At 41.3% G+C, this 144,179-nt stretch overlaps 1 protein-coding gene across 3 annotated transcripts; it reads left to right on the forward strand.

The window, feature by feature from the left end:
- The first annotated feature begins 503 nt into the window (after nucleotides 1-503).
- On the forward strand, nucleotides 504-61,278 carry LOC141800822 (zinc finger protein 516-like). Of its 3 annotated transcripts, XM_074683629.1 has the most exons (6): nucleotides 2,999-3,287; nucleotides 39,528-41,823; nucleotides 46,819-48,147; nucleotides 53,973-54,077; nucleotides 57,108-57,178; nucleotides 59,749-61,278. In XM_074683629.1, the coding sequence occupies exons 2-6, from the start codon at nucleotides 40,074-40,076 to the stop codon at nucleotides 59,806-59,808; spliced, it is 3,315 nt and encodes a 1,104-aa protein (XP_074539730.1). In that variant the 5' UTR covers nucleotides 2,999-3,287; nucleotides 39,528-40,073; the 3' UTR covers nucleotides 59,809-61,278. The 3 variants fall into 3 exon arrangements, with proteins under 3 accessions (XP_074539729.1, XP_074539730.1, XP_074539728.1); XM_074683628.1 differs by lacking the exons at nucleotides 2,999-3,287; nucleotides 57,108-57,178 and adding an exon at nucleotides 504-594; XM_074683627.1 differs by lacking the exon at nucleotides 57,108-57,178.
- Nucleotides 61,279-144,179: the final 82,901 nt, after the last annotated feature.

The raw sequence follows: 144,179 nt of genomic DNA on the forward strand, positions 1-144,179 counted from the left end.
TTGGGCCCAGCTGCGAGTCTTTCTCATGTGGATGGGGGGTTTGTCTCTCCGGACATCCATGGAATGACATTGTGTGCGCGAGGAGTTTAACGACTTCATCAGTCATCAAAAACGCCAATCAGATTTGTCATGACATCACTTCAGATCTCGTCATATGTGAGAATAACTCGGTGAAATTATCATTTTCACACTCTTAACTCACTTTTGAAAGTGCTTGGCAGTATCAACAACTTTTCGCTGATGAGACAATGGCAGATAGTTCCATTTAATGCGAGAGGAGCCATTTGTCCGCAGAACAGGGGGAGTAAAGATAAGTAAAAACATTTCACAGCTGCTCTAAGTGGGAATATTTTGTATAACTTTGTTTCTTTTATTGAATATCTCGATATGAATCAAGGTTGTAGTCTTAGCCGTGAAATGATACGTCATTGGGCAAAAAACTCAGGTTGGAATTTGTATCCACCCCCACAAGACATAATGGTCTCGACCTACTCAATCATGCACTTCAGCATACACTGCAAAGAGCATGCTTTCACCTATAGGATTGTCTCTGCTTCTTGGAGTCACCCTGGATTACTGATGTGGACAAACCAGGTACGTTCACATTTTTGGCTTTCTTTATTTAGTCGTTTCCCGAGTCTTGCCGGGCCATCTCCTGGGCTCCGAGCGGACTGGAGGTGGAAGTCGATTGTCTGATCTTGATTTATAAATAGGTTACTCGCAGGAGAGGCTAGTGTATAGTGTTTAAATAAGAAAAAAATGTTTCGCCTCCTGTCGGGGATTTTGATAACGAAACGGAGCTAGAAAGGTGGTAAGGAATAATGTAATAGCCTATTACCGTACTTCACAGTCACACAACTTGAAGCAGTTTAATGGCACTTGTGATTTCATTGAGTCATGTCAAGCTCTTGAAAGCTGAGTTACATAAAGTCAGTTATTCAAACAACGATTGTAGAGATAGACTTGATTCATATGCTCCACTGAGGGTCTGAAAACTTTCCACCAGTTCACCACAATACGCACTCATCCTTTTCTTTATTTTGACAGCAATCTACACGGCATCAAAATCACACTCAAGTGTGACAAATAGAATCAAAATTAGACTTTACAACATATCCAGGAAAGGGAGGAACACTACTCTTTCTCTATTCAAAGATTGTTTTATTCACTCAGAGACAGACACAGGGTGGAGGTGGACGTTAAAGGGAGGGGTGAGGGGGGTATATCCATATTAGGAAGTCGTGTCCTACATAATAGACATGGCACAACTGCCTCCGAGCAAGGCACAGGTGCCATGAGCTGCTGAAGGTCTGCTTGTCACCATGAGGATGTGAAACCACTGGAACATCTCTGCTGTGTCGTGTTTCTTCTTCTCCTTTTCATCTCTGCGCATATTTAAGCTCTTGCAACTCATCTGCATGCGGAGTGCGCGCGCGCGTGCATGCGTGTTGGGGGGTGTTGCGGAAACATGTGGCGGAGGAGGAGAGAGAAAGAAGGGGGGTAAATTTTGTGAGTTTGTGTGTGGTTGTGTGTGATGGGGTCCGGGTGCATGTAGCCCCCCCCCCCCCCCCCCGATGATGCACCGACACTGTGATCCTGCTGTTATGGCAGGTGGGGGGTCCAGCACAAGACAACTGAAGACGTCCTCTGGGTCTCCTTTAACTCCTCAGTTTGGGTGGAGGGGTTAGTGAAAGTATGTAGACCGATCACAGATAGTGATATCTCCCCGTGGCACCAGATATGTTTTACGCACGAATCCTTTTGCGCATGTACGGCATTAAGGCTGTTGTCACTGAGGGGGGATTGTTCAGTGTCACCTCTTTTCTTTTGTGTTGCACCTTAGACTAAACACACACACACACACACACACACACACACACACACTCACACGGCAGCGGATGAATCCCGCTGATAGGAAGCGATGGAGACATACATGAAACACAAAGACGCAGTGAAATGGGAGGTCTCTCAAGTGTGGACCGTGGCTCAGTGACAAGGGACAAACTTTTCGGCTTCTCCTTTTTTCCGCCTTCGCGAATTTCCTCGCACATTTATTTTACACACACACACACACACACACACACACACACACACACACACACACACACACACACACACACACACACACACACACACACACACTTGTGTAGCTTCTTTCCTATCACGATGCGTTCAGGTGCTCTCATAAGCTCCGCCACGTCCTTTATCAAGTTGCAAGACTTAGATAACTCGACCTATTCTTTAAGAGAGACACGCAGGAAACATATTATCCTATCATTAAATATATTTTTTTCTTACACGTATTTATCACTAGACCATATGTGTGACTTTACTTTGAACTCTTTACTACAGACGACTAAGGTATGTAGGCAGTGGACCAAATCACTGTAATATAATAGGATGAGATCAGAACAGGAAGTTTTCTTAAAGAACCCCCCCCCCCCCCCCCCCCCATTAGTTAATCACTAAATGTGTTAATGTCTGAATATGTTTGCCAAATTGAAAAAGAAGTGTTTTGAAGTGTCTTTTGCAAATATCCATCAGAAAACGAAAGCTACATAGTAACAGGAAAATAAGTCACTTTTGAAGATTTCCTGGGATAAACGCATAAATAAATAAAAAATAAAAAAATAAATACATAAATAAGTAGGATAAGTTGTGCCTGATGTTTTAATACCAGAGAAGTTACATGTGTAATCGAGATAATGTCTCGTTTGTAATGTGTGATAACGTAAAATAATGTCGCCGGGAATTTCACATTTATTTTAAACTGAAAGTAAAACAGGCGAGGTTGAGTCATATTTCGAGAATCAAACGTTGTTTATTAACACGATACATGTGAACTTCCAGTAGCACAGATGTGAGCGTAAAAAAACTCCAACTGTTCACCCATTCACTGAACTTACTACGGAATTCCGTCCTCTGTTTTTTTTAAAAACTTTGGAATCAAGCCATTTCCGACAACACCTGAAGGCAGCAGCAGCGAAACGACACGAGACAAGAGCGAGCGAGAGACAGAAGAGCGGAGAGGAGAGACAGACAGAGGAACCTGTGCTGTGCTGTAACACAGGGAGACAGGAATCCGTCAGAGATAGCCCGATAACTGTAACAGTTGAGCTGTTTTTTGCAGAGTTGAACCCCGGGTAGCTGCTGTCAGTCGCTGCACTGGAAGCGTCAGTGTCTCCTCTTATCTCTGTGGATCTGGACTCTTTACGTTTGCTTTTGGAGAGCTGCACCGGTCTCCTCTGTGTCTGCGCGAGTGTTTGAGCCCAGCGGTGTTTGAACTGGTAAGGAAGTGACTGTGTATAATTAGTATTGTTTGTTGTTTTGAGGGTGCGTTCGTCCGTCCTTCCACTGCAGCTGCTTTAAAGTGCAATCTTTTGGCTATTAGAGACTCTTAACCTATGGCCATTTCCTTTAAGAGTGGAGGCACGACTGATTGAGAAAAACGGGCAGCTAAAGTACATGTGCTGATAAGGGTCATTTTGAGGAATGTTTGGCTGATAAGAAGAGAGTGAGACCTTGCAAAAACAGGGAACAGCATTTCAATGACAAGTACAGAAGGACCACAGCAGAAATGACAGAATAAACTGAATTTTAAAAGGAATTTAACTGCGATATTTTAAGGGATATAACACTTGTTAAGTAGATTTAGATGGCTATAAACTTGCAAGGAGCAGCAGTAGCATTCAGGTGAAAACTATGGCTGTGCCATAAGTGATAACAGGAGCTAACATCCATAAAAGGTAGAGATAAGGGCACAGTTAATACTGTAAATATTAAAGATGTATTATTATGAGTATAAAATAGGATTGTCATGGTGATCCTCCCTGAGGGCCAGCTGGAGTAGTTATCAGGGGAGATAGTTATGTAAAAGCACAGGAGAGCGTGTGTGTTTGTGTGTGTGTGTGTGAGTGTGTGTGAGTGTGTGTGCACACCTAAGCCAAAAACCTGAGTCTACTCCGAGTTATTTATAGTTTAATGAACAGGAATTAAATAGAAAATATGTGGGCGTGGTCTTATCTGGTGTTGCAGGAGTTTAGGATTCACACAATCACCTTTGTAGCGCTGACACACACAGCACCCCCCCCCCCCCCCTTCCCAGTACACACAGCACAACATTTATAGTCATGTTGTCACCAGTGTCTTGTCCAAAGGTGTTTTTTGCATAGTGCTTCCTAACTTCTTTGTAGTCTGTGTGAGTAAGTGGTCTGTGTAGTGTTTCTTTAGCACTTAGGTAATAATCTTTTATAAACTCACAGTGTGCACAGTATCATCCACTCTGAGTTTTCTGTACTTGACAGCATTTCCCCCCCTCTCCTTAAATATTGACTTTCTGCAGTGTGCTGTTTTTCTGTCTTGGTGTTTAAAGATACAGTATATTCTCCTCTGTCAGCACAGACACACGCAGAAAGAGATAGAGAGAGGGAGCTGCAAGGAGGGAGGGAGGGAGGGAGGGAGGAAGGGAGGGAGGCAGAGCGTTGTTTTGCAGACAGGATTACATTGTCTCCCCCATGTCAGATTTCAGACACTGTGTTAAACATTTTTGCTGCAGCCCACAGCTCTCACTCTGTGGTTCAACTTGTGAACTTAACTCTTAACAAAAACAACAATCAATGATTCAACCTCTCCAAACTGACTGAGAGATAATAAATGGTCCTCAAATGCACCACCTGTTCTCTAATCCTTGAGTAGGGCAAGGAGTAAATGGACACAAAGACATTGAAGAAGTAAAGAAGTATTTCTTTGAATACTCTTGATCAATTTCCTCACAGTTTTTAGATCATGCTTTGAAATATGATACAAAAGAAAGCCTCAAATCTACCTGAAGATTTTGATGAGAGAGTGTTTTCTTACACTGTTACATCATGCAGTTGCTGAATGCAGTCATGTCTGAGATCACTTGTTGAGCATTGTTCAGAGAGGCCAAAGAGGCACATGAGCTATGTTTAAATATGTCATGCTCTGACTGTCAGATGCTATTACAAACAAGTTAAATCAAGTTTAAGCCACTTTTGCACACTAACAGGATTCTTTTCATGAGGGCCTGTTGCAGATGTCTTCTATTCACAAACACATCCCTTGGGAGCTCACACATGACTTGAGTAAAGTGTTTTGTATTTGCCTTCCACCATTGTGCCTCTTTTCATACACTGAATAAATGCTGCATACATTGGGCTCCTCTCAATAGAAGTATTTGACTTTTGTAAGCAGCTGTATGCTTACTTTTCTCTCCCTGTGCTTTTCATGATCAAACCCTCAACTCCACCATGACTCTATCTCTCCCAAAGACTTGACTGTTTTGCAAAGTTCACCCCCTACCCCCTCACCTCCCCCATGTTTTCCTGTATCTGTAGGAGTAAAATTAGCAAATTCATTTTTTTGTCTTCAGCCTCCAGAATGTGGAAGTGTTTTATTGGTGTGCTGAAAAACAATGAGGACAAGGCAGGGCTTTGTGGTGGCAGAAATGCATTTTTAACCCATGTGAATGAATGGCGCCTCACATTCCACAGCAGCAGGCCCTTTACTGAATGGCAGCACTAACTCGGCTGTTTTCATTACTCATTACTGCCTTGTGCCTTTTCACCGTGGACACAGTCATTTACCTTCACCAACTCTGAGGGGGTCAACAGCAAATGACACCCCCATCATAGGAAATATTGTTAGTAGTATCTCAGTATTCTGCTTTCAGCAATAAAAGTACTACAGTGCCTGTAAACACTGTGTGAGGGTGAAAGGTTCTGTTTAAGGTGATAAAGCCCCAGTAAACTATCATCCAGCTTCTTACTATCCCCAGATATGCTAAAATTTAGCCTGTGGCTGCTTTTGCTAGCTATTTTGGTGACTGATCAACAACTTCAATGTGTCACTTAACTCTAATGCTGTGCCATTTTTCAAGAAGGTGACTTAAAAACCCTTTAGGAAAAATAACAACGGCAGAAGAAACAACATACTAGCAAGTGTAGCTAGCATAGAAGTGCAGTCATCAGCTAAGTGAGAGCTACAGCTCTAGCTAGGCTATTTCCCTTGAGAGTTGTTGGAAACAAACAAACAAAAGAAAACAGAGCTGTGATGCTACTCACAGTGCTTCTGTGTTTGGAGTGAGTGAGTGAATTAGCTGCTGTTTGCTAACATTTTCATAAAAATGGGGATACAATTGCAGTGTTTAAGAAGTGAACAGGGTAAGTGATAAAGTCACAGTTATAGTTTGTAGTGTGTGCAGACAGTGTATAACAGATAAGTAGATGTTGTATTTATTCTTGTAATCCCAAACTTCTCGGCTAGTTTCTCTTTAGCTCACTGTTCTGTAAATCCAGGATGCGTTTGGTGCTGAGATGTTCCTTCCTTGTGATGAAAAGAAGTTTTTCTTTCTTTTTTTTAATGTGATAATGGTGAGTTAGCATGAACCAAGGTCTTTGTGGGTGGTTTCCAGCACCTTGTGGAATTCATGTCTGGAAGATTTCCAGAGCCAGCTAGCTGTGTTTTACATGTCCTCGCTTATGTCATGGATTGAATCCATTCAGTCCTTTTTAGAGTCTAATTGCTACCCTGCTTTGACTCTACTTTTTCATCTCAGTCCAAGCTGCTCCTGTTAGAGCAGTGAGGCTTTGAACTGAAATGAATATAGGAAAAAGTAAAGGCATCAAGTCACCAGACAGACATGTTTTCCTACCGAGCTGAAGCCTTACACGTCCTGTTCTTTCTCTCATCTCTTCCTTGTTATGCTTTAGATTGTATCAGCTCTTTCTACATGAAAGCAAAGATGTATCCGCCTTCACTGGCTTTAATAACTTTCCATGGCATATTGAGGTTGGATTATGGGAAGAGATGGCAAACAAGTGCAAACTGGTTTTGGTAGCTGTTCCTTTTTTTAGGTTAATACACAGAAATAAAAAAGTGCCAGATACAAAAATGAAGCACCCGTCTCTGTGCTGGTGGTCCAGACAGTCCCATCATTTTAATATGAGGTCTTGTGTTTGTTCTGTGGTGACGGCATCGATTCCCCGCTGCATGGTGGGGGTTTCCATTCTGAAAGGGCAATCTCTCTGTGTTAGCCTAGAAACACCAAGCTCCTGGATTAAATTATAAATGAGCCCTCCATGGGAAACATAGCACTTACTCAGAGGGAATTTGCATTTCCTGCTACTGTCATCCTACACATTTCCAGTTTATCGACACTTAAACAGTCTTGGGTGAAATTTTTTGAAAACTTAGGTGACAGGTGGTAGTTAATCCTTTTTTGGGTCACACCTGCATCAGTCAAACCCATTGTGATCGATTGAGTCAGCTGCTAAGCCAAGCAGCTCTGTCCAGGTAGTATAGAGTGAAGCCTGATGGCTGTTTAAATGAGACCCAAAGAAAATGATGTAGTAATGGGAGGATTAAGATAGGAGAGGGGTTGGAGTTGGTAGGGGGTAGGGGAGTTGTGTGGGTGGATTTAGGTTTAGAGCCATTACAGCCTTCATTCATGTCAGTGGGATAAGGGAGAGACCATGTAGTAGTCATGGTCTATAGGACTCAACTGTTGCACGTGCTGATTTTTTTATTTTATCAGCAAAACAGTGATATTCTGATCTGGGATTATAATGATTATGCTTTTGCAATGTGACAGATTCACTTTGTTCATCATAAAGTTCTTTGTACATGCGGAAAACCCCTTTACCGACAGCAAGTCATCATGGGACTCCAGAACTTCCCATGGATATTTTCACACATGTGGGTCATCAGAGCTTATTGTGAACACACGTGGTTAAAAATCTTTTTGAAAACAATAAAACAATTAATATAAATGTTTGTTCACATGTTCAGGCCTTTGAGGAAGCATAACATCCAAAGACTGAAATCCATTATTGTGAAACTCCTGAAAGATGAAACATGAAATAGATGACATAAATGTAGTAGGGGATATTTTTGAAAGGGGAAAAAAGGAAACCTCACACATTAATAACATTGTAGTAATATTGTCTCATTGGAAAATCTGATGTTCTCTGTTCTATGGGTAAACATTTTTTTCAAAACTTTATAAATAAATAAATATCCTATACAAACCATATACAAACATACCGGTTACATTTAAACCACAATTAACCTTTGCAAAGCCATTTTATGAGAAGAGGTAGCATAATTTTATTCCAGCTTTATGGGTGACAGTATATGAGGCTAAATAGTAATTAGGATAAATACATACTTACACAACTACAGTTAGGCAGAGAAATAAAGTCACTCAAAACCAAAGTTTTAATGTCATTTAAATCAGTGTCACTCATAAACTACATAGATGAAGAACTTTTTGTGAAGAATCTTGGATGGTGGTCATCATAATGGAATGCTAACTTATGGCTTTAACCTGCAAAGAGTGTGCTGCAATGCAAGTGCCTGTCAGTTGGATGAGCCACTGACAGGGCAGAGACTGTGTTTAATTAAGCTAAGGTCTTTTTACTTTAATGTGATGAAAATAAATAAATTATAAAGTTCAACTTTAGTACAGTTTTCACAATACAAACAAGTAATTGAAAACTTTTTCTCTACCTGCTGCGTTTCATTTGTACTCAGAAGTCAGAATTTCCAAGTTCTGAGTGGGAACGCACAACTGGAGCGCCCCTTGAGGTTGAAATTTCTGACTTGTAGGTCGGAGTACCCACACCAACCCCGAGTTCCCAGTAGGATATTCCGAGTTCAGGAGTAAACAGTAATTAAGCTCTCGTTGTACTCTCTCTAGTTTAGAATTTCTGAATAGTGTTAGTGTTGGGATGCTCTAAGTCTGTATATATATACATATATATGTATATATTATCGGGTTGGGTTTTCCAGTGGTACTGCAGATTTTTGTACATATGCTGTGCGTTCATTTTCTTGCAGCTAAGGAAGCTTATTAGTGCCAAAAAATTGTAAATTGCCAAAATATGAAGCTTTAACAGAGTTCAGGTGGTTGTCAAGTTGTATTGTTTGAGTGCCGGCTATAATAAAGAGATAAGGCTGCATACTTAGTCATGGCCACAGGAAGTTTATTGATTCAGTAAACAAATTCCCCTTTCCCACCATGCTAGATGGGAATGCTCTTTCAGTGCTAGGTCCAGTGTTAAGTTGGTTCTGATCACATTCTGCCTAAGCACAGGCTTGGCAAGGAGCCAAGAAAAGATGGTGGGTGCTGAGAGCACTTAAAAAAGGCAGAGTTGTTATCTGGTTTTCTTGTGGTGGTTGTGACATTATTTTTCCTGAATTTCTTTTCTGTGTGCGTTTGTGCACACGTTTTTGTGTGTCTGTGAACACGAAACAATGACAATACTTAAAAAATTCTTCCTGATGTACCATTATCCTTGCAGAAGAGGCAGAAAAAAAGCTAAGAGATTAAAACAGTACAGGCTGTTGTGACCCATTTGTTTTTGTTTTTCTTGGCCTTCTTCATCTTGCATGTGTAAATTTGTGTCTGTTGAAATGCTACTCCACTCTAAATTAATAACCCTGCAGACTATTTTCCAGGTCAGATTTCTACTGTCACAACACTACTGCTACCTCTACTACTGTCTGCTGCTACTACTCCTACTTCTACTTTGTCTATAAGATGTACTGATATATAATGATTTCATCTTCTGTGTAAAGGCTGGAGCCCCTCCTCTTTAACCAGCGGTGCATCACAGTGAGTGGCTGATAATCTGATAATCAGGGTTGGGTATGGCCTCCATCTATCAGTGCAGCTCTGAGTGTTTTAACTAAGGACAGTCACTGCAGCAGCAGCTTTTACACAAAGAGAAATCACACCTCCGCTCTAACAATTCAAAACCAGATTTCCACATTATCCATCACCATCGCTCATGTCGATTTTCCATCTTACACGTTATTGATGATCTGATGAAATAACAATCACTAACACACCGTGCCGGGCTGACCGTGCTGGATTCATTAGCTGTGCTTATCAGCTTTGGCTGACATAGTGATCATAGTTAATAGATTTCTGCCTGTGTCTATGAACTGACGCCTGGCATTGTTGCTGTGATTGCTGCGGGATTAAAGAAGAGAAATAAGCTTAGCTGGGAGAAATAGCCCAGAGAACCACGTGGCTGTGATCAGGGATTGAGAGAGGGAGAAAGAGAGCTGCCGGGGGAAGGAACAGCCCTCTTTGTCCAGCCCAGATGTCACTAGTAGACTACCATTATTGATCCATTGCATTACACATAAACACGCACACATGCTGTACACATCGTACATGCTCGTCATGCAGTAATACCTTTATAAGATGTGAATAAAATGGGAATTCAAACTGTCTGTGAGAAATATAAGCAATGAAAAAAAAAAATTGTATCTTACTCTATGCATCACATCTTGTTGACTGTTTCTTTGTTTAGGTTTTTCTTGCCTCTACACCCTTTCCATCCTGTCTATCTGCTCCATTTATCTCCCTGTAAGACCGTGGCCTTCCTAATGGCCTCCTCCATATTTGATGGGCCACACAAACTGTGCTTTGCAGGGGTGACGGCCGGGCTCGGTAGGGAGGGGACATGGCACCCAAACTTAATCCAAACTCACAGCAGCCCAGAGGGCATTAAGGGGTGGGTGGGGGTTGGGTGAACTGTTTCCTAAGCAGAGAGAGGCTCCTTTTTAGCATTCACCACTCTGCTCCAGTTCATAAACACACTCCAAATGGGAATGAAAAAGTCCACAAAAAGTCATGCAAATATGTTTCTTAATCATTTATGTTAATTCAAGTTTAAATGTATGGTTTTGGACATTTAAGGGGAATGTTGTGCTTTATTTATAACCACTGTAGAATAAATAGAAGTTATCAGTGGAGGTGATAGTTCATGTAGCTGTGCAGACAAAGAAAGGAGGGCCACCCATGGGAGTACAAACCATGTATTCAGAGTACTCAGAAATGAGTTTTCTCAGTAATTCCTGGAAAGTTATAAACAGAAATGCCAGAAAATGAGCTTTAGGGACTTTTGCAGTGAACTTTCAAAGGAAAAAACTGCTTAAAGAATTTTTTGAAAATATTTTCCATCTTTCATTCTAACTTCAGTTTCACTTTGATGCAAATATGTAACTGATGCTCCACCCTTTACACAAACACACTTATGTACACACATTGTCTTGTGTCCTATAAGGAAGTGCCTTTGTATGTCAGCAGAGTACAAAACTACTTTATGAAAAAGAAACTTTACTCTCTGATTTGTAGCCATTATTCCCCTAAGCTGCCCCACGTGGTCCACATCTATTAGTGTCCAAAAGTCTCTTCAATTCCCTTTACGGACAGAGCTGGACACAGTGGATGTAGTTAGTGCATACTGAAGTTTAGTGATGTTGCATGTCTGACCAACTCAGGGAAACAAGCTGGAAATGTCTCCAGGCTACTGCAGCTAATCATTCAGTGCACAGAAGAACTGATCGTTAGCCGCTGATGTCAGCCTAACCTTGTCGGGATGGGATCTAGTTTGCGTGAGTGTGTGTGTGTTAGAGTAAAAAGGGATGGGGGTGGGGGTACAGATAGGTATTTGGACTCCATCCTGTCAGAAATGTTTGTTTTTCCGATTATAAAGGTAGAAAGAAAAAGATGGGATTCTTTCTCTCAATTATGGGATCACGACTCAGAGATAAAAGTTTGCTTTTTAAATGAGCAGGACTTTTCTGTGGAGCAGTTATTGAGCAGTGCCTGCTCTCACCATTGTTTTGTCCTTTTGCTGCAGGAAAAGAAAAGAAATCCTGCTGTGGTAGGGCAGAGCCACTCATATGGAAATAAAGAGGGCAGTTAGACTTCTTGTTTACTGATAGAAACAGTTGTCTGTCTCAAAAAGAAGCAAAAGAATGACTCACAGTAACAAGTGACCATATTTTGCTGCATAAAAGCTTTGTTATCAGCCAAATGGGAGAGCAGCGAGGCTGATATAGGCAATAGTTCTAAAAGAGACAGTTTTTCAGTGTTTCTCTTTTTATGCTTTGTGCTCATTTGCGTTGAATAGATTGAACAGGCGTGTAGTTTTAGGTGCTTCTACAGGGTCAAGCAGGTTTAGGGTCATGGAGGACAGAGGTGACGATGAGGAGGGGGAGGAGGAGGAGGGTCGCTCATGGGCTAATGGGTTTAACCCGAATCCACATGTGGATTAGAGTTACAGTTTAACACCAGGAATGAAAGCAAGATGAATGCACATCAGATGCAAGCAGGTTTCAGGACAGACACATGCAAATGTACTCTGAGCGTCTATTTTCATGGAGGAGAGAAAGAAAGAAAGAAAGAAAACCATGCTCCCCTTCATTTCTATCCATATCTGCAAGATCGTAAAGAAAAAGTGACAGACAGCCTTGACTTCAAGGACAAAAAAAGTCACGTCACAGTAATAGAAATGTTTTGACTGTCAGTGATACATATGACATTAAGCTCTATGGAACGAGATCCTTGTTTTGCATGCCTTGTTCTTGTTGTCAAATCGTATTGCAGAGATTATTTCTGCTGTCGCCCAAAGGCCTTTTTTATGATACGATGGTAGAATAACTTAGCATTTAATATTTTAGCCTTTAGTCAACAAATGAATGAAACCCTTTGTAGGGTCAGAAGGAGGTGTGGAAGTGTGTCCCAGCTTTTTTGGATTGGCATGTCTCAGCTGGGGCTCTGACTTTTGCAGAGGTGGCATGAATAAATGCACACAGACAGAAAAAATAAATAGCATTAGTTTCCCTCCTCCATCTCCAAATCTACTTTGATTAACCACATTTACTTATACTGAAGTGATATTCTCCCAAAGTTGTATCAGTATAAGAGGCTACTTCACCCTGCTTAGCTGTTGATTCAAGCAACAAAATGCATAGAAACCCAGTAGCCACAGGTTGCAACACAGTCCAAATTTTTAATCTAAACCAGCAAGTCACAGATTTCAAATTTTGACGGAGGCTTAGGTATACCACCCCTGGCCATCCCTCTGGACATGCCCCTGCAGAGAGAGAGGCTGATAAAGTGCCTAAAGCGATTGGTGTAACTTGATGTCACTCAGTTAAGTCTCAAGAGAAGAAGCTTGTCGGTGGTTGGTATCTGTGGATGTGGGTCAGAAAGGTGACAAAGCTGTTAACAAAACAAATCCTCAAAAAGTACATCATAATTAGTTTCTTCCCTTTAGAAAGCTTAGATCTTAAAACATGTCATTTTTTAGTCTGTTATAGGTTTTAGTTTTGATCCAAAAAGGCTGGGTTTGCTGCTGCAGGCTTTTGGGTATAATGGAGTTGGATTATTGACATGGTGGATTGTTTGTTCAGGAATCTGTTGAATGCTTTTCTGTGGTTCCTGATATATTTATCAAAACTAACTGAGTACTGCTAGCTACACTGGATTGGGCACTCATTAACATCAGACCGTGTTTGTTTTAAAAATGGTTTAGTCATTGCTCATCTCTTTTTTTATTCTTATGTGGGTATATTGAGCTTAACTTTAATAAATCATAAAATAAATATTTTAATCGGAAAAAATGTCCCAAAAATGTGTTTATTTGGGGACTGTTATGATGGTGAAACAGGTATTAGAGTAACACTTTGAAGCCCTTTGCACACCAGACACGTATTTTTAGCACAAATTGCACGTTTATTTTTTTAAACCTACTTTTTTATTAATAATAATAATAATAATAATGATAATAATAATAATAATAATAATAATGATAATAATAATAATAATAATAATAACAATAATAATAATAATAACAATAATAATAATAATAATAATAATAATAATAATAACAATAATAATAATAATAATAATAATAATAATAATAATAATAATAATAATAATAAACGCACTTAACATTCGTGAAACAAATCTTAAAGTGCACACTTAAATGAAAAAATAAAACAATAAAAACAATGATAAAAACAGTAAAAAAACAGTTTTTTTAAGTGCAAGCTTTCACACTAGCAACGTTCTTTCACAGAGCAAAATTTTGGGTTTTAGTTTTTCAGACCAAGGTCGCTTTTTCCAAAGTTTCACTTGCGACACATCCAACCAATCAAAATGCTTGTTGTCGACACATCACATACCAAAACATTTGACATTGATTATGTTTGTGTCCCAGCGCCTGGTTCTTTGCGGCGACAGACATAAAAACTGCAAAAACAATGTTTACAAAGACATTGTATGGAGGAAAATAGCTGCGGAGATTGAATATGACGCCTCCAATTGTTTTGCAATTTCGTGCTTTTTATTGGCGCCGCCAATGGCGTGCAAAGGCCTTAAGGTGTATGATTGTTTGTATAGTTGATTGTATGAAAGGGACTGTACTGATACAGCTGGGTTTATTTGGGTTGATGGGGGTAGTAGTTGTAAAGTTTCAAATTTAGGTTTGAAATTGTACGAAAACCTAGATTATTGGTAATATTTGCTCCAGGGTTAGTAAAGTAAAATGAAGGAAATCAATCTTTGTTCATGGATACCAAAAGTGAAAACTGCTGCATCCAGAATAGCATGTGGCAGCCAAAACCAGTTGTGATGATTTATTGTGTCCATTTTGTTTACCTGGCTCTGAGCAGAAACTCCCTCCTCTGGATGTTTTCTCCCACATTGTGAGTCCTGAGCTGCTGTTTGCCTCTTACCTCAGTCCCAGCTGCCTTTCTCTTTCTCTCCCTCTTTCTCTGTTGGTCTGTCTGTTGCTTGGGGGCCTTGCAGTCAACTACACAGAGAAGAAGAGACCAAAGACAGGGAGCTTTTTACTACCCCCCACCACAACCCCACCGCCCCACATCCACTACCAGCAGCAGCAGCAGTAGCAGCACCTTTTTCCACTGGCTCTTGATGTTGTGTAAAGAATCCCCCGGCGCACTCACACCCTCCCTGCAGCTCTCCCTGTGGCCTCAGCGCTCTGTTCCCACATTGTATCCAGATGTGAGGAGGATAGTTGAAGGGAGGAAGGTACAGGGGCCCCTGGTAGTGCCCTCATCTACCCCCAGCCCCAGACTTGGAGCATCCCAACACTGCAGCTTCTCCATTATCGTCTGAAACCAGAGCAGATAAATTTGACCTGTGGAATAGATTCACTTTAACTATTCCCACATTTTAGCTTTGCTTTTGGTAATCCATGGTATTTCAAAATGTGAGCAAATGCACAAAAATCTTTTCTCATCCTCATGAGGCTGCTGTTTTATCCGAGCAACTGCATTTGTTTTTCTTACTTCAGCTAAAACCATGAAAATCTGCTGCTCTCAAGGCCGACTGGCTGTGATCATCTAATCCCTGGCCATAGACCTCTATTTAAAGAGCATAGCCACTAATCCCTCAGATTATACCTGACCAGCTCCACAAAATACCCAATTAATAGTCTTAGGAAAGGCCACAAAGGCCAAAGTCTTCCCTAAAAAACAAACCCTGATAAGTCAGGAAGAAAGATCTGACCCATTTATGGAGTCATAATCTGATGGCTTAGACTCGAACAGAGAGGCAGGTGGGGCACTGAGTTATCCCTGACAACAGGAGCATAGATTTGTTAATTTGGATTATTGATCATAACCTAAGATGTAAATTAACCTCAGACTTCAATCCATAGATGTAATGTTTATAATTAGGCTTGCCTGGTTACAGCTCTTTTCAAGTGAATATTGATTTTCACTGTCAGGTTTGAACCAGGACCACTAGCAGCTGGTGTGCTTAAGTTAAAATACCTGGATTGCAGGCACCACAGGCATCATTGTCCCAGTTAGATCTGATACATACTTGATGTATTGGGAGTTTTTGAAGGCTTGTGCTGCCAACACTTTAACAAAAGCAGCCGAGCATTTGTGCCAATTCCTGTATTTTTAAAACTGACATTTTTTTTTCAATGTTAAAACCTTTTGAGGAGATCCAAATATTCAGAGTAGGCAAGCTGTAACAGCAGTAAATGCAGCACTTTCATATTAAAACAAGTTTGTTCTCTTCGTTTTCAGCTCAGCAAGTTTGGTATTAATTAGTTTCTCTGCAAAGTTATCAATGAAGCTGCTTCATTCAAGCAAATCAAACATGTTATTGTAAGTTGCCTCTTATTGTCTGATTTATATGTTGTATCTAACCATCAGATACAAGCTCAGCAAGCAAGTTCAGAGCTCCTTTTGATGCTTGCAAAACATTTTATGTCCCCAGCTATATGTCTTGTCAGCCCAGTTTACTCTGGTCCATCTTGAGTTCTTTCTTTATAGCACTTGTGACTTCACTCTGACTTGTACATTTGCTGTGTTAGGGAAAGGAGCACTCAGACTTACTAAAGACTGACTCATTGTTTTTGTCAGTTTTTTAGCCTAAAGCTTCAGAAATGTGACAGCAGACGTGTCACGTCCAAGTGCTGTTTTCTTCAGCAGTGTCTGCCTGGACGTACAAAGACTGTGTAGTATGGGGACATAGTACGCTGTCGCTCATCTGATTTTGATAGTTTTGAAGCTTCTTGAGGCTATATTGTAAATTCTGAACTCAACCTACTTTTGTACAAATTAAGATGAGGTAAAAAGGTTGGCTCATTTAGCCTCTGCAGACAACAAGAAGTAGGAATGGGTACGAGTTAGAGAGATACCAACTGAATTCCTTCTGTAGCACCGAGTACCGATTCACACAAAATCAAAAAGTACCATGTTTAGGTACCTAAATGCATCCTTGTGACTTGAGAAAGTGGAAGAATTGGCGATTTCCCATAATAGACATGAACGCAGCATTGCAAGTTGATATACTAGAGAAATAAAAGTGTTACATTAAAAAACTTTAAAATTTTATTATTAAACAATCTAGATATTTGTTACCACATGAACATACAAAAAAGTACCGGAAATTGGTGCCGTTGAGTACCGATTGCCAGGTAGTTAGCTACAGGGTGCCCAACTGTCTGTCAAGTTAGCCATGCAATAGTTTGGCAAAAACTTGTAGTTTTACTTATTTTAAAAATAACAAAACCCCTTGCACTGTGTGTGCTGATACAGAAATGAGTAATTCAAACCCAAGATAATTTTTGAACCACGCTAAAAACACATTTATTCTGCCGTAAAAATTGACTTTTTAGATTTGTGTGTATGTGGGTTCACAATTGTTTCTGCGGCCTCAAGTGGACATTTGCAGAACTGCAGTTTTTAGCACTGCTGCATAGGCCTCATGGCTCACAGCTAGATGTAGTTGCTTGATGTAGAGGTGCCACAGCGTGTCTGTTTTACGTAGGATTTGCAGCTAATGTATAAAAACAGTTCAACATATCTGGTATGTAAATGAACTGTTAAAGAAAGAAGAGGGACAAACAACCTTTGACAAACATCCAGCCAGTGAGACATGAAAATTACTTTTACACAGTGTTGTACCTTGATTGATTGAACACTCCAGACATGCTGACAGGATCAGTCACAGTCTGATGTTAGGAAATTAAATGTGTTTTCTAAACTTATAAATGTTAAACTCAGTCATTCCAGGTGCATAGAGTCAGTAGTTTAATTCATAATTCATGATGATAACAATGAGGACTTGACTCATCAGACTCAGGTGATAATGACTCAAATCAGATTCCTTCTTTTATGACTCACACTCGACTTTTATTCTGTCACTTGTAATTAAGACTTGATGACTTGACTGCTAGAATTGGTCTTCCTCAGTTAATATCCACATCACTAATTCATGTAGTTATCTAAGACTCATACAGAGACATGCAGTTGACTCTCTCCTCGTCTCTGTGTCAAGGCGTGAGTTGTCTCCATTTTTAGTAACCCATCCTGCAGTCTTTGAGTCAGGCCTGGGCACAGTGTGTTGTGTAAAGCTGTCCACTGGTGCGATGTGGAGAGAATGACAGTGTGTGTAATCCTCAGTCTCTTATTTCTTGTGTAACAGGCCTGTCTGTTTGGAGCATTGGCCAACTGGCTGCTTGGCTGGCTTAATGGCTGTTTTGCTGCCTGGCTGATGCAGGTAACTCCCGATGGAAGCGTCTGATCTCAGGGGAGAGTTGCGCAAACATGACTGCTTGATGCAATATTTGTTCTCTCCTGTACTCCCCCCTAGTTACTCCTCTGGTTAAATTACACAGATTAAGTGAAGTGCAAGTGATGGCACAGTAAATTAAGATATTTTCTTAAAAATATACGAGATTTACCACAAATTAGACCTCTTCTCAGACTTTGTTTGAAAATGCTTAAGGACCCTTGCTAACACAGTAATTTGCTCTTGATTACTATAAATTACACCATGAGAACAGCAGCTTTTACTACAAATGAGTAACTATTACAGATTTATTGATGCCATCCTTTAACCCACCTCCAACTCTACGTGTGAGTGTGTGTGTGTGTTTCTGAAAGCTTGTGTTGTGTCTCAAATAAATATAAAACACTGCAATTTCATTTAGACATATTCACCCCCCCCAGCTACATTCCCTTTGCTGAAGAGCGCAGCCTTTTACACCACAGTATGTCCCCAAGAGTCCCAGAGTAAAGACTGTTGATTTATTGTTATTGCCTAACACTAAGACACCCAACACAAAGCAGGCGATGCTTGGTATTATTCTGTTATTATAACGACAATGACTGGCATCCCTGAATGAATGATGGTCTAGCTCTTCAGCTTCACACAGGCTGTAGCGTAATGAAATGTTTAAAAGCATCCTACATGATACTGCTTGTGGTAATAAGGCAAACTGATGCTTTGAGCTTAACAATAACAAAGTTTGAAAGGATACTCAGCTGCACCACGCTCAAAAATGAAGCTTCTGCTGAAGTTCAAAAACTTAATTTCCTTATGCCTCCATTTCAAGTATTCCTTGTTAGGTCCCGTGCTCCAGCAGAGTTGATCATGCCTTAAAAATATGTCTGGGAAAATCTATTAGGGTTGTTTTCTATAACCCAACTGTCAAGATAAAGGCTAAAAGTCAAATAATACAAAGATGCATTGTTTTAGGGCAGTTGACTGACAGGTAGATGTGCTGTAGCTGTCTACTCACAGGCTAAAAAGCTGCCTCAGCTATGCCACTAAAAACAATGAGTGTGATCGAAGTGAGGCTGAATCAGTTTTCTAACACTGAGTTTTAAGACACGTCATGAACCAACTGGTGACTTCACTGAGATCACAGCTATATCTCATACGATGCATCGTCACAAGCTAAGTGATGAGTCTTAGCATACTGATAGCTTTTCAAACCAAAGTTATGTAATAATCATAGACTGTCAGGTGCCATATTGGAAAAACGGAATGCAAGAGGCGGTCCTTGAACTCCCTCACTAACAGCTACAGGTTCCCACCTATCAGTCATGTGAGTGGTGTGTCTAATTGGGTAAACCCATAGTCTTAACATCAAGTACATCAAATGCATCCCTAATCTGGCTCTGCTTCATTACAGCATTGGATCAGATAGGTTTTTATTCATGTCAAAGAGCAAAATTACACCGGGTCTGCTCTGCTGCAGGGGCCTTTTATGTGACAATGGTTTTAGGGTGAAACGCAAAAGTTTTGTTGCGCTTCGGCTTCTTGCTTACACAGAAATGGATCTCAGCTGTCTTTAAACACAAACTTTTGAAAACAGCCTTCAGAGAGTAATTTTTTTGAGATGCTGCCGCCACTGTTCCTGTGTAAACAGTAAGCTGGCGTTTTCAGTGGAAATGTTGATGTTGCGCTCCTCTTCGAACAAGCGCTAACAACGGTCCAACAGTACCATTGTAACGATTGTCTCAGACTACCATGTTGTGCTTGTGCTGCTCAATCTGCTAAATATGTTGACTGTCTTTAACAAAATGTGCACCTGTTGCTCCACTTCTGCTCATAACATTCACCAACACACCAGATTGATCGGCCCAACTCTACGTCAGTAGAGATCTATCAAAAGCCACTTCTGTACAGGCAGTTATAGCGCTAACTATGGGCCTGGCATGCTTACTACAGCTGGTTGTGTTTCTGGTCGAGTAAGTCTGAGCTGGACATATCAGATACGCAATTTTTCCTCTGTTGCGTGATTTTAACAAAAAGCAGATCCAGCTGGACAGGAAGTAGTGCAGGAACACCACCTAAAATAGCCTTCTGACTTTCAAAATAAAACAAACTGGATCAAAACCAGAATGTATTTAGCTTGACTACAACAACAAACCAGCTTATTAAGCACAGCCAGGCCAGGAGTCAACAGGTTTGAGGTTTTTCAGCCCAACACAAACGAGGAGAGACTCATTATGAGGGTTGGCATTGAACTTCTGGAGCTCCTGACTCCAGCTATGTGGCAGTCCTGCAACTTGTCAGACTGAACATGCAGCCGATGTATATTGTGGTCAACACAAAACAAAGCAGAGTTGGATTGTAGATGCATCTGGTGCTGTCCCAACATTTGAGAAATGAGCTACTGCCAGGGACAGCCTCAAGGGGGCACACTACAAACTTTGTAGCACTTCTGAATTGATGCGTTTCTCACGACTGGAGGTTGCTGCTTAATGATAAAACATAAGTATCATGACGACTCATTTGATGTCAAAATCTTACAGTTTGTGCTTTAATCATCATTTCAAGTGAATAACTATTTTAAAAAGGTGATTGCATCATGTTAGTAATATGCTGCTGTGTCCTCTTTGGAGTTTTCAGGGCAAAAAAAGAATTATGTAATCACTGTTACAGTTTTCTTCATTTAGCAGATAAGTTTTCCCATGCCGTAACTTTGTAGCTCCTTATTTGCCACTGACACAATAAAACCTATTACCAGACCGGGTGTCGGCTCGTAACTCATGCCAGTTGCGCTGCTGCTGCATACTTCCAGATGCTGCTCTGGCAAATGCAAATGCACTGTGTGAACACAGCAGCTGGTGCAGATCAGGTTATTCTAGTGTTTATTGTAAACAGCCTTAATGAGGAATGCTACTAGTTCGCTTACGGGATGCTACGTCCTGGTTTTCATGAAACCACCAGCATCAGAAGGGCAAATACAGTAGCCTAAAGGAAAGGCTGATACTGCAAACAAGTTGAGATCATTGTTAAATTACATCTTTGAAGTATAAAACTTATCAGTTTAGCTGATTTTTCTGTTCTCTTACTTACTGTTCATTTTAATAGAATTTGGTCTCATCTATGATGTTTTTTTGGACGGCTGTTTGAACTTTCCCATTTTCAGATGCTGTCTCAGTGAAATATCATCTTTCAGTCTAACCTCTGGAAACTTCTGTCTTTAAATCTGATCACTGATAGAATTAGGCAGATTTTGTATTTTCCTGCTCCTTGGTGGGACTTTCCTTTTGTTTTTAATTCCTTTAAACTAAAACATCTGTAAAAACAGAAGGAGAAGTAACTCAAACTTTCTCAAGAGCTCCCTGGTTTCCTCACTTGAGTCAACACACCTACACACAAACCTGATGAATACACACATGCTTTGATACTGTTTCACTCACCTTCATCTGCACTCTGCTGTGAGGGCTGATTGAGAGGTTGTGGGGGTTAGACTGTAACTATACTACCAGATTTTTTTGTGCTAGCTGCTTGAATGATGTGAGAATGGACTCAGTCCAGTTTCCTGTGCTGTGGTTACACTGTAAGGAATATCAGCGTTAAAAAAGCCACATATCCACTGTTTGAGTTCTTTCTTTTTGAGGAGAACTTGAGGAAAAGATCAACAGCCAATCTTGATTACTAAAAATACACAGTTGTTTTTCATCCCCATCATTTCATCCCACTGTGGTGATGAAAAGTCCAAACACTCAAAAAGTCAGAGTCCTCCAGTGTGATGGACACTTTCTGCAGCGTGCAGCCCACGGCCTGCATTTCTCTCTGTCTCTCACACATCTCTCCTGCTCTCCCTCTCAGTCAGCTCTTGTTATCCCAATCTATCTCCTGCCGTGACTTTACATCACTATTTACCACTTATCCTCCCTCTGCTGCCCTCCCTCTCATTATTTGTGCTGCCTTTTCTACTCCTCTTGACATGCATCTCTCTCCCTCGCCCCTCAGACGCTGCCTTGTTTTCCTCACTATTAGTTTAGAGGTTTTCCACTGGGTGGGTTAACAAGCTGGCATGATTTCATCAATGTGAATCAGTCAACCTGATAAGACGTGACCCAGATGGGATCTCTGGTCCTTTTTATACAGCCATCCATCACGACTGTGCGGCCACATAAGCTCCCTTTCACTGTGATGGCTGTCACCCTGCGGATGAAAGAAATGTGTCACAGAGTCTCACTGTAGCTCTTGAGAAAGACTTGGTGTCCTGTAGGCAAAGAGCGTTTGTTATTCTTGTCCAGGAGCCCCAGTTCCTCTGCGTGTTGTGTGTTTGTGCATGAGTGGTGCTTATTTGAATTTTGGCTGTAAGTCCTGGGCAGATGTTCAGGACACACACTCATACTCGCTTACACACACAAAACAAAAGCACTGCAGGTAATGTTCCTCAGGAGACTTTTAAAGGTCATAACGTTTGACGCTAACCTCCAAGTGTACCTTCAGTGTATTTTTCATATATAGTTTCATTGCATCCATACTCTGTAATAATCCTGATAGTGAAAGTGAAAGTGTATAGCTCCCCAATGTGTTCATTAACTTTGCACCTTGTTGCAAGTTTCCTTGCTATTTGCCTGATAACAGCTATTTGCTATTTTATTTAGCCAGCTGTTTGCTAGCAATAGCAAATAGTATATCAAAGACATTTCCCACATGTTATTAATCCTCTGATTTAACTCAAGATACTGAGTACTGCAGGAGCTCTGATGAACAATGTTTTAATATATATATGTTTTAACAATACACATTGCAATTTTTATTCTTCATCATTGTTTAAAATAGAGATGCACCAATCCAGCTTTTCTGGTCCTGATTCAGATACCTGGGCTTTGGGTATCGACCAATACCGATCCTGATCTGATACCAGTACTGAATAATAACCTGCATGCTCTACTGTGGGATAAGACTGGTAATGTTTTGAGTAAAAGACAAAAATGAGTACATATGGAATTACCAAAGTTAATATTTATTTAAACTAGTGTTTAAATGTTTAACAGCTGTTTGGTGAAGAAATGCTTCAAGATTTACAGAAATTACAATTTGATTGTAAAAATGTATACCTTGTAGCCAAACCATACTTTAGCCTTAGAGTCAAGTTTGGACCAATCTGATACCTGATACAAGGATCAGATCAGGGCATCCCTGCTTTAAAATATTTACTGTATGTTAGCCAAAAGCTGCAGCCTCACAGCCTGAGGGGCCTGTGGAGTTTGCATATTCTCCCTGTGCATGCGCGGCTTCTCTCCAAGTACTCCGCCTTCCTCCCACGGTCCAAAAACATGCTCATTAGGTCAAATGGTCACTCTAAAGTGTGCATAGGTGCGAGTGTGTGAGTGAAAAGTTGCTCTATGTGTCAACCCTGTGATTGACTGACGACCACTCCAGGGTGTACCCTGCCTCTTGCCCTAAGACAGCTGGGATAGGCTCCAGCCACCCTCAACCCTGGACGGGATGAGTGGAACAGGAAATGGATGAATGTTAGCCGTAAGGTAGTTAGCAGTACGAAGAATAAATTCAGTGTCCCAAGTTTAGCTTAGCCTCACAATGAACCTCCAAACAGTAGACTCCTTTTAGAAATCTGGCATTTCTGTTTGGATTTCCTTTTTTTTTTTGTAGAATTTGAACATTCTGAGAAAATTTGAGCCCCATGGTTAGTTTTTGTTTGCATACCTTGCAGATGTGATGATAATTTAACAGTTTTGTTTGGAAAAGTGGACCCAAACAGATATAAAAAAAAAAAAAAAAGATACACTTTTGTTTTGATCATAAATCCAAATAATAGTCTGTGGTATTTTTACCAAACCTTTGCTATTTCTTCCAAAAAAACAATGTCTAATACATTAGTTCTAACACTATAATAAAGATAATTATTTCCTTGAGTGGGTGGTTTATTAAGGGTTGTGAACATCCTCAGTGATCATATCTTCTTTCATGAACATTTGATATCAGCAGCTATCACAATAACTACCAGCTAATGTTTCTGTAATGTCTAAGTGTTACCCAAAGGTGATTCATAGTGAGTCACAGGCTGCATACTTCCTGTGGTATCACACGTGTTTCACACACACACACAAACACACAGGATTCGATACAATAAAGTGTGCACAGTAACACTTTTCCAAGGGATGAAATTGGATTTTACCCACAGGTAACTGTGTGCAGTTTTGCCTTTTTATCATTTTTTTAAAGTGTGTGTGTGCATGTGTGTGTTGGTACTTTAACGCAGTGTGTGAACCACCTCACACAACAACAACTGCCTGTTGGAGCCCACACACCCTCTCTGTAGTAGAGCCATCAGGAGATTTCTGTGGAAACCCTCCCATCCTGCCTGCCAGCCTGTGTGTATGTGTGTGTGTGTGTGTGTGTGTGTGTGTGTGTGTGTGTGTGTGTGTGTGTGTGTGTGTGTGTGTGTGTGTGTGTGTGTGTGTGTGTGTGTGTGTGTGTGTGTGTGTGTGTGTGTGTACATGCGGTAAGGAAGAGTCAAAAGCAGATCTGTTGCCCTGTGTTGTTCACATATCTCCCCCTGACAACTCTTACAGGATGTGTTCTGCAGATTTAGCCTGAAGCTAAAGGCAGGTTTGGAAACACACAGTAGGTAACAAAAAGAGAAAAAAGGAAATGGAAAGTCAGGAAAAATTCAGAGAGACATTTTATATGTTTGTTTATAAGTACAGGCTACAATGCAGTATCCCTTTATAGCACTAAAAGGCAACTAGAGGATTTTGGTACCATTGTTCTTTTGCTACATTACAGGAACAAAACTCATGAAAGCTTCTTAACATTTTTACTGACAGCACATTTTTGATATCACTTCCCTGTAAGTATCTGGAATCCTCTCTGCTAGTCCCTAGAAGTCAGTAAAATTAGTAAAATTTCCACAATACATTAAGGTGAGTCAATGTTTGAACCCAGAAAGGGTAAGACAAGGAGATTCCTCTCTTAGCAAGTGAGAAGTGATGATTTCAAATCATGTGACCACCGCTTGACCAGTGTTATTTGTTAGTTTTTATTGTGCTAATGCTGCAAATAAAGCCAGTAACATGCAGCATTGGACATAAAGGTAAAAAATGTCACAATAGCAGCTACTCTACTTGGCTGACATCGAAGAAATCTTGTGAACAGAGCAGGAGCCCTCTTCAGAGAGCCGGTTCAATGCCTGGGATATTCCTGGCACAATATTTACACCCCAGTGACGTCTCATTTTTGATACGAATGGGGACTTTACAGCCCTGTGAAGAAGTGTAATAGTGGGATCGAGTTGTCCCGCTACTGTGCAGCATTGGAGGGTAGTAACAGATGTGTCACATGGATGAGACCGTAACACTTTATCTTTTCATCGCTGCATAGCAGCTCCTGGATCTGCTGACACCTGAAGCATGTTTGTCACACTTCCTCAAGTCGTTTTCCTCTTTTTTTTCTCTTTTTTTGCCTGTGTTTTGTTGAGCATCTGCTAAATTAAACTGTAACATTGCCACTCATGTAACTAAAAGAGCAGGCATGAAACAGTACTGTGTGTCTGCCTGATGTGTGTGAAGCTCTTGCAAAGTGAAATCACACACACAGGACACTATTACTCTGTTACAGAATCAGTATGAAAGTACAAAGGTGTAATGACAGCAGAGCTTCATTATGGTGCTGGCAGATCTGCAGTTTAAAAAAAAGGCTGGTAATTACTGCAGTGTCCTTTCATGTCATCTCCTGTCTCCTTAGACACACACAATGTAATGCTGATGTCATAAGAAGTCTAGAAAATATCAGGGACAGGCTGACCTGAAGTTTTCGAGGAATTTAAAGGACTGCATGTGCAAAAAGGACTAAAAAGTGACGACAAGCCATTTCTCTGTAGTCTCTAAAAATGACTGATGTTGTCTTGTGTTTCCTGCAGTGGGTGAGGATGCATGTTTTTTACTGTGTGAAATGACAACCGTCTGCTGTGGTACCTAACCAATGTTAATATTATGAGTCAGCCAAAATAAAAATCCAAATCCGTGGATCTTTATTTATTTATTTCAGTGTTTTCAACCACATAAGCCAACAGAAATGCAGCAACTGCTCTACAGAAGGTCACAATTAAAGGAATGACAACCAAAAGTAAATTTTAAGTACTTAAAGCAAGGACTAACTATATTTAAAACCACAAGTAAGAAGAAGTGACAACACATGCTTTATACCAGGGCTGTCTAATTTTGGTTACATTTGAAATGATATGGTACCTGGCGATCAGTACTGGTACTCATTGGTACCAGTTTTCGGTACTTTTTTCTATTTATCTGGTAAAAATATTAATCTTTTAAGCAATAATATATATTTATATATATATTTTTTTCAATTTAACATATTTATTCTTCAGTGTATAACCTTGCAATGCTGTCTTCATGTCCAGCATGGAAAATTGCCTACTCTTCTACTCCTTCACAGTCACAAGGATACATTTAGGTACCTAAACATGGTACCATTTGGGTTTACGTGAATTGGTACCGAGTACTTTTGACAGAATTCAGTCAGTACCTATAAAAGTACCTAAGTCAGTACCCATATATATATATATATATATATATATATATATATATATATATATATATATATATATATATATAATTTTCCCACTGCCAGCAGTCTGAATTTCTCATTTATTAACTATTTAGTGTTGCAATTCTTCTGACCACAAATCAGGAGTAGGGTGGTGCTTGTCCTGTCAGCTCAAATCCATGACCAGAGAGTGAGAAGATGCCGGGTCATGGCTGGGATTGAGCGTATGAGACAGTGGCACTATAACAAGAGAAAGTTCAAAAATAGTTTTTGCAGAAATCGTTTCCTTAGCAGTATCCCTAATATGTAGGCAGAAAGCTGCTGTTTTAAAAGAGTATAATCTGCATAAATTAGTTGAGATATGGTAGTAATATTGGGAAAAAAAGTCTAAAACAATCCAGTTTCATTACTCTTCCTTATTTCAAAAAGATGGAAAATGCATTATTTTGGTTCATAGGAGCATGTTTTGTCCCATGTTGTCTAGGTTATATTGCACTATATGTCTGTAAAGACATAGGCCCAGTATTTGTGCCATATGGATGTTCAGTAGTTCCAGGCCGCGAAATACAGTAAAGAAAAGTATTTTTATATCAAAATTACTTCTATTTGTATTTATCTTGCACAATTATGCTATAGGCATGTTTAATATCATACACTGCAGCATGAATGTCCAGTTTTGGCCTGCTACTCTACACCCTGATTCATTTTTAGCCCTCCACTAAAAAGAATTTGGGCACCCCTGCTTTATCCAAACATGCCCAGGATTGCTCCCAAAACACCCATCTAACACTTTAGTGGTGAAACTGCAACAGTGAATCAGGTCCATGCTATCAGTTACCGCAGGGCCATCAAATAAAACGGTGATATCAGAAAATGTGGCAGTGTGAAAGACTGGTGGCCAGCTTTGAGGTCAGCGCTCTAATTACACTTCAGAGAGACTGATTTAGGTTCAGTTGCAGAGGTTGAGCGGGGCTGCAGATAGATAGAGGAGCAGGAAGGAGGAGGAGGAGGAGGAAGGGAAGAGCAGAGCTGTGCGAGTATAGTGGACAGTGGAGCCTGGAGTAAAAAGGGATGGAGGAGTTTCAATTTAGATTTAAATCGAAGACTATTACCACGAGTGGCTCTTCTGGTTTTGCTGCCAACAAGTTGCTGTCGCGCTCATTTCAGCTTTGCTCATTGTTAGTGCTCCCCGGCTTTTCTGCCTCTCCCTGCCTGTGATCCAATGTGAGTAAACCTGAATCTGAACAGAAAACAACGAGACGTCTTGTCTGTGATCAGCCGTGTTTAAAACTCTCTCGTGGACTCATCTGTGTTTGTGAACAGAAGAATGTTCAGTAAAATAAGAAAGCCCCTGTTACCATTCTTTGATTAACCTTAAAACTATTATTAGAGGATAAACATTTAGCAGTGCTGTGTGTGTTTGTGTTTGTGTTTGTGTTGTGGGGAGCATGAGGAATGCTGCTGTGGTGCAGGATTGGGAGGTGGGGGCTCTATGGGCAGGAGCACCCAGGGGTTAACGAGCGGTGTGAGAAAAACAGGCAGAGTTTGAGAAGGAAGGGGGAGGGAAGTAATTCACACACACACACACACACACACACACACACACACACACACACACACACACACACACACACACACACACACACACACACACACACACACACACACATTCACGCACAAATATATACGCACATGCACAGTGAGTCTCAGGGGAGGCTGAAGATTGGGCCCATAAGGGAGGAAGCTTTTGTTAGCTTTAAAGAGCTAAATCATAGCAGCAGGTATCACTTCATGGTGATCAGATGGGTTATTCTCAAAGAGCAGAGAGGGGAAACACTAAAAAGCGAGCAACATTCACAGAAGTCAGTGATGTTCTTTAAAGGATGGCAGATACTTTATTTGTCTTCATTCTCATTGGTCATAAATTGAGCTTGCAGGTGTGCACCAGCCATGAGGCAGAAGTGTAACGAAGCAGCGTTTTCCATCAGCTCTTCATCACTTAGAGAAAAGTGTTTCACTCCACCGTGTCACTCTCTGTAGTGTACTCTATAGATCGAAGAACCGCCCCCGTCCTCCCGACCCGTCCAGTAATCCTACCAGCACGGGCCGGTCACCAAAATGTAACATGACAGTATTGACCCAAACACCTGCCACTTCCTACACACACACACGCACACACACATGCACGTAAACCAGCATAGACCCAGTGGACTCTTTTCTATCCTAAAAGCTCTTCTCACGCAAATAGAGTAGGCAGGCAGGATCCCCACTCAGCCTATTTATCAGGGGAGGGGGGTTTGAGAAGGGAAAGACAGCGTGGACCCCCTCTATTGTTCTGGCTGGGTTTAAGAGATGGGGGGGGCAGGGATGGATCTAGGAGTAGGATGGGAATGGGAGACCCCAACAATGCCACAAAGCCCCCCACTGCTCTTCCTGCTTATGAGCATGACCCGCTCTGACAGAGCAGGGACAGACCTCGAGTGGAGGGGAATGGACCAGAGCTATAACGTAACTCAGACAGAATGAAATCTGAAAATGATCAGTTTTTGATTAAAGTATCGTAACATCAACAAGCTCCAAACTAGCAAACAGTGTCAAGATCTGACACATTTCCTCATGCTGGGGATTGCTGTGTTGCTTTGCTGGAAGATTCTTATGACACAAGGATTCAAGTTTTTTTATTTGCCATTGTCGTCCAAGACACAAAGGAATTCTTGTGCAGGGCTCTCTCAGAGTCAAAGATGTATAGAAATTAAATAGAGAAAATAAACAATTTAGATAACGAATAAAAAACAATAGGAAGACTTTATTTTGATAGTCCATCTGCTGACACTCAACAAGCTATCAGTAGATATTCAACATAAATTTTTCAGCAGACAAGTAACATGCATTCATCAAACTATTTGTAGTCGTAGGTACATTTCAAGGTTTTACAACATTTTCTAAAAATTGTCCCCCAACTCTCTTTTTTTTTTTTTCAAACAGGCTATTAACTGACATTCAACTACTGTACATTGTCAACTTCTTCTTGTAAGTTCACACTCTACTGGTCTGAATCATTTATTTCAATTACAAAACATACTCAGCAGTCACACAAAATTACGGTAACTACAGTGGACTTATAAATATTTTTTCCCCAAGACAACTATACAATTGTTTTCTAAAAGATCCCATGCAGAAAACCAGACGCAGCTTGACTTTGTCTTATCCGTGGTAACAATTTCAACTGACAGATTGATGAGCCTTTTTAAATAAAAACTAATAAACTGTTTATATTAAACTACATATCTTTTGAAAATTTATTTTATAATCTACTTATAGTAAGTTAAATGTATTTTACTTGTCTATTGCCTAGTCCAACTGACACACCGTTGATATACAACTACTTATCTGCTGACAGCTTGTCGAGTGTCAACAGATGGACTATCAAAATAAAGTGTTACCAAAACAATTTAAAGAAAAAGGAAGAATATTTAAAAAAAAACTTAAGCACTAAAACAATATAAAGTGAATGGTAATATATACAGGAATGTTAATGATGTGTAGAGGTGATGTTATGATAATTTGAATAGGATTTAAATGTAATACAGTTGGTGGAAACAAGCACTGTTGAGCCAAACCAAGCCAGAAACCTACCTGAGCCAAAACAGTGGTATATAAAAAAATCTAGGGTCCTTATTAAAATAAAATACATAAATAAATGAAATAAAACAAATAGTTTTTTAAGGCATCTCATTCATGATAAAGTAGATTCTTTATTATCTAAAGATTGTTTTTCTTGATATTTTCTGGACAACCTGCTCCTGATGTCTTCGGTGGTTACTCCTTTGCTCATGGGACTCCCCTGCCAGTCAATTGAGGGATGGGAATGTTTTTGGAAGTTTGAATTGGAAGTCTAGCCGCAGCTTTCGTTATAAAAAAAAGGATATGTCCACTCTTTTGTTGATTTTGCGTATATACGGGGAGTGTTTACATACTGCTAAGTTTAAAAGTGTGGGAGGTAGGCCTACAATGAACTTAAGCATCCAAACAGTTGTGTTGACACATATTGTCATTTTGTGCAAATGCAAATAAATCCTATCGAAGTGTTATGAAAGAGTGAGGAATAAGGTGATGCTGCTAATGGCAGAGGATGGGAGATGATCCCAGTGTCACCACTTCAAGGCCTGCATCCAGAGCTCATGATGCCTGTGATTGAGTCACAGGGCTTAACAGGTGCTACAACTGGAGTCATTTTTAACTCCAACTGGAGTCAGGATATATCCAAGTCAATAAGCATCAAGTATATCATAAAACCACAAGTGACCTAAACACACAGCTGCATCACATCCAGTGCTTCCAGTCTCTAAAGGATTGATTACACACACAGATACACTCAAAGCCAGATGTGGTTCTGTGCTGGCTGAGTTATGTAAGTACATCCTGAAAAAAGCTTGTGCTTTAAAAAAAGAAAAGGAACAAACAAACCAACATTTCTGTGGAAAGTGCATTCCAGTTAAGACTTTTGTTTCTATAAATACACATTTGTGATTATGTCTTAAAAAAAAGAGAGAAGGATTGATGAACAGTTGTTTGAGTTTTTGAAATGTGGGACATAACGGATTCTGCCGACATCACAGCTGCTGGAGCGGAGTCTCATCTTAAAGTTCACAAAAAAACATTTGTTTTGTGCCACAGATGACACATTTGTCACCCTGAAAATGTCTTCAAGCTCCAGCATGTGTGTGTGTGTTTTGCAAACAGCCTGTAGGTGTGTGTGTGGTGTGTGTGTGTGCATCCAGCTGTGCTCTACCTCTCATTCTCTTCATGGTAGAGCTCGCAGCAGACCTCTTTGTCTGCCAGTTTAGAGCTGGGTGTGAGGTGAGGAGCAGTTTGTTCATAATGGATTATTGATTGGTCTGAGAATACACTGCCTCTGCACTGTGTGTGTGCGTGTGTGTGTGTGCTGAAGAGACTCCATACCATCCCCTCTGTCCCACTCTGGGCACTGAATGTCTCCACTTTATGAGCAAGTGAACAGAGGATAGCTGGGTTTTTCGGAAAGTGCTCTCTGTATGTCATGCTCTATGAAGCAGTGTATGCACCTCAGTGTGTGTGTGTGTGTGTGCTTATCTGTGTGTGTGTGAGAAAGAGTGTAAGCTGCCTTCTGTACGGGCCGTTAAGCTTTCAATGCTGCCTGTATGAAACAGTGTTAAAAGCCCACAGTGTGCACATATAGACTTTGAAAAGATGTGTGTGGACAACATTAAAAGCCCCCTCTGTTTCGCTTCTTGATTCCACGCTTGTACGTACCAGTGTGAGTGTTTGTGTGTGTGTGTCCCCTCTTTATTTCCCCCCTCTGTGTATTTTTTATTAAATGCTGGCCTCTGTGTAGCTGCGGTTGCTGCTGTGTGGGAGGGGACTAGATCCCATCACAGCTGAAGGATGTCCCACATGAGAACAACCTACAGTCATTATCAGTGATAAGGTGACAGCGTGAGTGAGTCACTGTGTTATGAAAGCCAATCTTGGCACCCTTGGGTGCAGGAGATTTGTGTCACGGCTGCCTCTGGGATGATAGCAGTGATGAAGGTGCTTCCTGTATGTAGGATGATGGTTTCTATCACACAGAGAGGCTTTTTTAAAACTTTGTATGAGGCTTTGTTGCACGCAAGACTCGTGAAACAGAGGGCTGCAGTAGTTTCACAGAATGCACACAATTTGTTCTGCAATCAGAGTTTTTGGCCTCTAGGGGGAGTAATTGTGCAGATTGCTTAAAGTCAGACCAAAGAGCAAAAAAAGAGTCTTTCACATAATTTTTTATTTCATTATAGTATGTAAAACTAAAAATCAGGCTTTGTCACAGTTCGAATGTGTGAAAACAAATACTACACAGAAAATCCTAGCAGCTTTGAGCAGGTTCTCATCTGGCCTGCCTACACAGTTTGACACTGTTTGTTTCAAATTCACTCCAGATGTGAACCTCAGGAGGCTCAGCAACAGAAATAGCCGGCTGCTCTGAAAATGTTGTGCATGGATGGGAAAATAAGAGTGGATTTCCTCCTCTTCGCCCACCTCTGCTGCCACAGCGCAGCGCTCAGAAAGCAGCAGAAGTTGAGCGTGCAAAGGAAGGAAAGAGAAAAAAAGGGAACAGTTTGTTATTATTTGACACAGCAGTCATTATCAGCTGAGAGTAGGCCTCCACTCACTCCAGTGACTCAGGGTAGGGCAGCGTAAGTGACCATTAACAGCATGTCTGACATGAGACCAGCGACGATCCCAACAAGGGTCAGACTCATCTGAATTATTTAAAGGCAGGCAATTTTCTGTGAGAAAGAAATAGGAAATAGAAACACACTGAAAGAGGAGATAAAAGACCAATGCTGGGTTGCACATTCTCCATAGTTGTAGTGAGTACAGGGTGGATGTCAATAAAAGTAAAGATTTACAAATTGAAGTGTCTTCCTATCTTCAGGAAGACTCTTAATCCATTTACAGCACCATTACAGCCTTTAACAGAGCTTCAATACCTCTCCTCTTTTTGATGACTTCGATGATTGCTAATCTCTTCCGCCTCTCCTGGACAGTTTCTCCATCCTTAAGCCAATTTGTCATTTTTTCCCCCCTTTGCCTCTAAAACGAGGAGCCTGCATTGTTTCCCTCTGGAGGCTAATCTCATTACGTTTCAATTTGCACATGCGACTGTCTGGTGGATGACAGGCTTACTGGTGAAGGGTCTCAAACCCCCCCAAAAGCCCTCCTGACCCCCAATCAGCAACGCCATTTCATAGAAAATAAGATTATTAGCCTGTTTTTGGTGCAAGAAGTGGAAGAAACTACGAGGTATTAAGTCAATAATGAGTAACAGTAGGATGTGGAGACAGGGAGCAGATGGAGCAGATGGAGGAAAGCCCTAATTGGGGTTGGACAGCTTTGTTTTTGCCGATTTTGTCCATAATCACCTGCCTGGATATGTCATGTGTTAGATGTGTTCCTCATTTAAGTGTGTGAAAAGTGTAAAACCTCAGAAACTCAGAACTTGCTCTTTAAAGGATTCGCTTTTTTATATTCTGTGGTTTTTTCTTTCATAAACAGTTTAGTGTGATGTCATTTAATAGTTTCAGGGCTGAACAGAACAGCTTTGCTTCTACAGCTTCCTCCCCATGCCACTGGTTGAGCTTTTATTTGTTCAGTGCATTCAGAATATACCAGGAGTCCACTGATTTTGGGAAACAAGTTCCTCATGACCCCATTCATAAACTGATAACTCTCATCTGTGTTATATTAGAAGTCCCGCCCCTTCCTGATTCTGATTGCTCAGTGATGGAGAAGTGACACTGACGAGCACAGAAGTGTATTGCGATATGTAATATTTTCAGTTGTGAGCAGAAGTAGCTCATGCACTCTGGGACACTTCATGGTGTAATCACATATTACTGTGTTGGTTTTACATGGATAGAAGCTGCTGTTATGCATTAGACAGTTTCAGTAGTCATAGGCCTTGCTGCTCAGAGCAGAGATCTTTACTTTACAGGCAGCTTCTATCTGCTGCAGAGGCAGAAAGCTGTTATCACCCACAGACAGGACGCTGGCTCTGACGCTTCTCACTGAAAATGCACAAAAGCATTAAGTGTCCAAATTCTCAACTGAGTTTATGTTTTGTAACACGCTGAAAACATTATTGGACATGCACATCCATCAATAATCAATATTGAATAATGGAAGTGAAACTGCTCACACACTTTTTGACTCCATTGTTAAGGTCCTTCTCTGCTCTATCAATCAGTATTTGTCCAAAGTCTGTGCCACTGCTATCATCTTTTACTAAATTAAAGGTCATGTATGTAACAAAAAAGGACATCATAGTTCATCGATTCAATGTTTCATGTAAAATGACAGACTGATGAAAGAATGAAAATTGACAACTTTATTACTCAAATTCTTCTCATATATCTTCTCATTAGGGCTGAACAAAAAATCTAATTGAAACTGACATCGAAGTGTCATAGAATGCAATTTTCAAATTGAAAAGGCTGCAATTGATAAAAAAAAAAAAAGTTTCATGTACACAAACCTGGAGGAAATATAGTAACCTCCTTAAAACCAGAGAACCTCAATATGCAGGTTTTTCTGGCAAATAAACTGTGAGCTACAGAGATCCATTCAGCAGAATGATTGTGTCTGGCAGAGTTATACCCCCTGTTCAGTTTATTCTGTATGGTTTGTTACTCTTACTGACAACTCAAGATTAGTAAAATTTCACAGATTTCCATTTTCGTTTTCAATGAAAAAGTGCAGAAAAGAATTGTTTATGTGTTAATAGTATCCTTTGTCGTGTTGGTCATACGTACAATGATTTATTGCTTGTGTCTTGTGAATAGGGATGGGTACCTTTCACATTTGAAACTATATGGTACCAAGCAACTGGTATCAGTACTCAACAGTACTTTTGTTTGCACATGTGGAAAAAAAATTCAATTTGTTTAATAATAAAATCTATTTTTTTTTTTTTTTAACATATTTATTCTTTAATATAAAACTCAGTAATGCTGTGTTCATGTCCAGCATGGAAAACCCCCTACTCTTCCACTCCCTCACAGACACAAGGATGCATATAGGTACCTAAACTTGGTGCCTTTTGATTTTACATGAATTGGTACAGAATTTGACAGAATTTAGTCGGTACCTACAAAAGTACCTAATTCCCATCCCTACTCATGAATAATGCAGAAGATAAACATCCTCCCCAAAAAAACTGATTCCAAAACCGAATAGCAATATTGGTCCAAAAAACCACAAGCAGATTATTTTTCAAAATTGTTCAGCCCTACTTCTCATACTTATACATTTTTATATTTTTACATTCTACTTTTTTATACTTTGAACTTATATTAATACATGGTACATGATGGCTCTAAATTGCACCCTAAATTTCATATTACCTTTACAGTGCAATGACAGTAAAAGCTGTTCTATTCTATGTCATTCTATTCTATTTTTAGTATGGGTAAATTAAACAACACTAATGCTATAAACATTTACTGAACCATTTTACTATTGCAAATCAGCCATAGTACCTAAGTTAGCAATGTTAGCATGAGTAAATGTAAAGTACGGATGAAGCTGGTCACAAGTTCTTTGGTTAATTAGAATTTAATTACAAACTTGACAAATTGAAAGTTCAACCAGATGTAAAATAAGAAGTCTCTAAAATGCTCAAAACTATTCTCAATTGGTAAAATTATCAAAATCCATGACAATCCCAACAAATTGTTGTTTTTTTCATGAGAACTTGTGGGAGAAGGTAAATCTGGGATTTGATTACTATTCATATCCATATGTTTCAAATGCAACTTAAAAAAGTGAGCATCTATCCAAAAGTAAGATCAGACTTATGGACTTTGTAACTAAAAGATCTCCATCTGAAAATAAATCTAGTTTCATGGTTTCACTGTCAGCCACAGCTGCACTTCTAGCTGGAGCAGCACTTGTTAGCTGAGAGCCGTAGCTTACTAAGCACTCCAGGAGGAAGCTCGGGGAACCTTTGAGGCTGCGCTGATTTCAATAGCATAAATCATTTTGGGTAGATAGGTGGCTTCGGCGCAGGGTACTCATTTTCAGTGCTAGAGTTTAAGACATATGATTGTTCTTGTGCTAACTTCCCTCCACCACCACCTTATCCTCTTGTGATTATGATCAATTATCCACTTATAATTAGAGGCTGGCAGTAACTCAGCTTATGGGTTCTGGCACTTTATATAATAGCCTGTAATAATGCTGTCAGTCACATTTCATATTGTCCCACTCTCAGGCTCTAGCATCTGCTGAAATTAATACCCCAGTAAAAATGTGTCAGTGATCAACAGCTCCAACATAAAGAGATTTTATTTAATGATGTTCCCAATGAGCTCACAGAGAGAGAAGAACAAAGATGTGATTAATGTTCAGTGAATTTTGTGGGATGAATTGAGCCTCTGAGGAATCGTAATTTGTAACAATACTGAAACATGCTCAAAAACGTGAAAAGTTGGACATTCAGCAATCAGTCATAACAATATGAGCACCTCCTGTCATCAAAACAACCCAGACCTGACGTGACGGGGACTCTTAATTGACAGGGTAAATATGGGCTGTGGTATCTGCCACCCAGATGTTAGCTGTACCACTGATGTTGATGTGAGGTGAGGTGAGGCCTTCATGGGTCAAATCTGGCCGTCCAGCACATCCTACAGATGCTAAATTGGAATGAGATGTGGGGAATTTGGAGCCGTGTCAACAACTTGACCTCGTTGTCATATTCCTCCAGGCCATTTCCCTCCATTGCTCTGTTGTCCTGCTTTGATGTACCCATTGTAGGCACATTTGGCAGGGGACAGGGGTCAGCGTGGACACCCTGACCAATCTGTAGCTGTGTAGCTGTCTACACAACAAACTGCTACGTACTGTGTGTTCTCAGTGCTTTCTGTCAGAACAGCATGAACCTTTTCAGCTGTTTGAGCTCTACGACAGGACAGTCTTAGCTTCCCACACATTCGCTTGCTTTGGCTGCCTCTGACCCTGTTACTAGGTCACCAAATGCGGTTTCTTCTTTGGACCACATTTGGTGGGTAATGACCACTGAGGGTCAGCAGCACCTTGCAAGAGCTCCAGCTTTAAGGGATGCTGTGATCCAATTGCCCAGCCGTTGCATCTTGGCCTTGTTGGTGTCACTCACATCCTGACACTATACAAAGGTTGCTGTGAATTTTACACAAAGCTTTTTCAAATTATTCAAAATATTATTACTGTATTTCAGTCAATAGCGTCATCACTGTTTTTTTTTTTTTTCCCACAATCCCTTGTTGTTAACAGTAATATACTAAAAATACTTTTCTCAGTAAGTTAACACTGTATGGTTGTCATTTTTCCTTCCTCCAAGAAAAGGACAAAACATTTTGGCTTATCGGTGTATGTATAGAATAATAAAGCTTGATGATGTATTTTAGCAGGATTTTAGAGTTTGAGTTGCACCACAAACAAAATGTTGTTGAGAATATGAAAATGCTTCAAACTCTCCAGTAAATCAAATAAAGATAGTAGGGAAGCAAAACAACACAAAAGTCTCTTCCTCTCTCCTCTTTTTGCTTTCTCTCTAGTGCTCTCTTTTCTGTTTGACTCTCTACACGACCCCATTCAACTCCTGTCTGAGAAATAGAGCAAAGCAAACTGTCTGAAGAGCCACTTCCTGTTGTATACTTAAGATCCCTGTCATGTGATAGCGTCAGTTGAAGCGAGTGTGTGAGGCCAGTATGGGGAGAGAGAATATGGTGGCACTGCTGATCTTGCTGATGTGAACAGAGCCTCCCACCACCACCATCACTCCCCCCTCTGCTCTCTGATTGTGTAAAGTGTCGATTCAGCCAGTCCAAAGCCCCCCCCCCAACCCCGACCCTGCTCGCCTCGCAGGCATTCACTGCCCTCACATGCACGTGTGTAGTGGTTTCATAGATCTGTACCCATCTTAATACATGACTTATGATACATATACAGGCCTATCAAATCTATAATTAATTTTCACACAACTAAATATAAAAAGAAATATGTTAACCACAGATAGTGGATTTGAAAACTACAGGTGTCATGTTTTAATAAACTCATTGAAGTCAGTGATTTTTGCACAAACTGAATTAAAAAAAGACACTTAATGTTTTACTTCTGAATAAGAATAACTGTATATATTGTTTTTTTTTAAAAGTCCTTGTAGAGGAGCTGCTACAGAAACAGACTGATGTTAATACTGGCGTGTTTAGATCGAAGATGGTGAACTTTGAGGGACAGCAGGATAAGATTTTTTTTAGCTCTAAAAACAAGCAAATTGTAGGACCTAATCAAAGAAGAAACACAATGTTAATTTTGTCCACAGGGGGCGCCAAAGTCAATTTAAACAAGAAGTTCTTTGCAGGAGCTTTAATCTGGAAATCTTTATAAATGTGTTTTTACAAATTTTCTGAGAATTTCTTCCTATTGTAGCAGTCTGATTTACTGTGAAACGATTCCTCTAATGATTCGAGGTACTCGATTACAAAAAAATACTCGAGTAATTTTCTCCGCCTTGAGGAATCGTTTAATTTTTAAAAAGATCAAAGAGTGGTATTTCAAATAGAGCTGAGGCCATATTAAGAGAGTTTTCAGACCCCTCAAGCTACCTCTTATACAAAATAGCAACTAGCAACAAATTTAGCTTCTTTTCTGGAGTTTGGAGACTAATGGGTCATTCTACGAAACGGATGCCAATTGGGTCCGCAACATTTGACGAGATGTACAAGGCACAAAAAAAGTGTCAAAGTGTGTTTACAAATTTTGGAGCTACCAAAGCAAGTGCTCTTATTAACATGCTGTATCAGAAAATTCTATTTCCTAAAGAGAAAAATTTTCATTTGAAAAATAACTGCACTAAACAAAAATTTATTTTTTCTGATTACTCGATTAATCGATGGGATTTTCAGTAGAATACTCGAATACCAAAATATTCGATAGCTGCAGCCCTAGTCTGTTTTTAGTTATGATACTCATAAAATAGTTTTGTTTTCTATTTTAATTTATTGCTACTTCAAAGGATATCTGTTTTATGATACATGTGGTCCTGGCTGGCTACATCCAAGCTTGCTTAGGCCATGCCCCTTGGGAGTTTTTAGGTATACTTTCATCCACACGCAGAAGCACATTCGCTAATAAGTGCGGCTCAAGGCATGCTAAACCCATATTCACAAATGTTTTCCAGACGTAAAACCTGTGCCAGCCAATCAGAATGAGCCCCCGTCATTCAGTTGTGAAGGTTAAGAACCAAATACTCAGTTTACTGTTGTCTGTCAAAACCAGGAAACCAGAGTTTTCCAAAATTTTAACTTTGGCCCAAGTTTCCAGAAAACAAAGTTTTAAGTGATGTAAAACTGCGGTTTTGTGTGAATGACAGGCCTAAACGTATAAAAAAAAAAATATGCGGTTTGCCAAATACCTGGCTCCGTGTGGGCATGGCCTTATTTAAGCAGTGTGTGGACAAATGATTACTGGATTAGTCTGGAATCTTCCAGTAGCTTTACTTACATGCTCTTTGTTTCTCTCTTTCTTTCAGCGGGATTATTTACAGTACTGCTGATCTGGCCACATAAGGACACGCTTGTTTGACCTGAAGGATGCACATGTGCTTCAGACCTGAGGAGAATGAAGAGAAGTCTGTGGAATGAAGAGAAGAAGTGTGGTGGATTGTCCTGATAAAAAGACCTCCTCTGATGACCAGGAACTGAATGACAACTTCTGCTTTCTACTGACAAAGACTTTCATAACATCAGTTTAATATTAATTAACATGAACCTGAGTTTACATTTACTACATCAATCTGTCTGACATCGCTCTCTGTGATGCTGGTGGTGTTCAGGTAGTTTGAGCCACTGATTTATTGATAAAGATGGATAGATGGTGTTACGTCCACTGACTGGAGGCTACTGAATAAGCTGCTGTAAAAGCAGCTCAATCTCTGAATGACTGAGGGTAGATAGCATTTGAACTGACCAACAAAGACACACTAGATATCCCTAGATGCAAAGCTGTAGATAGCAGGAGTTTTAGGTTTCATTCAGCTTGTGAAAGGCCGGGTGGAGTGGGTTGATAAGTTTGTACGATGAATACTGGAGAGGGCGTTGAGTTGATGGAGACCAAGGAGGGAGGTCTGAAAGAGAAGCTACTTGGGGGCAACCATGAGCACGAGGTTGAAGCTGGGGATGATAAAACCCCCGGGGCTTTCAACTGCAACATCTGTGGGCGAAGCTTCCCATTCCTCAGCTCCTTGTCGCAGCATATGAGACGCCACACAGGGGCTCGTCCTTACAAATGCCCCTACTGTGACCACAGAGCCTCTCAGAAGGGCAACCTCAAAGTCCACATCCGGAGCCACAAACTGGGCACGCTGTCTAGCCACCATTCCAATGAAGATGAAGACGGTGGTGCTGAGGAAGAGGAGATGAGTGTGTCAGAGGGTCTCGATGGAGGTACAAGTCCGACGAAGAGCAGCTCGGCCTGTAACCGGGTGATCAATGGGGACAGTAGTGAAGAGAATCGAAGGAAAGCCCCGGGGAGGAGCATGAAAAGAGAGAAGTCTATCACTGACCAGAGGCCTTTCTGTTGCCGCCTTTGTGGCTACGAGGCTCTGCGAGAAGACCAGCTCCTCAGCCACATAGAAAAGGTCCACATAACAGCAGATGCAGAGGAGGAGACTATAATCAAGGAGGAGACTATGTCAGACTCTGATACCGTACAACCTCAAAGCGATGGCACCTTCCCTTGTGAGACCTGTGGCCAAGTCTTTACCCAGGCCTGGTTTCTGAAGTCCCACATGAAGAAACACGCCGGGATCCTGGACCACTGCTGTCGCATCTGTGGAAGACGGTTCCGTGAAGCTTGGTTCCTTAAATCACACATGAAAACACACAACACAAGATCCAGGTCACGGTCCAAGGCGGATTCAGCAGAGGTTCCCATGACCATCAACGATGTAGCTCAGGATCCTGACAGTGTCACCTGCTCAGTTACATCCAGTTATCAAATGTGTTCCAAATGTGGGAACTTGTTCCACAACAAAGAGAGCCTTAGGGTGCACGAGAAAGTCCACAGTTTGAGCTACGGCAGGAAGTCCCAGAGCCAGTGCAGACTTGGTGATGATGACGAGTCACCTGCTGCTAAAAGACGTTATCTTGACTTCCTCAACCTCCAGCCTGTTCTGAAGAATTCAGATGAAGAGGACGAGAGGGAGAACAAGATGCGAGGTCAAAGAATCCCAGAGCTAGACCCAGTGTGCAGCTACCAGGCCTGGCAGCTGGCTACGAAAGGAAAGGTTGTGGAGCCAGTAGAACCCAGCTACAAAGCTTCTTTTGGAGAAGGAAGTATGGGTGAGGAGGCCCTTGCTGAAGCTGCAGTGGTGTTTGAGAAGGAGAGCAGTCGTTTCGTCTTGCAAAGTCAAGAGAAACGCAGCAGCTCAGGTCGACGGAGCAGCTCTGGTTTGGGAAGCCATGCTTCATCAGGAGACCGGACGCCAGAGAGCCTCAGTGACTCTGAGTACAGACCTTCCTCCCGCCAAGACAGAAGACGACCATCTCAGACACAATCCAAAAACGAGTGCTTTGAGTGCGGGAAGGTGTTTCGCAGTCGTCACCAGATGATTGTTCACCAGCGAGTCCACAGAAAGGATGGAGGTAGAGGATCTGTGGGAGACAAGGAGAGGACTGCAAGAGATGAAAGATGGGGCTCTACCAGTGATCCAGAGTCAGGCTCCCCCAGCAGGCCCAGCACCCCCGGGTATGGAGACTCTCCACCTGCATCCACCCTCGGAGACCAGGCCTCAGAGATGGGAACAGCAAACTCTGGAGAGATGACAGGTTAGTCTCAAACTTGCTGTTTATTATCCAGCCATTCTTCATTTATACCTGCGATACAATATAGTTGATTTATTCTGTATTAAAAGCACATGTAGCTCTTTGGCTAAAGCAAGTGCAGATGTGCTTACACCTGCATTGCTTCTAATGACCAGCAGAGGGAGACCTCACTGATCCCAACATGATATCTAAATGAAAACAGTTGGAAACTGAGCCTCTCTTTTAGTTGGTTTATGACCTCGAGGACAGTTTTCCACAAAGTCTGATGTCTCAAATACTTGAGACTTGATTTTCAAATCTTCCAATACAGTATTTCTTAAATCATGTTCCCATTACATCACAGATGTCAAAAGAGCACTACACTTTGTGGACATTACAATCTGTTAATGCCAAGTGTCCACCATTGGGATCAGTTAGGCAGTAACGATGATGTAACAGTACATGTTCACCCTCTCACCCAAATGAGATCACTTTTGGTAAAAAAAATGATAAATAAAAAAAAGCCAGAACAAGATGATGATGAGCAAAATGTTTCCTCTACTTTTGTACAGTTTGTGATTTTTTTAGTCCCTCTTGCTATATATTATTATATTATATTATAATATAATATTCTGCTATTCAAACCTAAACTTTACATGGAGTATCTTTCATACAGTCTAGCACACAGTCCAAAGTGCTTCACAGAATAGCAAAAAATGACAGAAATTGGTAAAAGATTAAAAGGCCGAAATACAAAGGAAGATAGCGACCATAAAAATACCTCTAAATTACAGAAAAAAAAAACATATAGTAAAACCACTTTTAATTACAGTGATTGTTATAATGCAGTGTAGGACTGGAACTATTCGTGAAAAGTGACAAAGTTAAATTAAAGATAAGTCTTTATTTTACTTTTAAAGGCACCAAGTGCCTGGTGAAGACATTTCTTATCTCCCAACTAAAGGCATCAACAAGTTGACACATTTTATTGATGTAAGAATTATATTACTACTATAATTTATTTATACAGCTTAAAGAAATAGTCCCTTCATTTCCTTAGTTGGTAATGCTTGGATGGCATAAGGTTCCTGTTAGCCTGAACCAAATTGAATATTACCGTTCATGTAACTTGAGATAATATGAGGAGGATCTCTCCTGGAATATCTCTGTTGACAGCTCTGTCCTCAGCACACCTTTAGATTAGGGATGCACGATATTGGATTTTTGCCAATATCCAATATGCAGATATATCGAAACCCCTTTTGGCCGTACCGATCCCGATAATCACAAGTTTGTGTTTTTTTTTCACTGTAAAGAAAGCTAAGTCTATCCTGTACTGGAATTTATATGTTACTCTTATTGTGACGGTCTTATTTGTTTAAGAAACACACATAAAACAAGACAAAAAACATTTGATTTTACCATAAAAAAGAAATGTATTATTTTTTCAAACTCAAAACATTCAGTGTTGACAGAAAATTTCTTTAGATCACATGAACTTTGATTGTACAATGCATTTTGAAACATAACCAAGTTACATTTGATTATTTTAGAGCTACTGTAACAACCTGGTGACAGACACAGAGCTCTGCAGTGCAAATAAATGAAGTGCTACATTTTATTTAAGGAGCTTATTTTTCAGATGGAAAATAATAATAATCCTAACTGAATAGCACCTTATTGGCTGTGCCTATCGGCAGAAATTTTCATATACCGATAAACATGTTTTTAAGCTTTTATCAGCCGATACCGATATTGTGCCGATAATATCGTGCATCCCTACTTTAGATATAAATGATACAAACATCAAAGCTTTGCTGTTATCACCTCCACTTTAAACAGCGAACTGAAACAGAGATAAACTTACCAACTCTGCTGCTGTTGCCTGATTTGCAGGAGGGATCTTGCTGCACTTTTACCATTTCTGAAATGTTTGTAGTCAGTTGCTCTACAGCTGCTCTTACATCTGTAACGCTATAATCTGTCTCTGAAGACCAGCCTGGGTCAGAAACTGGTCCTCTAGCTACAGTGTCAACAGGCTGAGGTGAAATATGCTCAATTCCTGTCAACAGATTGATTGTTCTATGTGTTGCTTTGGTATTAAATATTAATCCCTATAGTGCTGAACAATCAGGATATGATATTTAACACAGTGAGTGTTTATGGCTCATTTCTCTGTAACTGTGAAATGACAAAAAGTCAGAGGTCATCGCACTGTGGATTCTTTGTTTACATTTATACTATTCACCATGAGCATCACTGCCCTTTAAGCGTTGTTTACTGACCTAAGGTAAATAAAACAGATTAAACTAACATGTCGTCATTCAAATGGAAGAGTTATTTAGGTAGATTTATGGTAAACATATAAGTTCAGCCACAGAAACATGCTCTGTGGGGTTTTTAAGAGACAGAAATGTCTGTGTGCCCTTTAAGGCCCCTGACTATGTCGCTCTGTAGTAAACATCTGCTGATGAAATGGGCTTTGTGTAGGTGCACAACATCAGTTTCTATGGAGTGGGAAGTGGAGCCCCCATGTGGCACAATGTCAAGATTACAGCCCACTGAGGCTCTTTATAGAGAGCTGCCCAAAATTACTATCAAACACTGTCAATAAAACTTAACTGCCCCTGGAAGCTCTGTTTACAACAGGGCGGTTATTTCATATCACAGAGCAATCCAGCTCACTGCTAAGTGAAACCTTGTGACTTCAGTGGCATGTCAGAGGAGAAGAGGGCATTTTTGGAATGCCTGTCATTTTTTCACCTCACAACCAATAAACACAGCAGAGCAAAAAGAGAAACCTATCCATGCAAGGGCAAAAACACCCATAATCATGACTGAAATAGGCTAAAGAAAGGATTCCTGTGTGTGCGCTTCAGAGCTTTGTGGTCTTCATTTTTTCTTTTTAATCTCACAACCCCTCTGAAAACACTGCTTGTGCAGGTTAGGTGAGCAGATAGCAAAGAGCTGTAGTGATTGCTTCCATTCCTCCCTGTTAGAACAGACATTCAAAAATAGCAGCAACATTTCTTCAGGCCTGATCGAGCTGTGAGCTATTTCAGGTCTTCCTGTCTCAGGAAACTCCCCTCACCCCCCTTATCTGTGTGTGAATATGGTTTTTGCTCTCCCTTTTATTTCTTCGCCATAAAAATCTGTCTCTGTTTCCTTGTATCATTCATTGTTGATCTTTACTAAAAAAAAAGAGCAATTAGCCTGAAACAAACAAAAATTGTAGTGTTCTCTGGTTAGGTTTGGTTTTAGCTGCTCTCTGTTGAAATTGGTCTCAAAATGTACAGACATGGTGTCAGGTTTCAGAAATTGCAGTGTGAGGTCAACAATGGGTTCAAATTCATAAAACAGGAAGGAGACAAAACCTGCAGATTTAACAGATATGTCTAATGGGATAAATTCTGTAGAGTCTTTTTGATGAAATTTGATAAAACTCATTAATATTTATGACAAAGTCAATTTGTGTCTCAAGATTTTATCATTCTCTATAGTAACAGGCCTTTTTCATCCATCCCTCTGTTTGTCCCTGGCCCCTCTCTCTATCCCCTGTGACTCTTTTCTAATCTCTAAGGTCACATCCTGTGACACCTCCACTGTCTCTCATCCACTCTTCTTACCATCGAGCCAGCCGAGCTGCTCCATGTCAGAGGGATTGGTTATTTATAGAGTCACCTCCTGATTGAGAGGGATTCAAGCAATGCACAAAAAGTCGCTCAGAGGACAGTTCAGTCACAGACAGGCAGATGTCTAATAAAGACTGAAGTTACAGTAATGTTTTTGTATGCAAATGTAAGGAATAAAGGCACATTCACACAAAAGTGATTCCTGAAGCTGAAGAACGTCAGGTGTGCTATCGGTGCAGTGTTCAGATCAACTCCACGTCTATGTGAAAATGGGGATACATGTGAAGCTAAAGATCATTCTGTTTTTTCACAACACAGGAGGCAAAAAATAGGCAAAAATGTAGCTGATTTGTATCAATTCAAGTGAACAATGCATTTTTACAGATGCACTGACTTTTTTAAAAAGTGCAAAAAAATATTTGATGTGTGAAGCTTTAAAAAAACACTGAAACACTTAATTTCTGATTAATTTTACACAAGACCAATACATACCCAATAGCAACCATTCACACATTCCCCACTAAACCATTCAGCCCTCAGCATTCAGAGCTTCACCCTGGCAGAGTCTGAGCTGAGAGTACTGCCAACTTGAAGCCAAATGAAAAACAGATGCCAGGTGGTTTGTGGAAAAGAAGAGTAGAGGTTACTGATCTGTTAGATCAATGGACTCCTCAGTGTGTGCTAGATAAGACCAGGCTACATTGCCTTGTATTATTAAAATTTACTGGTCCTTTCATCTCTATTTTAGCATAAGGATATCTGTGTATTCATACACTCTTAATCATCCTTTGCTTACACTCTGAATATAACTCATTCAGTCATTCTTGTTCTCCTCTGTTGGCATGTTTTCACTCCTCAAATGAAGAACTCTATTGCTGTGACTTCAGTAAACTTCCCTTTTCAATCAGACAGGTTACAGTCGCCACCTTGTGGAGAAGTTGTAGAACTGCACTTCAAGCTCCACCAGAATTTACTGGCTCATGTGCAACTTATCAAAATCCATCTCAAAGCCTTCTAGAAAAATGATCGTATAACATATGCCCAACAAAAAGAAAAAAATAAGTAATTATAAATAAAATTTGTGTAATTTTGCAGTATTGTTTATAATGTTGTGTTTAATCAATTTAAGACAGATAAAATTTAACAATTAGTGTAGAAATAACTGCACCTGTATGACACAGCCTAACATTAAACATGTTTTAAGGTGTATTTTGGCTGCAGGATCACTTTGTGTTGCTCCAAACATTGTATCACAATTATATCGCAAATATAACTGTGCAACAGTGCCACCTGGTGGTTTTTCCTTTAAGTTACATCTGGGGGTGGATCACAGTAAGTCTTGTTCCTGCGTTCACTGACCTTTCTGTTGTTTTGATTTTCCCCACAGATGAGAAGCCGTACATCCGCAGCCTGTCTGACTTTGTCACCACAGAGCTCCAGAGCTATTCCGCTCATGGTCGTGTCCAGCACCCAGCTGCCCCCGATGATAGACCCAGCCCCATCCCCAGCCCCAGCTCCAGCTCCGGCAGGGGCACCCCTGGTGGTTACCCAAAGCTGAAGAATGCACTGCTTCACGGATTGAACAACTCCGCCTCACCCTCAAGTTACCGGTCAGCTCGATCCTCCCCGCTCGATCCCAGTTTGACCCCTGTGGATCTGTGTGTGAGGGCTGAGGGCTGCAGGGGCGTCAACTCCCTGAGCTTGGACAGGAAAGGCCTCCTCAGCCACAAGTGTTCACTCTGCTCCCACTCCACCCGCTACCCTGAGGTGCTCTGGATGCACCAGACTGTGGCTCACCGCATCAGCAGCAGTAGCTCCAACCTCGCTCCAAAGTGGGCCCTGAAAAACAACACCAAGGCCTCAAAGGAGAGCTCATCGTCCTCTAGGAGACGGACTGGTCCCCCGCCAGTCCTGGAGGGGAAGGAGTGTCCGCCACTGCCTCCGCTTATGCGCACCCAACGCACCCGGCCCCCAAACTACTCAAGCGAGGTTCTAAAAAAGAGTAAGATCCAAAGTCAAGCAGCCGCTCCGTCATCATCCTCTGCTGCTCCCTCATCCTCGTTTTCCAGAGGCTCTTCATCCAACTCAGGCTCCCAAGCTGGGAGAGTCCCTGTCCGACCAGGCAGCAGCTCCAGCAGACACACAGAGAGTCCTCAGTCTCGCGTCAGACCTAAAGTGGAAATTTACCCCCATGGAAGCTCCTCTTCCTCAAGCTCCTTGGAGAAAAGCACCGGAGCCCTTTCACGTTCCTCAGCCCCGAGCCCCAGCTCAGCTCCTCCATCCCGAGTCCCTGACCGCTACATGATGCCTCAGGAGGGCCTGGGCTTCATGCTAACGAGCAAACATGGCCTAGCAGAGTACAGCCGAGCCAGGGGTTCCCCTCACCAACCCAACTCTCACCACAGCCAGGGCCGGGCTAACGCTACCAGGCCGAGCACCATCACCCACAGCTCTGCAGCAGGACTCAACTATGGAGCCTCTCAGGCACATGGAGGCAGTCTACAGAATCCCCCCTCCTCCTCCTCATCCTCTTCCTCCTCCTCCTCTGCCTCTTCTTTGCTCTCTGAAGCTCGAGGGGATGTGAAGCAGGAGCTGATCGCTGAAACCCCAGAGATGCCAGCTGACGTCCTCAGCTTCCTCAAGAACTACAGCCCCCATGAGCTGGCTGCCCTCTACCACCGCTGGGGTGCAGCCAATGCGCTCCTGGATCCAACCGGTGAGTAGCAGTGTCTTTCATTTTGTAGGGTTATAAAAAAGATTACCTGAGCTGGTACGCACTGAATTATAATCAAGACCAGACTGGTGCATGTTTGAGACCAAAACCAAGACTGTTCAAAGCCAAGACCAAGACCACACACACACACACAAACATAGACAGATATACTTTGAGGTGAGGAGTGGTCAGGTGACCCTGGCTGCCTTTAGGCCGAACAGGTCCCTCCTGGGGCCACCAAAGTATCGGCGGGATTTGTGTCAAACTAGTGATATTGATCCTGAGCTGCAGCAGGCTGATAGTAGGTCTCATCAGTTTAGTTTGTTTACACACAAAGAAAGAACTGAAGATTTATACCTTTTGTTGAGTCCTCAAAGAATAAACATCTGAAGATTTCAATAATATTGATCTGTTTTTAGTTTTTATTGTAAAAAGGAAAATAGCCACAGTAATATGACAGGATGATTACAGAAGGAATTTACGTTGGCCTGTAGGTGTCAGCCCATTTGCAAAAGCAACAACAAGAATGCAAACAAAACAACACAAATGCAAGAGCAAAAATACACATGCAAAAGTCACACCAGGAACGTAAAAGCCGCTACACGATGGACGTTAAGAGGACAGTTATCCTAACGGACACACAAAAGTTGTGAAAATAAGTAAATGATTGTCTTCTTTTTTACCTTCAGCCATAACTGATATAGCTTTAATGCTAAACGGTATTGTTTCAAAAGGCTAAGTATAAGATGGAAGTATTTTTCCGGTAAATAAAAAATATATATAAGTACTATAAAGGATAATACAGGATGAGACCCTATGAAACTTTATTTATCATAGTCATTTACTTACTTTGGCAAGTTTTCTGTGTCTGTTGGGATAACTAAACTTTTTAACTTCCGTTGTGGCTGTTATGATGTGTTGTGACTTTTGCATTTGTGTTTTTGCCATAGACTGTATAAAACATGGACAAAGTCCCCCTGATGTCACCCCTCTGTTTCTGAAACGGTAAATAAAGCACATCGGCTACAGCGGCCATATTGGTAGTGGCAAGGGCTTCGTGTACAGCCATAGGGTGCCTCTTGGTCACATGACCCTCAGCTGTGCCTCTTATTGGGGGAGCTCGTGATCTTAATATCCTCTGAGTGGACGAGTTTGAAAAAAATTTCCCCCCCGTACAGTGTGTGCTGATAGTATAATTAGCGACTCAGACAGGAGACGTTTTTTGAACCAGGCTGTAAATAGGTTAATTTCTGCTTTAAAAACAGCTTTTTTTGGCTTGGTGGGTATGTGACTTCTGCTACTTCAGGAGCCAGCCTCAAGCAAACACTCGAGAAACAGCAGATTCTAGCACTTCAGCATTGTCTCATATTCCTAGACCGGAGGTTGCTGCTTGGTTTTTGCTCTTGCATTCATGTTGTGGATTTTGCAAATTGTCTGACACCTACTGGCCATCGTAGGACTGGGTAAACAAATTCTGCTGCTTTATATGTGCTCACATACTTCTTGCATCCTGCAATAGATACAGCCCCACTTTGGATGCTTCAGCCAAAAAGATCTGGTTGTCATGATCATTTGAACCATATATACTCCTTATATTGATCTGAAAAAAACGACATTACCTAAAAACATCAACTCCTTATTAAAATCTTTCCCTTATTTAGCTCTTTTGTGTCTTTAACAGCTGATGTGTCTGGGCTTACAGGTGAAAGCAGTACAAAGATTGAAAGACTAACAGAGCAAGAAAAGATATATTTGCTCTGCACTCGTAGTTTAACCTGCGATTTAGCACACTCACATCACTTCTTCTCCACACTCTGCTGTCACATATCTGGCTCTCTCATCCACACTGAAGGACAAGACCAAGTTAAATGCTGTTATCAGAGACAAGGCCAAAACCTTTTAAGGAAAACAAAAAGTCTTCTTTCAGACCAACACTGATCTCCAGGACTACAACACTGTCTTTAAGTGGAAAATGCTCGGTTAGCTCATCATCAGCTCAAATAGAAAATGCCCCGAAGATCTCTGCTATGGAGAAAATGCCAAATGTTAAGAGTTGAAGAGGAATGTTTTCCAATGACTGAACATTTTGGCCGTTCAGAGCGGAGTTTTTTCAGAGTGATACCAGACAAGGCCTCAAGAGTCTCAAAGATCCAGACTTAGAATATGAACGGTACTCAATCATTGATACATATTCACCCCCTGAATACACAGCCTGTCTCTCACACCATCGTGCCATCTGGCAGGAAGTGATTGACAGACACCTGAACTGCTCGCTCCTGACAAGGTTTAAATAATGAAGAGGAGACCCATTAAGTGCACATGTGCTCGCATGTTTGTGAGATTAAATAAAAGGCTGAATCTGGGGCAGTGTGTGTGTGCCTGTGCATGTGTGTCCATATGTGCTCCGTGTTTTTTTTAGACACAAGTGTGTACGTGTATGTGTGTTTGTGTGTGTGATTTTTTTAACTTTGAAAGACGTGAGAGAACCTTTGCTTCTCTCAGGTCTGCGAGGCATGCCTAGTCTCCAGCTCCACTCTCCCAGAAAGCTGTCACAAACTGTTTAGGTCACGGCTCTGCCTGACGAGAGACTCGCACAGATGCGAATGGAGGGAGGCGAAACGGAGAGAGGGAGAACATGTGAGGCAAAGAGAAAGATGAGACAGAATAATTACCCCACCAGCTGCTTTGGAAATGGTCATTACCGAACATCCACATTATTTGCCCATTTTTCAGTTGTGTCTCTAAGGTCAAGTGGGGCTGTACGGAGCCAGAGGTCAGAGACAACAGCCCCAGAGCGGACGCATGACATTGCTGTCACCCGTCCAGGCGCATATCATCACCCTGCGCCTTAGCCCTTTGAGTCACATGCTATAAAGTGACCTTTTTTGAGTAAACTGAGTCTTTCTCCCGTTTCTCCCCGTAATAACGGTATGAGAGTGTGTGTCTGCTTGTGCTTTCCATCCAGCTCTGTCTTGTCTTTCATTAGTGCATCAGTGAGAAGGGCTGGCTGCCCAGAGTACAAGTTGAGTATCCAGAGGCCAGCAGTTCGGTTGCCAGAGACACTCTCAGTCACCTCCCTGTCCTCCTTGTCCTGATGCCCCCCGCTTCCTCTATGCACCACAAACATACACACACAACGACCAGGCCCAGCCATATGCATACCTGCCTCAGTGCTTGGGGGTGTGTGGTACATTTTTCCCTTGCTAAGAGCACTCCTGCTTCCCCAGGTCCTGTAATCTGTCAGCATAGGAGGGCACAGGAGAGCATCTGCATGTGTTTGTGTTGCTAATATTCACTGTGTCGTCCGTGGTATCCAGCTATCTTTAAATCTCACTCTGTGGCTCCAGCTTCATATTTGGTGCACACAAGAAGAAAAAAACACAGATTTTAGGAGACTGACAGATAAAATATCTTAAAAATGTAGCGTCCCAAGGTCCCTACACTAACTTATTAAGCTTGAACACAAATATTCTGATTTAAGCTAGCTTTCCATTTTTGGTTTTGTTTAAAATTTGGATTTTTTATGTATTTATTATTTAATTATTATTATTTATTTTTTTTTTTTTTCTTTTTCTTTTTTATTCATTTATTTTTCTTTTTTTTTTTTTCAATAATATTTTCCTCTGTATATTTATTGTGTAGTCCCATATACAGTTTTAAACATTTGCACAATGTTTGTCACTGGGTCTAAGTATGCTCTTAAAGCAATATTGAGGAAAAAAAAAAGCTTGAACACATTTAAACTATTATTTAAAACAACATCAACAACAACAACAGCAACAACGGATAAAGATATTGGTTTTATACATCCTGTGTTCTCTTTTAGAATACATATGAACTAGCATACAGACAATGCATTAACATGTTGTCAGCAGGGATGTCCCGCTCTGATACACCGGTGCCGAATATGGCTATTTTTGGAGGATCAGAGAACATTGGATTTGTTGTGTGATTGGGACAATCCAGTTTTCACATGTTTTCAGCACCGTCACACTTTACAGCTGCTCAAACCATGTTGCAAACATGTCTGCTGTGTGGGACTACTTCGCTTTGGAAAGCAGTGATAGTTAAACAGCATCTTGCAACATTTGTAAAGTGAGTGTTTTTGAGGAGGTACCAACAGGGCTCACTTTAATACAACAAATATGATTTGTTATTTCATCCAACGAAGTACAGGTTTTATCCGAGAAAGGTATCGGATCAGTATCAGCGAAACATATGAAAAAATCAGATGGGATTGGAAGTTGAAAAATCTGTATTGGGACGTCCCTAGTAGTCAAGTTTCAGTTTCAGATCACAGGTCTGTGTGTGATCACTGCAGGAACATTGGGAAACATGACTGACAAACTCAGATAGGGACACGATGATCATCAGAAATTCATGAACACAAATGCAGCAACAAGTGCATAAACTTTTAATTTTAAATGCCTGGGACATCATTTTTAACCCCCAAGGTGTTCATTTAATGTTTTCATTCTGTCCACGACACCGGCAGAGCATGGCATGTATTATTGACTTTTTGTTTTCTAATCTCACAATCAGTTTTTTATTCTGTCAGACAGTTTGTAGTTCCTTGTTTGCTGATAAATGTGCTATGTCTACCTGCAAAAGTTGCCATCAGGTGAAGCACTGACATGGATGAATTGTTAGCTTGTTAAAGATAAGAATGATACTCATCTGTTCAACTTTAAGCACATTTTTCATGGAACAGGAAGTGCAAGGTATTTTATTCATTGACTTAGTTTTGTTTCAGACTAATCATAAAGATGAGTCCAACATACTGACAAAGTGATACTGACAAAGTGTTAACGATTTTATCTTATCACCACCTCCACTAACAAAGTGACAAAGTGAAAACATTCCCGATTTCTCATGATGTTGTGTCAGATGACAGAATTTATTCGTTCTCAAGTCATCAAAATTCAACAAGTTTCTTTTTCCACGGTGACCCATTAACATGGGAAGATGTCTTGTGCATATGAAATGAGTGTTTTTCTGTCACACTGTATTTGTGTGTGAAAGTAGCCAGTGTGTGCCCCAGCCTATGCCTCACTTTCCTCCCTCGGACCAAACACACATATGTACAACTCTTGAAATACACACATGCATAAACACACACCTGACATGTGACACACGGGCAGCGGAGCGGGCACATCACAGCCGGGGCGTTTTAATTGCCTGTAATTTATGCGGTGTGTGTGTGTGCTGTGTGTGTCTGGCTGTCAGCCTCTGAGATGATGCTGTGTGACAGCTGCAGTCCAGCCCCTGGAGCCAGCCGCTCATAATGACACATTAGACATACTAATGATGCCTGAGCAAGTCCACTACTGACGCTACCTACCTCCACCGCCTCAGCCGGCCTCTGCGCTTCTGTACACCCACTCACTCTCTGCCCATTACTGACCTTTACGTCTTCCTTCAATCTCTGCAAACATGAAAATGTCTTCTGACTGGGAATAAACTGATGCTGATGTTCACCTTTTCAAATACTCGTCTCAGGAAAAGTCACATGTGAAATCTGGCATGGGAATTCAAAGCATGTGTGATTTAAGGACACGTTGGCCTTTGTATGTCAACATGCAACTTTTTTTTTTTTAGAAAAAAACCCCTTCTTTTTCAAACCCTTGAAACTAAATTTACGTTTTTTGAACATAAAGGTTAGGGGGTATATTTGGCGCCTGAGTCTTCATGTGTTGTATTCAACCTCTTTCGATTGAGAGGTGAATAATAAGTTTTCCATCACCCCTCAGTTAAAGATGTGATTTTTAACCCTGGTACTCAGTATAATTGTATATTTGACTGTCCTGTCTGTGTGTGTTTGTATTCAGGGATGCTGAGGTCTCTCATGCGGCAGGGACAGTACTTCTGCCACGAGTGTGGGAAGAGTTTCAGTCAACCCAGCCATCTGCGCACGCATATGAGATCCCATACAGGTAAATACAGCTTAAACATGCTTACAGGAGCACATATTCAAACTGACAGTGTCACAACAAAATAGTGGATACATCATTAAAAAATACAGTGAACCCTACCAGTTTTAAAAAGTTTTACACTATTCTGCTTTTCATCAATAGATCTGTTTGTTTTATCAAGACTCCAAATCAAACAACGCAATAATTAGATGCAATCAGATGATCATGTTAGCTTTGAATCAACCATAAAAAGTGATTCCACCAAGCTGTTGAGGAGATAAAACAATCAGTTCAATGCTTTGGTATTACGCCATAATTTAAAGTTCCTGCGAGGATTTTTCAACTGTTTACAAAATAGGCTGCCAAAGTGATGTTACTTTATATACAATAGCAAGTTGTAAAAGTCACTTACTTTTTCATCACTTTCTATGATGAGGGGCAGGTGTCTGTGGAATTGATGAACTGAATGATAATTATCAGTGTTTAGCCTTTTACACTCTGCAATTCTGTTAAAGCTCTGGAAAAGAGTCAGACCATAACTCCTCCTTTGTACTTGCACACTGCCCCCTGAAATGGCATAATATCAGTGTCCTAGTATGTGATTACGCATGAAGTTGTGGCATTGTGGGAGTGCAAGGGGCACAAACACACACACAAACATTCAGACATGCAAAAAAACAAAAAGCATGGTACTGTTTTGACCTATTGACTTCTTATTACCACTTTGCCTACATGTGTTACACATTGCAAACAAGGCACAAAAGGGACACACATATCCTGCCTTGAAATCACAGTACAAGCTGTGTACATGTACTTATACAGTACATGTGCAAGACAAAATCAGTAAGATGAGGCACCACCTGTCCACAGGGGGCGCCAAACAGGACACAACCTGAAAGTTTATGACAGGAGCTTTAGTTATTAAGATCACTTGTTATTAATGAAAAGGCTGGTAGTCCTATCATTAATGAAAGGTCACTTTTTTAGTGAATTAGAAGTTGTTTATATATATATATATATATATATATATATATATTTAAATATTTGAACTCACCAGTTATAATAATGAACTTACCAGTTATAATCCTACTGACATTTAAGTCTCTTGTGCTACAGAGCTAAAACAGCTGTAAATTTTCATGCAATTCAGCAGCAAGGTGCGATTCAAATGACTGAGTGACTCAGACCGTGGAAGGGAGAACATTGGTCGAAAAGACAATGAGTTCATGGGGTAACACGAGTTTTGTCCCCATGCAACCAAAGGACCAAATCCTACAAGTTTAAAGAATCAGCGGTGAACAGAAAAGAAGAGGACGAATTAAAAGAAGCTTTGTAAATCATATGGTTTGTAGTGAAGTTGCAGAGCATCAATCTCAGACAAAAAAAAAAAATCAAAGGTCTGAAGGAGTTAGACATGCGACCAAAGAGACATCTAAGTTCAAAAAGTTCAGCCTGAAACAGAAGAACAACCTTATTAGCTACTTTTTATTCATGTATAACTAAAAGTTCCCACTTTTTTAAACACTCCTTCAACAGTCACTCATCTCCGTGCCACCTGCGCACACACATCATCATCCTCGCAGCTATTTATTCACCCAGAAACACTCGCATGAGATATAGAGAATAAATGCATGGGGATTCACATTCTCAACATATTTCATCGTCTGACTCTCCCAAATAAATCACAGCAGATCTTTTTGTTCAGCTGAGTGTGACAGGCGGTCTGTGAGTCGTCCCCGCCCTGGGCTGGGCAGCTGTCTCTATTTTTTAAACTGAAACATGATTTGCTCCGGATACTGACCTGTGACAAATTGTATACATTATTAATCACATGTCAATTAGAGAGATGGAATTGTGCATTCTAATGAGACAGAGCAGCATTTGTCCACGCCAGCCCGATGAGTACATTTGCATGTGTCCTGATGCCATTCACTGAACAGGCTGATTTAGACATACCTCTACCTCATTCCTCCACTTTCTGCTGCTCCCTTCACTTTTTCTTGATGTTTTCTTCTTGCCTTTCCTCCTTTAGTGCTGTTTCCATCCTTTTTCTTTTTTCTTATTTCTCTGCTTCTTCTCTTCTTTCCTTATTTTTTTCTTCACCACATATTTAATTTCGTGTTGCCTTAATTTCTTGTCTCCTTTCCTTCCTTCTTATCCCCTACACTGTCTCTACCTTACTCCTCTTTCCCCCTCAGCTTTGACCTTCTTATCCTTCTTTTTTCTGTTTTTATTTACTCAATTTGCTTTTCTTTCTTTCTATCTGCACCCTCCCTTCTTCCTCTTCTTCTGTTTCCTCTTGTTTGTGTTCTCCTCTCATGTTTTCTCCTCTTTTTTCTTCCTCTACTTTTTTGTCTTTACCCCTCGCCATTCCTCCTACGTCCTCCTCTGCTCTCCTCTCCTCTCCTCTCCTTCCCTCCCCTGCCCTGTCATGTCCATCACCCGTGCTGGCAGTGATCACAGTGGACAGTGTGATAAGTAGCTTCTTTATAGAGAGTGTGAATGATATGTGGCACGGCCAGTGATTCCAAGTGACAGAGGCCAAATGGTAAGTGATGCAGAGCTCAGCTTTCCCCGGAGCCGTATTGAACACACTGCATGAACAAACACACAAACACACACACTCACTCACACACACATCACAGCCATGCATAGGGTCTGTAAACACTCACTGAGGCTGTAATTAATGTTGTCACCGATGCTTGTCTTCGGCATGGACGTGCACACGCAGAAAAGGCCAGCAACCCCGAGGCCTCTATTAACATGCGTCATATTAAATCACTGACTCTCCTCCACCAGGTTCCATCACCATCATCAGCACCATCATCACCATCATCATCACTGCCAGCTCCCCTCTATTAGCAAGGGTGCTGGTGGCAAACACTGCCTTGTGCGGGTGCTGATGGGATTAAATTAAACAAAAAAGATGCTTGTGTGGATCTGGTAGCGCTTTTAACCGAATGCCCTCCTCCCCTTCCTCCTCCTCATCCTCCTCTTCCACTTCTTCCTCCTCCTTTTCCTCCCCCCTCCATCCTCCTTCTCCCCCCACAGTTGGGTTTGATTTTAACGGACTCCACAGAGGTACTGACGCTCACACCACCGCTTCTGAAGCTCCCAAACAAGTATGTGGCACGATGGCTAACACCGGGCTCTCTCATCGCTTCCGCTTGTTCTTCTTTTTGTTGTCATGTCAACTCCGCATGTGTGTGCGTGTGTATCTGTGTGTCGCATCCTTTTTGTCAGTGTTGACTTTTTAAAATGTAACAGTCACGTGTGGCACCCTCTGCATTTGAATTAACACCTTGCATTCTCACATGCTGCTGGATCACAGCGAGTGTATCCAGCGTACAGATCACAGCTGGCTGATTGAAACGCTTCACTTAAAACACTTTTGTCATGTTTTAATGAAACTTCAAGCTTTGCTGTTCCTTAAATTATCAATGCATCTTATTCACATTGTGGCCATTCCCCTCTGACACCACGCTTGGGCAAGAAGCCAAAACAATTTCATGTTATAATATAAATTAAGGGACTGCTAGTTTGGGACTGAAAACTATAAGATACTGATATCTGAAAGTTAAGTTTTTGCTTTATTTGTTAACCCACCAGCTGCCTTGAGCTACAAGCTAACATTAGCTAAAAGCTAACTTTAGCTCTGACCTGGCTAACTTTTTACAACAAATGGCTAAACACAGTCAAACTCTACTGTTAGCATTTAGCTGTCTACTAGCCAAAAAATTAATGGTAAAAAGAATCGCTCTGTGTAATATGCTAACAGACATGTCATTTACTTTGAAACTTAGCTTGAAATTCAGCTCCACATTGTGTCTGGTATTTCTCCTAACAGTTTTTTTTTTTTTTTAATTCTGTTAAATTGATGTAGGTCTAAGAATTTGCCAGTTTTTCTAAGTTTTAACATCTTAAAACCTCAAACACAGCATCATTAGCTTAAAACATGACTGACATCAGAGGAAAGTTGACGGACAATAAGCTCCTCCACATCTCACAGGATGACATCGAAGGCTCATACTGAGGATTTTTGTAGACTGCACTTAATTTACCTATAATGTAATCATACATATATATTTTTAAAAATTTATATATTTTTCCATACTGACAAAAGAGGGAAACAGGATTTTAATTTTTTGTATACCTTCGTAAATATAGAAAATTGACAATAAAAACCTTTGAATCTTGATACAGCTGCTCTTGCTGTACAGTGGCTTAGCCTACATTTTACAGTAATTTCTCCATTTTATTAACTAATTGGAATTGGGATAACAGGCTGTTGTTTTGAACACCTGGTTGAATAAAAAAGTCAAAACAAGATGGTAAAAAAATGCGCTCAGCTGCTTGATTCAAGGAGTTCTGTCTCTTGAGTTTCTAGTGTATAAACTGAAAGGAACAGTCAGTTTATATTAGAAAATGAGCTTCAGAAAAGCCTTTAAAAAGATCATTTTTGGTCAACACTTTGGAAAAGAAAAACAATGTGAGCTGTAATTGGATTAAGATTTTAACAAACTCAAAGGTTCACAGATACAATCCCTCAAAGTTTAAGTGACATTTCAGATTCACGTTGACTCACAGAGACGAGCACCGAGGCAGAGGAAACAGAGGAGTAAATCTGTTTTGCTTTGACATTCGGAGAGTACTGGTTTCCACACGCCGTGCCTCCATCTTAATTAATCACACACTCACACACCCACATGGATTCAGATTTACCGCACGCTATGAATGATGGGAGCAGGCACGGCGGAGGGGTCCAATTAGATGTAGTGTTGACGCTGCTTTACGGTGACGATAACCTTTAGTATAATGTAGTGCACCGGTTCCGTCAGCGATGTTTCCTCGCAGGACGATGTCGTGGAGGTTCTCGCTTTCTTCCCACGTCTCGCCCTCACCGTCTCTCCAGCTGTTTTTTTTTCCTTAGATTTTCATGTGATTAATTATACCTTTTTTTTGTTTTTATCTCTCTCTTCCTCTTCCTTCTTTCTTCCTCTCCGTTGTGTTTCTGATGATGTATGATAACAGCTATATTTCCTTGTTTCTTCTTCAGGGAGAAGGGTGCGGGAGGGGGCAGGGAGAGTCATTTGTTTTCCCGCTTTGATACGCTTCCATTTATCAAAATGATAATTAGGTGCAATTAAATGGCAATCTCATTTGTTTTCTTCAGGTGTGTGTTGCTTATTATTTTGTTATTTTTTTTATATTTTCACAGAGGTATTGGTGCCATTGTAGGTCAGTCTAATTAGAAATGGGACTATGGTTTGTGTGCTTACGTGTGTGTGTATGTGTGTGTGGGACACAGGGTGGCCTGGGTGATTGAGAGAGATGGACTAAGACCAAAGTAGGACTTTTTAGACAGGCGACGTTTGGAGCTCATCTGCAGGTGGAGGTTTAGCCTACCTATAGTGAAGCTTAATTAATATTTAGTCAAGGAAATTAATTGAGGGTGCCTTTTTTCAATCTGCATAATGTCTCTTACTTCAAGTCTCATGAGTCTCAGTTCATGTTTGTCTTTGTGTTTCCTTGTTTTCCCCATGCTGCTCCAGCTGCAGCCATCCCCTGTGTTTCACACTGTCCTGTCTCGTTGAATCCTCTCCAAGAATCTCCAAACTCTCTATATAATGTCCTCTCTGGCTTACCCCTGACCTTTTATCTTTAATGTGTGTGTTGTTTGTGTGTTCACCAGGGGAGAGGCCATTCTGCTGCCAGCTCTGCCCATACCGAGCCTCTCAAAAAGGGAACCTAAAGACGCACGTCCAGAGTGTCCACCATATGCCTTTTGACAACAGCCAGTACCCAGACTCGAGGAGCTTGTCACTGAGCCAGGAGGAGCAAAGAGCTCTGGATGCCAAACATCCACCCAACATCAAATAGATCTGGATCTGGACTTGCGGGCAGACTAATCAGGGAATCAAACAAACCCAGAGACACCATCACTGTTTGGAACCTGAAGATAGACCCGGGCTTTTCTGCTCAAACCATCTTTAATGAACTCTGAAGAATTTTCTACGATGATGGCCCCCTGTAATTTTTGAAAATTTGTATTTCCCTCATATGAGAAGCTGGTAAAAGCGCTGCAAGAAAATGTTAAAATGTAAATCATAGGGTGTAAGGACATGAATGACAAGAGTGTCTTATCTACTCACTGAAAGATGAATCTGGTGATTCAGTTGTCAGCTGTGCACACAGGTTAAAAAAAGTTCCCCACACAGAAAAATGGAGAGGGAACTGTGAAGTCTCTCATCAGAAAACTACTGATTGACTTTTTGCTTCTCTTGCTCTTAAAATGAAAGTTGGACAGAATGAGCTTATTGTGTGTAGATTACCTCATCTTAAAAAAAAAAAGAGAGAAGGTTCTGGAAATGTCGAAAAGTGACCTCTTGCTGCCATTTTGGAGGTATGAAAAAGAAAATACAAAGAAACAGAAATATAATTAGGAAACTAAACAAAGCTAGCAGTGAAGTTAAATCAGTGATTGTGGAGTTGCATGGCTGCTGCAGTCGCCCTATGTTGCCCTTTTGAAGCTTTACTGTAAGAGTTTGTGCATTTCTCAGGACACCCATCATCAGACAGAGAAGACGCTCAGCAGTTCATCAACAGACACATTGCAAGCTTGACTCACATCCGTATGTCTGAGTATGTGTGTGTGCTGTGAACCCACTTCCCTCCACTCTGGAGTGTAATGTTGGGAGTGCAGTGACCACTCTGAGGCTGTGAAGGTGGTGATTAGAAGAAGAGGGAGAGAAAGAGAGAGGTGGGATTAAAAGAGAAAGAAACAGAGAAAAAGAGAGAGTACATGCTAATGGGGGTGTCTGCTTTAGTGCTCATTAAAAAGAGTGTGCGTTTTTTATAGCCAATATAAATGAGCGTACCCTTTTTATGGTCATTCAATTATTGTCCATTTAAGAGGAAGGGACTGAGTGGAGGCAGTTTTCCTCCATAACTCCTTCATATTAGGGGGTGTTGCTAAGACCGAACCTTCTGACTTTGAATGAGACTGAATCCAAAACAGGGAAGTAAATGAAGATGTAAGTGTAGCTCTGAATTGGACAAGTTGGACTCCAAGCAGCTCATGCTAGTCAGCAATTTACTTATTTAATGCAAAAATGTTACATTGACCTTCTGACCTGTTGGTCTCCTTGACACATATTGATATACATTACATATGCATTTTGAACCAATAATAGAGCTTCTACAGAGCTCATTTCATCGATGAGGAATGTTTAGCTAGTGGGTTAGCTCAGGCTTGGAGCTTAGCTAGCTTTTTAGTAACATTGGCTACGGCTGAAAAATGGTTAACGTTAACAAAGAGTACACAAATATGGAATGTGCAAAAAAACATTGAATTAGAAAGTTTAAGCACAAAAGTAAACAGATTTATTAAGTGAGAATGCTAAGAGTCAATTTCAAAGGAAGTGTAACAACTCCTGCCAGGAAGCAGCTACACGTTAGCCTCATCTGTGTCAAAAATGTACTTTTTTTTAGCATGTTGTGTTACTCTGTTGTAAGAGTGAGACAGTAAATTCAGAGCTACTCATACCTCTTTTATTTTCTTCTCTGTCCAGTCTTTGTGTAGAGCTGAGCTAACAAGCTAACTAGCTTTAGCCTCATGTTAAATGCACACATTAAATTGGTACCAATCTTCTCCCTAGGATTCTCTCAAGAAACCGACTGTTGTATTTCTCCCAACATGGCAAAAATCTGTCGTTTAACAAATAAAGCAGACCTTTTATCTGGTCGTGTCCACCTCATGTTAGCCTTCACCTGTTGGGGCAAACAACCACAGAGGCAGAGCTGACTCAGTGAACCACTGACACAGACTAATGAGACAAACTCCCTGATGGTGTCAGTCTTATTTCTTGAATGATGATGTGAAGATTTGTATTCCAGGAGAAAAGAGTGAGGAGGTCAAAAAGAGAGACACAGCGAGCAGCCAGAGGTCAGAGGTCAGGCTTTTAGAGAGTTCAGGTAAAAACACGCTGGCTGGAGATACCTTAAAGGAAGTTAATGTAGAGCCATCACAGCCTTTCGTGGAGGTGTGAGAGTGTGTGTTTTTGTGTGTATGTGCGTTTTATTTCCAAACTTCTCCACACTGTATGAGGTCGACTCACTCGTGTGTACTCCAGCCTTCCTCTAGATGCTCTGTATGCTAGCCTACCTCCTTTGCACTGAAAGCCTGTGTGAAGTCATTGGCTGGTATGAAGGTGTGGCTGTTTTTTGCTTGTAGGTCTTTTACTTTATTAACTAGGCTTTGTTATTAATATTATTCATTATCAATGGCCTATATGATAAAAAACAGAAAGTCATACCTGGGTACATGGAGGAACAGATCGATAAAACAGATTTACACAGCAAAAGCAGAGCTGTGGAAACATTTTGTACACATATTGAAATCAAACCAGTTGCAGAGCATACAGAGTACTGTACACCCCGTCAATTTTGAGACCTCAGTTGTTCTGATGATGAAGTGGTTGCTTTGCATACAACAATGTGTGCTTGAATATGCCTAATGATACACAGGTGTGTATAATGAAGGTGTGGGTAGTGAAAATACTTGAAAAAAGGATACTCTAGCCTTCGAGGTAGTGTAGTACTAATACCAATGTTGTACAGAATTCCCTTTAAGATTAACTCCTCAGTTATGAATTTGTACTCCGAAGTGTGACTTAGAAAAACTATGAAGCAGGAGTGAGTGTATGTAAAAAAACTGTATATCTGTAATCCACTCTTACCAAACCCTTATATACAGCGGTAGAAACCAAATGGCATTACTAGTGCACTTAGACTAGGTTACTGCTTTAACCGTTCTCATTTTGTCTGATTAGCTGAGTTTTTTTTGAGAATGTCTTTGTAACGGTGCCGGCTAACACTCTTCAATGTCATTTCTGGTGTAGAGGCTTTTGTTAGCATAATCCATAGTTTTTAATGACAAATGGTTTGTTCTGTGACAGCTTAGCTCATGGAAAGTTTGATAATGCTAGTTGCAGCAGTGCTTTTTTTTTTTTTTTTTGGAAAAAGATGTAAGAGTGTGTTTTTAGTCTTTCTCTTTGCTAAAATGTAGGATTTGTTCAGTAGCTAGTCATGGCTGCCCTCCCAGAGGGGCTGGCAGGTGTTGTTCTTTTCTCTTTGGTTGGGTTTCTATCATGTCTCTTAAGTTGTATTATTTGTGTCCGTATTGCTTTCTTTTTTATTTGTTTGTTTTGAACTTCATGATTAATTTACCTTAGAAGACGTTATTATTATTCCAAATGTATTTGGTTGATATCTGTATTTATTATCACTTCAAAAAGGATGAGAGGACAGAGGCAGACAGGAGTGTTTGTGTAATTTGATTTTTCTGGGTTGTTTTTTGTTTTTATACTGTGTAGTTTTCATGCCAGCAAGCCGATGTGAAAGCTCTACCTCGTCTGAGCCATTCTCAGTTCTGTTACACTTTTGTACATCATTTCAAAAAGATGTAATGTCATGTCCACAATAAAGACACACAAAATGGCACCTGTTGGCGCTGTTTCATCTGGTTTCGCTTGTTTGTTTAAATTTACCTCAGCCTCTGTGTGACTGAACACTTCTAAGTTTAGATGAAAAGGCCTCACAGATTCCCAGTTTGCAAATGTTCTTTTTCCCTTTTGCTCGCACTGACGGTGTGAAATTCACAAAGAGGCATGCAGCGCTCTGTTTATCTGAATATTGACAGGATTAAAAACTGAGCATATTTGTATTCTTTTGTGTCTCTCACAACTTGTTCTCACCACGGTCACTCACTGTCATCAGATTTTGCTGTCAGAACACAAGCTGTACTGGTAAAAATTGAACAGAGCCAGTCAGACATGTCCATATTTTCCTCAGACCAAAGCAGAGAAAACAAAAACACTCCAAAATCTGCTGTGAATATTATTTTGTAACAGTTTGTACAAAACAGTTAATGGGTAAGACTGTTCAGCAATTATACAGTTCTGTCAGAACACAATAATAAAACCTTTCAGGGCGAGAATACATTACAACTTACTTAAACCTAGGAAAAACTGTCTTCATCAGTTCACAAATAAGTGTGGTAAGTGTTAAAATCACAAGTGTTTACCAAAGACTGTATAATAAATAGAAGTACTTTCCGTGATGTCACCCATCTCTTTCAGACTCAGAGTTTTCAAGCTAACCATCATCAGAGGCCATATTGGAAATGGGACATATTGGACTTTGAGCCTCCACATTAAGAACAATGGGGCACCTTCCTGTCAATCAGCTAAGCCCTATCTCCGATTGGTCAAACTTGTGTTCCAAATATCTTCTACACTGCTGAGTAAGAAAAAAAAGATCCCTGTATAGTGTGTGCCTTCAGAGAAATCAACTGTTCAGATGGGAGACATTTTTTATACCAGGTTGGAATTCTTCCGTAAAAGTGTCTTTTTTGGCTTGGTGTTGGTATGTGGTTTCTGGTACTTCCAGAGCCAGCCTCAAGTGGGCACTCAACTAACTGCAGATTTTTGCATTTCCACATTGTTTCGTATTTTCAGACCAGAGGTTGCTGCTTGGTGTTTATTGACTTTGACGCCAAAAGATTTAGAGTTCGCCCGCTGACTGGCTGCAGTGTAAGTCATAGACCTCGCCTCCATGTAAACAGATAGAACATTTGACAAACTATAAAACTGAAATACAAATGTGTTCTTTTTGACAAATGTAGGCTCGTGCTGGGTTTCATGCCAGGTAAGCAGAGTAGAGGAGGAACAGGGAAATGTACCGGACTCTCCAATTTTGGGACTTATTCCGACTTTAAGATGTTTTATCATAATTTCAATGTGTGTTTTGGTGGGAAGAGTATGATGTCTGGCTTTGGCTGTATCAGCACAAAATGTTAACAACAATGGCAAAGGTCTTTTGGCTTCACATCTCTAAGCCAGATGCCAATAGCCGCATCAGTTACGCAATAGAGTGACACCATAGCAGTGCAACACAGTGTTCCCCACTAATAAATCCAGCGAAGAAGAAAAATGCAACACAGTAAACAAAGAGCAACGATGGAAGACATCCAGCAATTCATCTTCTTTGTGATTGGGAGGTTGGATTGGTATATCTGGCACCTCAACAGGAGGGTACCAAAAAGTGAGACGGTTTGTCTTGGGAGTTCGAGGACCTGGGATTAGTCAATGGGAAAAGACACAAAATGTGTGCCGTACTTCTACTTGTTGGAAACGGGGCTTTTGACTGGAGAAGATTTGCTGGTGTCCATCGCTGTAAGAGACATCAAGAGTTAGTTATCTTTTGGATGGAAGGTTGACAGTTCAATTCCTTTCTTCTGCTGTCTTCAAGTGTCCTTGAATAACACACTGAACTCTGTCAAGTTCAGGTAGCTTGGCCTGCAGAATATTGATGAATGTACAGAGATGGGTATTTTCTATTGGACCTTTTGCAGTTGGTGTATATGCGAAAGTTGTCCCTTATGTGGTTTTCTATAATCTTTATGCCTTGGAAAAGTTTGAAGACGTGACCTTGGTGATCTTTAATGAAATTGGTTTGGACCAACCAGAAAACTATGTGTAGTAAAAACTGAAGCCAATAAAGTCTTAAAAACTGCAGTTTCTCTTGAGACCACTTGAGGCTAAGAGCAAAACCCTGAAAATCTTCATTAACACCCATGGAGTGCTCTGTACCACAGCAGAAATGTATGTGTCATGTATTACCAGCTCACTACGATTCAAGATCTTTTTGGTGCTTCTTTTTTAAATGAACAAATTTGATTTAAAGAGGTTATTGGAGGTACAATTTTGGTTTAATTAGGTTCCTGGGGGAGTAGCTGACTTGACTGAAAGGTAGGCACATAGTAGTTGTCAGCCAGCAGGCTAGAGAACGCCCCTTTGCTTCTTCTTTGGTCAACAGAAGGCCAACCTGGGGCTTCAGAAAGCTGAAGCCCCAGGACATCACTAAAATTACATTCATGTTTTGTATAATCTATGGTTTATACCATGTTAACCTCACATCTCAGTCTCTATAATTAATACATATTTTATTTAAAAAATCATCTCCAGCATCACTGAGTTGTCTTAAGAAAATATTAATTCCACAAATTGTGTCAACTTTACCCTCTGACCTGAGGAAACTTTACAATGATTTGGAATTTACATCAAAATGTTAACATTGTAACATTAATGACCCCAACCCTCCCTTTCTAAGTTGTGTATTGAACACCATCTGCTCTCTCTGATGGAGTCTATTTTCTGAAACCTTGTGGCTCTGTTGGTTGTGAAGAAAGAGAGGCGGTCATGATTCATGAAGACTAGGTGAAAACAGATCAGACGTAAGCCATACTGCCAGCTGTTCTCTTTCATTCTATGTGACATGTTTGATGGATAGCGACTTTGATGTTCACCAGGACCCGTTGGCACCTTGATGTCCATGTGTGGCCGTGTGGTTGAAGTCGAGCTGCCAAGCAACAGTGATGAGAAAACCCTCGCCCTTCGACTCCAGGGGACCACCTAGGGATTCGCTGCTGCTTTGCCAGTCTCTTTCATGTTCTGTGTCTACGTGCACCATCTGTCTGTCGATTTGAGTGACGGCTGACTGACAGGTTCCCTCTGAGAACATGGCACATAACGTTAATGCCAGGCAGGCCCGCGGGCTGAGAAAAGACTGCAGCTGCCCGTCACTCTTCCCAACCTCATCAGTCACTGCAAAGGCAGACGTGACGGCCCTGAGCTCCCTGGAAAACCTGTTCCCTGACATCTCTTCTTTCTGTCACAACCAGAGAGGGAGAAGCTGACTGACTGAATGACTGACTGAGGCGGAAAATACGCTGAATGTCAGGCTGACTCACATTTGATGGATAGGTGTGGTGGAGAACACAGTATAATGGCCTTTTTTCATTTCTGTCATACAAGACACCTGTTGTTTCACTTGCTTTCACACAGATATAAACACAGGTGATGTCATCTCTGATTACTTCATGGTCTTTTCATCTCTTAAAATGCATATTTAAAGCTGTTTACATGGATGGCCCTACAAAGGTTTTTCTGCATTAACAAAAAACCTTAGCCAGACCTCTTGAAGGCTACAACCTCTCACATGGGGCGGGGCCTTATCATTGGCCAATGCTACGGTCAGTGATTCTTTTTAGCAGGGTGAGGTTTCAAACCAAAACCTTGATGACACACTCTATATATTATAGCTCATAATCAGTGAGTGTTCACCTTAACCTGTTGAAAGTCCAGTGTAAAGCGGCGTTTCCACCAAGCAGTTTGGTTCGGTTCGTTTTGGTACGGCATGCATTTTAAGGTCTAGTGACTAATTCTGGGACAGATCCCCAAATAACTGAGACTAGCCATCCCACTTTTTGGGACCCTTTCGTAAGGGTGCCATACTGAGCCAATCCGCTATTGAAAGGTGGAGTCACAACACTGCAGACCGTTGATTGGTCAGTAGAATCGTCACTTACCATGCAACAGCGGCTGCATTTCTCCTGGCAGCACACAGCCTCCTTTGAACTTTGTATCAAAGAGGACGAAATGCTGGATGTCCTCCATCGTTCCTCTTTGGTTACTGTGTCGCGTTTTTCTTCTTTGTTGGATTGATTAGTGGGGTACGCTATGGCGTCACACTACATGCGGCTGTCGGCATCCAGCTTATACGCCGCCTACCACAAGGGGACACAGTTGGCTATAGAAAGGCAAACAAGACCAAGAGTAACCGAGCCAGCCCGTTCCAAACTGAACTGACCTGAACCGGACTGCTTGGTGGAAACAGGGTTTAAGTGAACTGGACCCCTTCATCCAAGTCCAGCAAAAGATTTCATCCAACACGTTATATCCTTGAAGATCCATGGATAACCTCAAACCTACAGGCGCTTTGGCGTTGCTGAAGTTGTCTTTGATCCGTCTCAACATGTAAGAGTCAGGTTTGGATCCTTCATCTTTTTAAACCACCTTACTGTATATCCTATCAGACTCTTTTTGGGGTTTTTTTAGAGATCAAGATCTTCTGATCTGGCAAGAAGCAGCTCCTTTGACTTTCGAGCAGCACTTTGTTGTATTGTTGATGACCATCACATCATGAGGCTTTCCAACTCAGTACGGATGTCTACTGATACCAGGTAGCACAAAAATAACAAGGTAAATAATTCTGAATTTAAAGGTTTTAATGTTTGTTTATTAAATCAATTTCAACATTGAAAATGATGTTTACCACACTCACCTTTTTAGCTTAGCATGTTTGCTAAGTGAAAGTTGACTCTGATGGAAATGTCGATTTTGAAGTGATACCTCTAGAGAATCCAGGAATTAAAAGGATAAATGAGCTGCTGTTTTGTGTTTTAGAGGAAACAGGAAGGTAAGTATCAGCTGTCCAATAGTTTTTGTCCAAACCATTGAGGCCCTATTAAGAGTTTTTAAGTTTTATAACCAGGTAAAAACCCTTTAGTTTTGGTTTGTGTTAGTTTTGATGACCTGGATAGACAATGCATCTCGTCTTTTATCCATCTTTCTCTTTCCTGGCAAGTGCATCACCCATTACGATTCTTTTGCTGAAGAAATTGTGGAAAAAGTCTGTTTCTGCACTGTGATGTTCATCATCTCTTCTGCAGCAACAGCTGAATTCATGAAATAGCCTGGTCTTTGAGCTAATGAAATGAAAAGTATGAAAAAATTAAACCAATTATATGTCACTGTTAAATGTGGCTAATTCAGGGCAAAGATTGCGTCTGACCCTTGCATTTTATCTCTGACACCATGGTATCTCTTGTGACGTTGGAGTGAACTGCACTCATCCCTCTGCAGCCATGTCCTGTCTTTTTCTTTACACGTAACTCTCTGTAGCTCTGCCGAGCTCTGTCCAAGTCAGAGGGCATGATCTGTATCTGCCACCAGGGAGCACTATGCCTCTCTAATGGCAGCTAAACGGCCTTCCTCGGGAGAACAAGAGCCACATCACAGACCAAATGGCACTTGTATATGTGAAACGGCTGCAGCAGCGTGGGCGGCGGAGGGGTAAATATACTTAAAAGACACTACGGTGTACATCGGCGCAGCAGCCTTGACTACAGTTACCACCAGAGAGTCTGACTCCTCCGTGTTTCTCAGGCAAAAGGCCAAACGCATTTACAACACTTCAAGTGTCTGCGACACAAGAACGCCCTCTCTACTGTGAAATATGTAAATATTGCACTAATCAAAGGGTTGTGGAATCGCAAAATGCCACGGAAAGGTTATGACCCGGAGCCTGTGCTAATAGGGGAGTGAGGGAGGGGGAGGAAGAGGAGGTGATGGAGGGAGGGCTGGGGGTTGAGCTGTGGTGGGGGAGTAGAGGAGTGACAGCTACCACAGGCGTTTCTCCTGCCTGAGGAGGACCTTCACATGCTGACCTCCGCCTCCTGCACTCCGGCGCTCTGACAGTAATGAATAGGAAGGGGCTGTTTATGCATATCAAATGTTATTTACTCTCCCACAGTCAACTGTAGCCACAGAGGAAAGAAAGGGAGAGAAGCAAACAAAAAAAAAAAAAACACAGGATATTCCCAAAGACCGTGGGCTGCCATTAGAACAATGTGGACGAGAATGCAGAGGCCTCCACGGTGCACTGGGGTTAATCTATCTATCGCAATGAATTACATGACATGGGTTTTTGTGGGGCTTTGGCTCGACTTGCTTCTAAAATGCCGCATTGTTCACCGCCTTGATTTTTCTCCAGGATGGGAGCGCCTGACAGATACAGAGTACCTACATGAAAACAAGCCCTCGTACGTATCTAAGTGAACTTGACAATGAACTCCTCTTGATATCTAACCCACATGATTATTTACTTCAACTATCTCCTGCTCCGCCAAACTAAAGTCTATATCCAGAGACAGAATCAGGGGGGATGTTAACATACATTCTAGTCATGTAATATATTTTTTAAGCAGGATTAATTCCTTTCCACATTGACATGATTGGTCTTAAATAGCACAAACCTTAAAGCCAGAGGGAGGAAAAGCCTGAGCAGAATTATTCAAGGGAATGACGTCCGACGACAAGCTCAAGAAAATAACCTTGAGCGCGAACAATGAAGATCAGCCGCCAGAAAACGTTTGTGTTTTTTTTTTTCTCCTCCCCGAGCCTGCGTGTCATCGTCATCGGTTTACGGCTCGGCTTCATTTTCCATCAGCCCTTGTGAGAATTAAGTTGGATCTTAAGTATGTAAATGAGAACCTATTCTGTGGCCCCCACCCTCTCTTATATGAATCCCAGGACAGACCATGACATTTAACATCGCCTTCACTAATTTGTGCTTAATAGCCAAAAAGTGATTAGAATTAACATTAATGACATTTCATATGTCTCCCCTTCTACATTCATTACCTCTTCTCTGCTGCTGATACTTAACCAGCTAATGCTGCCGGCTGCCTCCTGCAGCTTAAATTTCACGTTACACTTTTGGCAGAAATCTTTCAGTCGTCCTTTTCTCACCCATGACTTCTTTCTGCTCCTTTGCAAGAAGACAACAACGGAGGAGAATTACAGAAAGGGAGGGAGGAGGCGGATGATTTAAAGCCCTCTAAGTTGGGAATCTATTCTATCGGTCACACCCTCTTTACCAATTGACACCAGCATCGCAGCAGATTAAGAATAAGGGGGGGTCATCTCTTTTCTGGCTCAACGCCCGCTCTATCACCCTCAGCCCTTCTTGTTGAAACAATCCCTGTCCGATACCCTTCATCTCTTCTTCCTTGTGAACCCAGCTGCACTCTTCACCCAGTAAAGCCAGATCACAGAGGATCGCAGGGCCTGAAGACACTCTGGCAGTTTATTATCTTTTTTTGTCCTCAGATCTGTACATGGTGGAGATAATTCCAGAAAGATGAACATTGTGTTTTTATCAAACGACAGTTTCCCCACCAGTCCTTTGCTCTGCTCTCTGCTGGTGGTGGTGGTGGCCAACATTGTTCAAGGGCACAGAGCTTTTCCCATGTGTTACTGTCATGTTACTGTCAGGACGCCACAGAATCTTGACACAAACAGACTGACAGGTGGTTCAGCGACAGCCTCCAGATTCACTATCAATCATGTTGATTCTTTGATGGTTAATACTGTTTAAGGGACGATGGGACAAGAAACAGATGCAAACTGATGGAAACCATCGTAACAGCTTGTTGTACATAGATTAGACCTTCAATCAGACACTTTTAAGGTACACTTTTGAATTCTGGGATACCTGAAGGTTGTTGACGCTAGAACTAAGTAAATCTTTTTCTCTTTTTTTGTATGTCAGTGTCCAAACCCACATTGCTCTTATCACCGCACAAATGCACTTGATGCACACATGTCTTCAGATTTGCTATCATATCATGTTTGCAAGAAAACAAAGTTAAACCTCCATGCCACACACATGAAGTTGAGTCTTTAATCCTGAATCTTGAGTTTTGAACTTTTTCAAAAACATGAAGCTGGACAACCTTTCACTCAGTAGTATTTAAAATTGGGTCTTCATCGTCTTCATACTAATTACATCAGACCTCATGGAGTAAAGTTTGAAGTCAAACCAACGGTTGAGTTGCGAGCCTTCTCTCTGTTTTGTTTTGATAATAACTGTCCAGTGATTGATTTGTTTCAATCAGATGTGATCATTTAATTTTGCCAGCCTAATTAGTTTAATTGTTAAAGGCACATTTTCGATTGCAATCTATTTCAAAGCATTTTAGTCCATAATAACAGTTTAATTAATGGAGTTTAATGGAGTCTTACCAGTGTTGTGAAAGAACTGCAATTTTTTATTTATTTTTATTTATCAATTTTCTTTGCACATGTTAATCAAAATCTTAATGCACTGGTACGCGTGAAACCATTTTAAAGTCTATGACTTAGGTAAGAATAATTCATACTTACACACCCCAACATTATACAATCCATTGGTGTAAATTAGTCTGAAATATTAGTTATAATTTCACCTGGCTACAAGTCTTTATGGTACCCATTTCATTAAAAAAAAAAAAAAAAAAAAAACACATGAAGGGAGCATGCTATGGACAACTCAAACATGGAAATTTCAGTTGTTCAAGTGAAGGCAGCACAGACAGTTCGGACTCATGGGGTACACAGGTGACAATTGAAGGCAACATGGGGTATTTATATATATCCTCACAACAACTTGTAACTGCAAAACCAGCTCTCGTCATTTACTTAAAAGAGCCGTTTCAATGACGTCACATCTTTAATCTTGACTCAACTTCATCTACTGTAGTGATTCATCAGCTCTAAAACAGTGCTGTCCTTCATGATGTAGTTTCCTCACCTGTATACTGCTTGTAGGGAGCAGCTTGGGCACAAAGTACTTTGGTGATATTCTGACACAAAGTGGGCATACATTTGATTTATTAACTGAGCCGTTTGTTTTCTTTTCAAGTAAAATATACAATTTAAAAGCTCAGTGGTATTATTTTCCATCTTTACAGTAGCAAGAAGACACTGCGGGACAAATACCACACCATTAAAAATGATCAGTTGATTCGGGGCATATAGGACCTGATCTAGCAACAACATAACGAAGAAAAACTGTAGCACGTATTTAAATACTCCAGAGTCCAGGTATGTTAAAGATGAACCAAAACCAGAATTTCAGATTTAATGTGGAAGAAAAAAGACCTTAGATAATCCAGTTTTTAAGCTCATGGTTGTTTTGGGGGCAGGTTGTCTTATCTCTTCACAATCCTGGACTGGAGGGCAGAGTTTAAACACCCTCTTCTGTTTCTCTCTGTTGTAGTACAAGCATGCAGGACAGAGGTGGCAGTAAAAAAGGGAAGCACTGCTGAGGACAACGGGAGGAGAGAGAGGGTATTTCAGTGCAGGGGTGGGGGGTTAAAAGGGTAAGAGGAGCTGGGGGTGATCATGGGTAATGGCAGGGACCTGGCTCCTGACGGACAGGCCAATCTCCCGCCTGGACAGACTCAAGAGAGATGTGTCAGTCTCCAGCGGCACCCCGGGCCAGCCGCACCAGCACACCGCTAAATGTGTATTGGCAAAGTGTCGGTGCCAATGCCATTAGCCAGCGTACTTAAATTCCCCTGTAATTTTCTATGGCGCTGCTCGTTATTGGCACCTCTGATGGGCCCAGTGTTTGAATCCTGGTTCAGCTTTAATGGATGAGTGGTGGTGGTGAGCAGTGGGGCCATTTGTTATCACTCTTACAAGACACGTACACACACACAAACACACAAATACACACACATACACTGATACACCTACACACAAATACAAACTGGTGCTACTGTCCTTCTTAGGATCTCCACAGACAGTTTTTCCCCAAATGTTTTTTTTCTCATGGCCAAAGAGAAACCTTCTTATCTAAGACTTTTTGGTTCTAGTTCATGAGTTCATGTCAATGATAATTTCATCGAGTACATTTAAAAACATTAAAGCAAGGCTTATTTTTAACCAAAATCTACTCTGTGCCAAGAGTGAAAGAAAAAAAAATCCAAAAAGAAAACGACAGGTAACTTCTTCTCCATAAAGCACTTTTTTCATGTTTACAATTTTTTCCAGGCCCAAAGGGGGAAACTTTCGAATATTTGGCATAATAAAGGGGAGAACTGAAGATTAAAAGTGAAGCCAAATAAACAAACAGCAGAATCACAATTATTTGTATATAATCATCCCATCCCCTGATACAGTTATCCTATGACCTTTCTGGAATGTGCTGGGCATTACCTTTTAAAAAACACTACTCTACATAACAAAATATTGCAACAAGCTCCACAATCTGCGGCTTTACAATCATCACCACATATTTATACCAACTAGGGATGAGTACCTTTCACACTTGAAACAATACAGTACCAATGCCCGGTACCTGGCAATCAGTGCCAGTACTCAACAGTACCAATTTTCGGTACTTTTTACGTGGTAAAAATCATCAATTCGTTTAATAATAAAACGTAGTTTTTTTAATTTAACAAATTTATTTATTAATATATAACCTTGTAATTCTGTATTTATGTCCAGCTTGGAAAATTGCCTACTCTTCCAGTCCCTCACAGTCACAAGGATGCATTTAGGGACCTAAACATGGTAGTTTTTGGTTTTACGTAAATCGGTACTTGGTACTTTTGACAGAATTCGGTCAGTACCCACAAAAATACCATCATAGAAGTAATACTTCTCATAAAAAACAACATTTCTGACAACTTGTGTTTTGAATAACTTAATTTTGAATATAGTTTAAATCATGTGGAAAATCCTTACAGTTTGATAATGATTATACAAGACACCAGCATGTATTACGCTGACTAAGAAAGCTTACACTCTGTTGAGCCATTCCTGCAGTGACTTCAAGTTCCAGCATGCATTGCATCTGCACAATTAAATTCAGGTGTAAAGTGTATCCTCACCCCTCCCATCCTCTGCACTAAAAATTTATGATGTTTTTGTTTGCTATTGGTCACTTAGTTTTTTTGTTTGTCTTTGATACAGTTGAAGTCAGGGATCAAAAATCCATTAGAAAAAAATGTTTCTCAATACAAATATCATCAACATAATTATTATTATTTTTTCTTTTTTCTAAAGATAGTGTTGGAGGAACAACAGACAGAAGTTTTTCAAACTACTCTCCAATGTGAAAAAATATACAGGTTGGGTGGAAAATATTTGGAACAACCCTTTGAGTAATGTCTTCTCCTGTCACCAAAAATTCTACATGTACTGATGCAAAGCATCTGTTTTAACAAATACAGCAATTAAGTCTAAAACACAGTCAAACACAGACTTTAACACCTCTCATCTCAGCAGCAGGGCAGATGTAATGAAGGAGAATACTTTGGAGACATTTCTAACTTCCCGTCCTGATCTAAGTTCCGGTCTTCTCCAATCAAACCTCGCCCGTTATCTTTACGGGCCAACAAGGACAAACCTGCATGAGAACTCGCTGTGATTAGCATTTAATTCAATTTGAATTTTTCAGCTTCTTTCTCCCTGGATCATAATACGAAGTGAGATATTTTTACTTTCTTACCATCTGTGACCCAAAAACACATTATAACTGCTGGAATTTTCATGAGCAAACGATTGTGAAGTTGTTTTGCACTCTTATGGGATTTGCAGCTTTGAACGTCTCTTTTGCAATTTTTACAAATCTGCTCTCTCCCTTCCAGCGACATTGCCCGTAGAGTGCCGAGGGAATACAGCCTTCATCAGACCAAGACAAACACATGCTCAAAAACACACACACACACACACACACACACACACACACACACACACACACACACACACACACACACACACACACGCGAGCCCTCCACAAAAGTTAAACAACTACATACAGAGCAATTTAGCTGGGCTGTAATTTGTATATAGTGTCTGACAACCTCACTGCAGAAGTTTTCACCCCAGAAATGCTAAGTAGTCCCAGCAGGAGTCAGTCAGGAAGAGGAGAGGGAGTCTTTGCTGTTTAATGTATTCTTCAGCAGCCTAGAGGCCTCCAAAACGCTGCGTGTCTGTACCATCCAGCTCACACACACACACTCACACACACATGCGCACACACTCACATATCTGTCGGCAGTCAGGCTCTGAAGGAACGCTGCTAATGGGGCTGTTTTTAATGAGCCAGGAAGAGGAGAGTGACCCTTGGAAGGTGAATATCTCTATCTCTCCCTTTTGCTGTCTGTTTTCTGCCGTGTGTTTGCATGCATGCCATTCACACACACACACATATCCACACGTAAAGGCACACAAGTCCTCGTGATTTTACAGCAAGTTGTAATATTTATGTCTAATTGTTTTTAACCACCATAATTACTTTCAGCTCTCGGCTCATTCATTCATCGTATCCTCTCATCAGGAGAGAGTGCAGAGACATCAGAAGGCAGAAATGTGTGTGTTTTTTAACGGCTGGAGAGCCTGCATAAATTGTGAGGGTTTTCAAAAAAAAAAAAAAAAAGAAAGAAACCCTGCAGCAATAGTTCTCCGCAAAGCTGCAGGAGATCCGTCGATTTCCTCAAGTTCCACTTCACGTTGCAAGGGACATATCCATCCCCAGACAACCATTTCACTTTATTTCACTGATTTTATGATCTTTTTTTTCACTGTAAAGGAAGAAAAAAAGGGTGGGAGAGGAGGCAGCAGTTCTGCAAGCGGCCAAAAGATGGCACACTATGTATGGCGGGAGAAAAAGGAGGCCGTTGTGACGAGGGTTTGGGCGGCTGTAGTGTCTGTGTTTAACCTAGAACCTGGAGATCGTCTGTGTTTCCTCTGCTGGGAATCTTCAGCTTCTAGGATCCATGCAGGAGGAGGAGGAGGAGGAGGAGGAGGGGGAGGAAGGAGCAAGGTAGGTGAACGGATGTCATGCTTCTGCTCTTTCTCCTCAACAGGCCCGACTGTGGCTGCTTTTACACTAAAGTGAGCCTGAGGATATATGGACGTGACATTTCATCCTGTTCATTTTGTCTGTGTGGAGTTCCAGTGCAATCTGAGGAAATACGGCATAAAAAATGGTTATTCTGATGATTTGTGTTTTTAATGTCTCACATGGGAAATTGATGCACTAACCGAGCAGGTAGGGCAGACTGAGCAGGTTAATATTTTTAGGCTCCCAAAACAAATGAGAGTGGAATGAAAAAGATTCTTTCATACATCATTTTTAAAGCAAATTTGTCACGAAGTACGCTCTATGATGCCACCAAAATTGTCTTTTTATGGATGATGCAGATTCCTGTTAATCGTTTGTTCCTCACGCTGAGGCAGTTTTAAATACGATATAAACAATCCTTTTTTAATTTTTTTTGGCAGGACATGAATGATTGGAACGTCGTCACATTACTGCAGTCTCAGAAATGCAACATGGAAAAGTAGAATTCCTCAAAACGGGTTGAGCATCATGAACTGCCTTTCCTTTACACTTCATATCATCACATACTGTAAGCAGAAGTTGATATGGATGTTTTCAAATATAAAATACATGCTTTTATATTTTGTGCCCGTATATAAATGTGCTTCTCTATCGTACTTGCACATGCAGTTGGGTATTAACGCTGTAAGTGAGTGTAACAGTGTGTTCAGCCGGTGTGATTACATTTGCTCTGTTAGCACACAAACACTCAACATCCCCGCTTTGAACATGGACATGCTGCCACACACACACACACACACACACACACACACACACACACACATGCTACAAGACCACTGAAAATCAATGTGACAGGTTTCAGTCGTCCCTCAGTGTACACATCCCCTCTCAGACTCTCTCCTGACATCTGCTCGATTACCTCCTACAGCCACACACTCACACTCACACACACACACACACACATACCAACCAACAACCACACACACACACACACAGACGCCCTCCCCGTGGCCGCTCTAAGCCCCTCTGAGCCATATGAAATGTAGTCGGTGCAGGAGAAACCAGATACTGCTGGCTGTGTCACATTGCGTTTGCCGCCACCCGTCAGGAGCGGGTCTGTTTGACTGCCAGACGTTATGACAGCGTCAGTCATCCTACAGCCCAGCAGCAGGCTGCGGGACAGAGGAGAGGAAGAAGAAGAAGAGGAGGAGGAGGAGGAGGGGATGGAGAGGGGAGTGAGTAAGACCACCACAGGCTGAGAGAGGGTGGTGAGTCCTACATTAACGTGGGAAACGTGAGATCTTACATGTGGACACATTCATCTTTTTAAGATCTTAAATGTAGAAAAGAAGTCTTTTTTGTTTCTTAGCAGCATCCTTCTCTGTGATGTGGTCGCACTTGTAAAAAAAAGGAGGATGATACCTGTTTTCAGCAGGTTTAAAGATTTGGAGCGACCTTTGGGGAGTCTTGCAGCTCTCTAACCTCTTGCATTATTCTTTTCTGTATGTGTGTGTTTGTGTGTGAGGGGAAAGAGTGTTAGTGTCTGGTTCGGGGATTTGACAGCTGGCAAGTTAGTGATTGAGCTGCTTATCCTGTCAGTCCTGTCAGCCAGACCTGCATTTTTATTTCATTTTATGCTGCTTTATATATTTTCTAGGCTAAGCTGCAGGAGGGTGCAATGTGTCACTAAGGAAGAAGCACCACGATAGCCCCCCTCCAACAATCATGACAGTCAAGGACACACACACTCTCACACACACACACACACAAACAAACAAACAAACAAACACAGGTGTGTTGTCAGAAAAAGCTGCACTTCATACCTCCCATACACACACACTGAAGATGTGTTGTCAGGCCATCCGACAGCCGACAGCCCCGCCAGCTCCCATGTGGCCTGGAGAGTTTCCAGACAGCAGGACAGGAGGCCTGGACAGCAGCACCTCACGCCCTCACCTCATCTTCATCCCTCCTCCTCCTCCTCACCTCCAGCCTCACCCACCACCGCCTCTCACCGTGCAGGACAGCAACCCTCAGAAGAGCCGAGCAGGATGAGAGGTGATGGACAGGCCGTCTCTGGTGTGAACTCGCGCCCTCTCCAGCCGACGTCATGGACAGACAGCTCGCTGTGACAGAAAGCAGCCGAAGAGGAAACAGAGTTTAAGTGGTAATCCTCAAAATGCTGCTGCTTTGGTGATGTGTTGTCTCTGTGTGCTGCTGTGATGTCTTTGCTTTGTGGTTTTATGTGTCGATCACTGAGTGTCTGTGGGGTTTGATGACGTTAAAGTTTGTATAGGTGGTGCTCTTTTTGCCTCTGTTCTTATCAGTGCTTAAACTTCTACCAACACAGAATACAACATCAGGCATCCTGTGTGTCACATGGTCCACCAAAACTATTCAGACAGCTGGATTTTCATGGTCGTGCTTAAAGATTTAATTTATAAGTGAAGGCTTTTGTTCAAAAACTTAATGGTTGAAGTGCAGAAGTATGTTTCGCAAAAAAAAAAAAATCAAGATAATGGGTATAATACTTTGATTTGAATGTAATAAAAAGCGTTTCCAAATTCCACTATCTATGTTTCAGAGGTCTCTGAGCAGGGCCGTATCCAGACTTTTAAAACAGGGTGACCCAAGCTGGGCTCAGACCTGTACATGGGGTGGCAAAACATACATTCATGCCCAGCAGTCAGCTTACAGATGGAAATGCTCAATTGCTCACCCTTCTATCAGAAAAGCAATGGTGGCCTTTGAGGACAAGAAGACCCTTTGTTGTAAGATAACTATAATTCTCTATTTTTCTTTGAACAAGTGATGGAGCCTCCTCGTGAAATGAGCCAAAGTAAATGCAGCTTGGTACGCCATCTTTTTGCTAATGATAGCGATCAACCCACTGATTATCAAATTATCTTGGTATCTCGAGATAACACGACAAATTATTTCGTTATCTTACCACAACTTGATTTGTTTTCTTAAAGTAACAAGAAAAATAAGTCAATATTTTAAGAAATGGACTATTGAATTGAATTAAATTGATTTGATCATATTGGGAAAATATTTGTTTAAAAACAGCCTTTAAGTGGATCTTTATTAAACATTAATTCTAAAATACCAATGAATATTTCAACCAATTTCTACAAAGTCTGTTCTGCTTAATGCTGATAACATCGCATTTCTGCGGTGTTCCAATATTTGTTTTTGTTTTAAGTTAAAACAGCAAAAACACATTTTCCCAAATTAAAAAAGAAGACATTCACATTGTTTATCCAAAGCAGTAAGACTGTGCTGATAGAAATGAGGTAATTTGATTGATTAGAGTTAAAAGTATAAAAGCTACAGGCATCCAGGCTGTGTCTAATTCATATATCAGTCTAGCTTTTAAGTAAGGGTGCACTGATCACAATTTTTGGACGATCACCGAACTTCAAAAAGCATGACCTGCTGATACCGATTTGGGCTGCTCTGATTTTTTTTTTTTTTTTTTTTTATAACTGACAGCGTATGCCTTCATGTTGCAATCTTATTTTATTGAAAACCATTGAACAATACCTGTGAAACAATAAAATCTTTATGTTTTAACTTAAACAACCAAAAAAGTGTCCTGAGTTTTAGGTCTCAGAGAAAAAAAGTAACAACGGCTGGCTGTCAGACCTTCCTGGAGATAAATATAGATAGTTAATAAGATCAGTTTCATGGGTAAGGATGGGCCGATCACTGATCCCCGATCTCCAAAAATTACTTTCAACACAAACTGCCTATTAAAGTTTCAGTCTCTAAGGAGGCCATTGGATTTCATGTGGGCCTGTGGCACCTGGGCAACTACTCTGGACATGCCACTGTCCCCAGGACCTGAGTCAGGTGACTTTGAAAATCATTTCTGCAAATTCAGAAATGATCATTTTTTCAACTGGAATGGATAATTTGCAGACTGAAGTTTAGTGAGTTAAGACAATGAAGAACAGACGGAAGGAAGTATTCATAATGCACAATGTAGACTCTTTTATTGTAGCTTTGAACATCAACTTACCAACATCAACATTTCGATAATTGGCTCCAAATCCAAAGTGTGAGAAGACAACTCAGAGTGGTAGTGTGAGGTCAAATAATCTAGTTTTTAATCAATTAAAAAAATGCTTCAAAAAGCATATCAGCAGAATCTGAAATTCAAGCACTAACAACCACTTGGTATTTTCAATTTCACAGGTGTTTTTTGTAAAGAGGTCACATACAAAGAGTGATTTATTTTTCAAAAACATACATGTATTTTTTAATAAATCGTGTTTCTTGAATATTAGATCTTTGACCTGACCTCTAAATTTGTAGAGAAAAGTAGCACGTCCTCTCTGAGATATCATAAAACTCTTCCTACTTTGTCAGAGTGCAGATTTTGAAATACAACATTTCCTTTCAACCCTGCATATACTTGCCTGAATCCTGCAGAGTGTGCATCTGCAGACAGATACTTTCATTTTGCATGGAGCCCACTCAGTGCTGCTGTCAGTCCGCTTCATGTCCATTCTCTGTATCACTACCTCTGAAATGAAGGCTCTCTGCTATGAATGATTAATAAACAAACCCATTAAAAATGCGGCAGACATTCCACAAAAGCTTCATTTTGCGGAAATACAATCTCCCTTTTGTTAATAATGTCCATTAATCATGTGAGGATGTCACTTAACGCAAGGTTAATGAAACACTGCTAATGCCTGGCTAATCTATCCACAGTCACAAAGCCGCTGTAACTGTAATTCCTAACCCTCTAAACTATTTTCCGGAGGATTCTCCGCCTGTGATTGATGGATGCAGGACAGGGGATGTCCATTATTTTAAGTGGAACACAGAGGCAGAGTGTGGGGTCAGCTGTGGGACGGACTAAGAAAGCTTTACCTGTCCAAACTGCTAATGAACCACTGACAAGATATATGGGAACACTTTGGAGGAGAATTTAAGTATGACATAACTACTTGATAATGGATTTATTGTGGTGCTCATTCACAATCAAACACACTCTTCATGGCCTTCTTCTCCCATAATCCTCTGGCAAACTATTGACGCTAAGAGAAGCTTTAACTAGCGCTGATTTTTGCATGTTAGAGTGTGTGTGTGTGTGTGTGTATTTTTGTGCACGCCTTGTTCTGACTTTCATTTTCCAGCTGTCAGACCGACCTATTAAACAGAGTATCATTTTTTTATGTGTGTGTGCATTGTGTCTGTGTAAGCATGGCGTGGTGTAAGCACAACATTAGGAGCGAATGTTTATTGTAATGTGAGTGTCTGGTGCCAGCTGAGCTGAGCTGCAAGCTGTTTGGAGAAGCGGATGACTGTTTGATTGTGTGATGACAATGTGAGCCTTGCATCTCTCTTCCTTTTGTCTGCGTCTCTGAAGAATGCTGACATTAAATGTTTGATGTTGGCATGCACAACTGATGTACAAATAAAAACCTCACCGGTGAGACATGTTTTTTTCTTCTTCTTCTTGCATTTTGACAATACATTTGTTGTTTTTCTGTTGTTTCTAGATTTGATTCAAGTTTACCTTTTCCCCCTTTTTAAAAGTTTGGATTGTTTTTATCTTTTTTTTTCTTTCTCCTCCTTCTTCTTCTTCCTCTTGAACCAGAAAGTCAACAGAATTGAGGAGCGAACAGAGAAAATTCTCTGGTCTGACTTGAAGGAGTAAATGTTTTCCATCAGAACACCTCTTGGTTTTTAATAGGGAGTGTGTACAGCATGACGTTATGAGAGTGGAGGAGGTGCTGGTGGAGGAGAGGCAGGTCAATATGAGTCCTAATAAAGCGTGAGTTCATTTCCCCACCGCGCTCCCCCCTGGCCACCAAGCGCTCCATATACAAGTCAAATCGGCTTTTTGCCTCCCAAAGCCCCGTGATTTATGACCCGGCTCCATTGACCAGACCAGCTAGTTTTCATTTTTGTTAAATCACACGGCCCCTTAAATGAAACTATTGATTTAAAGTCAGCTTACTGAGGATTTAATTTGTATTTGGAAAATTAAAGCAGGTAACGCTTTATAATTTCACACTACACTGGAGGAGAACCAGTTACCCCTTTATCCCAGGACCAAACACCACCTACACCCCCCTTCTCTTATTTCTCCCTCCATCTGGTTTCAGCAGCCACTTTGTGTGGCCATTAATGAATTTTGGACAAGGAGAGGAGGGATTTATAGCCTTGGGACGCCAGCCTGGACCATCCCATACTTAGTGCCCCTTTGCTGCCACAGCACATCAGCACTTAACTTCATGTCTCTCCTCTGATTCCCTGTAACCTTGACTCACTCCGCTGTTGTCTCAACTTGACTTTCCTGCTGGTCAACACCTCTCCTGTAGCTGTCAGGACGCCGCTGCTGCTGCGGTGGCTGCTGTCACTTCATTACGTAGAGCCTAAGAAAATCAGGTTAACTCTTTCTTTTATCATGTATCAAAGAAAAGCCTTTGTGTCAGTTCATTTGTTTGTTTGCTGGTTTGTCACCACTGTTCCACTTTCCGTGAAACTTGGGGAAATGATGTATCAGTCCGTGATAAATCACAAGAAAACAGTGAAAACAAATCAGCTGCATTCTGGTATTTTCAAAATGGCACAGCACAGGGAAGCTACTTTGTTACTCTCTCCATCAACAAGCACCCCTGTGTCCCCTTTTTGACAAAAACCTGCAGAAATGATGTATCTCACCTTTTCAAATATTACACCTCCTGGCCAGAAGAGGGAAGCTACCATTACAGCTCAAAAACACGCTGACATATTTGTTACTGATTGTCCCTCATTTGTGCAGGAGAAGACATCCTCACTGTCGCCTTGTCTCAGCTTTGTCTCCAGGTCTGCTTCCGCCAGCTCCTCTTGGCTGACACCCTGGCAGCGAGGCTACCCCGTTCTCCCTGCTTCCTCACCCCTCACCCTCACCCTGCCATGAGCTCCTTCACCAAGCCCCTCATTAACCCCTCCCTTCTGCCCTGGCATTGAAAAGGCGCTGTCTTTAAACCTGTCGGCGCATCTTCAACACAGTTTTCAGCAGTGAGCATGTGGGCGGAGGGGTGGATCCGCTTCCCGGAGCCCCCGCACCGACTGTTTTATATTATATTTAGTAATAATAATCACAGTTATCGCACCTCCTCCTCCTCCTCCTTCCTTTTTGTTTGAGCCTCCCGTTCGCAGGGCGGTAGGACGGCATGGCTGTCTCCCTGGCCTCTTCACCTCCGTACGGGCTGTGTGTGTCGCTCAGCCTCCATAAAGAAGAGGGAGGAGCGGCGGGTGGGGGTGGGAAGCTCTAGGGTGTCATTAACTCCTTTCTTCTCCCCAGGAGGAAACAGCAGTTTGACTACCATGATCCTGACCCCCCGCCCGCAGCACCCCATTCAGCTCACCCGCCCTAACCCCTTTCACCCTGCTCGATTCCTTCTATCCCCACAACCCCTCAGCACCCCCCACCCCCGGGTGCTCTCCATAACTGTTTATTAACACGTCTTAGACTCCAGCAGACTCTTTAAACTGAGCTCACCCTTCCACCCACCTCCTTCACTCAGACGTCACTGTTAGCTAACACTCTCCCTTTCATTATCAGGGACCTGTTAGCGTGCCGGATTCTTAACCTTTTGACTCAGTTCAAGTTAGGGAATCTCCTTTCCTTGGCTTTTGTTGTCTACTCTCTCAGACCGTATGGGGGCAGCCATGATCCCATTTCATTTAATGAAGAGAAAACAGTGACTGCTTTTACGCTAAGCTGGAGGAAGAAAAAAAAAAAAAATCAACACTATATGAAACTTTTTCAGCAAACTGAAAGTTTAGTTCCATTTTCCAGACTCAAGTTTTTAAGATATGAGTAAAATGTCTTCTCATGCCTGATGAGGTTCTTGTTACTGTTGTGTCTGCAAACAGAGCGAAAGCAAACAGGTTGTCTGATGGCAGAGTTCAGTGCCTCAAAATATCGTATTAGTTCAACCATTTAAAAGGAGGACTGGGCCTAAGTTACTCCAAATTAACTTAATTACTTTGCAAACCCTGCCCTGACTTCAGAAGGCTAGCCTAACTTGCGAGCTGTTTTCTACCAGCAGTTCCTCATTGAAGAGACTGAGTTGACAAGTATCCATGTGACCAGTCACCAGACACCATGGTCACACAACTTAACACATGCTACAAAGTAGCGACTGCTCAGGGTACTGTGCTGTGCACGCTATTAGCTTACAAAATACTTGGTTGTTCACCTGGGGGAAAAAAATGAAATAAATAATTTCAGCAATTTTTTTTTATCATGGAATGCTCTATAAATTGTCCTCTCGCAGGGGTAACAAAGACAACCTTGAAACTTAACCCTTGATTTAGGTTTGTCTCAAGTTTACTCTCTGCGCTTCTCTAACAGCGCTTGACTGTTTTGTGTGATGCTAATGTTAGCAGTGGCAAATACCGCTTTGTGTTTCTTAACACATTTTCAGTTGAGATAAAAGATATGGTGTAACTTGATGACTCAATTCTTCCTTTGGTAATATTTGCAACATGTCGTTTGCAAGTAAAAACAACCACAAACAAAAAAAAAAGAAAAAAAACATACTTACTAGTGATGATATTTTTACTCTTGTTAGTATGCTGTGGCTGTATGGCACAGATTACATTTCACCACCTTCTGTAGGGCTATGTGATAACTTGAAAAATAATCAAAGTCCGACATACAAAGCTTCTTATTAACGTAAAACTGCCGCGTTGGTTAGTTTGATTTTTCCTCATTTGTAGTTCTCTCTGTACAAATACACCATCCCCTTAAAATACACTATTGATTGTGACAGGTGTCACAAAGCGTGAAGAGTGCCAGAAAAACAGAAGAAGAAGTAATCACTTGACACTGTCCCAAACAGTGTGCTACATACAGCCCCTTTACACGCAGGTTAAGAAATCTAACTATGAGCTTAATCATGTAAACAGCGTAGTCGGACTAACACAGAGCATGTGAGCGAAATGGGCGGCAAGGGTTCCCGAGATGCCTGCCTCCCTCGCTCCCTGCCTTAAGTCCCACCATGCCGCTCCGCCCATTACTGCTCAGCATCATTACTGCAAGATAGCATCTCCACTCCACACTCTGCACATTTAGCTTACCTTTATTTGAGGTCGAAGACCCTCAATAGGTGGGAGGTAATAAAATAGTTTTACTTGGATACTGTACTTAAATAGACTTAAGTCCAGATGTGGACTTGTATCAGATTTTGTTTCGGAAACGAGCAGAAATTGTGCAGGACGATGCCCCGCTCTGTCACTCCATTAAAAAAAAAACTTAAAAAAGCTTTGCACTCTTTTCAAAATTTGGCCACTCCTCTCCCCACTTGCTTGTGCTCTGCTTCGCTCACATGCTCTGAAATGAGAATGGACTCAGTCGACACACATAGATAATGCAATAGCTATTGGACTGTGGTTGGATTTAGTAGGACTCTGCAAGTCTCGATACTGAAGCAATATTTTGGAAAACTCGTGAGCAGCTTTTAGCCAAAAGGAATTCAGTGTCAGTTGTTTGGACATACTTTGGCTACAATAAGGATGATGTTGACCAAAAAAAAAAAAAAAAACGTGTACACGGTGAAAGATACGTTTTACATGAATACTGCAGTATTAGAATTATTTTCTTTTTGCTTGGAAAAATACATTTTTTTTGAATATTCTCTTTTTTGTTCATTTTTTTTTTTGCCAAATAAAAAACATTTTCATTCAAGACTATGCATTTTATTTAATTCCAGTGTCTAAATAAATAACCATTAATTATTCATCTGAGCTCGTTCATTTCAGTGACTTGTTTTAAACTTACAAATATGAGTTGATAATACAATGATTGTTTATTAATCGAAATCGAGTAGGAAAGTTTGATTAATTGTGATTTTGATTTTTTGCCATAATTGCACAGCCCTAATTGCGTCAGAATGAGTAAACTTGTTAGTAAATTGATAAACAACTTTTTATCAGTTGTTTTTAATGGATAAAGATGGATAATGGGACATTAACTATAAAATGTTTGCCTTATCATCAGGTTTTATCGTGTCACACTGATAAGTATTGTACATCTCTGTTTGTTGTTCCTTGATTCAGGCACGGTCAGGTTTAAAATGAGCCATACTGAATAGTTCATAATCACAGCACAAGACATTTGAGTGTAACATAACTTTAAACTGTTAATTATGCCTTTTAACAAATCACGGGACAGATTTCTTGTTGGTAGGGTATCCTAGTTTAGAAAAGTTAATTATTTTCAACCTCTTTTAAAGGTTTCTACTCAACAAATTCAACATTAAGTGTCTCATAAATCAAATGGTGAGCTGTAGTTTATATCCACTACAGCACACATCAGCTATTTTAACATGTAGAGGAATAAAAGATTCATAAGTAGGAGGGTGTGAGTCAGAAAACTGTCTGTTGCCTCGGGGCTGTGGTATGTATTACAACATTTGTAGTTATGTATTTTTAAATGTCTTGTGAGGATTTGGTTTTTGATCAAGCCTCTGTTCCTGAAAACGGCACACAAATAAGTCTTAGTAGTGGGTTTGTAACTTGGATAGTATAAAATAAACTTATGAAAGGGTCTAAATGATCTCAAAACCAAACAATCCAACCAGTGAGCCTTTTTATAGCTCAAAGGTTTATCCTTTACAGACAACGAACTACTTTTGTTGGAGGGATAAAACAAAACAGAGGTCAGAAACACACAGCATGCTTGTGTGGAGCTGCTTTGAAATCTGGATCAGTCAGACGCAGAGTACAGCTGTCGCTCAGGTCTGGCTTTGATTGTCTCAGGAGGAAGTTGGTCTGTGTGGGACGATCCAGGACGGTAGTATCTGCCTGACTGTGTGAGCGTCCCACAGGGAGAATGCACCGGGGTCTCTAGGCTGGGCTGCAGAGCTCATATCTCTCTCCTCCCATAAACATCACAGAGCGCTGATGTCTTTAAAAGGTCCTGAATGACATCTGGGAGTGGAGGAACACTGTGATTAATCGCCACGTTGATTCTCATGGAAATCAGCCCGGGTCCACGCAGAAAGAGAGGAGGAGGAGCTGAAAACCGTGTGAAACCAACTCCGGCCAAATACACAAAGATGATTGCTCACAGGGGGATTTTTATGTTATCAAAAAGAGGATTGTGCTCAGTACAATAGCTCTCCTCTTGTGCCAATGTGTTTGACCATATTTCAAATCTATAGCTTATAAATTGGCATTAGAGGGCGTCTTGAAAAGGAATTTCTTGCATAAAACTTGTTGACAAGATGTTTAAATCATTCCCTAATCATGTGCCAGACACTGACTTCATAGAAACACAGATAGAGATTATCAAAGAAGTGGGTTTTTGTGCTTAAAAGTCACTAGCATGACTCAGTTCTGGTCAACAAAACACCTCTCTACAGCATGCACGTCATAAATGAATGAGCAACATCTATTAATGACTCAAGTGTTGTACTTGTGGACAAGTACAGGGCTGTAAATGTAGGATTATACTTGATTTAATGGGGATGTTTGGTACTGAGTCACTGACTCTGATTTCCCACAGGAGAAAACCTCTATCTCTTGTAAATGCTCTGCATGTACCAGCTTAGGTAATTCATCCAGGAGATCATTCAAATAAACAGATCTCAATGATAAACGCAAGCTTTGGATGGACACAGATGGATGTGTGTGCTTGTATAAAAAAAAAAAAAAAAAAAAAAAAAGTGAGGGGGGGGGGGAGGCTTGTGCCACATTTGAGAAACTGCAGAATTCACAACACTACTTCTTTATAACAAAGCCTCGGAAAGTTGAGGCTGACACCTCCAAAAAATGAATGAAAGTTCAATGGCGTTGTGAATGTTTGTCAGGAGATGTACTTTACACTCTTTGGCATAACTGCCTTCCCCGAGCCATAAGTCTATGCCAGCATTAAAAACAAATAGCCCGGCTGAAAAAAGGCAGGCAAGGAGGAAATTTGCCCGAGTGAGGAATTGATTTTGTCTGGCCCAAGAGAGTACTTCATTCTTGGTCACGGCAGCGGGAGGGCTCAGAGACGTGTTTTACTAACAGGAGAGCAAAGGCACCCATGCAAAACTATTTTTTAACAGCGCCTGGAAAAATCACCCACTCCTGTGCTACCATTTTTTTCTTCTTTACAGATGACACAATACTTTCCAGTCACTCGTCAGCAGGAGCAGCTCACGGCCACTTTTCAGATTTAAAGCTGCAGAGGTGCAACACGCCACCTTTTGCTATGCAAGCAGGGGAAACGTGCACTTGTTATTTTGGATTTACAGTGAAAATGGAAAGAATTTCCCACTCGAGGCATATGTGTCAAAGTTATCACACTTCTCTTTAACACTTCATAAACTGTGCAGAACATGCCTGCTTTAACAGTTAATCCCTATATCTGTTGTGAAGTGTTATATGCAACAGACTTTTGACTTTGATTTCAACGATTATGGCCAATCATAACACGATTCTCTCCGTGTAATTGAATATCTCTTTTCTAACTCTATCAAAACACTGGTTACAGATAGAGTGTGCGCCGCGGCTGTCACCGTTTCTGTCCACCTCAGCAGAAGCGGCGGGTTTTATAGGGCTGGTAAGGAGCGGAAAATGTGAATAAGCGAATTTGGAAAGCCCGACTCTCCTCTGCAGCGCTATGCAATTTGCAATTTAGTGTGCGAGCTAAGTGGCTCATTTTTATGTGAACACCATTGTGTTCCTAACAGTGCAGCAAACAATCGCTGTTCCAAGGCAAAGAATGACACAATGTGAACAATGGAACAATGAGGGCCTTTTTTTCCTCTCTGTTTCTGCCTGGAGGAGAAAAAAAAAAGATCCGTATGAAACAAAAAAACTGGGCTGGTATGATTGTTTTCTAAGGCTGTGATTCATAGATGTTAAGTATTTTTTTATGTTTTTAAAGAGGGGACAGAATGATGCTGTGCACAAAGGAATGTGAAGTGTGCCCCTTTGCACACACACATGTGCAGACACACAAGCACGCCGAGCTGGTGTATACAGGAAAGCACACACTCAGGTGCACGTATACACGGATCAGCCGGTGCCGCCTGATGTCATGTGTGTTAGTGTGTATGTTGACAGGGATCAGCAATGGGTGTTAAAACATTTCAGGCCCTGCTCTCCCCACAGCCACAGCACTGACAGTGTGAGACCTGCCACTGAGCAGCCTAACCTGACACTATCTATCACTGGGAGCATGCAGGAGTCAATGCTACACTGCACACACCGACACACAATCTCCCTCACTGTCTGCTGCACTCTGTCTCACTTCCGCTGCCTGGCTATTTCATTCCCTTTCTTTCTGTATTTATGTATGTCTCTTTGTCCCCTTGCCTCTGCTCCTCTCACAGACACTCCGGTCCACACACACCCACACAGTCACACACACACACACACACACACACACAAATCTGCGCACATGCAGTCTCAGGGATTCCTGGAAGTTGAGCATGTGTGTCATAAATCAAAATGATCATATCAGTCTCGCACAAAGCTGTATTCATTGCGAGGAGTGATGATACAATAGATTTCATCCTCCCTCGTGCTCGCTGCGGTAACACACTATCAGTTGGTGTATCAAACTTTTTTTTTGTGTGTGTGTGTGTTTATGTCTCACTCTCAGTCCCACCCACCAAACACTTGACTCTTTCCAAAAAAAGAGAGAAACACCCCCGGGTGGCTCATAGGCCTGCATCTGTTTGTGATATAGAATGTAACACAGCACCTCACCCACGCACTTCCACGTCACAGACTCACAGTACGACGAGGAACCGACTCAAGAAGGTCTTGCTCCTGACGGCTGCAACCAACCCCCTACAGTCTCAACCAGCAACCCCCCTCCTTCAAATCCTCACCCCGCTAACATGGACAGCCCATAATAGCAGACATGAATCTGTGTCTCCCTTTGCTCCAAACAGATGCTGGCTGTCCATAAATCACATGCCTCCATTTTGTTGAGCAGAACAAAAAGCGTTGTTTCCGTGGGCCCGGTAATAATCCCTGTGCCCCATGTTGTGTTTTGTCTTTGGGCCGGCTCTCGTCTCCCCTCTCCTCTGTCACGCTCCGGCTTCTCCACATGCATTACAATAGGGGCAGCCAGGTGATGAATATTTGTGTCTGGCCTGCCGTTAAGATTTCATTAATCACACCCAGACTTGAGAGCAAAGCTGCGTACCTGGCCGGCCAGCAGGCAGCGGGCCTCCGTATACAACCTCCTGGGGACGACACGCAGCCATGTTGTGTTGTGTTATGGCAAGGCTTATTTGTTGTGTTCGTCTCTCTTCTCTCTCTGTCTCGCTGTTTCTGTTTCCAAGTAACACAGTTTCTCTAAAAAGAATGAATTTCGCTGAAAGGTGCAAAAACAAAAGTTTTTACTGTCCAAAAGTACAAAAGAAACCGTGATATGTCAGCAGAGCTTGTTACCGCTGTTGATCAATTTCAACTGAGTCAACTTTTATACGTCCAGGTGTTCAGATTTCTGGCTCTTAAAATGCTATATTTACAACCGTGCAATGATGGAAGACTGCGCTGAACTCCAGTGACTCGAGCTGCAGAGAGGAAGATTTCTACCAGGCCTCTTTTTGGAGACAAGATTAAAACTACCAGGTGGTCTTGTTCTGTATCAAGACCATCATTCCACCACATTACATAATCCATATTTAAAGGAGCTGACCTCCACATGGCTGCTGACATGATCTGTTCTTTGGTGGATATATTGGGTAATAGTGACTTGACTGGTTTTCTGAACAAACCATGATGCAGGGAGAATCTCTTCACTCACAAATTCAACAAACACAACCTACTTCTATTTTAAGAATTTTACTCATCAACAAGCTGAACAGATTCATACTTGAGGAGCTCACTTCTTGGACACTTTAGGTCAAGCATGGCGTATTTGTTCGAACAGGACATGGATTTTCACATTGATGTATGTTGAAGCAGTCATGTTTTACTGAAGCTACAGCTAATATTTTCTGCTGTGATTGAGATTTACCTTTTTTTAAAGAGACTGTGAGGAGGAGCTGTTCTGATTGGACTGAAGCGACACCTTTTGGCCCAGTCTCACACACGCTGTCCTGAAGACGTGACTCTTATCAAGGCCTGTGTTTGTTTTGGAAATCAATACAATAGAATAGAATGGAATAATTCTGTATTGTCCACCAAAGTGGAGAAACTGACTTTGGCTCACCAACACAAGAGACTGAATACAAAAAAAAAAAAAAAAAAAAACACTCATACATAAAAAAAACATACAGACACAATATAAAAGTAAGAGTTAAAACAAGATCTAGTTGAATAAGTGAATTGAAATTGGATCTCGTTTTAACTTGCTTTTTTTTGGTGATGACAACTTTTTTCTGGATATAATGCAATAAGGTAAGGTGCTTTTCAACAGTTATGTAGCGCTGTTGTTTGAGACGTGACAACTATGAGAAATTATGTAACTATGTCAGTCTCAGCCTGGTGCTGTGAGCCGTGTCTGCAGTGGTGGACTGGGACTAAAAAACAGCCCGAGACTTTGACTCATCCTGGCCCACAACAACAGGACACATCGGTTGACCAAGAGCAGCCCCCCCCCCCCCCGGCAGTACCGGCCGTCGGCTAACTGGCAGCACTGGCCGTTTTCTGGTATTCTCCAGAACGTCAAGATGACCAGTCCGCCCCTGACATCATTAATTTAAAAAAAAAAAAAAAAAAAAAAAGCTCCGACCACCAGCCGGTTAGGGTCTGGAAAAGAGCAGCTGTTCAAGAAAAGTCCCAAATGTCCTGATGGCCAGCCCGCCCCTGTGTGTCTGCAATGTGTAGCGTCAGTAAATCCTGGTTAGCTCTGTCCTGCTAGTCATCTACCAAGCAGAGCTAACGTAACCTCACTCTGTTCAAGTTTGAACAGACGACTGCAGAAAAATTGCTGACTGTGAGTTGGAATGAACGTCATAACTATCTGTGCTCCATTACACCTAGAATTGCACAAAAAATAAAAAAATCGCATTAAAAAAATGGTAATGGAAACGCCACATTTTCGAAAAACCTCTCAAATTTCAACAAAAAGTTTTTACACTCTCATGAGGTGGTTTTTCAGAAGTTTCGATAATGAAGTTTCTCGCAAAAGTGCTTGGCAAAAATGTCACGTTGTCATAACAATGCACCTCCCTCACCTCCTTGTACATGTCCACTCCCACACAAACGGACTCTGGCAGAACGGCTGTGAGCAGGTCAGAGAGCAGCAGGAGGGAGGAGCCGAGGTCTGTGTGTGTGAGTTAGAGTTTGTGACCTGGAGATGATGATCCTGATTCAGTGTTTTGTTCCTGCCTGTTTTGAGTAAGCGTGATCACGACCAACAGTTTGAGCAGAGAATAAAGACACTAATGTTCAACAATCGGCATAATCATGAGTGCAGCGTCTGGACGGACATCATGTTTTACTTTACTGAAGTTGTGCGCATTTCTGGTCGTAATGAAAACACCGGCAAGGTGAAATTGTTCTTTATCGAAACTTCAGAAATATCGTTTTTATTGTGCGAAAAAGTGTGATGGAAACCCAGCTACCAAGAGTTAGCTCATGTGTTAGCCTTTAGCTTGGGCTGTATCACTCTCCTGTTTAGCTTTCTTATGCTCTTCTGTCATTTTTCTGTCTGACAGTTAGGCTCCAGTGTCCACCATCACTACAAAACTAATCAGGCAAATCATTTTTAACAGAGAAAAACACAGATCTCTGTGTTTTCATCTCTTCTCATCACTAAACTTTGTTAGCCGGCATGGTGTTGTCATAGATACTTGGACCGAATTACCTACATTGGCGATTCTAATCTAGTTTCAAAGTGTGGATTACAATCTAGAAAGGAGACTTTTTCAAGATCTCTCAGAAAGTCCTCACAGTCTCTTTCAGGTCACAGGTCTCCACTATTTGTAAAGTAATTAAGGCAGGTAAGGATTGGAAAGGCCCGATGCTGAATGGTCTGTACTGTGAAATTTCTGTCTGATCACATTCACACATACTCACATACTCTCATACTGTTGTGTGTAAATAAGGCAACTGTTTAACCTTTTTATCCAATACTTATCACAGTTTATCCTGGCACATAGAAGATTAAATCATAACAATACATCTTGTAGCTCCACTTGTCTCTAAAAATCAACTTCTTCCAATCTGAATCTATTCCTCATTAAACCATAGTTACAAAGTCTATTATTTTGAAACACATGTCTGGTCATTTGGAAACAAGCTTGTATCTCATAACTCAGATCTGTGACACCTAGGTGCTGGCATCACAGGTTAAAAGTTACTCTGACTGAAACTTCTGCAAAGTGCAGGCTCCAGGCCGAACACATTACTGCTGCCTCTCTCCGTCTTTTTCTTCTTCTCCTCCTCTCTCGTCTTTTACAGCACTGGTGAGGCAGTAACAGATGGAGAGACAGAGTGCAGGGATGATGAGGACGTAAAATGTGCAACGTTTACTCATTTGCTTCTTTATTGTCTTTCGCTGCAGGAGCGGAGTGAGGGAGTGTGCGGAAAAACAAACCGGTGGGTACAAGGACACGGGCCTCCCGAGCCTCATTCACCAACCAATCGGCCTTGATAGGATCTACCAGCTGCCAAGGATGCAGCGACTCCCTCTTTTCCCTTCCCTCTCACCCTATGTCTCTTTCTCCACCCTTGACTCCCCACCTGTTCTCTCGGTGTCAGTCAATTTTTACTCTCTTTTTGCCGTCTATTTGCTCCCCTCCCCTCCACTGCCCTCCGTCTCCCTTCCTTTCTTCCTGTCTGTAATGTGGAGTGGTGATGGATAGACATGTGCCGGCGTACAGAGGAACCTATTTGGACTGGTGTGTCAGCCCATCTTTATCAAATGTTGCAGAGGTATATTCTCTTGCTATGCTTCATTACTCTGGAATGGCGGGCCCTGAAATGTTTGACTGCTCTGTCTTCTCTCCTCTTCACCCTCTTGTCTCCCCCTCCTCCCCCCTCTCTCCCACTCATTTAGCGCCTGTGAGCTGTAGTATTGGAGCTGAGGAGTGAGTGTGAGCATGGCTGTCTTCCCCTCTCTGCCGGCTGGCCGGGGGAACGCAGCGATGCCTCGGGGGGTAGATATCGATTCCATCGCACGGCTGAGGCGCTAACGAAGCCCCTCCCCTGCCTGCCCATTCTCATGACAACCAGCTGCCACACTGGGCCGCCATTGGCCAACCCTGAACGGTGCCTCTGCCAATCAAAACGCCACTGACAGCTCCTGTGTGTGAGCATGACCTCAGGATGACATCACTGGAAAGGCATTAAAGTAATAAAGAGCTTGGTAGTACACTACTGTAAAGGGCAGTGCTACATAAAGACTCATCGATCAGCGCGTATGGAATCTAAATTGAGGTGTTTCAGTCGTAGTTGAATGAGGGGTCAGCTCTCCCGGAGTGGCCTCGTAAGGGAAAACTTTTCTCTCACAGTCCATCAGCTCTGTCATAATATTCTGTGTATATCTGCACCGCACACCTTGTCGGTGAGCTCGAGACTAAATGTGTGGATGGAGGTATATCACCCTGCAGGAAGTGGGGATCAATAGTAAATCCTCCTGAGCTGGGGGTATTTCTCCAGAGAGGTGGGGACCTTAAGCCAGATCAATGAGGAGCACGGATGGCATCTTGGACTAGATGGAAGTTTGGAGTGATATGAATCAGGCCATTGCTGAGTTTTAGAAACCATCATAACGTAGAGAGTGACACTGGGCCCAAGTCAAAATAAACAGCTTCAACTTTAGGCCCAGATTTGTGAGTTTTCCTCTTTTTAGTCACCTATACTCCACAGGAGCAGTTAGATCAGGACTGGACTGTATCCTAAATGATCCAGTGAGATAGGTTTTGGATTGGCCTCAAATCTTTACGATCAACATCAATAATAATCTGGTACTTTGAAAAATCCAAGATACAAAGTGTTTTTCAGGGACAGCAAAATAAAGCAGGCAGGTTTGAAAATAAAATACAACAAATTATTCATAAATAAGAATTAAAAGACGTTAAACAATTTCCTTTTTTTAAAATTAAACTGAAATAAATAAAAAGACTCACAAAGAAACTGATCTAAGAAGAGCCTTAAAAGAGATCACTGACTCAGGTCTAACCTGATCTGCATTGAAAGACACTGAACATTTTGACAAATTAATATCAGATTGTAAGACACTGCAAATATCAAAAATGACAATTTTGACTGTTTTGTTTTGTATAATCTGTGGATGGCAACACCAAGGCCGACACAACTCACCATACACAGATAGTTTCAATAGAAGTTAAGTTGTGACTCTCAAAGCTGGAAATACTGCAAAATCTTTCACTGAGACTCCAAGGGTCAACAAACATGACGCACAGAGGTTATAACTAGGGATGCACGATATTGGATTTTTGCCGATATTGGATATGTTGATATATCGAAACCCCTTTTGGCCGATACCGATACCGATAATCACAAGTTTGATTGTTTTTTTCACTGTAAAGAAAGCTAAGTCTATCCTGTACTGGAATCTAAATGTTACTCTTATTATGATGGTCTTATTTGTTTAAGAAACACACATAAAACAAGACAAAAACCATTTGATTTTGACATAAATGAAAAATGTATTATTTTTTCAAACTCAAGACATTCAGTATTAAAATACAGAAAAATAATTTCTTTGGATCACATGAACTTTAAATGTACAATGCATTTTTAAACATAACCAAGTTGCATTTGATTATTTTAGAGCTACTGTAACAACCTGGTGACAGACACAGAGCTCTGCAGTGCAAAGAAATGAAGTGCTACATTTTATTTAAGGAGCTTATTTTTCAGATAGAAAATAATACTTATCGGCTGTGCCTATTGGCAAAAATTTTCATATCTGCCCATACTGATAAACGTGTTTTTGAGTTTTTATCTGCCGATACCGATATTGTGCCGATAATATTGTGCATCCCTAGTTATAACGCTAATGTCGTTAGCAGCTCGGCTGCCTGAAACATTGGTTCTGGTATAGGGATGGGTACCTTTCACATTTGAAACAATACAGGACCAATGCCTGGTACCTGGTAATCAGTACCGGTACTCAACTTTACCAATTTTTGGTTCCTTTTTGTGTTTATGTGGTAAAAAATATCAAATTGTTTAATAATAAACCTTCTTTTTCCTTTTAAAAAAAAAAAAAAAAACATATGTATGCTTCAACATATTTCCTTGCAATGCTATGTCACAAAGATGCATTTAGGTACCTAAACATGGTACCTTTTGATTTTACGTGAATCGGTACCCGGTACTTTTGACATAATTTGTCGGTACCTATGAAAGTACCTCCTAATACAGTACCCATTCCTATTCTGGTATCAAATTCATCCTCAATTTATCCTCAACAGGCAATCAGATCACAAATATTGAACATTTGAAAAAATAAATAAATAAATAGATAAATAAATAAATAAAGGCCTATATATATATATATATATATATATAAATGCTTAAAATGAAACATAAAACTCATCAAACAGAAGAAAATGCATCTCAAAAAAATTATTTAACCCCCTGGAATGAATTACTTTCTTGAATAATAAATGTAAATTTCACATTTGGTTTGTGTTTTGTGGGATGTAATGTTGTCCATTTTAGTTATTTAAAAATAAACATCCAAAGATCTATTTAATAATCTTGCAGAAGCAGTTTTTATATTTGTTGAACACATTCACATCACACCATCCCTGGTATTGTGCGTCTGTGCATTTATTCCAGTAATTGAGTAATTGTCAACATTACTTTGGAGAATGACACAGAGTTGGAGCCAGATTGGAGCCAAGCTGCAGGGCAGCTGGTTCCACCGTTAGATTTGTTGCAGTCATATCTGAGCTCTCCCTGAGGCCAGTGGAGCCTGAGTTCCTCCAGCAGCCCCATTTGGACCTGACTGGCCTTTCCCTAAATAGCCCGTTTGGCCCTATAATCCACGACAGGAGACGGGGACACTGTGGGATCAAAGGGAAAGCGTGGAACTCTAAAGAAGCTATAACTCTGGGCTTTAATTGTGTTTCGAGTAAATGTCAGAGCACCCCAGACGTCTGGGAATCATCTGCCTGCCTTTAATACACGTTATTGTCATTCTATCAAACAAAATCACATTTGGACCAAAATATTTGGAGAAGTAGCATGTGGGAGATTCACTTCACGCTGAGCGGTAAATTAGAGGCTAAATGTAAACGGGGAGCTGTTTTATGACACTCACAGTAAACATGCTGTAAATTGGTTTGTCATTGGCGCATTTCTTTAAAAAGCTGCAGAGAGATGAGAGCTGGATGTTAGAGGGAGAACTTTTGTTAATCAGCTGCACCAACATCGCTTTATAACTGGAGTTTAACCGAGCAGCTCATGTGTCTGTGATAATTAGAAGTATATTCTGTTTTGCATAATCACCCAGAAAGATAAAAAAAAAAGTTGAGATGAAGCATTATCAAAACAATGATAACCGCATGAGGAGACGTTATCGATGTATCTGTTTCACATCCTGAATTCTCTCTCTCATATTTTGACAACCTATATAGCACATTTAACCTTCGGTGTCTGTTTCTCAAAATGAAATTGCACTGTGAAAAAAAAGAGGGAGAGAGAAGAAAGACTCATATTACCGTGAAAAAAGATGGCTTTTCTCTGGAACAATAAGCAGTCCTTGAACTCCACGTCATTAAAGTGAATGCCATCATTTCCTTTCATTAAGATGACTGTGTGCAGACACATATTGCAGTTGGAAGGCGAAGCTGCGGCAGGAGACTCATTTAAAAACCGCCCTAATCTGGAAAATGATTCTAATGTTTCTCAAATGTTATATCCTCCCAACCTAGCATGTGAGACGCTAAAGAGAGCTGTAACATTTTGAGGCGTTTAAACGAGGCTTTGCTTAAAAAATGCACCCTGAGAGCTGCTTCCCCTGCTTTCACATATATTGCCAATATTTCTGACGATAAATATTGAAAAACTGAATAAAACCCTCTCCTCTCCCCCCTCGTAGATTATGTTTATCACATTCAAAAAGGCCTCTTATAAATGTTGAGTCTGTGTTTGTGCTTTTTTGTTGGTGTCAAAGCGATGTAATATCCCTGCCCTCCCCTGTTTTCCTTATTTGACTCAACGGGTGTGAAACAGTCTTTCATATCCTTGTCTTGTCCATAAGAGATGAAATGACTTTAAGACTGTGCAGTGTTGCCACAGGCAGGCCGGCTGAAAGGCTATTTCAGGAGAAATGGACATGGACATAAATATCCTCACGGGGTGCTTTGTAATAAAAGAAAAAAAACACAATGTTATGAAACGCAGTGAAACATAAAGAAAGGAAGACGGAAGGAGGGGTGTGTATGTGTGCGCAGTGTGTTTGAGGGGAAATATCCATCAAATTAACACATCAGTGGCTTTGATTGTAATCTCTCCGCCCCGGCTCTTGCTCTGCCACGCTAGACAAGCAGCCAAACGTGATTTATCAATGCAAAGCTAATGGCATCAATATGAATCTAACTAAAAATCAATATTTCATTACCAAATTGTTAGCGAGAATGAAGAAAAATGGCCACGGCCGGAGCGTTCTCCAGGGTAGGAGCATCTGGAGTTCAATGTGACAAGATGAGCGATGCGTGACTCGGGGCTCGAGGAAGGACACGGCGAGGACAGGACTCAGTCTAGGCACACTTTGAACTCCCTCTCTCCTTCTCTTTCCTCCTCTTTCCTCCTCCTCTTCTGTGTTTCAGCCAGGCCCAACAATGTTCCCTTCACTTTATTATGTTTTCACTTCCTCTCCCTCTTTCCTGCTTTCATATCTTTATCACACCGTTCCCTCGATCAATCTCCCCTTGTGTGTCAGGGACGGTGTCGGCAGAGGACCACACAGTGTTTCACATTCCTCCTCAATTAATGACCAACTTGAACATGGAGCCACTCAATCTCCCCCCACCGCCACTTTAGTCCTTACCCCTCCTGCACACACATACACACACATCCCATTTCAATTATTTTTGCCTCCTTTGAAGACAAGTCAGCATTTTTTTATCTATTCCCCTTCCCCTTCGGTCTCTCTACCTCTCCCTCCCAGTGGATATATCTCCCAAGGCTCATCACGAGTTCTCCTAACCAGCACTGCATGGCTTCTCCTGTAATGAGCGCCAGAGAGAAAGAGCACGAAGGAGAGGCAGAGTATGAGAAAAGGAGGAAGAGAAAGAGAGGAAGAGGAGGTTGGGTTGATGGGTAAGACACTTACCTCTGGACTAGATCCCGCCTCCCTCAGATGTGACCTTCACTTTATTTATATTGGAGTTTTTAGTAACGAGTATTTATTAGGGAGGGCCTGTGATTGTGGCACTCTGTCAGGTAAGTAATGATGCACCTTTGTGCTTGTGCAGCAGCCCAGGTTGCAATTAAAAACAAACACTCTTTGTCTTTCTTTTCCCTTAATGCGTCTCCCCATCAACTCCCCCAAATATTCTCACACACTTCTTTAACTCCTTCTTTCTTCACGCTTTTTGGACCAACTCCAGTTCTACCGTCTTCTTCTTCTTCTTCTGCTTCCTTTCCTAGTCTTCCCCTTTTGCCACTGGCTCATTTATGTGTCCCCTGGGAGGAGGTGGTAATGTCCGAGAGGCCCATTTCTCTCCAGCAGGAGCGGACAGGTCCACTCCTCAGAATGAAAAGGGGAAGGGGGTGATTGTAAAACATGTGTCATTACTGTGTCAAAACACCACACAAGCACAATGACTCCATCCTCCATCCTTCGCCTCTGATGTTTCGGAGGGAATTCATCCCCTAATTTATGGCTCATGAGATAAGCATCCTCTGAACTGTGTTGGTGCGCTAAAGGCCTGGCAATGACGAATATCATACATGGGCAGAGCGGCTAATATGAATGCTAATATCGGCCCTGACATACAGTAAATCGACCCCCGGGTGTGAAACATATGCAGCTTTGGATAAAGTGTTCATGTTTTCATTGGTGCGAGATTAACCTGCTATGGATTTTATTGACATTTGCACACTGTGGAGCGGGAGTGTGGGAACAGGAGTGTGTGGGTGTGTGGGGGCTCGCACGCAAACACAGCAAGATGAATTAAAAAAAAAGAAAAAAAACAAGATTCCTTTCGGTGAAAACAGAAAAATACATGAACACACTCAACATCAGCAGCATGTTTGTCCTATAGTCGTATCTCAATGGACATTCCAATGGACACTTTAAACAAACACAAGGATCTTTAGAAAGTAAGGATAAAATATAAAGGTTGATTAAAAAAAATATTCAATCAAGTTGTTGATTGAAATTGTGCAGAATTTAATGCAAAAAAAAAAAAGAAAAAACAAAAACAAAAACAGAATCACTCCTTAAATCCTCTGTTGGCTCCATAGTCACTTAGTTACACAAACTTTTAATATTTGTTTCAATCAGCCAGGTTAGTTTTAGTTTTATCTCTGTGTCATTTATAGCAGAAAAAGGAGTAATTACAAAAATCCACTTCATTCAAAAAAGAGCAGTATGAAGTATTTCAGTTACTCCTCCCTGGGTTTGTCGCTCAGCCTGCAAACATCCTCTGTGTAGTCCTGTGTGGCTGTGTATAAATAGTATTTGCATCAGCGAGGAGTACAGCAAGGCTTGGGCTCATATCTTAGAAATGAGGCTAACAAGACTTTCGTTTTGTCTTAATGAATAAATTAGAGAAGGTAATGCATAATACATCCATGATCCCATGTTGGATGGAGTGATAGATAATACATATCTTTCATTATTTATTTAATGACATTAACTTGGTCAGGAGGTTTGGAGCCAGGAGTCCGGCATATATAGAGCCTGATTAGAACAGCAATCAGAATAGATCACCTGTCCCTCATTAGACAAACACAACCAGGGACACTCAGGAAGAGGGAGACTGTAAGAAAAACAGGCCTCTGTTATTGACAACAGGGGAAAGAGAGAGCAGTTCCTGTAAAGAGTTAAAATCCTGAAAACCTGATGAAATAATCAGTAAAACATGATTGAAGATACTGTGTTAATAATGATAAAAAAACACTTCATTTTCATGATGCTAATATCTAAATCTCTGTGATATCTGGTTCTTGACTTTACTTCACTGTAGAGAACAAGATAGCCTGAGCAAAAGTCAGAGGCCAATGTGGCAAAGAATTTATAGAGGTTACTTATACCATGTGTTAATTATGGTAGTAATATCTGTATTATCTTCAGACACACAGTATTACTTTTACTCTTCTAAACAGGGACACAACGCAGAAGCATAAACCAGAAAAATAATCCAACACGAAGCTGCTTCAACCATGTTTCTGCCTCTCTGAGGCAGCATACTATTTAGTAAAACTGTTGCTTATTTACACATCCAGCAGACACAGGCAAACATAAACATGCATTCATCCAGAATCTTCCCTCCTCTTCTCTAGCTCTGCTTAGCTGTCCACCAAATCCTGAGGGAACCGTCTCGCTCTTTAGCTGCTATATGCTCCACTATGTTCGCCAGCTGCTAACTTTGCCTGTCAGCGCACAGTACTTTTTACAGGATCAAAGCTATTTAATAAAAAGACAAAAAAAAAAAAAAAGTGCCTGAATCTTCATGAAACAGACATGGAGAAAGCAATGAAACAACAAAATAGAAATTTTGTAGGGGGTTTATTTATATTCTTACAATTTTAAATTGACAACTTATTTGAAGTAGCTACCAGCTAAAGCACTCAGAGAGCGACCTCCACCAAGCATATTGTGATTGTCACCAACACTTTAGTCCTACTTTAATGTTATACTCCCTCTCAGCAGACTGTCTGCTACAATTTGGTGTTAGTTGCAGGTTTGTACGATAATTTCTTACCTGACAGTGTTGAAAATGATGATGACCCAGTACATATCCTATATTTCAGATCTCACGGTGTGGTCATACTGGCCATCCAAACCGTGCTGTGCTTAAGCACGATTGCCCCCCGCAGCGCTGTTCCCCAGCTGGACAGTACGGCCAGATGCCACACTACTCCTATATGAACCAGACTTAAGCAGGTATCTCACACCCGCATGACCCGCCTTCGTCATCGTGAAGCTTCTCTTGACATGAAGCAAAATCATCAGTAACAGCACAATAAGACATATAGAGCACTGCTACAACTTTTGGGGATTTTTTTTGACTTATAGAAAGACGTTTTGACTCGACACAGCCCTCTAAACCCTAGCTTAATTTAAAATGATTGTTGAGATATGCCCTCGTTGTGATCATACATGTTGGATCACACGTGATGTCTGCAATCTTGTGCTTGTGCATGAAGTAAACCGTGCCAAAGCCCACCTTTCCAAAGCGTGCCATAGCAGAGAAGTGAATCGTGCTCAAGCACGGCACGGTTGCGGTCACACTGGCCATTCAAAACATGCTTTAGGGCTGAAGCGTGCCTAAGCACGGCACAGTTTGCCAGCGAGACCACTTCCTTAGTATCCAGAATATTGCCAGGATCTGGATCCTACTTTTACATCTGTCAGAAATTATGGTGACCTTGTCTTGTATTGTTTTGCAAAGCAATCTGACCATTTATCATGTAGTTATATACACATATAGTGAAACGGCCCTATCTCACAATGATGAAGAATCCTGTAAAAAAGTCCTGGATTCAGACAGTGATCCAGATCACCTCCAAAATTTGATCACTTCTTCCTTATCCCATTCTGAACATTTCCTGACAATTTCATCAAGTTCCGTTCGTTACTTTTGAGTTAGTTTGTTCACAGACAAACAAACAAACTCCCTCAAAAACATAACCTCCTTGGTGGAGGTAATTATTCACATGAAATGCATTACTTTAACACCAAAGCTACAGTCCGAGAAACTAAGGATGCTAATTAGCATACATGCTATCCCATCACTGAAATTGAAAATGAAATAACATCCACATTCTCTACTATATAAACTCAGTATCACTGACCAGCCACTAACTGTGCAAAATTCCCAGTTTAAACGCATTTGAATCAAAAACAACCCAAGATAACATCTCAGAGATAAAAATCTGGCTGGACAGTCAGACATCTAATGGAGTCATTTGGTTTGCTGTACCATTACCCCCTGTTTCTTTCTTCCCCCCTGTAAGTGATTCCAGGTTTTAATCAGCCACACAACCGGAGACCAATTAATCGTGGAATAAATTAGCCATTTTGGCCCAGACCTCCAAAACTCAACAATAGAAAGAGAGCAGGGAGAAGAAGGACTGTTAGTGTGACAGAGTGCACAGCTCACACAGCTTCACCAGCGTGATGGGAGCGGCTCAGTTGGTTCATAACATTTAATTTAAGGCCTGCTGACTGACAGTGCATTACAACCACAAACCAATCAACACTTATGTGAAAGTCAATAGTTATGGTGATCAATAACCAGTGACTCAAGGGTAAAGGTTGATTCCTGATGGTCCAATCTGCGGCTCCATCATATATTGCTTCTTTTAACGACTCTATTTCATACAATCTGTGACTCTGAGTGGATCTACGCTGAATAAATCCAGATGAAAACAAAAGAAAGGATCTTTATCTGGTATTTTTAACAGATATTATCAGTTGGCCCACATCTGAAATTCCTGACATCAGCATTCAAGTGTCCCATTAGAATTTGCAGCATTTACCTGGGGTATCTAACCAATCAGCCGCTCCGTGGTCCTGAAGGTGGGGGTGGTGGAGGGGTAGGAACGGCCTCTGGGGTTTATCTGTGGAACATTCGAGGGATCTTCACGGAAGCAGTCGGGGTTTGATGGGCGAGGCACACTTTAGTGCACGGTGAAGGCAGTATGACTAATGTGTGGAATGGGACATTTACATAGGAGAGGCAGGCTGTGCTCGCAGCCTCCCAGAGGTATGTATGGCTGGCCCAGCGCTGTGTCTGCTGCCTGTCCTCAGGGCTCCCTCTGCCACTTCATTTCCATGCTCCATTTTAGATCAAGGCTCCTCTAATATTTCCACATTATCCAAGGAGGCAATCTAAGATTGGAATTTGATCCACTTTGAAGGGACGTGCCGTCAAACCCCAACCCCCCTTCCTGATTTTTAAGGGTATTTTTTTTGTTGTGTACCTGTGGAAAGGCTCAGAGATTCTGTAGGTGTTGACAAAATTAAACACCAGAGTGAAATTTAAATGAACACAAATGTAGAATTTGACGGCTTTATCTTGCAGCATCAATCTGGGACTGCATTTTGTTTTCTCCTCCCCTCATTGTCACCTGTGGAAAATTTCACACATTAAACAAGATGATTTACTTAGCACCAGGAGACAATCACATTGCATTGGAAATTGAAAATTAGGCAGAGCAACAGTAGGTATTTATACACATCTTGTGCCTACTATAACTCATTCTGCAGGAAGTAATTATTACCGACAAACCTTCGCAGCTTGAGCATTATTAGTGCGCATTAAGTAGCACTCCCCTTTGTAATTGTACATGGCAAAAGCAGCGGGTTGGAGGGTAAATTAGCGGAGGGGAGAGCCAAAGGGAGAGACAGAAAGGAGCTGAAAGTTAATCTCGAACAGAAGATGGAGAACTGGAGGGTGCAGAGAGCTGGGGGAACAATGGATGTGAGTATGATAAACAACAACATGGATGAAACTGCATGTTTTGCAGGCCGTCTCCCTTTGGACCCCTTCTCTCCTCTATACCATATTGCTGTTGTTTTAATTAGGTGTGCGAGAAGTGTGTGTGTGTAAGTGCACTGTATGACTATGTGTGTGTATTTATGAAAGATTTTTCAGGTGAGATGGATGAGGAGAGAGATGTAATGAGAGTTCCCCTGTGTGTCTCTAACATTAGGCCTGTTTTCCAACTACCCCATGTGTTAAAAGAGGAAACTTTACTCTGTTTAGTCTCACCCCAAAATGCAATCTGTCCTCTAAGTGTTAGAAACAGAGTTACCTCACAGGCAGGAGAGGGATTACTTTCTCAAAGAATAAAATGGGCAGTTTTTTCCTGTTTTGTTCAGGATTTACCAACACGTGTCATGTAAATGAGAATGTAGCAATTCCAGTCGTCCCCAGGGCTTGGATTGTGTTAAAATAACTGCACAGAAAGGAAAGACAGAGGATAATACTTTGGTGGGTAAATTCAGAGCAGTTTAAAAGTCGTTTGTGACAAAGGACCAAAGAGAATAACATTTTCTTCCTCCATTTGTCTTTGTATAATTTACTGTATGTCACTGTTTTGTCAGGGCGGATTACTTTTTGAACCTAGTTTCATTCAGCCTTACAGGAGATTTCAAACCTTTGTTATTATACCCAATCTGAAAATAATCTGGGTAACCAGAGATAGGTATATCAGAAGAGGAAAGAGGAATCTTTCAACAGTTTGCCTTTTCCTTTCATCAAGGTCTTCAAATAACGAGACACTCAAACTGCATCACAGATATCAATGTACTTCAATCGTTATCTTAATTTATTTGATCATGCTGTTGCAAATATCATGGGACCAAAAAAGGCCAAACTGAAACACAAAAGGTGCCAACTATGAACACAGTCTCTGTTTGACATACGTGGCTCTATTACTCTCCAACATCTACATTTGGATCAAACCCCTGCAGGTGGAGGAATGATAAATTACAGTCAGGTTTTTTTTATTTATTATTTTATTCTTCCTGCAGTTGAATCCTCCTGAGTGACACCCAGTCTCAACAGCAGGCGACTAGAGCTAGAGTTAGCAACCAAAGCAACAAGATCCCTTTGGTTCCTGTTAAGGCCCATTTGTGCCCAGTGTTTAATGCGGATCCAGATACGGATGGAGCCTTCTGTCCAGGCTGTGGGTTCATTTTGTACGTTTTTCTGCATGTTTCCATTAAGCATACAGATACGAGTGAAACTGAGCAGTAACACTGGAAACCATGGGGGCAGTGTTGCTGTTACCATCCCACATGTAGCTCTAGTGAGACACACAAAAGAAAAAAAACAACGGCGGGACCTAGTGACAACCTCCAGTCCACGAATATGAGACAATGCGGAAGTGCTAAAATATCTCCTGTTTCTCAAGTGTCCACTTGAGGCTGGCTCTAGTAGTACCAGAAGTCAAATACACACCAAGCCAAAGAAGCTGTTTTCACAGCAGAAATTAACCTATTTACAACCTGGTTCAAAAAACAAATCCTGTCTGAAGCACTAATTTCACTATCAGCACACTCTGTACAGCAGGGATCTCAAACCCGTGCCATGGAGGGCCAAGAGGCTGTAGGTTTTCTTCCCGACCAAGAACTCCACCAGCTTATTTCACTGATTACCTTACCTTCAAGCAGAGAGGAGGGACTAATCAGTGAAATCATCTGGTGGAGTTTTTGGTTGGAAAGAAAACCTGCAGCCTCTTGGCCCTTTTTTTCTAACTCAGAAGTGTAGAGGACATTAAGATTGTGAGCTTGCCCAATCAGAGGCACAGCTCAGGTCACATAAGTGACAAGCGCCCCATAGCTGTACTCAAAGCCCCCACCACTTCCAATATGGCCATGACAGCCAGTTTGCTTCAAAAGAAATAGAAGAGTGACGTCAGGGAGACTACGTCCATTAATTATACAGTGACACTGAGTCTCAACAGCATGCAAATTGAGCTAGTGTTAGCACCCAAATCAACAAGATCCCTTTGGATCCTTTTAAGGCCCATTTGTGCCCAGTGATTGATACGGATCTGGATACGGACGAATCCGTCTGCCCACGCTCTGCCTTCATTTCATACGTATTGTGCATGTTAGATACAGGCTAAACAGAGCAGTACCACCGGAAACCTGTGGGGGCAGTGCTGCTACCCGATATGTAGTTCTAGTGAGACACAAAAAAAGGAATAACAGTGGCGGAACTTTCGCAATGTATTCAACGGCCTCACCAACCACCTCCTTGTAAAAAGCTTCCTCCCTCTGCTTTTGTCTGCTATACAAAAGGTCCATTAGCAACAACTCCTCCACAGCCGCCATGTTTGTTTTTGAGATTGCTGTTGTCATGAAGTTTTGACTTTGGACTCAGGGCTCAAATCCAGCCTGTGTCACTATCCCCACATGTCCTTTTCCCACTCTCGCCAGCTATCTACTGCCCTGTCCTCTCTGACTAAAGCCTGAAAAATAACTTAAAGAAAAAAAAATGACGTGATGTATTTGATCAATGCTGTGTGACACCAAGTACCCCATGAAAGATGCATAGTTATACTGATGCTCACACAGGGCTAGACTCAGGGTAAGGCAGAATTGTTTGATGGGCCTGCTTTTAATATAGTGTCACGAGGAGTTCAGAAACAAATATCATCAAAGTTCAGGTCAGGGCAAAGGTGTTCTACTAAATGATGATGATAAATAAAACAATAATAAACTGTCTGTTATAAAGTTAATAGTGTTTTCTTTGAAGTTCATCCACTTGCTGTTTGAAAATCAATTCAAAATCTTCTGACAAACCACAGACTGTACCTGGTCAGTTTCTGTCGGCAGATCAAAGTCCTCTGGGACCTCCATCTGCATCACCATTAACTAGGACGCAAACATCTCCAATGTGATTAACACGGACCAACGCAGGATGTTCTCCTACATCTACAAGGGCTGAGATGTCAACATGTCACCGCAGAGTAAAGTCTTACTGCATCAACTCTAATGTCTCTGCCTTTTCTCAGCACTGAAGGATGTTACAAAGAAGTCAAGAGGTTAGTTTCCTGCCGCCCGCCCTCCATCAAAAACCTGAAGGCTGGCAGAGGAGAGGAAAGGGCAAAGAGGAGATGACTGCTGGCCCTTTCCAGCTAGACAAGCTTCTGTTTGACTTTTCATCTTCTCCACCTGCTTCAACAACAGCAGCCGTCATCCTTATCTGCCTCTTTGAATCAGTTGTTTCCAGACCAAAGCCTTCTTATTTTTTGTTGACTGATTTGACAAATTTATACGTATTTTGCCCTTTGTGGTTGGTAAACTATGGGATCAACATAATTGTTTGTGTCGCCTAATGCAGTGGACATAGACATGCAACATTTCCCCGATGGGAAACAAAACAGTAGCATGTAAGTTAGCTAACACTGTCTTTACTGTACTACAGAGCATCTCTGTAACACAATCCTTTAGTTTGGAGTATTTTGATTTTTTCATGTTGAGACTTATTTAAGAAGATGCACAACAATTTTTAGTTCAACTTTCAAGTATAACTTTGTATTAGAAGCTCACAGCTAACTAGCTTCACAACAGCTAGCATGGAAATCCTTGCTAATAGCTCATTAAATCTTAAATGTGTGAGCGAGCTGTGGTGAGCTTGTATCAGACAATGTTGTGTTTGATTTTCAGGATTCGTGACTTGACTTGGACTTGAGCGCTGATGACTCAGACTTGGACATCTATTACAGTAGGGCTCGGGGGAAGGAGAGGAGAACTTGGACTTGCTTAGTGAATTGTTTTTGTTTTAATACTGCCCATTAAATTATTCCATTATGGGCTATGGCTGGCTTCTGCATATTTAGTAACATGGAGTAAATTTTAACCAGGATAAAAAGAGGTGCTTTCCAAAATAACAAGAAATGCTATTTAAAGGTATAATTGGTAGTTTGATTTAGATACACTTTTTGTTATACTGGTTAAAATGATCTATATGTCCTGATGGCAAGAAATACATGATGTGTTCTTGAATGAGAGCGAATAATATCCGCTATCTACAGCAGGAGAAAACCCACGAAAACATCAGCCAATCACATCGATTAGGATCCAATCTGTGAAACCAATCAAATCCTGTCCTGGCGTTTGCCCTCCTCCTGCGCGTACATTTCACCGATGCGCACTGCCCCTGACTCGATGAGTGTTCCCGAGTTTAGTGGTGTACAGGTTCACACTCAGCAAAGTGCCAGAAAAACTAACCATACCCCGATGACTGGGAACCGCTCCTCTGGCTTATGCTCTGTTCCCCTGCCTCTAACTACTGCCCCTCTCGCTCGACCTCAGGCCCCTCTGACCCGATGAGGTACTTGGCTCTAGGCTGTAGTCTGGATCAGAGTCTAATAAACTCTCACCACAGGGGCTCTGACAAGCAAAAAAAATTGTAACACTTAGTGAGGCCTAGAGAAAATGTAGTTATACTTTTTGTATTATAGCTTTACTCCTGATATCGTGTCACAGGTAAAAGTGGATAATGCTAGCATGACAGTTGCGAGTACTAGCAAAAGTCAAGTTTGTTTATTTGTTTTTTAGCTTTACCTTTTTGGTGTTTCCTTACCTCTCAATGAGACACGACTCGACGTAGTGCAAAACATAAAATGATGTGCTGAGTTTGTCTTTCAGTCACTCACAATTATAGTAGCGAATCAGTGGCACTCATGCATTAGAGCGGGGGCGTTGCTTTGGAGGAGCTCCAAGGGGAGGAGGAGATGGGGCTAGGTGGAGTCCTGACAAGATGCTACATTCAAATTCTTGCTAGTTTTTCAGGACTGCCAACCCTGCCCTTAAGGTTGATGCAATGTGTAATATGCTGCAAAATAACTTTAATAATAAAAAAGGTATTACAGGATGCACCCAGAACAAGAGTGTGAAGCTAAAGTTAGCCTACTTAGGCTGTTGATTATGCTACTGTTAGTATGCTAACAGTGTTGTTAGCAGTAAATGGTCTCATCTACTGGGCTCAAGATGTTTGGCGTTAAATTTCTGATGAAAAGCAGGTGAGCTCCAGGTGTTTTTGAATTTATCTGACACCGACAGTGATCCCACTGTAGCAGAAATGATGAGTGGTGTGCATTATTATTATTATTATTATTATTATTATTATTATTATTATTATTATTATTATTTCAGTGATAATTTTCAACAGACACACTATGTCCAAGGCCTTTCACAATCAGCAGAGGCTCATTCTTATCCTCTCTGAGCAATAATAAGGACTCAACTTGGACTCTGTAACAGGAAGTCCACTCTTACTCAACTCAGACTCTTCTGTGGTTGTTGGGACTTGTCTCAAACTTAGCTTTTGATGACCCGACAAAAACTCTGGTACCGGGATATTTCTCCTTTGATGGAGACTTCACTGTGCCCCGTAGACCGACTCCTTGGTTTTATTGTCTTTAAGCTACAAACTGAAATAGACTGATAGCTTAAGTTGTAAAGCTATACATTATACATTCACTACACAGACTTGTGTTTGTGGGCAAAGAGAGAAAATATCACATCATACTTAAAGGAAATCAACACCAACAAAACATCACTGAAAATGTATCCTGTCTTGTAAAAATGGTGAGTTCCAATTGAAACAAAAAATAAATGTCCTTTTATAAATAATGGCATAAATAAATGAGAATATATGGCTTTTGATAAACCTGTTGTATCAGCAACCCTCCAAGAGGTAAAGGAAACGTCTGAGCGTGCTCGTCTTGAACCTTCATGATAAAAGTCTGTTTAATCCAAATTGGCTTGAATACAAATTTCCAATTATTTGTTCATTATTTAGCACAACAACACTCACACTTCCTCAGCACTTGTCAGTCTCAATTTTTGTGACTTGTCTTGTAATACACGGCACAAATTAACCAGGTCAAATTCCTTATGAAACCATCCTGCTGCCTTAACGTGATTGATTGCGATTTTGATGAGGAATGAAATGTACAAAGCTGGATGTTACCAAGACAAGAAAAAAGGGTGTTTTTCTTTTTCTGATTTCCCCCTTTTTTTAAAATAAAGGGGTCATGAGAAAAACTAGCCACATCCTCTTGTTTGCTTGGATTCCCATGGTGGATATCCCTCTTTTCATCTCATTCCTCCTCTCTCTCATTCATGCCTTTTCTTTCAGATGCAGGCCCTCTTCTCAGAAATGCACTGTCGCACAGCATGCAGCCCCCTGCAACAACAGGCTAATTTAGCACAGAGGGAAGAGTGGAGGCATTTTTCTCAAGGCAACAGATACCACAATTCAAATCATTAATTCTGGCTCGGAAAACCACACACATGGAATCACTTGATTACTTTGTTCCTCTCTTTTTTTTCATATGGTACAGAAAACACAGCTTCCTCCAGCCAAAACAAAAAGCATTTGACAGCTAAATAGTTTAGCCATGCTCGTGTGGACTTCTGATGAAATTAGCATGTTGAGTTCACACAAAGATGTTTAAAAAGTGACAGGATTTTAAAAAAAGATGTTATCAGGCTGACAGGATAGCATGTGTAAAAGAAAAGAACAAATAAAAGACAACAATCCACAGTGACAGAGGTGCCCTGTGACAGGCCACTGTGAGAAGTAACAGCTCTACAAATGTTGCCGTTTCAGCGAGCAGCTTTAAGAATTTGAGTTCTCAAGCTGTGTGTTTGGGTGACACGAGCAACGCTTGGCAGAGAGCGAATGGGAGCGTGGGTGAAGCCTCCTTGACCCTTAGCAACACAGTGGGTGTGGACGTGTGGGGGTGAGGGTGGCCTTTCTGGGGCGCTAAGTGCTCCGCTTGTCCAGGCCTGGCAGGTGAACTGGCAGGGGCTTCACCCCGAGGTTGGAGGGCTCAGCACTGAACACTGGCACCGGATAGAGGGTTCTGGGATACAACCTGACTCAGTGTGTATGTGTGTGTGTGTTGTGCACTTCTGTGTGCTTGTTTGGTTGTACAAGTGCATATACATAAGAACACATGCTCATTCATGCCTCTGCTGTGTGTGCGGCCGTGCCTCTGGGTGTTTAGCCCCTAAATGATGAGCGCCCTGGTAGAACCAGTTGGCAGATGGGGACCCCCGGCCTTTTCTTGGAGTGGGGTAACACACAGACGAGTGTTTCAGAAGAGGCTCGACAGGCTCTACATTGCCTCTTCCTGAGGGCCTCTAACCTCTCTGTCGTCTCCAAGAGGCCCTACTGACCCTTCTGCGGCGGCCTTTTTCAGTCCAGCCCTCACCCTCGGGACCCTGCGTCTCTACCTGGCATACGGGTGACAAAGAGGGCAGGAGTCAGCGGATATGAGGGTTCACCTGGACAGGACATAGAGGAGTAACACGCAAAGCTACATCACCCTGCCTTTCTCTCTGACATGATCAGAGCTGTTCTTGGGAGCCTCTTTGACCTGTTTTTTATGAGAAGACGATAATCCTTCCTCGACTGGAACGCGTTTGATGCTGAAGTGTGTAACACCTTCTGCGCTACATTACAAATGAATCCTGTCACTGCTGAGCTACAGATGAGCCATTTCTCTCTGCTTTGATTCCATCTTTTATATGTTTTTTGCTCAAAGTCGTGCACTTTTATGCTTCCACTTCACCATAAACACGTGTATGACAAGTTTATAATTGTAGCGTGTTGGTGTGTGTGCCACATGGAGGCAGAGGAGGCCGTAATTGGCGTTCCTACCTCTGTGTGCCAGCCGGCTTTCTCTCCTCTCGTCAGAGTGAGAGTTGACAAAGAGAGCGCCAAGCGTTTCCAATCCCACATCCCTCACTTTTTTTTTTCTTTCGCTGCCTGTGACGAGAAGAAGGCGAGATGTGTGCGTGTGTTAGTGTGTGTTAGAGTGTGTTGGTGTGTGTGTTTTGGATTAGTGTCTTGCTGCACAATAAATCTTTGTTAAACAAATGCAAAGCAGATGGCACCGTGGTGTCTCCTCCGTGTGGAGAGAAAGAAAGAGAGGAGGAGAGGGAGAAAAGGAGAAAGAAGGAGAAAAAAAAAACACGCCTACTCCTTATTCTCATCCTCCACAGACACACTGATCATGCACGTTACACAGACGGTGACTGTGTCGAGCTGCAAAACACTTAATCCTGGAGTGGAAGCTAAAGGTGGCGTCTGAATGCTGACGGACACCCAAACACATTCTGTTCACGAGAGGGAACATTTTGTTTATCAGGAGCGACTGTCAGCCTGTTGATACTAATGATAGAGCCGACATTTGCTGCCCCGCCGCTCATGAAAAAAGACGTGACTGGGCCACGCAGCGTATTAAAGCAAGGTAAGAGAAGGTGGAGGACTCGGTTATGTCTCTACCTTTTCATGTAGAAGTGGCCTTTCCTGCAGGAAGCCGGCCACGCTCGGCCCTGCCTGTCACTGATAGTTATGGATCCTTTTCAGGAGCTTGCGTGTTCCCTGACACAAAAGAACGAGGAGGCCCCTGGGCGATTTTGTTGCGCAGGAGCGGCTTTACAAGACGGCAGAAGACGATCGCGTGGTGAGACTGATTTGCTCGTCAGGAAGAGACACAGAGGACTCCAGTGACCACCGTCCAGATCAGACAGGGCTCACCGACAGCGTAGAAGGCCGCTATTGGATTCGGGGCAAATACAAAAATTCCTCTGTTTATACTTCTCGATGAGTTATTTATTTTTGGCTCATTATAATATTCAACCTGACATCATGTCCAGTCGGCCCTGTGTAACCCCTGTGAGGAATCATGGGATACACATTTAAAAATAAGAATAAGAGAAGGCGCAGTCATAATTATGATGATAGGTGACAGTGCTAGCGAGCCAAACATCATCGGAAAAGACAGCGGCCTGTGTGTTTATATTTGTATGCAGCTGCATAATACTGCACAGAGTGGAGACGTGCTCCTTTGAATTACCACAAGTATTGCTCACAGATATGAGACTTCGACTGATTTGAACTGTTCTGCTTTAGTGTTTTACCTCCATTGACTGTGCATTGTGATTAATGAACTTATTATGCAGCGTACACCGGGGACCTGATTATTTACATATATTCAGGAAGTGGACGGCGTAATGGAAAGAGCCATTACCCATGCTGATGATCCCAACATCAAGGTGCTCTTCTCTTCCTCTCAAAAAGCTGAGACTCATCTGTGCCATATATTTTTAGCCTCAATGTGTGACTGGGAGGCCGGATTGAAGAACGTATTTCAGCACTGCACTCTTTTACTCCTTTCATCTCGCCTGAAAATGGAGGGAAAGCATCACTTAACATTGCAGCTTACCACACAATTACCTGAGTACCTGTTCTCACTGCAATTACAAGCCCAAGACAAATAATTAGTCTGACAAATGACTCCTGGGCACATCGCCCTTGTTGTGGTTGAGCCGTGTAATTTGGAGCCCCGGCTCCGAATGCTGGCTCTGTGGCGGTAATTAGCGATAGGCGATGTAACTTTACACCCTCCTAGCGAGTGTGTGTGTGGGAGTGCGTGAGCGTGTGCACGTGTATGAGTGCCATTGTTAGTTCATGTGTCACCGCGGCCTCGGCTGCAATCAGAAGCTACAGAACCAGGAGTCTGGGTTTGCGGGGAATCTCTGCATGTCGGCCCTGATCTCGCAGGCAGTGACACAGACAGCAGCAGCCCACCTGCCAGCCTGTCAGTGAGGGGGCTGACACCATATTGTCAATGCTGCAGATTGAACGGCGATCTTTTTTTTTCCCCTTCACTCCATCTGCCATCATCTGCGCCGCGTCTCCACGTCGCCGTGTGTTTCTGCTCCTTCCTCCTTCCCCTCCCTCCCTTCCTTCCTTCATTCACTCAGTCCTGGTTTGTCACAGCTGACAGCGGCTTGTCAAATGCTCCCGCAGCTGCAGGTTCATCCATCATTAAACGGCTGAGAAGAATTGAAATCATCTCTATCAGAGCCCTCAGGTAGTGTTGGCGCCTTTTGGAGACGCGGGCCTGTAGATGACGAGGCCTCGCTTGTAGAAGGCATCATTACTTCCACATCTGTCAGGTTTGAGTAAAAGGTTACACGGTTAGAGGAAAGGAGACGACTCGCGCCGGCAAAATTCAGGATGATAGAGTAAAGTCATAAAAATAATTTGAGCTGTCTGCTGCGATTCCTCACGTCTGCTGAAATGTACAGTCATGTCCTCACACAGTATGCATGATGGCGCACATATGGCTCAGCCTTTTGCTTCAAAAAATTCTGCAAACAGAAACAAATCCCCCACAAACACACATGTTTTCACTTCTCCCGCGGGGCCTTTTTAGGAAGCAAATGGATCGCAGGTGTTTTTCGTCCACACCGGGGAGGAGACTCTGCATGATCAGAGACCTGACCCCTCTTTGGGGATTATGTGCAGGTAAACCTGAGGTGTGTTCCCTGCATGGCCTGTGTGGGAGGCCACTTCTGACTCCACCTTAGTGAGTTACACAGGCCCTGGAGCCTGGACGCACACACCGAGCAGGCACACCTCCACCCTGGAGGCCAGAGAACACAAGCTAACAAGTCAGATGCACATGCAGGCTGCACAGGTGTGGAGCCAAGCAAAACAATAATATTCCTAATTAGGTTATTTTTTAATCTATGGAGGCAAGGAGCCTAATTACTACAAGGTGTAAATACAGACGTTTCCATATTTACCGCTGATAAAATAGCAGGATGCTAAGGTAAAACAAAAGGGGCGGATCAGGGAAATGTTAAACACAACACAGAAAAAACAGGCAATGAGAATTAACAAACAAAGCCCTCGGTTATTCTTATCGTGCTATCTGATCAATCTATTTTTGTTCCTCAACAGCTCTAATCTCTCTCCCACTCCCTCCCGTGTCGAGCCGAGAAACATTTTTGCACTTCAGAGATAAAAATCACAGTCTTCTCATCCACTCCTCTTCTTTTGTCTCCATTTCACACAACAAAGAGATAACACCCACGTGTGACAAGTCCACCCACATCCATCAAACTTCGCTCAAATCCGCCAGCAACCGCAAACAAAAGGATGACTCTTTCATCACAGAGTGGGCCAGAGAGCATCGATCACTCTCAGAGAGGCTAAACAGTCACGCACCGAGCAGTGCGGAGAACTCTACAGACATGTGATGCATTTCAGACAATTACTTCAAAATTCAAACCACTTACTTGCTCTTTAAGCAGCAGATGTTTCATGTTAAGCTAAAGATTAACTCTAACTTCCTTTTTTTTGTTGTCTTCATTATTCATAAGATTACACCACACTCCATAAAAAGATCACTTCAATCAGACGCTATGGATCCCGTCCAAAGTGTTGATGTTTGTTTTGTGAGGTTTCCTGTGCTCAAAGTTTGTTTTTATAGGTGTAGCTCTTTCTGTATCTGATCAAATACAGCTGCTGTAGATTTGTAATTCCTTTTCACTTTATGTCCGTCTATCGTCTTCTGTTACTACTGTTATTACACCCTACTTAAACACCAGACAGAAGACCCCCTGGGTTTTTCACAACTGCACTAATGTTGGGACAGTTTTCTATTCTGCTATATTGTCCTTGTGCAAACCTTTGAGAGCATGCGCTGTTTTCTTTGCATTATCTGTGGCTCTTAACTAAGGATCGAAACCATCTGATGGTTCAAGTGGTCACAGGGTGATATATGTGTTTACATCTGTAGGCTGTAAAAGAAACTTGGATGTCTTACCTCCCATGTATGACTTTCCTTGTAGAGTTGCAGGTGTTCATGCGTTTTGGTTGCTTTTTTTGTGGCTGCCATCTTTGTGACCATAATGCCATCAACAAAAATTGCGGGGTAGATAAACAAATGTAAACGATTTTGGAGAGCCCCCCCCCCCCCCCCCCCCCCCCCCCCCCAAAAAAAAAAAAAAAGGCCATAAAATACACATTCATAGGTTTGGATCATTTTTAATCCAAAGTCAACTGCAACTGTATAGGAAATTTTGAAAAAATCGTCTTCTGCCACTAATTATACATAACGTGTTCGCAGTACCTGTCCTGGGTGTTGTTTCACTACTACTACAACTTCTTAGGGCATTATTTTAACTCAAAGGTAGGATCTGCAGGGATTTTCATTTCTTTTTAGTAAACACAACATTTAAACTGGGCTCCTCCTCCTAGGTTCAGTGCCAGCGGCAGCACACACCCGTGGTTGTGTAACACACTCACTAGCCCAGCAACCACCTGTAGCACTGCATTTTTACGTGGGAAAGACTTGAGAGCTGTGCACTTGACTTGGCATGTTAGCTCAAGGTAATTACTGGGTTATCCAACACATACCTGGTTAGCAAAAAAAGCTAACTCATGTCGCTCTTCTCCCTGTGCTGCTCTCCAATTACCTGGAAGTAAGTGAAAGTTGAGCAAAGCTTTACCCTCATTTAGGAAAAAAACTTTTTTGTGTTTGGTGTATTTTTCCTCCTCCATGCTAAGCCCACTATTGTAGCAGCTCACGTCTTCCACTTGCTAATCAACATGCAAAGTCACTTGCACGCTGGACACGCTGTGATTGGCTGAGGTAACCAGCCAACAAGCCAAGAAACATCTTGACACAACAAAAACATCAACGTACAGGCTCAGGAGAGGATTTAGGTAGACATGCATGTAGAGAGGCCCTCCCTGATCGAGCAGGATTTTCCTGAAAAGTTGACATTTTATTTTCTATACATTTTATTTTTGATTTATAATCCAGTACTTGTGCTGTGCCCTGTAGGTAGGACATACACAAAGCCTCAGTGTAACCTAAACACATCCTTGGTCACAGTGCAGGAGGCTGGGATGGTCCTTATGGCTCACTGCACCTGTAAAGCAGACTTTGGGGATATCTGCTAAGAAAAACAGCCCATAAACAGAAATGAATGCAAACAGTCCCTCTGTTCTTTTTGACTTTAGGGTTACAGCAGAAGATTTAGGTTGGATTAAAAAAGACAACAAAACAAACACACAAACTAATGAGAATACAGTTGGAAATTTACAAGGATAAATGCGTAGCTTTACCCACTTAAAGTCACACATTTGAGAGAAAAAAAACCCCTAACTTGATTATAAAATAAGATTATCAGAGCCAAAGTAATACCAAATTTGGTTCAATCTCATCTTCATTCATTTCCAAAATAAGTCTGATTAAAGCTGATTTATGCATAACGTGTCCGCACGGCTTCAGTCCTTTTCAGGCGAAAAATTTCTACAGCCCGCACACTCGAAAATTTTAAACCTGCCGGACAGGAAACGCATGAACAAGTGGTTGAAGTGTAGAAATACAGGCATCTGTGTGACTCTTCACACAGAGATCGCTGTGGTAACTGAGTGGTAAATACTTCATGGCGTGAAATCCCGGCCACTCTCGGCAGAGATGAGGAATCGGTAAAAAAAGGACCTGGTAAAATCTCCGGGACAGATATGTAAATGTGTTGTAAACAAAGGGCAAACTTCTTCGACTCTTGTTTAGTTCTCTGGTAGACGTATGTTTGTGATTCACCGGCCCCTCCCTGAAGTTTGTGAATTGACACCAACGGACGCTGCCCTGGGTGTTAAAAAGCACAAAAACCTCCCGCATTCTCGCACGGATCTCCTGCATCTCATTTCCACACGTTAAGTTTGTATGGAAAAGCATTACACAGCCTTTAAAGGTTACATCTTCACGTCAGTGCGCGTGAAACTCCAGACCTAAAGGTGGCGCTGCAGTCCAATTAAATCCTCCTCACAGCACGTTCAAGAAGTGCAGTAGAATGAGTTACCTGGGAGTTATTCTGAGCAGCCGGGGACAAACAGGGCAAGTAGACGTGTGCATCAGCTGCTTTCCTCAGAAAAAAATTCTGTTTTGTACACAATAGATTTGGATACTCGTGATAATACAGTACTGATGTGCTTAAAGACTGGGTATTCAGTTATTCAGTCAACTGTATTAAACTGTATTATAACTTTATTTGTCATTTTTTACATATAACTTTTGCCATACATCAAAACAGCTTGTAGCCCAGTCTTTAAAAAGTTGTGTAGACTTATGTCTAGACTAGCTAAGTGAATTGCAAAAAAGTACATTGGAACGGCACTTTGTAATGTGTTGAAATTGCAATATGGAAATGTAACTCCCCAGATTTTATATGCAACAAAAACAATAATCTGTCTATTTTATCTGGTTTGGATCTACACCGATCAAAGCTTGATTTCTGAATTGTAGCAGCCGTGCTATGCAGGGCTCTTCAGGGTAAAATCCAGGGTGACATTAATTAAGCAACAATAAGATATGTAAATATAGCTGTATCCAAACACAATACTTTCAACACCAGTAACAAACATCTCTGACTTGGGCTTGTTGTGGTTTTATGGCTGATATCTCAAACTCCTGACACCCAGAAGGATCCAAAAACCTTTACAGAGGTGGGAAAATGGGATTTTTCTGCAACAATTCACGCTGAAAGGAATGGACCAGACAGACAGAGCATAAAGCATGTCATACTTTTATTTCTGTGAAAATCGTCTTACTATTACATAAATCCCACAGTTAAGTTGTAGTAACATCCACGGTGAAACAAAGACACTAGTAATGAACAACAGATGAGGGACCAGAAATGTGATCCAACTGAAGAGAAGAAGGAAAAAGGTCAAGGCAAACTGAACCGGAGATTTAAAATGTTCATCACAATCACAGCTTGCCATCAGCTATTAAGCGTCCGGCAGCGGACAGCCACACAAATCCAGGCCTGACTGCCTCTCACAAAACCTCCTTATCTCACCTGTCCACCTGTCCCGCTCACTCGTCCATCTTCTGCCCGCCGACCACCGTGATTGCATCTTTAGTGTTACTACCAGAGCGACAGCTCTGCTGCAAAAGCAACATAAAGTCGGCCATTAAAAAAAGTGTATTTATTATTTCTGAGACACAAGGAGACAGCAAAGAGGATTGCCTCTTCCATTGAACACATAACAGTACAGTGATGGAGACAGCGCTGAAATCAACAGTTTATCAGCAGTCTGTGGCTGAGGTAAAGCAGAAGACTGACTTTATTCATACTTTGGTCCAGTATACTGTAAATGCTGTCTGTCACAACGGTTCAGTCAGTACAAATCAAGTCAGACCTCTCATGACAAGAAGAAAAGTCAAAGCATGATGCATGAATTTAGTTTTAATGAAAGGACAGAAAATAACATTTTAAAGTATGATTGTGATTCAATGATGCCTGATCAATAGTTAAAGACAAAAAAATAACTTTGCTCATAATCCTGATGGGTTATTGTCTGCAGAAAGTGCTTCAAAAACAGTTCACATGTTGTGTTTTCTATTTCCAACAAATGTTCAAATGATTTTAGCTGTTTGTAAAACAGATTTAGATATACATAGATGCCCTTTAATGACCTCCAAAGCAAACAAGACTTAACTGCATTAACACTGAATACTTATTTAGGGTTCTTTTCAAACAACTTATTTTTTTAAGTGTTTCACAGTTCACTGTACATTTCCATGGCAAAGATTCTTCATGAGGGACTCATCTGAGAGTTAAAGGAAAGATACTCTTTTTCAGTGGCACATTAGTCCATCTGGGTCTCTAAAGACAAGAAAAACTAGTTCCTCTCAGGAGTTTTCAGCTTCTATTACTTTTCATTGTTGTTGATTTTTGTGTCATCTTGGGAATAAATGTGTACACCCTATATTTCACAGATCTAGAACTGGATAGTCAATGCATTTTTGTGAGAATAAGAAAGTGAAAAAAAAAAAAAAAATCTTTTCTCTTTCATAGGAGCAGCAGTTTGCCAGATACATGTGATTAGAGTTTTTAATGGTACTCTGTGAATGGGTTTATTTCTCAGATAGACAAAACTTTTTTTTTTTTTAGTTGAAAACTCTGGTGCAAACCATCCTCAGTCATGTTATGACTTATAACAACTTTATTCAATTAGCAGCCTGCTGGCCACATGTAGCCTGAAAGCAGCTGCTGAGTGATTGGGACTTGGGTCCAACAAAGAAAAGAACAACAACATGTTCTACTAATTCTGAAAAGTTCTAACAAAAATGTTAATATTATTTCAGATATTGACAGGAATACCTATCGTGACTAGGGATAGCTACTGAATTAGGTACTTTCATAGGTACCGACCGAGTCCTGTCAAAAATACCGGGTACCGATTCATGTAAAATCAAAAAGTACCATGTTTAGGTACCTAAATGCATCCTCATGACTGTGAGGGAGTGGAAGAGTAGGTGATTTTTCATGCTGGTCATGAACACAGCATTGCAAGTTTATATACTGAAGAATAAATATGTTAAAATGAAAAATAATCATATTTTATCATTAAAAAGACTGATATTTTTTACCACATAAACAAAAAAGGTACTGAAATTTGGTACCATTGAGTACCGATACTAATCATGTTAATTTCAAATGTGGAAGGTACCCATCCCTTATCATAACCTAGCAAATAACTGCAATGCATTGTGTCATTGAGAGGGTGTGTTTAAAAGTAAGCATTAGCAGTTCTACACAGGTGAAAACAGCATGTCTCTGTCTACCTTGAAATGAAAAATGAGCAAGGAAATCATCAATTTAATCCTGCGAGGACTGGAAAATATTTATTTATTTATTTTACCACAAAGTCCAAAACCAAACCGGTGTGTTTGCTCCACAATGAGGTGTTGCAGTGCTGAAAGATGATAAAGTCTGAAGAGACCACACTGAAAAAAAAAACTATTCTAAGGGGTCGTGGCTAAAATTCAGAGTTTGACTGTGTCTTACAAAAGGAGCTGTAATACAATGAAGCAGACTTGCATAGCTGTGGGGAGGGCCACAGCAGCTTCACTTTGCTGCTAAATATGTTCAGCCCTGCTCACATCCTTAGTCTGAACATCTGGAGACAAAGTATGAATTTTTAATTGAAAACCTCTGACTTATAACATCATTATAGCAAGATTAAGGCTTGGTGGTGTAACCAGAGGTGTGTTCAGAGAGCTGGCTGAAGATGGGGTTGCCCAGCTGTAAAAAATGGCCACCCCTGGCTCCAACCCCAAATCCTATATTAATTAATATGACTGACTTTTTGACTTATTAGAGACAAAACTTGAGTTTGAGTGGACAATTCAGGCTGTTTTGAGCTGCTGTAAGCTTACTTTTTATTTCAAACCCTTTAAGTCCAAAAGCTTTAGCAAGAGTATAACCTGGAGAAATATAACTGTAACTAAATTAAAGATCATGTCTGAATCCTTTCAAACCCTACAGATCTCACCATCTGTTTTGCTCCATCACCATCCCTTAGAAGAAAATAAATGGTTTCATTTGGTCTTACCAAAATAAAAGTGAGCAATAACTGAGCTAAACATTTTAAGGATATAAAGATGAGCACAAAAAATGTTCACATTTAGAAAAATATTGCAAAGTGAAGCTCAAAGACCTCACACATGCAACACCCAACACTTTAAAATGTGCTCACAAAAGATGAGTGTGCACACGATACAAAAATCAAGAATGCAGTGTTTTCTTTAACTGGTCAAAAAGGCTTTTTCATGTGTTGTGACGCAGGCCTCCTCTCCACAGAACAACAGTTCAGTGCTCTCAAGCCCTGCATTGTGCGTTTCTCCCTTGCTCAAAGTGACTGAATTTGTGTTGTCTTGTTTGGTGCCGTGGGCGTAAAGGGCTCGAAAGTCAACGGGTGTCGTGATTCCTCCACCAGGCAGCCACCCGTCTCTGAAGCCAACATGCGTCACACTTATTGACGGAGGACGCTCCACGTGTTTCCGTGGACAGCCCCTGTCCGCCTGCGCTCCCCCTTCACTGTGCTGAGATCCATCCCTACAGAACGAGGTCAAGCCTGCATAATGACCCTAACGAGTCAAGATTCGCTGGATTAGATTATTTCAAACAGTTTGCAGAGCTACCGTTTTGACAACAAATATCCCCAAGCCAGAGAGTGATGGTCATTCCCTGGCTGCATCTGACATAGCAAAAACAATGTGTTGATTTGGATTTCACGTTCAGCCGCTCGTCGCGTCCACACGGCTTATACGGGGAGATATGTCATTCCGGGGGTTAGGCTAATTTCATCTAATTTTTAGATGATGTGAGTGTGCGCAGGAGAAAATGGAGCTGACCTCTCGTGCCCCGCGCTGCTATGCTGCGTTAGACTTGCCGCTCACCAAATTTGGTAAATCTGCCGCGTTTATTTCCCCCCGATGTCCACTTCATTACAGCACATCTTAGACATCGGGTGCACCGTCCCATGACAGATCCACGGCCTCCTTTCCCCTTCCACCAGCAGGGGAATGCTCTCGTGCTCCTTTAATGCAAAGCGATGGGAGGCAATGTGAGCGTTTGGTTCAAAAATAAAACACATTGCTTCCTCTGTCAGTCTGCTCTTCAGGAAGCATTCAGTTTGAAAAAAAAGAAAAAGGAGAAATCCTAATCTGCCTTGTCTTTGGCTGTAATTATCCACCATATAGTCGAGCAGGCCTGTGCCTCTCTCTTCTTACATTGTGTCTCTTTTGTGTTTCGCTTTTCTCATCTGTTTTTTTGTTCCCCTTTCTGTCTTTTGATTCCAGCGGATTGAAGAAGAACAGGCCTGATTGTCTCGCCTGAGGTAAGATTTCATAGGTTTACATATCAAAGTCTATAAATAGATAAGAGCTTTTGAAAGGGAAAGTGAGCAGAGAGGAATATGTGTGTGAGTGTGTGTGCATTTGTGCCTGTGTGTTTTGTTTGTATGTCTCCATGCGTATGCACGTGCGTGTGTGTGTGTGTGGATAGACAGAGGCTTTCCCACTTGCATACACAGCGAAAAGAGCCTCCACCAAAACAAAAGGGATTATGGCGTTTCAAGGGTGTTGTGTTTGCTGTGTTTATTCACATAGCTCATGGGGCTGCGCAGGACCGGCAATGAATGTCAATGTCAGGGAGCGAAAACACTGCAACACAAGATAAATATGATGAACAATAAACACAGATTAAGGCTGAATATGTCACGCTACATCATGTGCAGATCCCCAGTCTCATGACATTAAGTAACCCTTGGAAGTGTTGACATGATCATGTTAAAAACGATGATGGTTGTTTGCCTGGAGTGCACTGCCACAGACAAAATGTTATTTATATGGATAGTTCAGCAAAGACGGGTGTCACACCTGCTTAATCCAGTCCTGGAAGTACAACAGTAGTAGCATAGCATATTAGCCACGACCATATTAGCAGTGATCATCACGGCCTGGAGGAGAGCAGAGATGAATGCATCAAGTGGCGTAGCTGATGGAGCTGCTTTGAATAAACTAATTAGGTTAGCGTGTGTTTTCTGCAGCAGGTGCAGCCTGTATTGCAGGTGCAGCAATACTCGCTATTAATGCACGTGAAGTACAATATCTACGTAATCAAAATGATGCCTCAGCAAACACTCCTACTGATACATTTTTTTTTCACAAAGGGGAAAAAAGTTGAGGCTAATGTGCACAATGTGCAACGTGTTAGTTAACAACTGTAGCCTTAACTTTAAGTTAACCGATTGCTTTCCCTTTTCTCTCCTTTTCTTCGTATTTCCACTTCTAATTACACTTTCATTCATCAATGTTGATTAATAGGTCCTGTGGCACGCCTGCCTCATTTTACTCTCAATTAAGCTGGTTGATGCATGTTCTCATCAAGCAAGATGCATTGGCCTGGTTTACTTGAGGCGCTATTAGTGGACACTGTAATTAGTATCCCAGCACATAGAACTTCCCCCACCTCCTGAGCCCCTCTCCCTGAGCTGCCATCCCTGGCCTCTTTTAATGCCTTCCAAATAATGAAGATAACAGAATAGATGAGGGACGAGCGGTCCGGCCCACGTTAATCATCTTCCTCTCTGCTGTTTTTTCCCCCCTCTCTTTTTAAGCAGGAGAATTATGGCTTGTAAAATCACCAAACTCCCAGTGTCTTGACAGACCTCTTTTGTGTGCCAACCACTGCAGCTCCGCCCCGCGTTTTCCTTATCAGTGGGGAGATGTATGTCTTTATCACATTTCACACTCAAAAGAGAACAGCCAGCCTGATATATTTGCCAGTTGCTAAATGTGGAGCTTTATCGAAAATATCAGTCTAAGTTGTGCACATTAGCCCTCATGCTCTTTGAGAAGCCACTTTAAAAGCGGGCTGATTACACGCTTGTTGCTGTCGTGATACCAGCTTCAGCTCCGGAGCCCCCTTCGTTTTTTTTTTTTTTTTTTCACTCAGCCAGCTTTCCCAGAGCGCTCTTCTGCCTCTGATTCTCTGCACTTCAAGAGATCTCTCTGAGGAGGGCTCTGAGGGCCTCAGCAAAGAGCTCCGGCCGGGCAGGCGGAGACTAAAGGACGACTGAAAGATGGAGGGAGATGGAGGGAGAGGCAGCAGGGGTAATAAAGCCAAGAGAAGAAGCAGATAGAAAGAAGAGCGGCCGTGCTGCTGCTGCTGCTCTTTGTGCTCGAGACGCTGTAGCGGTGGCCACGTCTCGTCCCCGTGTCTGCGCAGACGGCTCCCATGGGCCCCTGCGCCAAGCTTGTAAGTGCTAATTGGGCCTGTTAGGGTCAGCAATTAGCCTGCTGCTATTGAAGGATCGTGACAGCCGGGCCTTTCAAAGCCCCGTCATTCTTTCAGAGCGCAGAGAGAAAGAGCAGAACAGAATGTGGACGAGGCTGACGCTCAGACAACCACCAGACAAGCAGCAGGGGAAGATAAACCAACAGGATATCCCACAATGCAGTGTGCCGAGGGTGAGGGGGAAGGGACAGTATGAGGCAACATGGCTTTTATTGACTTCAGTCAGAAACAGGAGGACTGATGCAACTCTCTCTCTGCTGCAAATAATGCATCAAGCAGCACTTTTCTCTTCCTGCGCAAAATGGATAAAGTTTGGAAGAAGGATTTTTCTTCTGGTGTGATGTGGTGTAGTCTGACTTGCTGTGGGTGTTTCTCAGCCGCTGCTTTCATTGTTTGCTTTATTGTGCGATGTGGTAAAGGCTTTTTACCAAACGGATGTGTTACACAGGGACAGGGCCTTTGAGTGGAAAAAGAAACACAGCATTTTGATGTTTTTCTAAAACACAGACAGGATTCTTTTGGTGTTTCTTGGTCAGTTTTGCCTTTCACTGCATGTTAGCACCAACACTTTTCAATAAGTTTCACTGCTGTTTGAATATGACGACAAAGTCAGCTACACAGCAATCTACTTCTCCTTTTTTAAAACTGTCCCATAGGTTTCAGCTAAAGACAAACAGGAGACCCTGGAAAAAACTGGATGTACATGACGTGAGAAAGATGATACACCCAGCATTTAATCACCTGTAACCAGCAGCACAGGTGTGAGGGCCTCTCAGATGTCAGCGGCAGGCGGTTAAGTGCCTGACAATCACTGCAGTCATGCAGACACTGATGACACTCCCTAATGAATATGACCGGGGGTCATTAGCAGATTTGGCCTCTCTCACCCACAGCTGTCTCTTATTGTATGGCCATCCTGTTTGTGTGTTTTTGGGTGGGTGTGTCTGAGGCTGAGGATGGAGCATCTGTGGCGGGGATTAAACCTTTAGTGCCACAAACAAGTGACGGAGGTAACACAAACTTTTTTCTTTATTTAAGAGAACAGTGTACATTAAGACTAGAACACATTACAGGGTTCTTCAAACCTTCACATATTTAGAGAGCACACACTTTATGATGACAAAAGACAGATTGCACAAGATCAGTCTTTTCTGATTTTACAGTGTGTAGTGTGCACTCTGGAGCAAACTACACACTAATCAATTCTTCAGCAGAGTATCAGCTTCTTCACGCTCAATTTTCCAAATCTCACATAGTAAAACGTGATTTTGGTGTAAACTAATATGATGGACCAACTGGAAAAGCAATGATAGTTGTTGAAAAAAATAAAAAAAAAACGCACAAAGAAAGAAAAACATTTATGGAAAAAGTTGTGGAGATGGCGGGATATGGGTTGTATGCATAACCCTGTGAGTTGGAGGTGAGTAACATCTTGATTGGCTCTACTCTGAAATATATGACATTACACACTGTACCGTCTCAAATATTCAACGTTCATTATCTACGATCTGGCAATCTGAGGCCTTCCGAACAGCCCAACCGGACAAAATCACTCTTAACACACCCCACACTACAGGAAAAGCAGACATGATGTTATTTGCAGACATCTGACAATCAGGCCTTTGCTAGCTTTGTAAGGGAGAGATCGGACAAAAAACAGCCTGGTGTTTCTGTAGTGTGTACCCGCCTTTATTCACAAGTAAAATTTTTCAATGAAGTCAAAAACACAGGCACAAGATGTAAAGGAAGTGATATCAAAACATCCACTGTGAAAACATGGAGCTATGTAAATCAGTTTATCTAAACCTAGAATGAATTAGAAAGGGACAGACAGTTTTGCACATCTGAGCTGTCCATAAAAGAAAGTTATTAGGCACAATTACAACAGCCAATCATCTTGAAACAGTCTTTCCTTCTTTTTTTCCCCACATTAATATTTCAATAATCTTGACAATTAAGAACTTTTACTCTCTGTAAGAATTGTTCCTGAAATTCCAGTTCCAAAAAATGTAATAGGCTGATTTGGATATAAAGTCTAAAACAGATTTTTTTCCCTTGATTTATAAAGGTTTTAAGAGATTCCCATTACTACTGATTAAAATAGTTGAGCCATGATTTTCCAAGGTATTAAAATGACAACAAACCTAAACAAACAAAAACACTTTTTTTTAAAACAAAACTTCTTTGGAACATTTTTTTCTGTTATTTCAGCTACTTTTGTTGTTTTTAATTATTTTACCATATTTAGGAAAAAAAAAAAGAAAAAGATATGGGCTTTTAGTCTTTGAGGTCAGTCAAGTCAGCAGTGACCTTACATGGGCAAAAGTCATGACTTGAGTAACTTTTTAAATGATGAGTAATAAGCAAACTCACCCTCACACAGTGTGCGCTGATAGAATACTTAACATGTTAGTTATATTTGTTTTTTCAGCTGTTGTTTCTGGTGTTTCCGCAGCCAGCCTCAAGCAGAATCTCATAGAACTGAAGTTTTTCACTTTTATTTTAAGACCTGCAATTTGCGCTCAACTCACTTCAAAACACTCACAGATGACTCAGTCGACAAGTCACAGTGATACGCACTTGGTGTCAGAATAGATTAGAATAATACTGTACTTTGAGCAACAAGCTAAGCATACAGGTGCAGAGAGACAAAGTGGTGACAAAAGTAACTATTGCTTTTGGTCTTAAACACTAAAAAACTGTTTTGAAATGAAAAATAATGTGATTTCAAACATGTGATTAATCATGCTATAAATCTGTACTATTTATTAAAATTTAGCAATTAGTTTTGAAATAAAAAAATGATTCATTTGACAGTTCTGATTTTAAATGATTACCTTTCAGCCAATTTATAAAAGAAATATGTAAAGAAATATGTTACCTATCTGCTTTCTATTAGTCAGATTGAAGGTCCACTATATTTTAATAATCCAATAAAGTCGTTCTAATGAATCAGGCCAACCCTGTCACAGACCATCCAAGTGAAGAATAACATTAGAATAATGTCACTTTATAAAAGCAATAAGCCACTCAGTGCGGTGCTTCACAGTGATTTTAGAACAGCTCAGAGGCTTTAACTCTGCTTCCCATCATGCATAACAGCACCTCTCAGCCACTCTAAATTCACTGTAAAGCACTTCCTCTCATCGCTTATAGCGCACATCAAACAGGACCTTTTAGCACAAACAGCACAGGAGGAGGAACACAGAGAGGTAGCTATATAAAAGTCTACTGTATATTTGTTTAAGTGGCCCTGAGCTCGTATCTGTGCATTAACTCTACATCATAAGATGGTTCAAAGGTTTATCACAAACAAAGTGTTGTGTTAAAGAGCGGAAAGAGGAATAGAAAGGTGTTTTCAGCCTGACGTTGTCATAGCAACAGTGTCATTGTGTTTCTTTATGCCTTTCATTTCTTTTTATCATTGAGTGAGGAGAAGTTACTTTCTGTGTGTGTGTGTGAGGGTGTGCATGTGTGTGCATGTGTGTGTGTGTGTGTGTGTGTGTGTGTGTGTGTGTGTGTGTGTGTGTGTGTGTGTGTGTGTGTGTGTGACAGGTGGGGACTTGTTGTGCTGTGGGAGAGTGATGGGTTAGAAAAGATGACAGGCTGGCACAGGGGGCAAGCAGGACGGCGACTGAACATGCTCGGATCTGGGGAGAGGTGTCAGTCCTGCGGTCAGCCAAGCAGAAACACACAGGAACAGTTAGGAAGGAGGTGATTCAGAGAAGAAACAAACAGAGGCTCTACTTTTGATATTCCTCAGACCTGGAAGAGCTGAATAAAGACAGAAAGAGGCTTTTATTTTGTTAAACTTAGAGTAACTCCCTCAGGTTAGGCTTAATGATGAACAAAATTAGACAGATTGTCAGAAATAAACCTGACACTCTGATCTATGTTGTTAAATTTCATGTTTCATGATCTATATATTTTGTTCTAACATATATGATTATTTATATATTACTGTTAATTTTCATACATGTTTTTGTTTCACATTTGCCTTTTTTTGAGCTGCAGTAGACGTGTTGTTTTGGTAAAGTTGTAAGACAGCATCCACCAAATCTGCTACCAACAGACATCATTTAGAGTGCAAACAAATTAGATTGTTTTATGGGATAAACTTCATTCAAACGACAAAAAACAGACTGAATTTGCTCAAACTGGGAAATGTGATCTCCATCCACAAGGAGTGAAAAAGAAGACATACCAGCTGCTCAAATTCATAGGTGATGAATCGTGCTGCAGGCTTCCAGCCATCATTTTTCAAAAGAAAAAAAAAAAAAAAAAACCTGCGGTCACAGTCCATTTTTTACATAAAACAGCATGAGGGGTTTTTAAAGAGAGATGCTCCACTTGTAGTCTCTCTTAGTCATGGCTAAAGAGCGATTTCACTTCAGCTTCATCGTTTACGTGGAGCAAAGGGGGGAAATTAATCAAAGCTGAAGAGTGATTTTTTTTCCCCGCAGCTCCCTCGGAGAATAAACATCAATAAACATTACTTAATACCCTACAACACAACCCCGCGGGGTCCCATTTAATTTCACTGGTGGAGAACGCCTAAAGTGCTACTGTTTTACACCAAATTACATACTCTGAAAGTTTGAAGAGGCAGCTAGTTTCCCACCCTTGAGAAAGAAATTAAATTAGCTCAAATAAAACAGTAGGGAGGAAGCGGGGTACAGTAAATGCTGCTATTTGTCCTTAAAAGTCCAGTTTGACACCTCAGTTGTTTGTTGGAAGTCTGACTTATTACAATTCTCCAAATAGTTCAAGTTAAAGCAGATATAAGTAACAGATTTATCATTCAAAGACTGGCTCTGACTTTTACTCTCTTTCCCCAGCAGTAGCTCGGTGTTCACGTCACTTTGAGCCGCTGCTTCCTGCACGCTGACAGCCATCACATCACTACACATTATACTTTTCACAACACACTTTTTAAAGAAACACCCGCACTTTAAAATTAATTATAGTGTAATTACATGAGACTTCAGTGACGTGATCTGTGAGTGTAAAAATAGGATGAGTGACACCGACAGGTGAAGTGTACAGCTGTCCTGTAACATAACCATTTAGTAACACTCACTCTCCCCCACACGCACACACACTTTCATTTAAACTCAGCGGTCAAAGGAAAGAGAGCGCTTGTCAGTCACTGTCAGGATTCATGAGGGCCTTTATACAATTTGTCAGTTTAGAAATAAACCACTAGGTGTTGTCAGAGTTAGGAGTTTAACACAGCTTGACCTCGTGTCAAACATGAAAACATTCATCTTGTTTGGTAAAAGATGTTCTAAACGAATCTGCAGACGTTTTGTTATATTACCTCTTCAGTTTTGATCATTACACTCACCGTCCTTAAAGCTTTCTGTCAAAATCTGTCAATCACAGCTTTCAAAGGCAAACGACTGGTTTTATGAAGTTCCTTTTTTTAATCTTCTTGAGTGACTGACAGCTGCCTCGATACCGTTAAAAAAAGATCCTATAAAAGTGAGTGAAAATGAAGCACATTTCTCACACAGGCCACTGTTTAAAGGTGAGAATCACACAGTCAGTGGCATGCCTTGTTTTATTAAAGTGATAATTTAACATCTGGCTGTTACTTGTCAGTTCCTAGAAGTGTTATTGGCCTGAGATGGTCACAAAGTTTCATCTGCAAAGAGTTTCAGATGTTGAAAGTTTGCCAGAGTCCCTGCAGAGTCCCTCAAAGTTTGATCCCAAAAAAGCCTCATTATAACGGCAGACATGGCTGGGTTTGTGTACTGACCAACATGCCGGACTTCCAAAACCACAAACACTGTGCAGTATGAGGAAAATAAATGGTCAGCTAATGCCAGAACTTATCCCTGCTGTGGGAACACACTTTCATTGTAAAATAACAGAGGGGAACGAAAACACAGCGTTCTGATCCAGATTTACTAATGAGCTGCAGGAACCTGAAAACTGGACAGTGAAGGGGCTCTGAGATGTGAGAACCTGATTCGTGCGGCTTTTAGAAGACGAACACCTGTCGTCCCTGGCCGTACATCCCTCCGTCCATCATTTCCCAGAAGCCCTGGAGGATGGAAAGGAGGGAGAGCAGCGTGATGAACGAGCGGCACTGGCGAAGACCCAAAGTGGTGATATCTGATCCGCCTCCCACATCCCAGCACAGGCAGGAGGACAATGAGGAAAAAATAACTAAAATATGTCACATCCCAGCCCTCAGCACACGGACAGGGTGAGAGATGAGAACTACGTTTCCTGTAAATGCAACTTCCCAATCTCTTACTATTTTAAATTGAGAGCAGAGACAATTTAGTGAAGATCTTTGAGAGAAAATGGAATTAGAAAAAAGCTTACAGTGAAACCAACCCTGTGAGGATTAAACCATTACAAAACATCAAGAAAAGTTTAAGTCTTTGAATCTTGAGCTTTCTCATATAGTTTTATTTTAAATCTGATACATCACTTTTCATTGTTTTGCAATTTACAAGTTACTTTTCTTATTTTGAAATGAAATACAAGTGAAATAGCAATTCTTCTTTTTTTAAATCCCATCAAAGTGCTGCAGGCTCACATTAACACTGAACAATGTATATCAACAGAATAAAAAACAAAACAAAAACACATTTTTAACAACAAAAACCTTTACATTTTTAAATTCTTCTCCTTGTTAAAACAGGAAATGGACACAAGCTGGATGTAAAGTCTTTCCAACCATTCAAAGTACACCACGTCCAATTCATCGATTTCCTTAACATTTATACACCTGTGGTAGAGGCTGCTTTAGTGACTGTGAGAGTGTCAGACACTACAGACTTTGCCACCAGGAGCATTTTATCTGTAGCCAAATCCCACCCAGGCATGAGACCACAAAAGCAAGAATTGAACCACCAACCTTCAGCCTGCATGACTATCATTGAGCTTCAGCTGCCCAAAGCCATCGTAAAAAGCTTTTGACTGATCTAGAAATAGTGTTGCCCTTATACCAAAGCCTCCTCATGACCCACTAAATAAAATAAGACTAACAGAGACTAAACTGTCTTTATCCTGTGTTGTGGTGCCTGTGTTCCAGTCAGATTACGTAAAAAGCTGAGGTAACACTCGTGCTTTTATAAGGCACATCATGGGGCTTTACTATTCCTCTGGAACCCTAGTTGCAGTTTGACATGATTTACTGAAACGGTTTGTTTTGGCTGCTGTCTCCTTATGGCTTCCTGCTTCACAAAACCCCATCCTTCTGATTGGCCACATGGAGGCCTGTAAGGGGTGGAGCTATATGGGCAGACCTTGATGTTTGAGGCCTGTCACTTCAATGTGTCACGAGTTGACCTCATAATTTCAGCAAGTCTTGTGAAGAAAAATTTTAAGAACAGACTGTTTCATGAAGTTCTTGTGCTATTGGATTTACTGCTTTAGCAGTTTATAAAGCTTCTTGCTTGTAACAGTCAGACCTACTCTCTGTCACTTTTCTGAGGGGTGACAAAAATTTCACCCTTTTAACTTTGAACATTCAAATGTGCAGGATGTCCTTTAAGTCTCTTTAAAATTTTGATAAATATATTACGAAGGCAAGTGATGAGATATCTAAGTCAGATTTGCTCTGTTGTACTCACTAGTTATCAAAGTTAATAAACTTACCCTGCATTACTCACCCTGATTGCTTATTTTATTTATTTATCTATTTTTTATTTTTATTTTCAACAGATAAAGAAAGGAAATAGGGAAAATATTGAGATTAAAAATCTCTTACATGAGAGTCCTGACCAAGACAGCAGCAAGTCATAGGACATGATTACAGACAAACAACACAAAAAATGACACAAGTAGATCACCATATCATTTTTAACATCAGAAAAACCAGCCATCAAAGCATTTACAACATGATGCATCATCCTAACCATCATTTTAAGTTGCTGTACAAAAAGGAGAAACATCTTTTTTTGTCACCAAAATAAAAATAGTGCATGAACATGGTCTCATCTGGTACTAACCCCATGGTGACTGTCAAAATTTCCAGTGCTTAAAAAGACAATCTTGCTGCTGTTAGTTTCATTTGCCTTCGAGAGGGTTCGCTGGTTATTTTAGTTTTTTTTTTTTTTTTTTTGAAAAGCAGTTAGAAAATCCTCATAGGAGCTTAAAAAATCCTTCCTTGTCAAATTTACAATTAAATTATCTTCAGTAATATGTCTACCAACTATCTAATTACATTACATGGATTTCCACCTGGAACACTTGTCAAATGTTGAGCTACCTATCTTTCTATCTGTCTGTATTAGGCTTCAGTCGTGACAAGTGAGCATTTTATGCTAGCTTTCATCAATAAATCTAATAAAACCATGTCCCATATCAGCACCAGGCTCAGGTTGATCCAGAGAATTTCATGGACTGATGTTAACTGTACCTTTAGTGATAGTCTAACTGTTCTGTGGGTCATTTAAGTGTAGATTTTCGAGCTATGATTTTGTTTGGAGATGAGTTAGCAGTTTCAGGGACTTAGTTAGTGGATTTTTAAAGTTTAAGTTGTTGGCAACTTAAAAGTAGGGTCTGCTAAAATTTTCGTTACTTGTTAATGAACACAAACTCAATCTGGGGTCGTCCTCCTTGGCTCAGTGCCAGCGGCAGCACACACCCACTGCCTCGGACTGTGACTACCTGAACACGTTCAGTAGCCTAGCAACCATCTGCAGCATCACATTTCTATGTGGGAGGGAATCGAGAGCTGTGCGAGACTTGGCATGTTAGCACAAGCTAATCACCGGGTATTTGACACATACTTGGTTAGCAGAAGGCCAAGTTATGTCACTCTTCATCCCAAGCAGCTCTCAAAGTGCCTGGAGACTAATGAAAGTTGAACCAAGCTTCACCTTCATTTAGAAAAAAAAACCGTATCTGATTAGCATTTCGTTTCACTTCAATTTTGTTCTTGCTCTGTGCTATGTCCACAATCTTTGCCACTCTGGATAGCTTCTTCCACTCACTAATCAACACACAAAGTCACTTGCATACTGAGTGTGCTGTGATTGGCTGATGTAACCACGCTTAGTCTCTGCCAAGAAACGTCCGGATACAACAAAAACATTAACATACAGGCAGAGGAGATGGTGTGAGGCAGACACTGACACTGACACACACGTATCCAGGCCCAGAAATGATGGTTAAGCAAGATTATTCCTGTAAAAATTGACATCCATTATTTTGGGAGAATCCTGCAGAATCTACCTTTAAGCTGTAGTTTTTCTTGCATAATTAAAGTACAAACATTGGTTATACAAGCATTGATTATTAAGTGTGAGTGTTTGTTAGTGTCTAAAGTAAGTCAGCGCGGTAACATCATTGGTGCAGCTCTCTCTTGGGACCACTGAAAATTGTTGGTGTCGCTCTTTAAAGAGTCAAATGGGCATATGTAGCTAACTAGCTAGCTGCAGCTAATGTTAACAAGCTAACCTTAATTACGCTCACTCCTCTCACACCCTGTTACCTGACAGTAATACCTCTAGTTCTGCTGACGACAGTAATTCACTCTCTGTGGGTGCTGGGTGATGAGGTTTTGCTGTGAAAAACTGAAAGTTCATTTTGTTGGTCCATAAGCTAATTAGCTAGCTAGCTGACATGCTTACTGGGGTATGACGATTAAATGAACAGCAACACTCACAACAACTGCTCGCCACAGGTTATCCTCTGGCAGTTTGGACAGATCAACAGATGGCGACATTTCCTCATTAAAACAAACTTTCTTTATTGATCACCCCGTCTGAGTTGGATTGACACTTTGAGTTATATTGACGGTAGAAAAGGATTTGGAGAAACATTCTGACTTACGCCCCTGGAGAGTTAACCCCCCCCCTGCTCTGCTGATGTTTCTGTGACTGTATGTGTGTGAGAGAGAGGAAGAGCGTGTGTGTGTGGCTTTTTCTGTATGATGTTCAGCTGCTCCATGGCAGTGCTGATAGCCATTTATTTGAAATAAACCAATTACAACTGTTTTTTAGGTGTTAGGAGCTATTTGTTTCTGCCAAAAACCCCAGAAAAAAATCACCAAATATCCTCAGAGACCTCAACAAACAAGTAAGAACAAATAGAGAGTTATCAGTGTCAGTAAGCAGGCCTTGTTTTTCTTCTTCTCTGGTGTTTACAGAGAACGTCCTTCAGACTGGATCTAAGCAGCTGTGTCAGCAAGCATCCTGCCTGCAGAGGGGTCTTTGATCAACACACTGAGTCTCTACAAGCTGTTCTGCTGCTGACCCTGACCCCTGACCTCTTCGAAAGCCAGATGAACACAGAGTGTTCCTGAAGGGATCAGTGAGGTATTAAATGATTTTTATTAAGATTCTTTGTCTCACAGATTTTAATTGTAAAAAATGCCCTCAGGTGCTGCAGATTGACAAAGACACTTCATTTTACCATGGTTCTTTAGTGTGGCTAAATACTGGATACATCCTCTCTTCTAATCACTGCTTGACTGTTTAATTGGCTATAGCTTCAAACAAAAATACATTTCCATGACAAATATTTATGAAATAGATTTATTTGACTGTTAAAGAGAGCAGGATAAGATCTTGTGTCAGAAAACCATATTTGGAAAAAAAACAGCAAAAAAAAAAAAGAAAGGTGTTGCCAATTTCCCAGAACCCCAAAGTGTGTTGTGGTATTTTTAATCAGTGTTATTCTTGAAAGTTTTAGCATCAAAATTAATCTCAGACTTCATGTACCACACAGTGGCTGAATATTTACACCAGCAATGCTAAAAGTAAGAATTTACATGTCGTAGATATCTGCTTGCTGATACGTTTCTCTCAAGTGTTTCTCTCCTCACTCTGATGTTGTGTGAACTGTTTTAGCTCCAGGCCTTTCATGTTTGCTGGAAGGCCACAACACCCTGCAGGAAATGCTGCAGGCGGCACTGGAGCACAAACCGCAGCATGCAAAAAGGAGACGCATGCAAAAAGGAGACACATGCAAAAACATACACACATGCTTGACATCAGAAATATACTAATAAAAATATGTATATGCACAAGAAAAAAACACCATGTTTTCAGTAATGGAAAGACTAGTGGGAATTCTGTAGAGAAATTTTAGAGATATATTCATACTTACATGTTTAGCTCCAAATTTTTCTTTGATATGATTTTCTTTTTCTTTATTTTTATTAGTTTTATTCATTAATTTTTTTGCAAGTTTTTAGGTCTTTTTTTCATTCAAACACTTGTTTTGTTCTGTGATTTACAGCAGAGACAGGTCTTCCTTCACATTTTATGTAAAATAAAAAAAAAGGTCAAAATGCGAAATGCGATTGGGGTCTATCTTCTTACCTTTCTTTTATGAAGATGACTAACAGTCTTCATATTCAAGACAGTGGGTGCAGAGATTTATCATTTACTGTGGTTTTCCTGCTCACTATTGTACTTTGTGTTCACCAGTTAGTTGGACTGCTTGAAATTTGTGCAGGCTCAGCCATCAGTAGAGTTACATTGATTACATTTGAGGCAAAGTTGGACACCGCTTTTGTCTTGGACTTAAAAGTTATCTGAAACTTTCACCTAGAAGACTTTGCAGACAAACCTTAAATGGCAAAACATAGTGACATTTGAATTAGTTCAGTATTATTAAACGAAATCTAGTTTAACTTTCTGTATACAAACATTTGAGTTGAACATTTTGTTGTTTGCATGGTTTGAGTTTTGCTTGGTTGTTGAACCTTGTGTTTCGGCCATCTTGGTTCGGTCTCTGATCGCAAGAAATCACTGACGATTCTTTCAACCAATCAACCAATCAATGGACTGCAGTGAAGTAGCTCCACCCTCTGGGGTTGGATCAGTATGTCTGGTATGTAGACTGTATAAAACATGGACGTAGCCTCCAGAATGTCAACCATCTGTTCCTGAAACTGTGAAATAAAGCCAATCCGCTGACGCAGCCACATTTGATTTGTCGCCAACTGTGAGTTTCCTTTCGACAGCTACAGGACGCCCGTCAGTCATGTGGCCTGAGCTGTGTCTCCGATTGGACAATCAGACGATCCTAATAATTGCTAAACCGTTGAGTTAGAAAAAAAATCACTCACTGTACAGTGTGGGCCGATAGTGAAATCAGTGTTTTAGACCCAAGCCAATTTTTATACTAGGCTGTAAAGATGCTTTTTAATGCCATAAATGTTTTTTATGGCTGGTTTCATATGAGACTTCTGGTCTTTCTGCAGCCAGCCTCAAGTGGATTCTCGATGAGCAGCAACAACTTTTACACTTCTGCATAGGCTAAATCTTTACTAACCGTATGTTGCCCCTTGGTCTGGCACCCCAACAGAAGGGTCCCGAAAAGTGGGACGGTTTGTCTCGACTATTTGGGGATATGTCCCAGGATTAGTCAGTGGAAATGGCTAAAAACGCATGCTGTATCGAGATGAATTGAGCTGCTTGATGGAAATGGGGGTTCAGTAGAAGAATGTAATTTATTTACAGGCACTTTTTTTGGGGTTTGCAGCTAAAAAAGGGCTCAACTGAAGGTTTTCCAAATACGTCAACTCTCAATCACGGGAAAAAGAGCACACACTGATAGTTTATCATGTAATATCTGCAAGCTTTCAAATCATATCCTGTCAAATCTTTCGTGGACTGATTAACCATTGTGATCTAAAACCATGACTAAGAAGTAAGCTGCAGCTTCAGAGGGTTTTGTGCACAGGTTTGGCACCTGTATGCTTAGCTCTCAGCAGGAAGCTCAAACTCAAAGTACTTCTGTGACACTTAAGTTTTGTTAAACGCAAAGTCTATCTGAGTTTTGACCTGTCAACTCAGGCTCCTAGGATTTTTTTTCTTTCTTTTTTTTTTTATTATTTTTTTTTTTTTTTATCACAGCAGCAAGAAGCAGGAAAACGCTGCACCCATGTGTCTATGGTGTGCAATAGGGACAAAAAACCACACACAGTTGAAGAAACAAATCGTTTTGTAATCTCATTGCAATTAATGTGCTAACATCATCAGTCCTGTTTTGAACACACAAGTATATCAAATTGTCTGATACAATTTCATCTTATCATCACATCTCCACCAGATTAATGAGCAGATTGATCTCATGTAATAATATCTCTCACTTTTCCAGCAAAGAGATCATCTTTAAAGCCAGCTGATAATCTTAACATTCCCCGCACATTGCATTTCATTTCCTCCTCTGCAGGGTCAGAATATCAAACAAAAAAAAAAAAAGAAAAAACACGAAATGTGTTTTAAATCACTGGAGGAGGGTGACATGATTACACACACACACACACACACACACACACACACACACACACACACTCACTGGGAGCAGACAGCACTTCCCTTTTCTTTTTCCCCTCCCTTGTACGTAATCTGCAGAACAATCACACAGCGGCCACACATCACAGTGACAGAGATGCACCTCCTCTCTACCTCTCAGTATCGATCTCCCATCCAATCTAAATGACCCTGTTAACCATTCCCTCAGCCCACCCCACCTCCCCTCTTTACCACCCCTCACCGCTTTGAGTCCTACTTAGCAGCAGCACTAACCCCCTGCACCCCACACCCACCCACCCACCTTACTCCTCTTAGTTTAAAATGGCCCAGTGTGAAATAACTCACATCAGTACAAGAGGGATGAGGTCATTAGAACATGTGACGCCCTCTTGAAACAGCAAGCATGATTGAAAAATCAATTTTGATGCCTGTTTTTTTTTTTCCTCGTCTCCTCTGCTCTCCTCTCTGCTCTCCTCTCATGCTGTCTGTGTTTGCATTCCTCTTAGTAATGCTCTTAATAACACATTTCCAGCGTGGAAATGCTGCATCAAAAGACATAAAACTATTAGAGAAACACTCCTTGTACTTCAAATAGCCTTTATCCCAGTCTACCTCTCTGGCTTTTTATGTTTCCTGCTCTGATGCGTGGTTACAAAATGCAGGAAGGATCATTTCAGAGGTTGAGGGGAGGCTTTTGGAGTACACTAGGCTGACACACTCCAATGATGCTGTGCATATATGTTATCTTACTGTACATAAAACACCCCCTCATCCTGGTTATATATTTCAATCTGGCTCATTACTCGGAGCCTTGTGATAGGACGCTGGTCTTTTGGGAGCGCAGCATTGGCTTTGAGTGATTTTGGAGGTTTTTTTGATCTTTTTAGCAGATCGCTGCAGGTTAGTTCTCCTTGCTCACCTCACATCTCCCATCCATTAAAGCAGAGTCATTTTGAAGCATGTTCTTATTAAACGGCTCCTGTGTTCTTTTGGTTGAATATTTTTCGCGTTAGAGACGCAAGGACAGGGCCTGCCTACGGCGAGAGAAGGAGAGAAAAAGAAGGAGAGAGGAAAGGGGGGAGAGACGTCAGGTTTTTTTTTTTTCCTCCCTCTTTTTCTTTACCAGCCGTCAACCTTGTTGGGTTCAGTGTAACTTTCATTAGAGAAGGAGATTTAGTGCACTTGAAAAGACAGATGAAAGAGTTAGAGGCTAATTATCAGGAAATTGAAAAAAGATAGATGTACTGCAGCGACTACAATTAGTGAAGCACAGAATATCAAAGACTTATCAAGAGCAAGCGAAAAGGCTGCCTTGAAGAGCGAGCACAATTAAGGCATCTGCAGCCCATGTGAAATGAGAGAGAAGAGGAGGAATAAAAATATGCCGGCTTGAATAGAACATCTTTTTTCAACATTTCAGGGATGGAGAGAAAGTTGGAGGGGGGGCTTTAGCGAGCCGGCAGATGACTTAAATCTCACTGTTAGATGAGCTTCACTCGCTGTGAGATCTCCTCTTCCTCACTTGCCCTTCTTCTTCTTCTTCTTCTTCTTCTTCTTCTTCTTCCAACCTCACTTCCCCTATCCCTCTTTACATTCATGGAGCCTTTCCCCCTTCTTCTCAACATAGCCCCCACCCTTCACACACTCACACACACACCTCCTCTGGATGGGGGTGATGTCTAGCCTCTGCTCTGACGGGACTCTCCTGCATGCTTCATTGCCTCACAAATTTGCACTGATCGACAGTCGCAGGTCACACATGCTCACAAATAGGTCATTTTGGGGCTGTGAGCGTGTGTGAGTGTGTGTGTGTGTGTGTGTGTGTGTGTGTGTGTGTGTGTGTGTGTGTGTGTGTGAGTGTGGGTGTGTTTGTGTGTGTGTGGGTGGATGTGTCCGCCCACTCTGCGCCAAATATTCTGTCACCGGCCAGCAGCACTGTAAACTCTAACGCCATGAGTCAAATAAATGATTCAATCAGCCTGGAAACAATGATGTGGTGAGGAGAGGTGATCTGGGGTTTGTTTTGAGTCCCTGCAGGAACATTTTCTGCCCCATCATCTTAGTCTGGAGTCCAGTTTAGGACAAAGGACCAGAATAAAAACAGCTGGGACAAGTTGTCATTGAATCAACTACTCCCTAATCATAAAAAAAAATACTTCAGTGATTAGACTAGATTTTATTTTTGGTGCACTTAACAATTAAAATAAATCTCCAAGTGTTGGCAAGTTAATAGCATCTTTAATACCACCTGATGTCTGCATATATATATATGGTAAAAAAAAAAAAAAGTAAAATATTTATCTTATTTCAGCATCTTGAGTTGAGGAAAAAAAACAATCATTAATTATTGTAAAATAAACATTGTTTTTTTTTTTTCTGTCACTTTGCTAAAAATACATATATTTTAGAAGTCAGGCTCTGAAAGGCCTTAGCTAACAGTTTTGTTTTTTTTTAATCTTTTTTTTTATTTAACAAATTAAATAGATAATAAACCAGATTAAATCTATAAATAAATAATTAAATAGATAAATAAATAAATAAATAAATAAATAGATAAATAATTACAAAAAATAGATAAATGAATAAATATTTTCTTTTTTTTCTTTCCTGGTTTACAACACACAGTTCAAAGTCTAATTTACAAATCAACCAGTGCAGACTCAAAGTGAAGAGTATCTGAATGCAAAATTTGTTTCATGTAAGACATTGTATTTCTGAGCTGCCCTTTTCCAAATTACACTCGTCATGTAAGCTGTATACAGGTCACTGTGTACTGTGAGAAATACTCTATACTCCTGTTAAACGTGGCAGTTGTACATTTTATTTCCAGTGTTTTGGGCCCTAAGTCATGAATAATATCTGGTAGCCTAACGATTCAAATTAAGGCTCATTATATTAACAAATCTCAGAATGAAAATAAAAAACAGAAAGTCAGTAGTTTGTCCGTAATGAGCGACATTAGGGGCGTCTCACTTTGCAGCCAGGCCATGATTGTGACTCCTCAATATGTGAGAGATGCTTCGGGGGTCTCTGCTCTTTCCAGACAGGCTTTTACATAAACTGCATGGCAGAGGCCTCGCCAAATCTACCATCTGTTGGATCTCTCTCTTTCTCTCCCTCTCTTTACTCATCTTCTCTTCTCCCCCTCTCCCCTCGTCTGTCTGTTTTCTCTCCTTTATTACAAATACAGATCAAGACACACAGCCATTCTCAGACTGTTTACAAAACAAGAGCTTTTGCTGGTTAGAACAGAGAGCTCAGTTAAGGCAAGTCGTCACGTTTTTTTTTTTTCTTTTCTTTTCTTTTTTTTTTCTTTGCAGAGCATTTGTTAGCAGAGATCTTTAGGGATGGCGCAGTCTTTAGTCAGAGGACCTGCTTTTCTTGCCATTAGTAGAATGATATAAAACATGACAAAACAGCGTCTCTGTGAAGCCGGGTGTTAGACGGGTCTATTCTCTCCGGGACTGATATGTAGGGCAAGAGAGGAACAGCAGGAGGAGGAGGAAAAAAAGAAGAGGGAATGGGCCTCGTCTGAGAGCTAGGGGGCGCACTAGCTCATGCACAGTACAGTCAGTGTGGACATGCACTGGCTCTGACACACACAATCAGGGTCCCTGTTGGCATTGTAATCTGTTGGAACAGAAAGCAAAGCAGAATGCAAAATTTGTACATGTGAGTCTTTATAATTTCCTCATACAAACTGCAAATCGGAAACTAAAACACAAAGAGTATTACAATCAAATCTTTCAATAGCCACAGTGTGTTTCTCTGAGCACACACTGTCTCGCGTTCACACTCGCACATACTGAGAGATGAGATGAGATATTGGGAGGTGGTGGTGTCTCTTTGGCTGTTGTGCCTGAGGCTCTAGCACATGGGATGGGGGGTAAAACAAATGCTAATGTCTCTCAGCCAACTAGCACACATGTCTAGCAGGAGGAGAGAAAGAGAAAGAGAGATGGATTGGCATCTGTCTGTTAGTATTGAAATCTGCAGCACAGTGGAGTGTTGTTTTGTGCGCTCATTGTTTCACTTACAGGCACAACGAGCTCTCGAACTGAGGTGCCAGGAAATTAATTACTCTCTTTGGGAAATTTCTCTCTTTGTCACCCGAATTCTTTGAATTGTATCAATTTGAAACATGAAAAGTGAATATTGGCAGTTATGTGCTTGCTGAAAACTGAAATGTTTAGTTAACTTAAAGTGCTAAATGATGGCACACTCCTGCAGCTGCTATTGTTTTTGAGAGTTAGACAAGAGGAGCGATCAGTAAATATCAGTCAGAGACAGAAGAGACATTTGGCTGAGGAGGGTTTGAATTATGTTTTAGAGTTTGCATCTGCAAATGCCTTTGCTTGCATGCAGTCATGCACGCGTTAACATCTATGTGTGTGAGAGTGTGAGTGTGAGTATGTGTGAAGACAAACCTAGAGCCACTATCTGCTGTCTCCTCATTCATTCCCACCACCTGATCTCCATCTGAATTGACAGCTGTGATGCTGACTCTTTTCATCCGTGCTCCAGTTGAAAAGAGCCAATAACAGCGACCAGGGAGCACAGCACTGCAGCACACTGATGTATCTGTGCATGTGTGTGTGTGTGTGTGTGTGTGTGTGTCATTCACTCAGCGCAGACAGTGTTACAACTCACCCTGTATTTTTAACTCATCTCCAGCAGGACTGTAATCTTGCCCATTGAACCTTCAAATTGTTGGATGTTACCTCAAAGGGAATTGGAGAAGAAAAACATTACCTATTGCTCATCGTCACCTCTCCTGCCTCTGTCAAACCTGTGTTTGCTCCTCTGCCACCCTTTTATTCTACCTGATACTTATTTTTTCTATTATTTCTGAATGGGTGCACCCTTCTGTTCAATTCAAGACCTTATTGAAATCTTGTTCAGTATTGTACGAAAACTGAATTTTCCACCTCTTAAAGCACGCTTGCACTCAGAAATCAAGATAAACTGATTAATACTTTAATCAGCGCAGAGGCAATGTGATGGCAACTGTTTTCTGCATTGTGCGTTTTTTTCTGCGTTCAGTATTCATGTTACATTACATCTCTGTTTGCTCTGTGTCTCCTCTCTCATGCTTCACCCCCTGCTGCCTCTTTATCACAGTGCCTCTCTGTTTTGTTTCCCCTCTCCCTGCCTGTGTCTCTCCCTCTTTTCTCCGGTTACAGGATTATAGGGCTGAGGGTCAGAGTCGGTGTGCGCTGGACTATGAGGCAGAGATTAGCCTCCAAAGTTCCTGCCCGGCACAGTTCATAAAAGGAGGGAGGAGGTGGAGGTGGGTGGGTGTGTGTGTGGGGGATTACACTGAGAGAGACCGGGCTGCAACTGTGCAAGCAGACCCCTCCGCCTTCCCGACACCTATCCCACCCCCTCTGGGAAGAATGGTACAGTCCTGTATGTGTGTGTAGCTCTGCTATGTCAGGTTTTTTTTTTTTTTTTTTGGTAGGGTCCGGCCCAGGAGGAATGCTAACTCACAGAGCTAGTGCCTGTCACATTCTCCACTCACAACCT

The sequence above is a fragment of the Halichoeres trimaculatus genome, unplaced genomic scaffold, assembly GCF_033239565.1.
Source record: "Halichoeres trimaculatus isolate MK-OKI-2021-1 unplaced genomic scaffold, fHalTri1.1 fHalTri1_scaffold_12, whole genome shotgun sequence".
Taxonomy (NCBI): domain Eukaryota; kingdom Metazoa; phylum Chordata; class Actinopteri; order Labriformes; family Labridae; genus Halichoeres; species Halichoeres trimaculatus.

What these genes read in the sequence shown, in the direction of transcription:
- LOC141800822 (XM_074683628.1), top strand. Translation starts at nt 40,074, where the DNA reads ATGAATACTGGAGAGGGCGTTGAGTTGATGGAGACCAAGGAGGGAGGT. An exon ending in AAACTCTGGAGAGATGACAG is followed by an intron (nt 41,824 to 46,818) that starts GTTAGTCTCAAA and finishes TTTTCCCCACAG; the next exon opens with ATGAGAAGCCGTACATCCGC. An exon ending in TGCGCTCCTGGATCCAACCG is followed by an intron (nt 48,148 to 53,972) that starts GTGAGTAGCAGT and finishes GTTTGTATTCAG; the next exon opens with GGATGCTGAGGTCTCTCATG.